Raw genomic sequence first — 135,847 nt, 5'->3', positions numbered from 1 at the left:
TTATGCCCTGTTGAATGTGTCGCAATAATTTCGTGTGCGCCCTTTATTATAGCCAACTCAAAGGGAATAGAAGGAAAAACCAAAAAGGATTACCAAATTTTGGATTTGTAGAAAATTGTATATAGTAGTGAAATAAAGTGAATTGTAGAAAAAGGACTTTTAAAAGGAATAAAGTGGTATCAATTCGTAATATAATATATTGATTGCAGAGGAGGAAACATCAAACCGAAATTTAATCCCAAGTGGGATTATCGGGGATACATTAACCCCACCGGAGCGCGATTTAATTAGTTTATGAATTTTTTTTTTCGTAATAAATTTCTTCTAAGGTCAATGTAACGGTCGTCGGAAGTGGTGGCCTCTACTTTCCGGTCAGTAACTGACAGATCCAGAAGAGATCGTCAATGACAGACAGATATAAGATTAGATGAAAAAACCGTTCGAAATATTAAAAAATCTCCGAAAATCAAAGTGAAAGTCGAAATCGATTCAATTTGAGGAAAACATTCTTTTTTTTTTGATTGGTAAATGACTGGACTAAGCGTACCGTCGGTACTTCGCGTACCTTGCAGGCACAAAATAGACCTCATTCGTGGTCCTCAACTTCCTGTTCAGTAACAGCTATCCCTACCTCCCCGTGGTGCCGGCTGGGGTTCGAGTAACCGTAGTGAAGATCAGTAACCAACCCGGTGGGATCTTGGTCGTATGCTGACAGGGAAGGGGACCTATCCGAGCGTCCGTTCACCATGGATGTGCAGCTCAAAACAGCGTCTAATCCTCATGTCAGGGGCGGCTGATCATTGTCTTCGTGCCAGCGGGGACTCTAAAAAGAGCTGTGCACGACGGTCCTCCGGCGAGACAGGGGGTTGGTGCAGGCACTACAAGCCATCCGCAAAAATAAAACGCACAGGATATTTCACAAAGAGATTTGAGACAGGACAATCGAACTAGACCCACGCAAAGAACACGGACTAGAGATTGGAAACTCGGAACATGGAACTGCAAGTCTTGACGATGGGTGATGTTAGGGAGGTCATGAATCAGATCAAGAATCACAAAGCAGCTGGTAAGGACGGCCTCGTAGCGGAGCTCTTCAAGGGAGGTCCGGGAAAACTTGAAGAGTGTATGCACCGTTTGATAGTCAGGATCTGGGACACAGAACAGCTACCGGAGGAGTGGAAGGACGGGGTAATCTGCCCCATCTATAAAAAAGGCGACAAGCTGGAATGTGGTAACTATCGTGCCATCACAATCCTGAATGATCCTACGAATTTCTTTCTCAGATCCTCCTCCGCCGTCTATTGCCACTAGTAAGTAGATTGGTGGGAAGTTATCAGGCCGGATTCATGCCCGGTTGCTCGACGACGGACCAGATTTTTACACTGCGGCAGATCCTCCAAAAGTGCCGCGAGTATCAGGCCCCTACGCACCACATCTCCGTTAACTTCTAGGCCGCATATGATACAATCGACCGACGACAGCTATGGAGGATCATGGACGAACACGGCTTTCCCTGAAAGCTGACAAGACTGATTCAGGCAACGTTAAACGGTGTGCGGAGAAGTGTGCGGATCTCAGGTGAGCTATCGGAATCATTTGAGACTCACAGGAGACTTCGAGAAGGCGATGGACTCTCCTGTATGCTCTTCAACGTGGCGCTGGAAGGTGTTATGCGGAGAGCTGGCTTTAACATGCGGGGCACGATTTTCAACAAGTCTAGTCAGTTTATCTGCTTCGCCGACGACGTGGACATAATTGGAAGAACACATGCGACGGTAGCCGACTTGTATACCCGACTGAAACACGAAGCAGGGCTGATTGGGCTTGGGGTCAATGCGTCTAATATTAAATACATGCTAGCTGGAGGGACTGATCGCAACAGAGTTCTTGTTGGTAGTGGTGTTGTGATCGATGGCGACGAGCTCGAGGTGGTAGAGGAATTTATCTACCTTGGCTCGTTGATAACAACTGACAACAACAACAGCCGTGAAATTCGAAGACGCATAGTCAATGGAACTCCAACAAACTCCGACCCCGAACGAAGTGTACCATGTACAAGTCCCTAATCCCACCGGTTTTTCTCTATGGGCACAAACCATGGACGAAGCTTGAAGAGGATTCACAAGCGCTTGGTGTTTTCGAACGCCGAGTGCTCAGAACAATATACGGTGGTGTACAGTAAAACGGAGTATGGAGAAGGAGAATGAACCACGAACTGGCGCAACTCTACGGCGAACCCAGCATTCAGAATGTCGCCAAGGCTGGACGAGTGTGATGGGCAGGGCATGTAGCAAGATTGCCGGACAGCAGCTCTGCAAAGATGGTGTTCGCATTGAATCCGGTAGGAACAAGAAGGAGAGGAGTCTAGCGAGCGAGGTGGTTGTACCAGGTGGAGCAGGATTTGGCAAGAATCGGTGCAGCCGGGAGAAGTAGTGAATCAGATCTAATCTCAATGGGATGTAGAGTTATAGTAAATAAATAAATAAATTCATATTTCTTACAGAACCATTCGTCGTAGACTAGCAGACACAAATGAACACAAAAGCCGATTGACGCAGAGACGTCAGTTCACCAGCAAAACAACGAATGTAAAGCGCTTGACTTTTGCCCGGATACACGTAACAAGGTCGACACCTTCGTGCAGGTCAAACCCAACGTGCATAAGGAGGTCAAGCCCAGGATGTCGGGACTAAGATTTCTTTTGGGACGTGCTATGAAGGAGCACGATGGACTCGAAAAAGTCCATCGTGCTCCTCCACGATGGACTCGGAAGAACGAAAACCGCCGAGAAAGAACACGCTCCAGAGCAGAGAGCTCCAGCCGGACAGGTGACGCCAAAGATTCCTCGAAACCGTTCGAAAGAAAGGATTCACCAGCCGAAGAAGAACTACTCAAAAATCGCAAGGACGACCAAGATGACCAAGGCGAAGAGCTGGGTGACAGCGACGACCAGAGCGGCACCGACAACCAGAAGAAACGACTGGAGCATGGTTGTGAAAAGAAACAAAAAAAGACTAAAAAACGAAGAAAAAGAGAGGGAGGAGAAAGTGTAAGAGGAGGAAAAAACAAAAAGAGAATGAAAATAGGCAGAGGACAAAAGACAAGACATCTAATCCTCGGCGGGCGAGAGGCAAAGGCAATGCACTCATCGCCGAAGCCAAGGGTGACGTATCGTATGCTGACTTCTTCGTAAAAAATGCGAGAGGACCCTGGCCTCAAGAAACTGGAGGAGAGCGTGGTGAAGTCCAGGCGAACCCAGAATGGCGAAATGCTGTTCGAGCTGAAGAGAGACCCAGAAATCAGGAGCTCAGTATTCAAGGACCTTTTCGAAAAGGTTCTCGGTGAACGAGCGAATGTAATGCCCTTATCCTCCGAGTCATCGATAGAATGTAGGAATTTCAGTCTTTTCACCACTGAGGAGGACCTGCGTCAGAAGTTAAAGGAGCATAATATCGTATCGCGAGACGCAGACAGCAACGATTCGTCCCTCGCCGTTCGCTAGTAAAGAGTATAAACGTCTGTTGGGCTGTGGTCGTTTCAGAATCGTTCCACTTGTTCCCAACCAACTGGAGAGATATTTCAGGTGTTTAAACTTCGGCCACCTGGCGAACGACTGCTTGGGGCCGGATAGATCCAAACTGTGCAGGAAAAGCGGAATGGAGGGACACTTTGTCAGGGGCAACCAAGGTGTATCCCATTCTAGAGGTAGTCTCGAGGTCTCGCAAGGGTTTTGTGATCAAAAAGATCAACGGATTTTTCATCTGCAGTTGGTGTGCTCCTCCCAGATGGACGATGGATCAGTTCCACTATATGCTGTATGTTCTCACTGAGGAGCTCGCCGAACGAAGACCAATCGTTATAAGGATTTCAATGCTTGGGCAGTAGCCGGGAAGTGGGGAAGCCGATGCACCAACGCGAGCGGAATTAGTTTGCTAGAAGTTCTGGCCAAGTTGGAGTAGCCCTGTACAACGAGAGCAAGGGGGTCTTCGTAGCCTCATTGGTTGCGTGTCCGCTACTAAGCGAACAATCATGAGCTTATAACTCAGGGCCCTCAACTGACCATCTTTGTGTGTTATTCAAGCTACTACGTCCATGCATCAATCATCATAGGATGGTGATCCTAGCCGCTCACTCCACATACGATCGATCTGCTGCATCGGTAATTGGTGCTATTTATAAACACAACAATGGAAGCCTCATATCAACAGTCTCGCTGTGTCCAACTGTGAACATTCGAGCAATAGAAATATTCTTACGACATGTGACATGTGTATCGACAAAATAGGAATGAATACTGTTAAGCCTAAATGACTAATGTGTAATTGATAAAAATGTGTATCGATGAGATAGGAATACTTTTTTGCCTATATGGCTGTAATGTAATTGTGTAATTTACAACATGAGAAAAAATTCGGCTCTGTTACAGCTGAATTGCTAGATGAGCCTAGAAATAAAAAATAAACAGATGGGATAAAAAGAACGAGGGCACCACTCGTACTTTCCCCAGAGATGGTCGTGTGTCCATCATCGATCTAACGACTTTCAGCGGTTCGTCGTTAATGACGAAAACGAGGTGAAGGGTATGCCCATAGTGACCATCAAGTCATCCGTTATATCAGTACGGATAAATAGGTTATGCCCGCGCAGGTGAAAGACAATAACTTTTGACAAGGACCTTTTCGCGGTAAAGCACTACGCGTAAAGAGCGACGTCTTGAACATGAACGCGGATGAACTGACAGAAACTCTAGCAAAAGCATGCAATACAACAATGCCAAGAAAAAGGGAGCTCGGGTATAAACGATTCTGCCGTAATCTCGCAAAGTGACGCAAGCGCCAACATTGACATTTTACGTTTTTTGTTATAGATCGATAAAGAATACCAAATCCTTCCAAACAACTGTGAAAATTTACAGAAATGTGAAAAAATGACCCCGTGAAAGCTTGAAAACGGAGTGGCGCCATTTCCATTGTGATGGAAACACTATGTTGTGACGTAATTTGATAGTGATGCGATGTGATTTTTTTATCTGTTCTGATAGAGTACGATGAACGAGCTGGGACAGCAATATTCACATAACAACTTCTTCCGTAGTGAACGTTTAGCATAATAAAAGTCACATGCCTTCTTTCTTGTAAAAAATACTTTTCCGAGAAGCTTGTCATGCCAAGTATTTTAATCAAAAACAGTCCATCCCCATGTAATGTTACTTTTATAATAGCAATTTTGTTTCAGAATTAGAAATCATGTACTAAGAAGCTCACAAAACCATGTACTTTACATTCATAAAATCAAACTCATCTTAAAGTACAGTTATCCTAGATTGAAATGTATTGCTGTTCTCACATATAGCTCATAAAGATTAGATCTAAATAGTTCAAACTCATCAATTTAATTGTTGATTACAACGATTCCCTAATATGTAGTGTCTTTTTTTCTTCAGGCATCAAGGGACAAAGCTTCTTGACGATGTTTACTTTCCTCGCCTGTTCAATTTTTCTTTCGGATAAATTGAAGCTGAGTGTTGATTGAAGGATAAATGTCGGATTTGGTGAACAGCTGCACTCTTCTAAATGCTCCAAACGAAACGAAACACATCTTGTAACAAAATTCAAAACATCCTCGCGTAAACTGAATCTGTTTTACTTCGGATAATTTCGGAAGGCATTATGTTATTTAACACGGATGGTTTCAATTGCATTTTGAATTCGAAAAAATCGGTGCTGTCGATAATTATTACAATCGGGTTCTCAACTACGTTAACCTGCTCGACTCATGCTACAAAGTTGGGTAAGTATGTGAATTCTTCTCCCCGATGCTTCGCTCAACGGCAGCATGTTGGAGAAAATAATTGGAAACAGATTCTCACATACTTTGATGGATGAATGCCAATCGGTTGTGGAAACAGCGATTGAAATTTGCTGTTTCCAAAACAAATTGGCGTTGGTGACATAGCTTAAATAAAACTGCATTTTTTCAAAAATCAAGCCGATTGCAATGTTTTTCCATCAACAATACACATTTTGTACAGATCAGATTTTCGTAATGTACGCGTATGCTGATTATACATGCAATTTTACAAAAAGTCTCGTACTGAAAATTCTTACCTCTGGCGCTTGCGTCACTTTGCGAGATTACGGCAGTATTGGTGGAGTGAGGCACTTGGCGTGCTTCGGGCCAACTGCCTTAGCGCCAGAAGACGCTTCCAACGGACAAGCAACGACACCAGAGAAGAGCGGAGAGTGCTATAGGCTAGGTTCACTCTTGAACGGGATATGAAGCGGAGCAAATCTAATTGCTTCAAGGAGTTATGCCGCACAGTGGTCCCTTAGACATTCTAGGTGGCATCAAACAGAAAAATGAATGGAAATGCCTTGAAATTTGGTGTACAGGGGTTTTTCGAAGGTGCTGAATCTATTTTTAAGTCATTTTGATTATGAACCCCAAAGCAAGGGCAAATTCAATGTAGAAAGTGTACTTACTTTACAAACACTCATTTCACAGCTTGAAAATTTTTTATACCAAAAACGGAATACAAATTCGAAATCAGCATAAAATTCTCTATCCAGAACACCATCATATTACCACTGTGTGCCGGGGCGTCAATCCATGGGCCTACCGCCTACCGAGTGGTTATGGAGAAGCTCAGAGGCCCAACGACACCCTCTGAAATGTGTTCTGAAAAACAAAAACAGAAAATTATCGTGGAAGGGTTGAAGCTATAAAACGTTTCAAAACGAAGAAAGCGTCAGGTCCAGATGGAATCCCAAATGTAGTTTTAAAAACGTTAGTCCTGGCATTTCTTGATATGTCTGATATGACTGGCTTTTATGGAATCGTTGTCAGCTGAGTTATGGACAGTTATCAGTTGTTGAATTTACTGTAATATATATAAATGGTTTTCTGTCTGTCTTTCTGATTCTTATGTACTCGGAAATGAACCGATCGACATGAAAATTGGTATGTAGAGTTTTTTTTTGGTCCGGGGAAGGTTCTTATGATAGTTCGAGACCCCTCCCCTCTCTTTAAGGGGGGGCTGTCATACAAATGAAACACAAATTTCTGCATTACTCGAGAATTAATCAAGCGAATGAAACACAAATTTGGCATGTGGAGGTTTTAGGATGCAAGTCGGCATGGATTTTAATGCGATAAAACGCACTCATAGGAGCGATCAATTAGATTTTTTCTATCTATATAAAAAAATGGATCGTCGAATGTGTTAAGAGCAAAAATCGAGGAAGGAATTGTGCCATTTAGCGCTGTCTTTACTCTATCATATTTTCTGTATCAAACATTTATGTCATGTAACGGAGAAACATGTTATTTTCAAGTGGTTGAAAAATCTTGAACGAGGATTGTGCCTGAAAATAATCAGATATTATAATGACGAGTTTTGGTACAAGTACTAGGAATTGGGAAAAAATGGAAAATGTTTTTTGTGGACTTTAAATTATTTTGTGGCCAAAACAAAAGTGCTTTTGATAATTGAATAGGAATATGAAATTTGTATTCCATGTCTAACGAAAACACGACACTCCTATAGAAAAAGTAGATAAATTGGAAAAAATCTTTTGTTTGTACCGATTTAAACAGTGGATCGCTATGCCGTTTGGAGACTCGATTCAACAAGATCGATCTTTTTATAAAGATCACCCAATCCTAGCTTTTTTTTTCTCTCTATTATAGTGACTTTCAACACATTTCGGCTGGTTCGTCACTTTTACTTCCATTTTTGGAAGAATGTCGGGAGTGACTCGTGATCTCTGCCAATCCTAGCTGATTTACGAGACAAACACGGAGCAGGTGTAAATTAAAACTACGCTGATATCATGGCTCGAAAATACACATATAAAAATTGAAAAGCCGTAAACAAATTGGGTAGCCTTTATTTTAGCCTCACTGTGCGATTTACTCATAGAGATACACTGACACTGACAATCAATTTTATTTATTCATTTACGATGATGCTACATTTTTCGATAGTTTACAAAAGAATTCAACAATTTACAGAATACATAAATATTCGCATATGTACATCGTGTTACCGTGATAGTTACACAAGTAAAATTGTCTACACTAAACGAAAACAAGTACCTAGGCGTGATAAGGTACATGTAAAAACTAGTAATTGACAGTTTTTTTTTCTCATTTTCTCAGCTTTGCATACGGTTCTCTTCACAAGGGCTTATGCTTTATGTTTTGCATAACCGTTTATGTGCACGCTGATTTGTTGGTGGTGAACAATAAAAAAAACTCAAATAAAACACCGAAATCTAGCAAACTAACGCTCCCCTGTTTTGCCCGCTCGTTTCTGGTACCGACCTAATGTTTTGCCCGTCGCCCAACGAGCAGGACCATAAAATCGAACCGATGAGTGTTTGACATAAACGACAAGGAATCATTGCAAGTTACTCCTACATAAAACCATCGGCCACGCGATTGTTTCTAGTTCCGCGCAGAGCACGAAAATCACAAACCCATGAACACGACAGGCAGCTACAAACAACACGTTGGATGTTTGGTTTCCAATAACAAAAAAAAACATAAATGCCGGGTGATGTTATAGATGCAGTGCAATGGATAAAAATAAATATGGAAAATCGACAAAACTTTAGTATCATGCCACAGACAAAATCTAGTTAGGATCGATGTTTCGTCCGAAATGTGGGTGGGTTTGGTTTCGTTTGGAAGGTGATGACCTGAGGCACACCGACGGGCTGCATGCCTGGATGATGCGTGCGGACGAATTCAAAATTATGTTGCAGAGGCTTGTCATTCAAAATGTTTGCCGGAAGGCACAGTGAAGAAAAATTGTATTGAATAGCGAGTTTTTTATGATTTGTGGTGGATATTTTTTATGATCGAAGATTGAATGGATATCTGATTTATTAAAGGGAGTTTTGGGAGGTTTCAAATTTTGGAACGTATCACTTAGAACATAAGACGTTTCATTTGGCATCGAAATTCGTATCATAATTCCTACTAGCTTTGAATAGAATGTCTCAATGTTTTGATGTACTGTTACAGTTAACATTTTTGCTTAACATTCAGAATATACCAAAATTTAACAAAAATTGTAGATGCTCAAAAAATCCAATTAGGTTCCTTTACATTGAAAAACCAATACAATAGTGCTCACGTTTCTGAGGCAGTTCATCTCTCGACGTCCCCCGTCTTACTCTCGTGTTCTTCTTAGGATTTGTCCGAGATTTCGGAGCCAAATGACATGTTACGAGTGCCTTCACTAGGTCGTAAGTTGAAAGATGCGCGTGTATTCAGTGCATGTTTAATTAATTTTGTTTGATGAAATACCCCCCTGTGCAATAAGCACTCACGCCACCGAACACTTTCTCATTTCGTAAATACCTTTTCGGACCTTCTCTGCCTAATAAAGTATGGAACCTTCCGCATTGACTTTGCGTGTAATATCCGCAACAGGCAGTTCAAATGATTGATTTCCGGTTGCGGGCAATGGGGAAACGGAACGAGGGGAGGGGTTTGATTTATGTTTTCAATTAATGCTTAACAGCGGAAAGCACGCACAGTCTGTCAAACGTGGAAACATGCTCTGGGTGTAATCATTTTTCGAGGATCATGCATCAACTTCGGAATACTGCAATAATATTTGATCTGAGGACATTCTCACGTTTTTTCCTATAGTGATGATGCTTTTATCTATTAAAAGCTTATAACAGATATCTCTTCTGAAAATATACTAAAAAATAGTATATGTATTTTTTAAGGATATTTCTCGAAGTTTTTTCGTGGAGCTGATCAAGCAAATGAGAAAAAGATTCGATTTTGATGATTCGACGCTCAAGGCTACGACAATGATAAATCCCAGAAACTTACGTTGCATTAAGCATTAACGTTGTGTTAGAGGCTTTTCCAGGGTTCTACGATGGAAATATACAAGATCTGGAGAATGAACTCTGTACCCTAAAGTTAAAATTACTCCGTAAGGAAGTCACAATTTCAGAATACGAGCATGTGCAGGATTGGTGGACATACCACGTGGACAACTTTTGGGGGAGGGGGGGGGGGGTTTGTATCAAAATGTCCACGCTTTTCCACGGAGATGGGGGAGGGGGTATAGACTATGTCCACGTGGACACGAAGAATAAATATTTTTTCAAATATAATCACCGATACATTCTAAATTAAATAAAAACTGAATTTTGAAACTCCACCCAACCTGAGTATTCCGTAATTATCAATAATCTGATTAAGTTGCCTGAGAGTACTTCATATATTTCTACTAAATCATTGGATTTCTTCACTGAAATCCATATTCTGAAAAAAAAACTCACGTAAACTCCAATGTAACATTTCGTCAACTCGAAAAGACTCGAACATTATTCCGCGAATTGTCTTAAAAGCTGTCGATCTTTATCGCTACTTTCACCACTAGCAGTCAAGAATAACCCTGCTCCCGTGGCCGAGTGGTTAGCGTCCCACACTATCATGCAGGGGGTTCGGGTTCGATTCCCGCTCTGGCCGGGGGATTTTTCGTCAAAGAAAATTCTTCCGGCTTGCACTGTGGTCACGCGTATTCTAGAGCTTGCCACTCCAGAGTACATTTAGGCGTGTTATTCGGCATAGAAATCTCAACCAAGTATTACTAATAAAAATGACGCAAGTAATGCTACGCTGAGAAGGCAAAAGTTCCACTGGAACGCTGGTGCCATCCAAGAACAAGAAGAAGTCAAAAATAACTCTGAAAAACCAATCGTAATTGTTGTTTCGTGATATGAGATTAAAGTTGTAGCCTCGGAGCGAAAAATGTTACATTGGTCGTTTTGACTGCTCGCGTTTGCACATTGGTCTTATTACGTTGCGCGACAATAGTTTTAAACTGACTACTAAACACACAATCAATCAATCAAAATATCATCATTTCGTTCTAAAGACAGATTATCATTGAATTGCACTGAAATGGATAACAACACCCGAAAGAAACAAAAACTCAAAACGACCGATGTACGAAAAACTCAAAACGATGATGTACGGCGATAAAAAGATGAAGAGTATAGATACGTGAACGATTGTTTTTGTAATGCATTCAATGATTAAAAACTAATAGCTTGCATCCATTAACTCGATTTGTTTACATTTCTTACATAGGACCTTTCCAAAAGTTACGCGAGAATTCTATAATGGTTGAGTTTTCATGATATTACGAATATGTTTTTTTCATCGAATATAATTTTCTTTAGATTTTTTTTCTAATTCGAGAACAGTTAGTGTTAGAATAATAATGTCTGTATAGTTTTGCATGCAGAATTACGTGTTAAATCAATTTTTTGTATTACTTTTTTGGAAAAGTTACAATTTTTCAAAGTATTGGAATTTCATCAATTCCTAGGATTCAATATTTACATTTGCGTAAGATAATCCATGCATTTTCGGTTCCTCATCCGGTGTAAGGTTATGAACCCATTGGTGATCGGGAATTTTGAGCAGCTGATCGAGCTAAATTTTCGCTCCGGATTCATGAGTTCATATCATGAATTCATCTCCATGCAGGTTGATCCTTCTTCGTATATTCCCAACCGTGTTTGTTTTCCTGACTACATCAATTCCTCTGTGCATTTTGATCTGTTCATGAAGGAGAAAATCCATGATATTCCAGATTATCTTCTATCGGGGATCGTTCCTACGATCTTCAATGCCAAGTATGGGCGTATCAATTGTGATAATATGTACTTTACTGATGGGTCCACAGGATTTGGAGTGTTCAACGAACTTTTTAGCACCCCCACAGTCTTCAGAATCCTTGCTCAGTGTATATTGCTGAATTGCAGCAATACAATGGGCGCTGGACAGCGCCGCCTCACGACCTGTTGAACACTATTACATTGTAACGGATAGTCTTAGCTCTGTCGAAGCTATCCGTTCAGTTAGGCCGGAAAAGCACTCGCTGTACTTCCTTGAGAGAATACGAGAAATTTTGAGTGCTTTATCCAGACGCTGTTATTTCATTACCTTTGTCTGGGTCCCTTCACATTGCTCAATCCCGGGAAATGAGAGGGCTGACTCATTAGCAAAGGTTGGTGCAATTGAAGGCGACATTTATCAGCATCAAATCGCCTTCAATGAATTTTATTCTTTAGTCCGTAAAAATACCATCGCAAACTGGCAACGTAAGTGGAACGAAGATGAATTGGGCCGGTGGTTTCACTCGATTATCCCTAAGGTTGGCCTCAAACCATGGTTCAAAGTCTGGACTTGAGTCGGGACTTTATTCGCACCAGCGGTCCAGTTGTTGGCAGTACAGGTCCGAATTGAGCGTTTGGCCATAGGGAAGCAGCTCATAATAGATTATTCCTTGACAATCCCACCAAACACACAGCAGAACCTTCCTGGCCATTAATGAGGGCTTGGCCACCGTCTGAGCCGCTTCAGCGGGCTTCGAACACGACCGTTTGCGCTTCACGTTGTCGTAAGTGACCCACTTTTCATCGCCAGTCACCATCCGCTTAAGAAACGGGTCGATTTTGTTGCGATTCAGCAGCGATTCACATGCGTCGATACGATCAAAGATGTTTTTTTGCGTCAACGTGTGTGGCACCCATACATCGAGCTTCTTTGTGAATCCAAGCTTCTTCAAATGGTTAATAACGGTTTGATGACATATCCCCAGCTCTTGGCCGATGCTACGGCTGCTACTATGCCGGTCTTTCTCGGCTAATTCAGCGATTTTGTCGCAATTTTCGACAACAAGCCTTCCGGAGCGTGGCGCATCTTCGACGACCTCTACACCAGAACGAAAACGTTGAAACCATCGTTGTACGGTGGAAATGGAAACTGTATCGGGTCCATAAACTGCACAAATTTTATTGACAGCTTGAGATGCATTTTTGCCATTGTCATTGTAGTACTGTAAAATATGTCGGATTTTCTCTTTATTTTGCTCCATATTTGCGACACTATAACTCACAAACGACTTAACCAAACAAAACACTGTCGAGGACTATATTATAGCGCGCAAAAATACCATTCCAACAAGCTATAGTATGACTCGATACAATGAATACAACTAGAACTACGCGCTTACAACGACACCTCGCGGAAATATCGCAGGACTTTTTTGACAGCCTAATATGTGATATCAACAAAATCCTGACAAAATCCTGAACTAAAATTATATTTAAAAATAATTTTAAACCCACTTATTTTTATTCGATTGGCGTTTGCAATCACAATTAGTAAAGCTCAAGATCAATCTTTGAAGTTGTGTAGTTTATATTCAGATGCGGATTGTTCTTCACCTGATCAACTTTACATTACGAGCTTCCGTGTTGGCAAACTAGATAGCCTGCATATCTTCGCTGATAATGGAAAAACAAAAAAAAATCTTGTCTACTCAAAAGTATTTCAAAATTAAATGAAACATGTGCTTTGTCATGCTACTCATTTTTCTACCGTACAACAACAATGAGCCACAGCAAAGCTGGTACAGCAGAGTACGGCTAGTAAAATTTGAAAAAAATAAACTTAAATAGAATTCAGGCGCAATTCAGTTATTTCCTCAATTATTAAAAAAGGAAAAATGTCCACGTGGTCAAAGGGAGGTAGGGGTATGAAAATGTCCACGCTTGTCCACGAAAGGGGAGGGAGGAGTCTAAAATCTTGATTTTTCTGTCCACGTGGTATTTGGACAGCCCCTAATCAGAACAAAAATAAGCTCCGAAATCGGCTCAGCAACGATACTTCGAACGTTATATTGAGATCAGAAGATTTGATTCAACATCGTGGCGGTAGCTCGAAATTTTTTTATAAATAATAGTAAGCAGTCTAGATTCAGTAAAACTATGTATAAACATCATCAAACACACGAATGACTTGTAAATGTAAATGTAGTATTTGTAGATATAATAAATAATAAATAAAAAATGAGTATTTTCTCAAGCCAATAAAATAGATTTTTCTCTACAACTAATATTTTCAATTGCACAGATTTTTGGAAGAACAATTACAGATGAGAAAGATTTTTAACCCCTCTGGTACAAATGAAAATATGGCAACACTGGTCAATATTCTCTCCTAGTGTTGATGTCACGCATAACGGGTTTGCTCGATAGAAAGAGCAAGGACAAAATCACTTCGGAGGATCGCATTTTTTTAAACAATCGGTCAGTGGTTGCGGCCAAAAAGGCATTTTAACATTCCACCCGCTGATTCGTACTGAGATGCTAAAGCAGTTCTAAATCTTTATATTGTAATTTTTGGAGAGTGTAAATATAGTACATTGAGTTCCCTTGGATGAGCAGCCACCCAATACCAAAAGTTGTTTGCTACTTCACTTAGGTGGAAGCGACCCTCATTATTTCGTATGAAAAACCCGTGTAGAGAGATTGTCTGAAACATTTCTCTGAAATGCCTTTTACGGTGATTGCGCAATTAAAACTCGTACTCGTTCCACATTTTTAGGTTTGAAAATGTCGACTGGAGCCTCTTTGTTTCATAATCACTCACTGATTGTTTGATTTCATAAAAGGAGCGGATGACGAAGCCCCTGTGTACATCCGCCCAAACTATTAGAGCCCCCGCAGACTGCAGAATTTATGTCGGCCGACAGTTTGATCGGCTTCTTAATCAGTACTGAGAAGTATGTACACTCTGTCCAACTTCTATAATACCAGGTGATGAACTTGCTGCTTTGTGTCATTGTAAACAAACAATGCTTCAACTTATATTCGAGTGTATTGGTATTGGTGACTACCATACACTGCATGATTTTCATATGTGTGTGTGCAAGCGCTGAGCGTAAACAAATGTTTTTGTATTTTTCAAGTGTCGTGTTTCTATAAAACCAGTTACATTTTCCGTTGTTTTAGCTGTTTTGATCAATAATTCTGGAAAATGACGAGGGGAAAAGTGCTCACGGAGGGAAAAGAAAGCCAAATCGATGCATTTCACCAAGAAAATGTTGGTATCAGAGAAATTGCTGGCCGGATTGAACGATCCCATCAAGTAGTGCTGAATTTTTCGACGAACCCTCAAGGATACGGTAATAAGGAGAGAGCTCCAAGTAAATCGAAGCTCTCCGACCGGGAGAGCGAAAAAAATAAAACAACTTCGAATACCTGAAAATCGCTTGTGCAAATATAGCAATATTTCAATTTGAACATTCGGGTGACAATTCGTCAAGTTTTGGTAAAAAATACTTACATAAAGAGGGCTTAAAAGGTTGAAGTTCCTCATCTTACACCATCTCACATGGGAAGACAAACGGGAACTGGGGGTAAGTTTGACACCCCTTGAATTTTACTAGAAAACTCTAATTAACTATGTTTTTGAACACTGTACATGTTAGTATTTATTATTTTAGACGTTTTAAATAAAATCCAACCCACCGTGATGCGTCAAATGTTAAAATATTAATAAAAACAGTGCGAGTGCCGATGATGTGCAACCGGATGTAATTTTTCGGTAGTGGAATGTGAGCTTTTATTCTTGAACGAGGTTTCAAATCCTTTCTCGTTATTCTACAGTTTGCCCTGGATTATTAACTATCACTGTGATTCAAGTTGAGTTAAGTTAAGCTCCCAAGGAAATCGAATTGTGAGAGTGGGTCCCAGGAGAACCTCACCCTTTGGCTCTATCTTTGGTGGAGTTTCTGTCAAACGTGCTTCCAAGACTTTGGAATCCGCAGGTCTACATTACAGGATCACTATTACTTGAAAAATTGCCGTTTAAAAGCACTGATATATCTTATATCTCATGGAAAATATTCTAGACAATGATTCTGTGAGGTAAACATAACAATATGTTCCCTTAGATCTCACAAAACAATACTTTCCCTTATGGGGCCGAGCTTACCCCCAGTTCCACTAGTTAAGTCGTCAAATGTATTATGCAACATTTCCAACGTTTCGGCACAAGAAATTTGGTTTGCATTGTAAGTCCAATTAAGCTAATATTTTGCCTAGGGTATTTTATCGTGCAAAATCGAAATGGCGATTTTCATTGGAACCCTAAATCAGACGTTTTGCATCATATTCCGAAAAAAAGACTAAGACCCAGAGTGTCGATTTTTAACAAATTTTTTTTAGAGATGATAGTACATCCAAACAAAAGTTGCTAGAAAGCATTTTATTTTCGGCAGAAACCATGTCTTGTCATGTCTTGTAGAGTCAAATGAGCAAATAAAATCATCTGTCCCCCAACGCTTTAAAATGTTTGTCTGTATGGAAGCAGACATCTCTTTCTTTTGACATAGGACTCTATGTCTTTGTTTTCTATATAGGGGGGTCACTCTACGAAAAATGTTACGATTTATTAAGAGTTTTCAAACGCATAAATGGTTATTGCGACATATGTTGTGTTATATATCATTAGACAGGAAATTTATCCAGATTTTTTTTTGCTTGAAACATGAACAGTGAATATAGTAAAAAAAAGTTAACAATTTGACGATTTAATTGGGTATGTTTTCTTTCGATTGCACTATCCACTCGCTTCCTCCCCGACGCAACGAGAAATCTTTTTGCCTAGATTCGGGCGTTAGCTCATAATGCGCAAAATGAATTATTCTCCATAGGCATTAATTCTATATTATAGTGTATGTTGTCCAATGAATTTGTGCTCAATTCATGTTTTTATCGTGTAGGTCTCCCTTCTAACAATTTGTGTAATTGTTTTCCAGGATGTCATAATATCGAGTATGTTGTTTGGTTATGAAAAAATGCAATAAATGAATTTAAATGGCTACTGATTTAGAAGATCGAAAGGGTATACCCACGTAAATCAGATTATGATAACTTGAGTAGTCGCAATCTTACAGGGCAATAGAGTTATTACTAACAATGTTCCGGAGAATGTTTTTATCTATAATATATTTTTGTAGTCATAGATTGATTTGACTAAGGCTTATATTTATGTAGGTATTAATTTAGACTTGTGTTTAAAAATGATACATGTCTTTGTCTTCTTTGTCTTCTTCTGCATGATTGAATAAAAAGAAGAAAAGGGTAGAAAAGGCTTTAATGGTATTTTTGTGTACATTTTTTAACAGAATGCGCTACCGAATTCTACCATGTTATGTAATCTAACCCGTTTGAAGGATACAAGTACATACAGGAAACGGCTTTTCCAGGGCATCCATTTGATATATCAAAAGAGAAAAAGGTACAGATTTTGAACAATGAAAAACTCAATTTAAATGCAATTACTACACACAATCACAGTCCTATGTCAAGATCCCGTCCGTGCCTCTAGGCTCAGACCCATCAACTTTTTTTTCATCTTTCTTGGGATTGCACCCAAAAAAAAGTTCAAATGACGTCAGCGGGGATCGAACCAACACCGGCTGAAATGCAAGACTGTTTTAAACGATCACGCTATCCACATAACTAATGATGCTGTTGCGTAAACGCGTGATAATATTACATCTCATCACAAAGTGAAGTTGGAAAGTGTTTTCTAGTTTTACTCTTAGAAAACACTTTCCAGCATAAAGGAGATCTATATTCATCTCGGTATGGGCCGTGTACATACGTGGCAAAGTAATGCGTGCTTATTTGAAACGTGCCTCTTGTTTCGCTTGCTCGTATTTATTTTATATTGCCGCACCATATCTATATATTAGGCTGTCAAAAAAGTCCTGCGGTATTTCCGCGAGGTGTCGTTGTAAGCGCGTAGTTCTAGTTGTATTCATTGTATCAAGTCATACTATAGCTTGTTGGAAAGGTATTTTTGCGCTATAATATAGTCCTTCACAGTGTTTTGATTGGTTAAGTCGTTCGTGAGTTATAGTGTCGCAAATATGGAGCAAAATAAAGAGAAAATCCGACATATTTTACAGTACTACTATGACAAAGGCAAAAATGCATCTCAAGCTGCCAATAAAATTTGTGCAGTTTATGGACCCGATACAGTTTCCATTTCCACCGTACAACGATGGTTTCAACGTTTTCGTTCTGGTGTAGAGGTCGTCGAAGATGCGCCACGCTCCGGAAGGCCTGTCGTCGAAAATTGCGACAAAATCGCTGAATTAGCCGAGAAAGACCGGCATAGTAGTAGCCGTAGCATCGGCCAAGAGCTGGGGATATGTCATCAAACCGTTATTAACCATTTGAAGAAGCTTGGATTCACAAAGAAGCAATGTATGGGTGCCACACACGTTGACGCAAAAAACATCTTTGACCGTATCGACGCATGTGAATCGCTGCTGAATCGCAACAAAATCGACCCATTTCTGAAGCGGATGGTGACTGGCGATGAAAAGTGGGTCACTTACGACAACGTGAAGCGCAAACGGTCGTGGTCGAAGCCCGCTGAAGCGGCTCAGACGGTGGCCAAGCCCTCATTAACGGCCAGAATGGTTCTGCTGTGTGTTTGGTGGGATTGTCAAGGAATAATCTATTATGAGCTGCTTCCCTATGGCCAAACGCTCAATTCGGACCTGTACTGCCAACAACTGGACCGCTTGAAGGTAGCACTCATGAAGAAGAGGCCATCTTTGATAAACAGAGGCCGCATTGTCTTCCATCAGGAAAACGCCAGGCCACACACTTCTTTGGAGACGCGCCATAAGCGCCGGGAGCTCGGATGGGAGGTTCTTTTGCATCCGCCGTATAGTCCGGACCTTGCACCAAGTGACTACCACCTGTTTTTGTCCATGGCGAACGAGCTAGGTAGTCAGAAGTTAGCCACAAAAGAGGCCTGTGAAACTTGGCTATCCGAGTTTTTTGCCAATAAGGAAGCGAGCTTCTATAACAGGGGTATTATGAAGTTGGCATCTCGTTGGGAACAAGTCATCCAACAAAACGGCGCATATTTGACTTAAAACAGATGATTGTAACTAATTTTATGAACAAATGAAAATTCAAAAAAAATACCGCAGGATTTTTTTGACAACCTAATATGTAAAAATGGAGTGATGTCTGTTTGTCTGATTCTTATAGACTCCGAAACTATTGCATCGATCGACATGAAAATTGGTATGTAGGGGTTTTTGGGGCCGGAGAAGGTTTTCGTTTCAGTTTGAGACCCCTCCCCCCTCTCTAAGGGTTCTCAAACAAATTTCTACATTACTCGAGAATTAATCAAGCAAATGAAACCAAATCAGACATATCGAGGTTTTAGGGTGCAATAAATGTTTCTATGGTGGTTAGACACTCTACCCCCCTCTCTAAATGGTAGCTGCCATACATACATAACACACATTTCTGCATTACCCGAGAATTAATCAAGCATAGGAAACAAAATATGGCATATGGAGGTTTTAGGGTGCAATAAATATTTTTACGGTGGTTTGACACTCCACCCCCCTTTCTAAGGGGGAGCTGCCACACGCGTGTTAAGCAAAAAAGAGTTTATCGCGTAATCTATTCTTTTTTATGGTTTCGTGATTAGAAATCAATTTGAAATTCGACTTTGATGTTTGCGCTAGCGAAATTGATCTTTGTTCGAAACTGTAAATGGAATTTAATGTGATGAAACGCACTCCTATATCTTCTTCTATCTATACAAAAAAAGGATCGCCGGATGTGGAAGGAAGGAATTGTCCGATTTAGGGCTGTCTTTATTCTATCATATTTTCTGTATGAAACATTTATTCCATGTAACGGAGAAACATGTTATTTGCAAGTGGTTGAAAAATCTTGAACCAGAATTATGTCTGAAAATAATCTGATATTGTTATGATATGTTTTGTTAGAAATACTAGGAATTTTATAGTAAAAGGTAAATTCAACGGGGTCGAATAGAAGATCAATCAATGCACAGTTCTGCGATTGGACCCATGAACTTGCTCATAGTAAGAAAACGTGAATGTTTGAAGGTATTGATAACAAAAAACAAATTTTGGGCGGAACGAAGTTTGCCGGGTATATTATACAAATGCTTACCAATATTTGAGAGTCATGACATTTTCTGTTATTTTGTAATACATCGGGATGACAAAACATGAGCTAAAATCAATTTTGGGTGTATATCTCGACGTTTCATGCAATTGAAAACTTGGAACATCTCAAAAGTATAGCCGATGGAAGAAAGAAAAAAAAAAGAAAAAAAAAATCGGTAGCGCATATAACAACTTTACTTTCAGTGGTCATTTATTCTAACAAGATTACAAATATGATCAAATGATTCTGTAGTATTGCTTACATGCTTAATCCACGCAAATCATAATACAATTTCCCACTCATGCAGAGAATAAGGTATCCATCTTACAATGATAAGATCTCCTAACCATTTACAACGCTATACCAAACTACGCATTTACAACCTCAAGCTGGTTCATGATAAGACACTAACCGTGTGAAAAGGTCGTTAGCTTTATGAGTTTGCTGGAAAACTCACGACGCCGTTTTCGGCCTGCCATACGTGACACTGTAGAGAAAATAAGAACGCAGGAAGTGTGTTGCGTACACGCCCATTGCCAGCACTTTATCATCTGACCTGTCAAAACACAACAATACATTGGTTTTTGTACAGTGTCACGGCTCCGAACTAAATTTTAACTGTTGTTGAAGCACGCCCCCATCCGACCTCTGAAATCGTCAATCGCTTTCGTATTTGTTGTTTTCTACATCGAAAGAATTTTGTTTAAAATTAAATGCTACAACGGAATATAAAAAAAACTGCTAGCATTCTTCGCATTAAACGCGAATCTGATTATCAAACTTTTTTCGCGCCTCCAGGTGCCACTAGCTATCCCCAACACAATGTTAATGTTTCCCCCAACATAGAAAACGTGCTCTTTTAGTTGGACAATAGTATTTCCACAGCGGTATACCTGTGCGCCAGAAAGAGAGTGTAAAACCGAAAATAACGGTAGCGGCTGGCAAATTAGTGGTCTCCCAAGGATCTCCCAAGAAAATCACCACCGCTGGCTCCTCCGTCGGAATGATGGAGAGCATGAAATATGGTCTCGAACACGCAAACTTTCGCTACCGTGAGATCCTGGGAAGCCAATTTTGCCTGCGTCAACGGTGGGACAATTCGTGGGTGTGAGGTCTTGGTTGGAAAAGTGATGTCGAACTAAAATTCGTACTGTTTAAACGTACAATGTTTGTTTTGAATGAAATACTCCGCTAGGTGTTAGTCGTAGAGTTTGGTATACTCAGTATCCCATACAGATATGCTAGTTTCTAACAAACATCCCACATCCGACATGCCGTCCAGGACGCCCAGCGTAGTTGGGGCTGGTTCTAAGGAGGTGCTTGGGCTCATTTCGAAACGACTTCTGTTGCGGTACGGTCGCGAAAGCAATTTTCACTGCTGCTAATTGGCCGATGTAGTCTGGTGGCAAGTTCTGATTTACTCTTCAGTTCAATTTTCGCTTGATGGGTTTAAGAAAGGAAAAAAAACCACAATTGCACTGAATAAGTAGTGAATATTGCAATTAGTGTCACCATACCTGTCAAATTATTGTTTCCAGCGTCGTTAGTTCGTACTGAGGAAGTAACACCTAGGTTGTACACCACAAGAAGGCCAACGTTTAGCTTAGGAGATTAACCAAAATACACCAGGAGTGAAAGTGCGAAAAAATGGGTGCTCTAAAGAAAATGACACAGTGTGGTAGTATTAGTATGCTTTTCGCAGTGCTAATAGTGCTATTCGGCGTCAGCTCGTCGGCTTTGTCGACTTTTGGAAAGTCAAACACGAATCAACAGGCCGCGGCAACAACACGAGCGCCAGGTTGGTTCAAAATCAATTTAGAGTAAAAAAAAATGATTGTTTTGGCTATTTCATGCTCAACTTTGAACTATGACCACTGCCATGAATGGAGGGTAGCTTGGAAGGACATTGGGGCTACCGACCGTGAGCTGTGTGTGGCATTAACGATGAAATATGGCTAATAACCAGAATTGGCATTCAATGTTTACGATAAGTTTGATGTACGCTACAACAGCAAACTTAGTAACGTGAACACATTCTAGCCAACAACAAACTCTTTGCACCGTCGGAAGGGATTCAAGGAGTATCGGTTTGCTAATTTATTCTCAGACCACTTTAAATCACAAACAGTCAGATTATTGTGAACTAAATTTGCTTTAGCCACCTAAGTTAACAACTTCGAGTAACAAAATCTGAGGAAACTTTCGTACGAATTCGCTGTGATTTTGTCGTTAATACTGGTTTAGTGAATACACGTGATGATGAACAGATGTACTTGATACGATTTTGTTGTGACTCATTCGATAAACCTTGTTTCAGTAATAATTTGATCGCATAATGTAGAACATTTCTCAGTATAGAAACAACGTACATAAAAATGGGAAGGATGTCATTTTGTAGGGTTTCTAATGAAAAAGGAAATTAAAAATTAATAAAAAATTAAGGGAAATTTACATGGAAATTATTCGTCAGCTGTTCGGATAAATTTTAGTACTTTTCGTGTGATCGAGAGATATTGACAAAGACAAACTGAAGAAATGTGGCAGATCCATCAAAAAACAGCTCAAATAGAAAAGTGGTGAACAAGATAGCAAATACAGTTACCAGTAACATTGTACAGAAAGTGATGGGTGATAGCACACGAAAAATACGAAAATTCAACCAAACAGCTGATAACTATCATGTATTTGTCCCTTAAAGATCATTAAAAAATCTACAAAATTACATCATAAATGTATCAGCATAGAAATAACGTGCAAAAAAGGCAAGGACGTAATTTAGTAGATTTTCCTACCTACCTTATGCGACCAAATTATAACTGAAATAGACTTTAGAACAATTTCATTTAAAAAAAATGTACCTATCTTACCGTTCAACTGAAAAAATATCTCGTTTTTTCGAATTCAAGCAGGGCTTCTTCATTGAACAACTTTTGGTTCTTCGCTCAAATATCAGCTCGGTGTTACGATTTCTGAGAGCGTGTCAAAATCGATATGCAGATTCTATTCACAGAAGAATGTTTCCAATCCTTGAGAAAAGACTGTTCAGGACTGAACTTAGCACAAATGGTCAGATCTTTCTGAAATTTCTGTAAATTCTAGACTTTTACTTGCCTTTACTTTTCTTTTAACAATACAACAAGAGCTGAACGAAAAAAAATATTCCAAATTAGAATAGTTGGTTAACCCCCTCAAGTGAGGGAGTTAAAAAAGTAATTCATTCGCATCAAATTTGGAATAAATCGGTTCAGTAGAACATGAAATACATATCGTGTACGCCAGTTTGAAAAAAACTAATAGTTTATTTTTCAAAAATTAATGCTTTATTCTGCAAAAATGATTACAAATTTAATATTCAAACCCCGAAGTAGGTATTTTTTGTCCCGATTCGATTTGTTGTTTCGTTCAGCCAGCTCGAATGCCAGTTCCTTGACATCTCGCATTGTGATGGCGTAGAATCGATTCTCCAACTGCAGCAAATGCTCCACCAGTTCTTGTTCCTGAGTTGTGGTAAAAGCTGGATCAATGGATCCGAGCTTCATCGTCGGTGATTTATAGTCTTTGATTTGTTGGTGGTTCTAGGAATTCCAAAACTGACTGATGCTGTCCTGATGAACATGCCATTATCCACTATTGCTTTAGCCATATTCAGCTTATCCAACGTCCATTGCATCCACGACGATTTCTTTATGTACTTTCGAGGCATTTATGTGTAAAGAGACGAGCAAAAAGATGGTGTTCTATTTGATATGAAAATCATTCAATATCACAACGTACGGCGTTTTTACCCCATCGAAAATGGCCCGTCTTCCCCTTAGAGCACTTTTTGCATTTTGCGGAAAAACGCTGTAGAAATTCGCCCAGTAGACCGATCCTTTTGAAAATTTTAGACAGTAAAATAAAAACTATTAAAGAACTTTTGGCATTTTCTTTTTATTCATACTTCGAGCCCAAGCCCGTATGCTCACACCTTCCTCTTTACCCCGTCCTAAGGTTCTGTACAACGTCAGGTTGTAGTTTTTTTTGAACAGAAATCCATTTTCTCTTGAAGTCCGCCTCCGATTTGACAATTTTTGGGTTCTTCCGGAGGGCCTGCTTCATAATCGCCCAATATTTCTCTATTGGGCGAAGCTCCGGCGCGTTGGGCGGGTTCATTTCCTTTGGCACGAAGGGGACCCCGTTGGCTACGTACCACTCCAACACGTCCTTTGAATAGTGGCACGAAGCGAGATCCGGCCAGAAGATGGTCGGGCCCTCGTGCTGCTTCAATAGTGGTAGTAAGCGCTTCTGTAGGCAATCCTTAAGGTAAACCTGCCCGTTTAACGTGCCGGTCATCACGAAGGGGGCGCTCCGATTTCCGCAAGAGCAGATCGCTTGCCACACCATGTACTTTTTGGCAAACTTGGATAGTTTCTGCTTGCGAATCTCCTCCGGAACGCTGAATTTGTCCTCTGCGGAGAAGAACAACAGGCCCGGCAGCTGACGAAAGTCCGCTTTGACGTAGGTTTCGTCGTCCATTACCAGGCAATGCGGCTTCGTCAGCATTTCGGTGTACAGCTCCCGGGCTCGCGTCTTCCCTACCATGTTTTGCCTTTCGTCGCGGTTAGGAGCCTTCTGAACCTTGTATGTACGCAGGCCCTCCCGCTGCTTGGTCCGCTGGACGAATGAACTTGACAATTTCAGCTTATTGGCGACATCCCGGACCGAACTTCTCGGATCACGTCTAAACTGCTTAACTACGCGCTTGTGATCTTTTTCACTGACGGAGCATCCATTTTTGCCGTTCTTCACCTTCCGGTCGATGGTTTGGTTCTCGAAGTATCGTTTTAGTACTCTGCTGACCGTGGATTGGACGATTCCCAGTATCTTACCGATGTCCCGATGTGACAACTCCGGATTCTCGAAATGAGTGCGCAGGATTAATTCACGACGCTCTTTTTTGTTCGACGACATTTTTCCAAATTTACGAAAAATTGACAGTGAAGCATAGCCAACGTGATCTATACACTCTTATCTGATTATAAGCGAAAGCTGAAGATATAATTCCTAAAAATTGAATTTCTACAGCGTTTTTTCCGTGATGCAATTTGATGTGACACACCCTTTAAAACCAGTTGTATCTCGGGATTGGTTTGAATAATGTTGTAGCACCAGTTATTTTAAACAACTTTGTAGAACAAAACTTTTTTCTATCTTTTAATATAATCGAATTAGCGTTTTTTTCTAAGTTGCATTAGGGTGACCATGAAAAAACGCGGTTTTTTGTTTTAACTTTTATATTTCAAATTCTACATCAAAACTGTCTTCGTACGACTTTTAGAACTTATCAATACCAACATTTTGCGATGCAGAATTGTCAATATCTTAATCCTACTCAAAGTTATTTTGTTTTTATTTACCCAAAAATTCATTTCAATTTCAATTTACTCAAACACGGAAAATAACATAGTTTTGGAAATCACACATCATGTAGAGTGAAATATGCTCTTTCAAATGCCACCAATAAAATATGTTTATGTTTGCCGCAGAAGGAATGACAAACAATTGAAGAGAGCGTGTTTTTTGGGAAGAAATATCAATAACATTAAGTGAAGTTGAGACATTGACAAGTTCTGCATTGTAAAATGTTTGTATTAGTAAGCTCTAAAAGACAGTTTGCATGTAGAATTTGAATTTTAAAAGTTAGAGCAAGAAAACAGTTTTTTTTCATGGTGACCCTAACGCAACTTAGAAAAAAGACGTTATATCGATTATTTCAAAAGATAGAAAAAAACTCAGTTCTACAAAGTTGTCTCAATTAATTGGGACTACAACATTGTCGAACTATGTTTACCTCTATCTATAAAGATAAGAAAGTTTTATTTTGTATTTCATCGACAAGTTTGGTCGCTCTATTTTTGATAACATAAAAATGATCAAATGTAACAACTTTGTTTAAGACAGTTTTTGTCTAGAGAATAACTGTCGAGCTCTAAATGCTAATTTCCACTTAAATGCATCTTTTGGACCATTGTGCATTGTGGATGAGTTCCCATATGAGAGAAAAGAAGAGTGAAGCGTATTCAGTGGCGAAAAGGGGGGAGAGGTTGTGCATGTGCATGTGTGATTTTTTTTCGCGATCGAACTATACTTTCAAATCGTTTGCCCGAGCGATGATTTTCATCACACATTGTAAGTAATACACATGAAACTCTGTTTACGCAAAATCTCAATTGAATGTTCAAAATCAATTTGCATGGAGCAATTCGCAAGTGATGCAATTTAATCGTGAATACCCTTCACACATGAACCACTTTCTGTAAGTACATCATCTCGAAAGGAAGCTCACCTATTTCTGTTTATAGGCTTAATGGAGACCTGCTATAGAAAGGGCCCGTTATAATGCGCTATTAACAAAATGGCTCATCTACTCGTGAGAGTGATATGTGTATGTCACACTGATCCAAATATAGAAATACCCAAGAAGATGTCTCAGGGTTTGCCTTTTATCCTACTTTTGGTCGTTGATAATACGTCCGTAGCCACATTGGTTGCGCGTTCGCTTGGTAAGCGATCGATCGTGAGCTCAAAACTCAGGGCCCTCATTGACCATCTTTTGTGTTGTTACCAGAATAACTACGTCCACGCAACAATCATCAGCGATGGAGATCGATCCACGGTCGCAATAAGATCGATTCATCCATACAACTGCTCTGCTCTGCAAGACACATCGGGCTGCTGTTCTTTAAATAACTCAAATATGATCAATCCAACTGTCTCCGCTGTCCGTCCGGTGGTCTAACTGGATAATGGAAGAACAGGAAGAATACTTTTACGCCTAAATAGCTACTGTGTAGATGTACCATATGCAATGGCAAGACGTGTGGATCAAAGGTGTGACCGTGTCGTCAATAAGTGCGCGAGGGGAAACGGTATAGATATACAGAGGCTTGTGGGAAGAGATTTGATTGCAAATAGAGAAGTCTAAATTTTTCGTTTATTCGATTGTCGATTAATCGTGGGATCATTTTTAAATATTCAATTCATTCGAATAATGGTCTTTCAGTATTCGATTAATCGAGCGAATATTTATTTCTTGTAATCAAAATGAACAGACATTTATGATAAAAAAATATGATGTCATAATTTTGAAAGTTACATTCAATATAATTTTGAAATAAACATGGTGCAACATAATGGTTTTTGAAAAAAAATGGTATTTCAGTATATTGATAAATTTACCATTTCCTGATTTTTTTGAGGACGATTAAAAAAAGAGCGCACCATGAAAATGATGCACAATACAGGGCGGACTCGATTATATACAGTTTCTTATTGCTTTTCACTGTATATAATCGAGTCAAAAAAAAGATTTTGATCGTTTATTTTTTGCATGTTTTTTTCATTTTTTGAATATAAAAGAGGAATTTGATTTTTGATTCATCCCCTTAAAGTTAGAAAACACCTTTCTCGCATGAAATAAATTTATCCAGATTCCCTCAGGAGGTAATAGACGTTCATATTTGATGATAAAAAAATCCATATACGCGTATGTTCGAATTTCAACAATGAAATAGTTATAGAACTTTTTTTTTTGTTTTGAACTTTGTTGCCTTCAACTGGCTCTATTTTAAAAACTACACTACGGAAGACGATTCTGTTGCTTTCATTTGAAAGGAAAGATGAGAAAATTTTGTTCAGGATATAGTAGTGGAACATCTAAATTAGTGGATTTTAATAACATTTTGGGAGTGGATTACTTGAAAGTTAATAATTTTTAATGTGTTATTATTAATTTTATCCTGAAAATTTATATTGAACTAGATCATTTCTATCAAATAAATTAAAGTTCTCTAACCGCTTTAAAATTTGTTTTTTTACACCCAACTTCTACCTTTTTGATTTGGCTGCAATAACGATATAACTGATGAAAACTCAAGCAAAATCTTCGAAAATTACGATTTTTATCCCACTGTACATGTAATATCCACTCAAATTTCACCTTATCGTTAAAAGGTTACCTTCCTTCTTGAAATAAGTCATACTTAAAATATAAAAAAATTCTTTTTTTTCCAAACTGTATATAATCGAGTCCATAATTGTATATAATCGAATCGCATATTATCGAGTCTGTATATTATCGAGTGCGACCTACATTTTTATTGCACCAACATAAAATTTTTGCTGTTCAAAATTATCTGTTCTTCGAATGTTGTTTAAATAGCTGATTTGTTTGAATATTTCTACTTGGTCCCTATAACTACTAGTTCTAAAGAAGTATATTTATAGAATCATTGACCACTAGTATGGTATATTTCCCTTGGCACTCTGAATTTGAATACTACTATTTTAGAACGGGAGCTGAGACCACCTTCTTCAAGTCCGCATTTTACTCCTGAGACCCTGAATTCTTCTTCCCAGTTTCCTCCACCACCAAGGAATCATTTTCATGCTTCAACCGTAAATGATTTAGCATATTCGATGAATTTCAACGAAACACCATGACGGGTAAACAAATTTTGCACTGTTTTCTGAAAAAATGGTACCCTTTTTCATTAATCATGATTACTTTGCGTGGTTATTCGATGTAATCATACCTTGATTTTTCATTATTCGATATAAAATTACTGATGCAGATATTCGATTATATGAATTAATCGAACGATTAACCGACGTCTCTAACTGTGAAACGTGGGAAAAATACCTCCATCACTGACCGACACCGAGAGTCGATTTATTCACTTGAGCTGAAACATATAATAAGATAGAGTATATTACAAACCTAACTTTAACCGCAAAAGACTTACCATTCAACTTTTCAATGCTCTTATTGCCACCAAAACAATTCCACACACAGGAAGCAAAAAACATATTGCAAAATATTGCAGATTGTTTACATATGAAATTCAAGAAATGGCTGAAAGGCCTTTCTCATAAGTTGCGGTACCGTATTGTATCTATCGTGATGCAATGGTATAGAAGGAATACTGGCAAATGGCAACTGTGTAATGTGCTAATTATAGATATGATAACCATGTGACATGTACACGATTAAAATTCGGCTCCGTTACAGATAAAATGCTAATGAGCCTAAAATAAATAAATGGGATAAAAAAAATAGGTTTGAAGACGGTTTTATATCGCTACGGACTTTGCATTGTCTTTGCAGTGAGCGAATCCAAACCATGTGCTCAATGGAATGATCCGGCTCATTCGAGCGCCTCGACGGCAATTTTCAAGAAGCGGATTGTTCAGATATGTAAAGAAAAGAAGACGAAAAAAAAAATTCAAAACAATGATTAGTGCAGAAATATTACTTTATTCAAAGTTTTTTCTAATACATTTCTATCACAATCAACTTAATTGTATATTTTCTTGCATTAACCTAATCTTTTCGGTGTTATCTAATAAAAATTGGTCCAATCTTCGCTGCGAAGCTTGCTTTAGAAAAAATCGCTCAAAATACACAGCAGCAATTCCAAATGAAATCGTCCTAAAAATGCAGATTTTAAAAACTTGTATTTTTGATTCCAATGAAAGTGTGTATTCCGTTTGGGTTGGAGGAAATATGAGTTTTTCACAGCAATTGGGAATTATTTGACTCAAGCGTAACTTTTGAAAAGGGCGTATCGATTTTAGTAAGAGAAATCTTTGATAATTTATATCTCAAAAACTATGAGTTGTACCGAAATAGTGTCTTAGAAAGAGTTATAGAGTATTGACGGTTGAATATGAAAAAAATGTACACTGAGAAAAAAAATTATTACTCTTTTTTTTATTTACAAAAATTGAAATATTCAAAATACATATTTTTAAATTTTTTTTTGAATTTTTTCATACAAAATAGAAAACATGTAGAAGATTCAAAATGGGCCCAAGATGGTAAAACTATTTTTGACGAACTTTGTGGAACATCGAATTTTTAGGAATTTTCGAAATTTCGAGTTTTTGTATGTTAGCAGTTATTTTTAATCACAAACTATGAATCCTGATGTTATTTAAAACAAAAAATGTTATTATAAATCTCCTTCTAAATGCAACCATTCTCGAGATATTTAAAAAAATATTTCTAATTTATTGTTTTTTTTTATAGTAAATAATCCCTTTTAATATGTTTGTTGTGTTATACCGTCATGTTCATGAACCGATTTTGTTGGAATTTATAAGAAAATTCATAAAATTTCATGAACATGACGGTATAACACGACAAACATATTAAAAGAGATTATTTACTATAAAAAAGATTATAAATTAGAAATATTTTTTTAAATATCTCGAGAATGGTTGCATTTAGAAGGAGATTGATAATAACCTTTTTTGTTCTGAATCCCATCAGAATTCATAATTTGTGGCTAAGAATGATTGCTAACATACAAAAATTCGAAGTTTCGAAAATTCCTAAAAATTCGATGTTCCACAAATTTTGTCAAAAATAGTTTTACCATATTGGGCCCATTTTTTAAATTTTCTACATGACTTTTATTTTATATGAAAAAAATGAAAAAAATTTTAAAAAATACATATTTTTTTATATCGCAAATTAAAATTTTATTTTGTAAATAAAAAAAAGAGCACTAATTTTTCTTCTCAGTGTATATTTTCTTCAAATTAAGCCAACAATACTCTATAACTCTTTCTAACACACTATTTCGGTACGATTCATATTTTTTGAGATATAAATTATCAAAGATTTCTCTTACTCAAATCGATACGCCCTTTTCAAAAGTTACGCTTGAGTCAAAAAATGAACCATGATGATGTATTCTGAAAAGTTGTTGGAAATTATAAAAAAAAATTCATAAAATTTCATGAACATGACGGTATAACACAACAAACATATTAAAAGGGATTATTTACTATAAAAAAACAGTAAATTAGAAATATTTTTTTAAATATTTCGAGAATGGCTACATTTAGAAGGAGATTGATAATAACCTTTTTTGTTTTAAATCACATCAGGATTCATAATTTGTGGCTAAAAATGATTGTTAACATACAACAATTCGAAGTTTCGAAAATTCCTAAAAAATCGATGTTCCACAAAGTTCGTCAAAAATAGTTTTACCATCCTGGGCCCATTTTTTAAATTTTCTGCATGACTTCTATTCTGTATGAAAAAAATTTAAAAAAAATAAAAAAAATATTTATTTTGGATATTGCAAATTTCATTTTTATTTTGTAAATAAAAAAAAGAGTACTAATTTTTTTTCTCAGTGTACATTTTTTTCATATTCAACCATCAATACTCTATAACTCTTTCTAAGACACTATTTCGGCACGATCATAGTTTTTGAGATATAAATTATCAAAGATTTCTCTTACTCAAATCGATACGCCCTTTTCAAAAGTTACGCTTGAATCAAAAAATTTCCAATTGCTGTGAAAAACTCACGTTTCCTCTAACCCAAACGGAATACACACTTTTCTTAGTGCTGAGGATAGTCAGATTTTCTTTCTGACGTCGCTAAATATTTGCCTAGCTCTGCTATTGCAGTAGCTTCTAAATCTTTCACCTTCATGATCACCTTCTACTTCGATGTGACATTTACTTGCAGAGTATCTCTTCCTCAAACATAAAGATGTGGAAAAATGGGTCGGCGAACTGTTTTCGTTGAAAAAAAAGTATTATTCGAAAGAAATATACAATCTGGCTGAGATATGAGAGTAATATGTAGAATCAAAAGTGGAGGTTTTACTTCGAATAAAAATATTTGGGGGGTTCTCCTGGAATTTATGTCTGTTCTGCATTGAAAAAAACCGACAATTTCAACTAGACAAATATTGTTTGCAAATGTTTTCATGTGTATATTACATATCGCGGAGCTTGGAATGTTTCCTTTCAGGGATGATGTTCCTATCCATGGAGATAGGAACGGTTTTGGTGCAAAACTCCTCCTATCGATAAAGAGGACTTCGTCTGCATCGTTTGCTCGATAGAGATAGAATCGAAAATTTAATTAATCGCTACTAGAAACAGAGTGAGCTAGAGTGATTTGAAAACATCGGCTTCCCGAGGATCGTACTTCGTGTAGTCCATAACGGATCCGTTGATTCGCACACACACACATGATTAGCTTATGTTATGGCGTAGCAAATCCATACCGTTGGCATGAAAAATATCCTGAGAAAGCATGGGTTTCTCTTCAAGAAAACGTTCGTTCCGATTATATAGTTCTTAATCCACGATGACGCACTACAAAAAAAACCACAGCGGTTTCTAAAACTTCACACCAACCGAAGGTCATTCTCCCTATCGTCTGAACCTGGTGGTAATTGCCGTGCCTTAATTTATGCTGCAAACTGTCGTCTCCAATCGTTGCGTTGGGGCAGGAAAATCCTTTCGGTTTTATTTGCCGTGAGTAAATACCCCCGTCATGTATTCATACTGTGCATTCAATTTCCGATTAATTCACGTGGAAACCGTGAAAAACTTAATTCTTATAAGCAGACAAGTTCAGGAGTCACAGTAAATGTGTTTTTTTCAGTATAAACTAGCGATAGTCACACACTGGCAATTGTAAATACACACGTGTGTTTCGGTATCAAAGCAGCACCAAATGTTGGCGGTGCCAGGATACTGCGAATTGAGAATAAAGAATCACGCGAAAGCGTTAACCCACTTCTTGGCAATGGACCTTCTTTCTTTCTCCTCTGCGCGACTCAAGCTGTGACCATGAGCCAGCGAATCCGGGAGGCTATTTTTATGGTAATTTTTAATGCACAAGTCTTTTGGTTTTATTTTTAAGGCGTTAATTAGAAAAAGCGTTTGCCGGGCGCACTGTTCACCTTTCAACCCACAGACATTTGCACGGAGAGAACTATTGTGCAGCGTATTCCCGTTTCCTGATAAGATATCAGTGGCCGCGAAATCTCTCCTTCTGCTGTTGTTTATGGTCAGTCGTGCTGCACACCCCGTTGTGAATACTAATGAGCATAAATTTCCGACGAAGGACGAATTGACGTTTTCGTGTGAGAATGGAGTGGGATATTTTTCCTTTTGTTGTTGTTGTTTTTTTCATATACCTGGACCGTACGATTTGATTGTGTTGGAAGTACAGCAGACGGAAGTTTTCATACCAGTTGCAGGAAATTGTTACCAGTTGCATCATGAATAAACACTCATCTCAACGCTCAACACAACGATGGTTTCAACGTTTTCGTTCTGGTGTAGAGGTCGTCGAAGATGCGCCACGCTCCGGAAGGCCTGTAGTATTGCGACAAAATCGCTGAATTAGCCGAGAAAGACCGGCATAGTAGCAGCCGTAGCATCGGCCAAGAGCTGGGGATAAGTCATCAAACCGTTATTAACCATTTGAAGAAGCTTGGATTCACAAAGAAGCTCGATGTATGGGTGCCACACACGTTGACGCAAAAAAAAACATCTTTGACCGTATCGACGCATGTGAATCGCTGCTGAATCGCAACAAAATCGACCCGTTTCTGAAGCGGATGGTGACTGGCGATGAAAAGTGGGTCACTTACGACAACGTGAAGCGCAGACGGTCGTGGTCGAAGCCCGCTGAAGCGGCTCAGACGGTGGCCAAGCCCTCATTAACGGCCAGGAAGGTTCTGCTGTGTGTTTGGTGGGATTGTCAAGGAATAATCTATTATGAGCTGCTTCCCTATGGCCAAACGCTCAATTCGGACCTGTACTGCCAACAACTGGACCGCTTGAAGGTAGCACTCATGAAGAAGAGGCCATCTTTGATAAACAGAGGCCGCATTGTCTTCCATCAGGACAACGCCAGGCCACACACTGACGCGCCAGAAGCTCCGGGAGCTCGGATGGGAGGTTCTTTTGCATCCGCCGTATAGTCCGGACCTTGCACCAAGTGACTACCACCTGTTTTTGTCCATGGCGAACGAGCTAGGTAGTCAGAAGTTAGCCACAAAAGAGACCTGTGAAAATTGGCTATCGGAGTTTTTTTTGCCAATAAAGAAGCGAGCTTCTATAACAGGGGTATTATGAAGTTGGCATCTCGTTGGGAACAAGTCATCGAACAAAACGGCGCATATTTGACTTAAAACAGATGATTGTAAATAATTTTATGAACAAATTAAAATTCAAAAAAATACCACTGGACTTTTTTGACAGCCTAATATATTCGACACAAAACACGACAAGCAAATATTCAGCTATTGGATGCCTAAAATATTTTTTCGGTCTATTCTTCGAATTCGATGTTTGACATTGTTTGCCACTGTTGACAATTTAAGAGTGGTAAACAAAGTAGTGTTTGTAAAATTTTCAAACCAAATTTTATCTGTCAAAATGTTTCAAATATTCGACCTTCGGAAAAACAGTGTACGGCCACCTTAACACGTTGGTTTTTGGTAGGAAAGCGCTGACTGACTGGGACTACTTTCTAGTCGAATTTCTGACTATTTTTTATGTACACAATAAGTGTCTTTGGGAGCTGGGACCGACACTGTTATTAAGCAAACGCTCTTGATGCGGGCTGAATGAAAGGCGAAGCAAGAAATATTCGGGGCTTAACGTGTAGAGTAGTGCGGGGCAAAGGTGTGCACGGGGCAAAAGTGCGCATTGGCCTTTTTGAAGCAAACGAGCATAAAAACTCTACAACAGTGTATTCGTTTGATACATTATTACACCAGCAGCTCACACATATAAACACGATACAATTCATGAAAGTGGCAAAAAGTTATGAAGTAAAAAGAGTTTTGCGATGTTTTGATCTATTTTTTTCAGTTTTGGAGATGACGATTTACTTACCTAAAATAACTGGAAAGGTCGAAACTACACTGTCAAGGAAATCTTCATTCTATATTAGATGATATGTATAGCGCAATTTATTAATCGCGACGACTCTGTTTCAAATCTCGATGTTGCTTCTCATTTTACTGATTTGATGGGTGTTTCATAAAGTGGATATTTTTGCTGTTCTACGGTGGGTTTTGTTTTAAGTTAGATTCCAGTGGAGTTGGCTTCTAGTGTAATTGCTTTATCTCGGTCCGTAAATCGGAAATAACTGCAGAAAGCAAGTTCAATGGCGAATCAGGTTCAGCATGGTTCGAGATGTTTCGAAAATGGGAATTCCGGAACAAATTGGCCCAATCATCACACATCCAAAACAGATTGTGATACGCCCGAGCGGGTGATCATATGGAAGAAAGCTTCACAACAACCACGGCAAACGACCATATCGATCCCTTTAATTTCTTCGGAGCACTTTTTGCCGTGTTTGCCCATGGTAATGCGCCTTCGTGTATAGCCACAGATGCGCTAGTATATAAAGGTATAACAGTTGAGGCTTGCGCTAGTTACGGTCAGATGTCGCTTTGATAGGAAAATTTGGCGTGGGGGTAGTACGCCTTTATTGTTTATTTCCAATAATATTTAACAAAACACTCGCGAGATATGAATTATACACAACAGGGCGCGGATAACAACAGTTCAAACACTTCGAACGATTCACGGAAGATAGGTTCACAATGAGAAGTCGGAATGAGGATTTACGAGATTGAAAAACACGAAAAATATTTTGAAAAACAACGACCAAGAATTTCGCATTCGCATTCGCATTATTAATCATGATCAGGGTTGCCAACAATAATTTTTAAAAAAATAGGAAGAATGAAAATATAAAACAGGAAGAAATTAGGATAGCTCATAAAAGGTTGTCCGGAAATTCGAGCCGATTTATGAGAAAACAAAAGCACGATTTTTATAGGCAGCCTTTTTTACGCAGCCTTTAAATTATATCCTCCCAGAACATACAGAGTTGTGGTGTTCTATGAATGTAAATTTACAGTCCAGGACGACAACTAGATCTATAACTATTTGACATATTTCTACATTTTGATTTTCAAGACATATTATATTACTTGGTACATTTGGTTTATGCTGACCATGTAGTTGAGGTTTCTGTTATTGAGAAAAATTTGCAGGCATCTTTTGATCATTTATATTTTTTCTCAAAAAACTACAGCATCATTACAGTGAATTAGAGAGGAATTAATATTAAGAATTCCTTTCAATTGAACGTCCATACTTTTAAACAAATGTTTACTCATCAAATGAATAAAGTAAACAAACAGTGGGTGAATTGTTGATTTTTTTAAAATTATTGTTATTTGATTCGATAATAGATATATTTACAATAATTACACCATTGAAGTTGATGCTACTTTAAATCTGACGAGAAAATGTTAAATAACATCTTAGGTAGCCGGGATCCTGATCTTCTGCTTCATCTATACCTGTTCCTCAGAAACGCCGATGTCAACGTTTAATGATGTTTCCTTCGTTGTGTCCCCGTTTCATATCCCTCCTATCCGATCGATAAACTTTTACTTAGTCGCGGCAATACATACACACACTCTTTACAGATGCACGGGCCGAAGGTTGTGCAGTCCACTGATTATTCAACAAGAGCCAAAGATTGTACCGCTCATGACAACTCTACACGAGCTGATGATTGCGCCGCCATTCTATCCTGGATTCCTTGAGTCGAGAAAGACGCACCACGCTAGATATGGGGTACAGACTAGGGGGACGTTGCTGATTAATGGTCAGCTGCATCCCAATAGGAAGTATCCCGTGTCGGGCACACGTACAGAGCATCGAAGACTGCGACATACCAATTATGAGAACACTTGTAATACTAACCTCGAGTCAACCGCGAGTAATCGGTTACATATTACTAACATAGTCTAAGCAAACATTGTCAAAATATTGAACTCCCGGCCCCGTTAGGCTGACGCCATATGAGCCTTAATAAAATATATATTTTGGATAAAAAAAAAAAAATCTTATTATACAGCCATTCCATGCCAAATCGATGTAGTGGATCCCAGATTTGCATGAAAAGTGGTAGTTTCGGTCTTTATAGCAAAATATTGGACCCATATTTCTATATTTTTTCGTTAGGGTGACCATTCCCATTTTAGGGTGGTCCGAAAAATTATTTTTTTCAACTTTTTCCCAAAAATAATTTTTTTCAAAAATTCATAACTTTTGAATCACTGAACTAATTTAGATGATCCAAATACCAAATTGAAGCCAATGTTAAAAATTGTTAAAAATGTTAAAAATTGAACTAGCAAAAACAATGGATTTTGTTTTTGTAATTATTGATTGTAGTTGTTTTTTGTTGTTTGATTTTCTGGTTTCATGGAACTATCTAGCCTTCTTTTGAAAAGCCTCGAAACATTTGTGCATATCGAAAATGAATCGGGATTTTCACCTATTCACTTACTCGGGATTTGTTTATTTGCAACGATCATACATATAGATCAAATGTTAAGTACAGCTTAATATCAGAAGAATTTAATTTCATGTAAGTGTCATATATGTTCAGACCGTAGAGCTATTATTACAGTTTTCATTTTCAATTAGGAAAACTTTGACAGGGATGCTAGTATATTTTTCACGGATAGTTTTCATTCTGATAAAGTAAAAAGTACAAAAATCAGGGTCATTTCTGAAAAATCAGGCAAAATTTAGTGTTCGTCAAGATATCAGACATAACTTTATACTTAGTACGATAGTACTAAGTACTAGTTTATAGTACTTAGTACGATAAACTTTTACTTAGTCGCGGCAATACATACACACACTCTTTTCTTTAGAGTGTGTGTATGTATTGCACTGATCATTCAACAAGAGCCAAAGGTTGTACCGCTCATGACAACTCTACACGAGCTGATGATTGCGCCGGCTAGTGACCATTCTATCCTGGATTCCTTGAGTCGAGAAAGACGCACCACGCTAGATATGGGGTACAGACTAGGGGGGCCTTGCTGATTAATGGTCAGCTGCATCCCAATAGGAAGTATCCCGTGTCGGGCACACGTACAGAGCATCGAAGACTGCAACATACCAATTATGAGAACACTTGTAATACTAACCTCGAGCCAACCGCGAGTAATCGGTTACATATTACTAACATAGTTGTAAGACAAAAATTGTCAAAATATTGGACTCCCGGCCCCGTCAGGCTAACGCCACATGTGCCTTAATAAAAAATATATTTTGGGGAAAAAAAAAGATATCAGACATCTCTAAACAAGATGATAATACACAAAAATAACATCAAAATTTCCGTATCATGGAATAAAGTTTTGTTTCTTGAGCTGGATATTTTGATTTTATTGGGTATTTAACTAGGAGTCGGAGTCATAGTCGGTAATATTTTCCCGACTCCGGCTCCAACTCCTAGAACAATGACATTTCCTCCGACTCCTCGACTCCGACTCCGACCTCATAGCCCTGGTATTACGATGTCATTTTGGAATCGAGGATGGTTACTTTCGGTTCGTTAAAAAAGGGACTAAAAGACCGGTAATGGAATCCCACGGGAATGATAGTGTTAGCATACATCCATGGGTGCGAGAAGAAGAATAAACAAGAAAATACAGTTTCATAGTGAGCAGAAAGGAGCGACGCTTGTGGAGTTGAAAGTGCACATACAAATGCACACGCAAATGTCAACGGCCAACGGTCAAAGTCAACGTCATCTTCAACACGCAAACATAAACGTCCTTGCACATGCGCACAAAGATGCATACATAGAGTTAATCAAAAGTTTTGATAGCAAAATCAAATGCGTTCCCTCGGTAGTGAGCGCCGCTCGAAGAGCCAGGCTTGTGCGAGCCATTGATGGCAAGCACCTGAGTGAACGTATTAAATAATCACGATGTAAAAACTGAGGCTCGGTTAAGGAGTACCTTTTTGGAGGTCGGTTCAGTTCCTAAAACGCGCTAAAACACTAAAATGAAGAAAGTCAGATAAAAGTCACCATATTATCACATTGTGAGCCTTGTGACACTTTTCATTTGACACTCTTGAAAATTCGGTACAAAGCTTCTGAGATACAAAGGGATGTAGGTTCAAGACAGCCATTATCTTTCCACAAATCGGGTCCCTTGCGACGAATTTTACTTTTCAAATGCCTCGTAACGCTAAGGTAATACTCTTTATCGACCGCTTGACCCTCCGGAAGAAACTCCAAATGAACAACACCACAAATAATGAAGAAAACGTTTGGCATTACCCTCGCTTTTGATCGATTTTGACGTGTTTTTTCGGTTTCGACTCGTTTGCTGCGGTCCATGCTGATAATTTTTGACTCGTTTGCATGTCATACTCATACACCCATGTCTCGTCGCCAGTAATTATGCGTTGGATGAACATTGGATCAGGATCTGATCGCTCAAGCATGTCTTCAGCCACCTGATTGCGATTAAAATTTTGAAGAAATTCGAGCTCTTTTGGCATTAGTCGTGCTACAACTTTTCTCATGCCCAAAACATCAACCAAAGTATGACGAACGGTCTCGTGGGAGATATTTAGTTCACGGGCTAATACTCTGAAACTTAAATTGCGGTTTCCGAGCACCATTCATTTTATTTTGTCGATGTTTTCATCAGTTGAAGAGGTGGATGGTCGTCTTCGACGTGATAAATCGTTCATCTCTTCTCGGCCGTCTCTCATGCCTAATACCATTCAATGTTGTGATGTCTTACTTGAACGTTCTGAAGGCTGAATGAGTCGATTATACGACTCATTTTTTTTTGTTACAAGACTATTCGTACACCTTGCTTCTCTATTGTTGTTTTTGAATATATGTACACTGTATTGGTTCTAATCAGCAACAAGTCAACCCAATTCACTGGTTCCAGTTTCGATGACGATAATTACCTTTATCTGCGATCTAATTGAAACATTTCCTTCGCCCATTATTGAACCACAATCATTCACCGTACGAACTCATAAAGCTCTAGCTCGTTAGTTGTTCTATCGTATACATTGAATATGTATTTGGCCATAACACACCTTTCTGATTTGACGCCCATCAGAAAGCTCCTATTTAAATACCCTATTTTCCTCAAAATCAGATGTAATATACCCCTAACACGAAATTAAACTTTGTATATGAAGTGCATTTTCCGCTTGAATTTTTATCGGAGCATAACTCCTGTCGTTTATCGGTTAATTTGATCTAACAGACACGTATAAATCTCCCGCTAAGAACATGCCAAAACTCTTTTAATTGGCAGTTAGGTTGTACTGCGCGGATTAGCTAAGAAAAAAACAATAGCAATATTCACGTGCACTCGTGCATTAGAGCCCGTTCTTATCTCAACTTCCAATTTCATAACAACAGCTCCCGCCAGCACTAACCGTTGCCCCATTTCGACACTTTACCTTTTGCTTCCAGCGAAAACGAAAGACTGCACAAACCACGCGGATTGCCTCACGATACAGAACACGAGTTGTGTCCCGGCCGCCGATGGCCGCTTGCAGTGCCTCTGTGGAGACTTCGAGGCGCCCATCAACGGCTACTGCCAGGCCAAATATAAAGGTAAGATCTGCTGCAAATAAAGTGATTTTGAGCCTTCAACCAAATGCATTTACTCCAGGACAGGAAATTTGCCAAATTGCTACTAAGTTTAAATAATTGCTCGAATCTCGGTTTGCAGCAAAACCCTTTCGGGGGCAAACTTCCGGTACACTGAATGCAACGGGTGGGAAATAAGCGAAGGTATTCTGTCTTATGGTCCCTACACTCTGCCCTCATCCCAAGCCTGTGTATTAGGTAGAATTTAATTTTGCGTCTGACTGCTCAATAGCGCTGGTACGAGTTATATAGTTGCAAGTTGTTCAAAGTTTTGAAACATGCAAATGAAGTGTAAATATTTGAACAATGTGGCAGAGCTTGTTTGAGCTGTCATGTTTATTCCAACAGAAGTAAAACCTACGTGGAAGGAAAAGTTTTCTTGTTTTTTGCTATAATATGCTTCACATAATGCTCGCCTATTTAGTCAAAAGACTCTGAACATTATGGTGTATACTTCCTACAAATTGTATCAAAATAAATGTATATGCATTGTTTTTTTTTGTGAAGTATTCTATATTTTGTTATGTTATACGAAGTTCTCGAATAGATTATCATGTCTAATCCTGCTATAATTGCTTATTTATTTGGTTTCAATTATTTTCTTGAATATGATTTGATTTAAGTTATGATTTGGTTACATATTGGAGCTCATTATTTTGCGTCTTCTTTTGTCGCATAGACTGAAGTCATCTTCCAGCAACTTTTACATTATTTTTATTGATTGATCATATCGTGCCAAATGATAGACGATTTACCAATTTACCAGCGATTATGTTTGGGTAACTTCTTGAGCTAGTTCAGTGGATGAGTTAATGGATGCAATAAAATTGCTTCAATCCATCGATTGGTCAGGTTAGTTCCGTCGTTTCCGTATTCCGTACCAAATAACACCAGTGTGTGACGAAAACATCCTTTACACAAAGAGCTGGGGATGGGCGAGTGACGCGATTCAAATCCATCCTCGCGTCGGTCGCTTTTAAAACCATTTCCTTTCGAGTGCCGGCTGTGACCTTTTCCTTCGACTACACATTTCCGCTGCTTTACGTTTGTTAATTTCCGCTGCTCATGTGCTCTACCACCCGTGACCGCTATTTCTTCGTTTCAGCCCACAAAGGTAAAACATGAAACATGAAGATATTCATCAAGCCGCGTGGTACAGGTCAATAGATATTATTCTCCACTCACATGGTGTAAAAGTCACGGAATATATACTATTCTGTAGGGACATTTTGAACTTCAGATTGAAAATAATGGGAAGATATCTAGCATATGCACGAGGAAGTTACAATACTCATTGTTCATATATTTTTGACGTAGAACTACGTCTTTCGTTAAGGGTGCCAAATCAGAAAACAGGTCACGTTTTTATGAAATAAAGTTAATGTTGATAACTATTTTTGCGGCGAACGGATTTTAACGATTTGCATATCGTATTTCCAATCGAATCGGAAATTTTCTAAGATTTGTTTGATATGCTATACATTACTATCCCATAGTCTATAGGTGGATTAAATTGATGAAAATTGGAAGCAATCTCATTTCCCAATACATTTGTTCTGTCCATTTGCGTGCTTTCCCGAACAGAGCTGTTAATAACGAGCAACTTATCGACGAGCAACGAAGGGGAAATCGTAAGATGGACAAAGGAAAACTAGAAGAACGAAGGGGAAATCGTAAGATGGACAAAGGAAAACTAGAAGAACGAAGGGGAATATTTGCCTAGAGTATAAACAGCGAATTTTCCTTAGGCAAAAATCATTTTTCGTGAGGACACCGACTGGACAACACCGTTGCTGGACGATCTGGACGGCGAGAGATCGAATGTTTTTCTTAAGGCAATGAAGGTGGGGGAGTAATATGAAGAAAAAGTAGTGATTTCCAAGGGCCTGTTTGAAGGCTAGAGACGAATGAACTGAAGAAGTTTGAAACTGAGGGTTTCGGTGCTCGGTGGCATGCACGAAACTCCCTTTAAAAATGCCTCAGGGTCGGCATACGCTCTTTTATTTGTAATAGGGAAAAACCTCACGTTTGGCTACGTTGCCTTACCACCCACTTCCTTAACCTACACTCAACTTGTAGCTGGGTTGCGACGTCTCGTTGTTCCGTTTGTAGAAGGCTTGTACCGGTCTTGCCCGGGAAATGTTACCGCGAACTCCCGTAACTTTTTCTTAATTTCCTGGAGCACTCGCGGTTAACGCACGATCGCACCTTTCTCTTTTTTCTCCGATCCAATTCGATTCCGCCGGTTTTTCAAACTATTTTATTCGCGCGAACAATCCGCTTTTTCACATGCGAAACTTCTTTTTTTCTCTTCAAAACTCGACCGTCCAGTCCAAAGGTTTCTTTTGGAGTCCTCTTTATACCTTTTCAAGTTGGGTCGTCAACCTCTCGACCCGGTCATTACCCTCATGATCCCAGGTACAGGTCCGAATTCCCATTTTCGGACCTATCTTAATATTTGTCGCCCATGCCAAACATCTGGTGGCGGGTGCTTGAGGGCCGTGTACCCAGTTGTGGCGGTGTAAGTGAGGCGTGAAGCGGTGAAAGTTCACGCAACCCCACGCTTAGCTTTTTCCCGACGGAGATTCATCAAAATTCGCGAACTAAAACGCGCTAATTTCGTGTGTCTCACACGTTCACCTCCACGAACAGTCACAAGTTTTAAGTCTCTTTAATTTAAAAAGGAAAGGAAGGAAATGCAAACTTTCAGTATCTTTCTAGAGACGAAACAATGAACATCGCTTGTTCTTTTTGCGCCATCACATGTCTACGTTTCGGACTGAGCTGTAGACGCGACCAAATTACTCACTCGCTGATGTCTCTGGCATTGCAATCATTGCATCAAACTGACGCCATTGCATTAATGCTTTGAGCTACACAATTGTGTGGGGAACCATGAAGCTAGGCTATCGTCAGCTCACTAATAAAGCATTACGGTAGCAAAACTCTCCACAAAGGATGACAGCTAATTTTCGTAGCATTACAAAATAATATCCGCAGTTAAACTACAGCGTAGTTCTACGTCAACAATGCGGTTGTGTCTTGAACACAACCTCCTATAATTTTTTTTCTTTTCCAAAAAATTTGTTAGAAAAGTAGTTTTTTCGTGCAACATGTGCAACAGTATTTCGTAAAGCCGGCGCCACACGATCCTACGAACACCCCCGAATATTGAACGCTCGATGGTTCGATGCACCGTGTAGTCGATTGACGAACTACGAACCTCCAATGTCGAGCGTCGAATATTCGCGTTGGAAGGTAATCCGTTCGTTGTGGATTACCTTCCAACGTGAGTGGGACTAGTCAAAAGATTTTTGTCATTCGCTCAATTTGACATGGCATTCGACACACCGCTACATAATTCGTCCGAATCTATCTTCGACAGATTGGTTTGTTTACAAGTTGTAGATGAAGGAACTATAAAATCATTTCGTAAAATTCAAAATATGCGGCAAAATATGTTCTTCTTGATTTACAGCTTGATTTCAGTATAATTGCCACGGGAGCAATTTCAATACTCGCATCGTCATTCAATTTCCAAACGTTTTTGATGGTGAACAGAAATAAAAAAAACATTCGATCCAAATACTCGCAGATTGTTTGGACCGAATGCATTGGATCGAACCTTCACTTCACCATGTAGCAGTACATTCGTCACAACATTTGTCGATCCATTGAGTAATATATTTGAGTCCACTATTGGAGTCAAACGTTGAACGAATCGTGTAAGGCTTTTATTGGGATTATATCTTAAAAAATGGTCTTCTGACCTATATCTTATCTATCTATACAGTCATTCCATGTCAAACCGATATAGTGGTTCTCAAATTTTCGTGAAAAGTGGTAGTTTTGTTCTATATCGCAAATCATTAGACACGTACTTTTTAATTTTTTCAGTAGGGTGACCATTTTTATTTTAGGGTACAGTGAGAGTTGATGTACAGTCGCTTGTAGAGCTGGACTTGTGTTGTTGTGTGTTGCGTCGCATGGCCGTAGCACGCAATTGAAATCGTGGGCTAGAACCACGTGCTCGGTGTTGTGCCGAGGATAATATGCGATCTGACCCCGAAGGTGAGGTAAACATTAGGTTTACCACACATTCAGAGTATCGTACCATGTACTTTTAGTGCGATAAGGGGTCGGTCCAGATTTTTCTCCACATTGGTGAATTGAATGTTCTCTTTCAGCGCTATTGCTGTTCCCCTTCTCGTGTGATCCACATTACACACTACGTTATAGCCGGGTAGTACGAGATGCTCGTTCTCCACTTCTTGGAGGAATACTTTTTATTATTATTTATTCATCTTCGCTATAAAAAAGTAACGCACAGACATAACTTATCAGTTAATTCTAATTTTAAACAAAATTTTTGGACTTTCCAAAGTCAAAAAAATCTGAAACCTCGTTGAAGCGATTGCAGCAGATGTCCAGAGGATTATTCATCCCATATAAGGTGCGATGGTTTGAACGACGGATAAAATCCACTTGATGCGTCACTCGAAGAGGAATGTTGAAGCGTAATTTCCCAAGTATGTCAACACAATCGACGTGGTTTGTCAGAACATCAAATATGAGCATACGCTGAAGGAGTATTCGTCTGCTTGATAGTGTCGGTAGGTCTATCAACATGCATCGGCTTTCATAAGATGGCAGGATCGTCCTATCCCTCCAGTTTAGGCGCCTTAGAGCATATCGGACAAAATGCTTTTTTTTTCTTTATTTATTTCTATATTCATCTGACTTTTTACTGTCCTAATGAAATATTAAATATGTGATGGGGAAAAGCCAGACAAGGGAAGGCATAAAACCCCACATCTTTTACATAACTTACAAACAATATATATAAACAAACAGTACATTTTGAACACAACATATAAGCCACTAAAAGTAAAAAAAATTAACAGTGAGCATAAACTGAAGTCAAGTCATAAAAAAACAAAATAACTGAGTGGAAACTGAGCACTTGTCCATGGCAGTCCTCGTTGTCAGTGATACCTATTCAGTTCCTGGAGTCGGTGGTTAAATGCAGACGCAGTAGAGACAAAATCAAAATAGACGAATAATTCATTGAAGCTAGCGGACATGGAGCGCACTGGGTCATGTAGTCCGTATAGAGTGTTCCGGGGCTCAAGCAGCAGGAAATTCCGTTGGCGAAGCAATCGTTCAGGGGCGTAAATGTTGATTTGCCCTAGCAATTAGGTGGGTCAATGCTTGAGCAATGCTCCTTCTCTGCTGTAATGTCTGCAATCCCAGTAATCTGCATCGATCTTCGTATCGGGGAAGGTTCATAGGATCCCGCCACGGAAGACGACGAAGGGCATGTCTTACAAATTTCCGTTGTATTGATTCGATCCTAGCAATCCACGTTGATTGATATGGGCACCATACTTGAGAGTATAGAGATCGGAGGCAAAGCGGGTCATTAAATTCTCGGGATATTTTAAACATAAATCCCAGTTGCCGGTTGGCTCTAGAAATCATGTAGTTGTAGTGCAATCTGAAGGTAAATTATGAGTCTAGGATGACGCCAAGATCACGAACTTTAGGAACACGATCGAGAGACTGTCCGTCAATTGAATAATCAAATGTTATCGGATTGAGCTTGCGGTGATACGTAATAACATTACATTTGTGAATGCTTAGCGTTAGCATGTTCCGTGTACACCATTCGGTGAAATGATCCAGCAGCTGTTGTAGAGCGTGGCAGTCCTCAAAGCTTCGGATGACCATGTAAATTTTGACGTCATCAGCGTAGAACAATCGGCAGCCAGGTGGTAATACGATAGAAAGCTCGTTAATGAAAATTGAGAATAGCAAGGGGCCCAGATTGCTCCCTTGTGGCACGCCTGACAGGTTCGAAAATTGTTCTGATCTTTCCGATCCAATGTTAACGGTGAGCATACGATTCGTTAGGTATGATCGGTGTACGTTGACATCATATTGCGGAATACTGTTCAGGTAGGTTTCAGACAAAGGTGGTGAGTTGTTACTTGACACACTTTGAAAGAAAGACGAGAACATATCTGCAGATTCTTTTGACGTATCGGCGGTGATTCCCCGGTATCGTACGTTTTGTGGTATTCCTTTTATCATTTTCCGGTCGTTTATAAATTTCCAAAAATATTTCGGGTTTTGTTTCACACTATCTTCGACGCGATGAATATAATCACGAAAACATTGTGCATTCAAAAAGTTGTATTGCGCCTCTATTTCATGCATTTCTGGTTTTCGTAACTCGTTCCTACATTTGAAAATTCTTTTCCTAAGCTTGCGAAGCCGATTTCGGAGATTTCGAAGGTCCGCGTTCCACCACGGATGGTTCTTGTCAAATTCAAACTTTACTTCCAACTTTACGACGAACGGCTTATGATGCCTGTCCATCTTCATTATCGGGTTTGGCGGTTCGAAAACATCTGCACGAGCGTAGTTATTTGTGAAGACCAAGTCGAGTAATTTCGTCGTACTACCAGCAAATTGCAGTCTCCTAAAACAATTATTTTGTCTTGCTCTTTAGCTGACGAAGTCAGTTGCTGAATGCCAGTTGTATGCATCTCGTAAAGCGAAAGGTCAGTATTAGGAGGTAAGTACACGGCACATACAAAGAAATTTCCATCCTACATTTCAATGCAGACATCGGTTTGTTCCACCGCATCGCCTTCCACGACTGTAGCAGTGCTCTTTAATTCGGTTTTGACGGCTATCGGCACTCCACCACCTCTGCTATATTGGATGGTAGCAGAACTACGATCACAGCGATAGAGAGTATACCAAGTAGTTAGTTCCGAGTCAAGTATACCATCTTTCAGCCAGGTCTCAGTAAAAACAACGACGTCGTAGTCACAGGCAGAGAGAGCAATGAAAAGATCGTTTTTTTGGTCCGTAGTCCTCTGACGTTTCGGTAATAAATCGTTAGTGGTCGAGGGGCTCGGATGTCGGATGTGTGATTGTTTGTTATGATCGCTTCGATATTTCGGATCTGCTCAGATTCACGTCCTAATGAAATCATTTCGGCCCTATGAATCTTTGGTCGAAACGGATTGTGCACGAAAATTATTCCTCGCTGGTTGGTCATAGTCGAATTCTCGGAAAACTGTTCCTTTCTGCCACGAAGAACTTTGAAGGGCCAGATCCTTGAGGGACAAACTAATGCCGACTTTGAACGAAACAAAGGTGAGTTCACAAAGATTTCTACCTTTTGGAAACAGCTTCGCTACGTCCACAGTCTCATCAGCTCAAATTCTTTTTCACGAGTTGTGAAATTTCATCCACTGTTGCTTGAGGAGAAAAACCAGACAGATATAAATAGAATTTTTGGTCTCGTTGCGAGATAGCTATCGGCACAACAACGTCAGCATCTATTTCTTTCGCTCCATCCGCATATTTAATAAAATTGGTTTCATTGTTAGCGCTGGTATCTTCCCCTTCTTGCAAATGACGACGCTTACGTGAAACCTGTCCTGAATGTCGACGCTTGGTACTGGTGTAGTGAACTCTGGGTTATTTTTTTTATGTTCATGTATCGCTTTGTTATGCTCCTTATTAACAAGTTGCATTACTGTGTTGGTGGATGATACTGTTTGCCGAAAATTAGCAGATGTTGTTTATTTCCATTGTCTCGATTTGGTCAACTTGGAACCAACACAAAATCACAGAATTAGATGCCAAATCGGAGCTCGGATAATGATACTCGATAGTATTCCAGTGCAGTGGTTAACGATGCATGCGACGAGGTTGAATGATTACGTTAAAATAGCGTTGAACATAAAAGAACTCAAATTAGTACGGAACAAAATAAGAGTACATTCTTCGGCATAAGCTTCGAGTAACGGGTCATGTGCTGTGAGCGTCTCCGTTAAAGCATTGTTTTCGCTTACCGTTGGCTGTTATTTTTTTTATCGCCCGGGTGTTTTCGAACTGTTCGAGATATCGTAAAACGCAGTGTGAACTCGGAATTAGTGAGAAAAGCAGAATCATCAAAGCCTGGCAAGGCCAGCCGGCTTTCAGTTTTCGCCGATTTGTCGCCATCGCAATCGAAGTCGGACATCGTTGGTCAGTTGCACGCACACAATACCAGCGCGATTCGCTGCTCACTTACAGCAATGTGAAGGAGAGCATCACTTCTTAGTGGTGTGTGATAGTGCCGAGCGCTCAAGCGCTCCGATTGAGAAGCAAGCAGCGGTTGCCAGTTCATCAGCACTGGGGTGCATTGTGGTGAATAGAAATAAATAAGATATAAGATTTGTTATTTTTTTATTTTTTTATTATTATTATTATTATTAAAAACAAAATATTAGAATATAAGTACCAATTACAGAATGGCAGAAGGAGGGGGAGGATCTCCAGATATGGAGATCTCTGATGATGACTCCCCTCTGGTTGAAAAAAACTAATAAAGGAACAGCGAAGACACTTAAACGTGTTCCTACATCAGAGGATGTTTCGTCCGGGGACGAGTCTACTAACTCTAGCAAGCCCCCCTCTAAAAAACCTGCAAATATCTCCTCTCCAACCCCCCTCGCTCCTACCCCAGCTCAGATTTCGCCTCCCCATCCTGTTGTCCCCGATCCCCTTCAATCCTCGTCATCTCCTTCTCCTCCTGTTGTCTTCTCTCCACGTGTCAAGGTCTATCCTGAAGATGCACCTGGAACTGGTCCGTGGGTTGTTTTCTTCAGGCCTAAGCCAAACGGAAAAGCACTTAATGTTATTCAGATCATGAAAGATCTGGCAAGATACTCCTCCGTGACAGAAATTTCGAAGGTTAGACCGACCAAACTGCGTGTTGTCGTGGCTGATCGGAAAGACGGTATTGTCGTCGACCAGAGGTTTACCCTGGAAAATCGTGTCTACGTGCCTTCCCATGACGTAGAAATCTCGGGGGTGATAACCGAAACGGGTCTGACGTGCAAATCAATTATGGAAGGAGATGGCAGATTTAAAAAGCTGCCTTTGATTAAGGTTAAAATCTTAGAATGCCGACAACTCGGCAAAGTCTCCCAGGAAGGGAAAGAATCCAAATTTACGCCGTCCGACTCGTTTAGAGTCACTTTTGCTGGCTCCGCCCTCCCTGACTACGTTCTGGTGGACAAATTGAGGCTACCGCTGCGACTCTTCGTGCCAAAGCCCATGACTTGCCTGAAGTGCAAGTCAGTTGGTCACACAGCAGCTTACTGCGCCAACAAGGAGCGCTGTGCCACTTGCGGAGAGCAACATGTGGACAAATCCTGCAGTGCCATTGTGCAAAAGTGTCCATATTGCGGAGGAACTCCGCACGTGCTCTCGGCTTGTGAAACTTACAAGAGTCGCTGGGAGAAGCAGAAGCGCTCTTTAAAGGAACGCTCGAAGCGCACTTTTGCGGAAATTTTAAAGGGCGCTTCTCCATTGGCCCAACAGCAACAACCTTTAACCGCAAACAATGTCCTCGCTTCGCTGCCAGTTGACGAAATGGAAGCGGATACAGCTAACGAGGGCACACCGTACATCTTCCAAGGGAATCCCAGGCGCAAAAATGCGGACAAGCAAAATCAGGTTCCTCCTGGCTTCCGTGGGAATAATTCACCTTCGAACGACCCAGCACTCGAAGGGACATCAAAAACCCCAACTGTCCCTATTTTACCGTCAAGTTCAACTTCCCAATCGGGATTTATAAAGTTGACTGACCTTGTGGCTCAAATCTTCACATGCTTTAATCTTTCCGACTCCATCAGAACCATTGTCATATCAATGCTTCCAGTATTAAAGACAATTTTGCAACAATTGATGCAAACATGGCCCCTCCTTGCAATGATTATCTCTCTTGATGTCTAATTCAAATAGAGAGGTCGGAGATATCACTGTTTTACAGTGGAATTGTCGTAGTCTTATCCCTAAATTGGATACATTAAAATTTTTAATTCATAAGTTCAATTGTGATGTTTTTGCTCTGTCCGAAACTTGGCTTTCTTCGCGAGATAATCTCTCTTTCCACGATTTTAATATTATACGCTTGGACCGTGATGACAGATACGGAGGGGAGCTATTGGGGATCAATAAGTGCTACTAATTTTTTCGAATTGACCTTCCACTTATTGGAGGGATTGAAGCTGTTGCTTGTCATGCAAACATCAGAGGAAAAGACCTCTGTATTGTCAGCTTGTATTGGCCTTCGAGAGCTGCGGTTAGCCGCAAGCAACTTTTTGACATGTGCTCACTCCTTCCTGAGCCACGATTGATCTTGGGAGACTTCAACTCTCACGGAACTGCCTGGGGGGAACAGTACGACGACAATCGTTCACTGTTGATGTATGATCTTTGTAACAGCTTCAATATGACACTTTTGAACACTGGGGAAACAACACGTGTACCTAAACCTCCTGCTAACCCAAGTGCTCTTGACCTCTCGCTTTGCTCGAATTCACTATCGTTAGATTGCAAGTGGAATGTAATCCAGGACCCCAACGGTAGTGATCACTTGCCAATCAAAATTTCCATCACGATTGGGTCGAATTCTCCTGAATCTATAAACATGGCATATGACCTCACAAGACACATTGACTGGAAAAAATATGCGGACGCGATAGCTCTAGCCATCAATTCCAGAGATGGTTTACCTCCATTGGAGGAGTATAACTTCCTTTCTCGTTTGATCTATGACAGCGCGGTTCGCGCTCAAACGAAACCCATCCCAGGCTCCACTATTCGTCGAAGGCCTCCCAATCCATGGTGGGATAGCCAATGTTCCAAGCTTTATCAGGATAAATGGAACGCATTCAAAGCTTTTCGGAAACGTGGAACCATTGAAAATTTTCAATCGTATTTGGACCTTGAAAATCAATTTAAAAACTTGATCAAAGGGAAAAAACGTGCTTATTGGCGAAATTTCGTGGGAGGTTTGTCACGAGAAACGTCAATGAAAAAATTATGGAAAGTGGCTCGAAACATGAGAAATCGCTCTTCAACAAATGAAAGCGAAGAATATTCACATCGATGGATTTTTAATTTTGCACGGAAGGTTTGTCCTGATTCCGCTCCTGTGCAAAAAATTGTTCGAGATATACCACAAGATAGGTGCGATCTTGATTCCGAGTTTTCGATGGTAGAATTCTCTCTTGCTCTCCTTTCATGTATCAATTCTGCTCCGGGATCGGATAGAATTAAGTTCAACTTGCTGAAAAACCTCCCTGATGTGGCGAAACATCGCGTGTTGAATTTATTCAATCGGTTTCTGGAGCATAATATTGTTCCAGATGATTGGAGACAAGTACGAGTTATAGCTATTCAAAAACCCGGAAAACCCGCGTCCGACTTCAATTCGTACCGCCCAATAGCAATGCTGTCTTGTATACGGAAATTGTTGGAGAAAATCATCTTGTTTCGCTCTGATCGATGGGTTGAAACGAATGGCCTACTCTCAGATACACAATATGGGTTCCGCAGGGGCAAGGGGACGAATGATTGTCTTGCGTTGCTTTCTTCAGAAATTCAAATGGCTTACGACGTAAAAAAAACAAATGGCTTCGGTATTCTTGGACATAAAGGGGGCCTTTGATTCTGTTTCAATAGAGGTTTTGACAGACAAATTACACTCTCGGGGTCTGCCGCCTCTATTGAATAATATGTTAATGTTCATGTTAATATATGAATAATATGAATTCAGTATCTTTGTCTCCGTATTGCGTTGGGATGTATGCCCTCAACGCATACCATGAGTACTCTCTCTCTGTACATTTTGATCTGTCCATGAAGCAAGATATCCATGAATATTCAGATTATCAACGATCGAGGATCGCTCCAACGATCTTCGATGCAAAGTATGGGGGTATCAATTGTGATAATATGTACTTTACTGATGGGTCCACTATAAACGAGTTCACAGGATTTGGAGTGTTCAACAAAATTTTCAGCACCTCCCATAGTCTTCAGTTTCCTTGCTCAGTGTATATTGCTGAATTGGCAGCGATACACTGGGCGCTGGACAGCGTCGCCTCACGACCTGTTGAACACTATTACATTGTAACGGATAGTCTTAGCTCCGTCGAAGCTATCCGTTCAGTGAGGCCGGAAAAGCACTCGCCGTACTTCCTTGAGAGAATACGAGAAATTTTGAGTGCTTTATCCAGACGCTGTTATGTCATTACCTTTGTGTGGGTCCCTTCTCATTGCTCAATTCCGGGTAATGAGAGGGCTGACTCATTAGCAAAGGTAGGTGCGATTGAAGGCGATATTTATCAGCGTCAAATGGCCTTTAATGAATTTTACTCTTTAGTTCGTAAAAATACCATCGCTAACTGGCAACGCAAATGGAACGAAGATGAATTGGGCCGGTGGCTTCACTCGATTATCCCTAAGGTTAGCCTCAAACCGTGGTTCAAAAGTCTGGACTTGAGTCGGGACTTTATTCGCACCTTCTCCCGATTCATGTCCAATCACTGTTCGTTAGACGCGCTACTCATTCGTTTCAATCTGGCCGGCAGCAATATCTGCGTTTGTGGCCGAGGTTACCACGACATCGAACACGTTGTTTGGTCGTGTGAGGTGTATCTTGTTGCCAGATCGAATTTAGAGAACTCCCTTCGGGCTAGAGGAAGGCAGCCCAATGTGCCGGTGAGAGATGTGTTAGCTCGGTTAGACCTTGATTACATGTCCCAAATATATGTTTTCCTTAAATCTATCGATGTTCGTGTGTGATTATCCTTATATCCTTTTACCCTCCATTTCTTCCTTTGTGAGTAATTGGTCCGCTTGCTATAAACAGGAGAATGAAATGTAAATTCACAACAGATGTACGAATAGATTTAAGAATTGAGTGTGTGTGATTATCAACATTGTAATAATTTCCTTATACCCCATCCTTTTCCTGAGAAAAATATGTCACCCTTCTAATCTCGAGTCCACCGCGAGTAATCGGTTTCCCACATTACTAACCATAGATTTAAGAAAATTGTTCATATATATAGTTTTAAAAATATATTTTAGATTTCGGCTCCTTTAAACTTATGTAACTGAGCCTGTAAAAATAAACGAATTTATAAAAAAAAAAAATAAGAGTACGATAGGTTTGTTTATCTTTTCTGACAAAAAAAAAAATCCGTGTAAATTCACAGGAAGTAAAGGTCTAAGTCACATATTTGCTCCTGTATTGAGGTCACCTCTCCGTATCGGCTGAGAAATTCAGCTATTTTTGCGTCTGTCATTCGTTCCGATAGATTGAACAGTTAGACCACAACCGCTCCATCCTCCATCGTGATTCGCAGCACATACTTTTTTCATCGATAAACATTTCGTGCTTATAATCGTGCTCCTCACAAACTTTTTGCGTTAGTTCTGGACTAGTGACTTTCACAAAAGCGCACCCGAGTGTTTTGCTGCACTAAATGAGGGTCACTTCTTCTCGTTTCAAACCGAGTACAGTACTACAAAACTGGTGGATTTTCGCGTAGTCGGGTTTTCGAGGTAGATTCGTATAGTTTATGCGGAACGTATTTTCGCGACGAAAATGAAGACGCACAACGGCTTACCGTTGTATCGCCAAACTTTAAAGGAAAATACAGGAAGCTAGAATTCGCTGTATACGGCTGTGATGGTTGATAGTATCTGTGTCGTTTAAGTTCAGCGATTCTTGTCTTAATTTTAAAGTTTGTGCAATTGATAATTTCAAAAAACAATTTTTTCAATTATCTGAAGATTTATGATTTGAGCATTGAGCAGGCATATAATTGCAACGAATCGGCCTTATTTTTCAAAATGATTATCAGATAAATGTTAACTCATTTGGAGGAAAAAAGGTGTCATATGGATCAAAGCTGACAAAAACCGAATAGTATTCATGTTACAATTTTTCTGGTACTCATAAACATTCATTGATGATAATTGGAAAATCGAAGAACTCTCGATGTTTCAAAGCGGATACTATTTTTTAAATGCTTCTAACATCAGTTTGCTCTGGAAGTTCCCGAAAAAGGCTACAACCTAGGAGCGTTCCGATAATAGATAACTGCATTGCGCACCATTGCTAGTGGCGATGAAATTCCCTCTGGCGATGGACTGATTAAAGATCGTCCAATGCCAACAGAACGAATCATCAGGGACAAATTCAAAACACATAAGTAATATATCGAGAAAAATTAGAAATGTCAATCATGCTAAATTCAGAAATACTGGACAAGGCACTGAAAAAAATAACATTTAACGATCTAGCAATTTGAATATTGCCAGCACGTCAACCACAATCACGGGGGTACCGTAGCCACATTGGTTGCGCGTTCGCTTAGTAAGCGATCGATCGTGAATTCAAAACTCAGGGCCCTCATTGACCATCTTTGTGTTGTTACTGAATAACAACGTCCACGCAACAATCATCAGCGATGGAGATCGATCCACGGTCGAAATAAGATCGATTCATCCATACAACTGCTCTGCTCTGCAAGACACATCGGGCTGCTGTTCTATAAATAACTCAACAATGATCAATCAACTGTCTCCGCTGTCCGGTCTAACTGGATAATGGAAGAACAGAAGGAAGACTCTTACACCTAAATGGCTACTGTGTAAATGTGTCCCATATGCAATAGTATAGAAGGGAATACTCTAACGCCGAAAAATGGCAACTGTGTAATGTGCTAATTATAGAAATAATAAACATGTGACATGTACACGATTAAATTTCAAACTATCAAACTATCGACCGCAAAATAGTCTGCAGTCTGCGGGGACTCTTATTCTTTGACGCTCTCCTAAACTAGTAAACGAAGCTCAATACCGTCAACGCGGATACTGGTAGACAGGTTTTGAAAATGGTATTGTGCATTGTGAGTTAAATCCCAACAGTATGATTTTTATTAGTCACTACTATTCCTCTACACTATTAAAGGGTGTGTCACATCAAATTGCATCACGGAAAAAACACTGTAGAAATTTAATTTTTAGGAATTATATATTCAGCTTATAATCAGATAATCAGATAAGAGTGTATAGATCACGTTGGCCATGCTTCACTGTCAATTTTTCGTAAATTTGGAAAAATGTCGTCGAACGAAAAAGAGCGTCGTGAATTAATCCTGTGCACTCATTTCGAGAATTCGGAGTTGTCACATCGGGACATCGGTAAGATGCTGGGAATCGTCCAATCCACGGTCAGCAGAGTACTAAAACGATACTTCGAGAACCTAACCATCGGAAGGTGAAGAACGGCAAAAATGGATGCTCCGTCAGTGAAAAAGATCACAAGCGCGTAGTTAAGCAGTTTAGACGTGATCCGAGAAGTTCGGTCCGGGATGTCGCCAATAAGCTGAATTTGTCAAGTTCATTCGTCCAGCGGACCAAGCAGCGGGAGGGCCTGCGTACATACAAGGTTCAGAAGGCTTCTAACCGCGACGAAAGGCAACACATGGTGGAGAAGACGCGAGCCCGGAAGCTGTACACCGAAATGCTGACGAAGCCGCATTGCCTGGTAATGGACGACGAAACCTACGTCAAAGCGGACTTTCGTCAGCTGCCGGGCCTGTTGTTCTTCTCCGCAGAGGACAAATTCAGCGTTCAGGAGGAGATTCGCAAGCAGAAACTATCCAAGTTTGCCAAAAAGTACATGGTGTGGCAAGCGATCTGCTCTTGCGGAAAGCGGAGCGCCCCCTTCGTGATGACCGGCACGGTAAACGGGCAGGTTTACCTTAAGGAGTGCCTACAGAAGCGCTTACTACCACTATTGAAGCAGCACGAGGGCCCAACAATCTTCTGGCCGGATCTCGCTTCGTGCCACTATTCAAAGGACGTGTTGGAGTGGTACGAAGCCAACGGGGTCACCTTCGTGCCAAAGGGAATGAACCCGCCCAACGCGCCGGAGCTTCGCCCAATAGAGAAATATTGGGCGATTATGAAGCAGGCCTTCCGGAAGAACCCAAAAGTTGTCAAATCGGAGGCGGACTTGAAGAGAAAATGGATTTCTGTTCAAAAAAAACTACAACCTGACGTTGTACAGAACCTTTTGGACGGGGTAAAGAGAAAGGTGCGAGCATACGGGCTTGGGCTCGAAGTATGAATAAAAAGAAAATGCCAAAAGTTGTTTAATAGTTTTTATTTTACTGTCTAAAATTTTCAAAAGGATCGGTCTACTAGGCGAATTTCTACAGCGTTTTTTCCGTGATGCAATTTGATGTGATACACGTTCGACGTGAGCTTGTTTCTGAGAGAATTAGAATGTTGTTCATGTTGATGTTCAATCGCTCCGCGCTAACTGCGCATCTCCTTCGGGCATGTATTGCTACTAACATGATCAAGGATATCATGATGTAGAACTCGATGTTTTGTCATGCAGAGAATTTTGCTATGAAAGAACTTAACTGATTGCCAATTTAGAGGTTTGGGAGGTACACTTATTCATACCAGTTTGTGATATCTTATCGAATCGTGACCTCAATCTAATGTTCCCCGTACATGTCTTCTTAAGATATACAAATGTTTGTGGAAGGGAAGTTAAATTCTCTTCTCCAGATCTTTCTTCTTTGCCTATTGGTTTAGGAATTTTTCTACCACTACAATTCTTACAACCTGTTTGAAAAATTCCAATCAATGTAACAAACGGCTCTTTTCAGGGCCCTAGGCACATACCCTTCTACTTATACATATTCAGTATCCGGCCGGATAGCAAATATTTGTCTGATAGCGGCTTGTTATCGGATATCCGTTTCATCTATAATATTAATGTCATAATAATGATGGTCATGAGTTTCAAGCTCACCACAGATAGCGAACACACAACCAGCTTGGCTATGAAGAATCCCTTATGTTCTGCCTGTATGAGTCTCATTCACATCACATTATCGAACCGCTGCGGCATGTCTGCGACAGACCTAAAATAAAAAATAATAGCATGCTTTTGGAAACTGTCGTAGGTTTCGATCCACCTGTTTATCGAAATGATATGATAATGAAAAAGAGTGAATGCCTAGAGGCGAATGAACTGAATGGTTTAAATCCTCCTCAAGCCAAAAAGAAGAAGAAGAAGAAAGAGTGAATGGATCGCCAGTGCTGTCGTTCTGTTCAGTTTGTGTTATCCGTGCTGCATTTATGACACTGTTCAAGTCGCCGATAACCTTCTTGGTCGATTTCGATTCAATAAAATCATAAATGAATTACCCGAACTGTATTTAAATGTGAAATTTATATACCCTTTTTCTCTCATTCAAGGTCACCGTCATATTTGTCAGAACTCCATGCAATGTGACATCGGAATGGTGTGTACTTTCGAGAATATTACCAAAACTACAACGCTGGTAACGAGCAAGACATTCATGACCAGCAGTATGCTCAACAACACCAATACCCACAAGCTTTGTCTCTGCGATAAGGAACTTGGTTACGAAGAGGATGAGCATGACTTCCGGCGTTGTAGCAGCGCTGTTGCTCTGATCTTATCCATTCCTTTGCTGTTTCTCTCATTCTTGCCTTCAATAGTAAGGGAGCCGCTCAGTTACTATTGAGGCACATAGCCCTAGTTAAGGAATATACATTTTGCACTATATAAACTAATCACCGATTTAAGTAGAAGTAAGCTCCCAATATGGTGTGATTCACTTAAATGTGCTAAAACCAAAAAAGCAGCGAAAATATTTTGCCTTAAAAAGAACCAAATTCTCCATGACGCCTTGAAGAAAAATTATCAATGCACCTTAATATAGCAAACAGAACTCTAGATCTTATTGGAAACTGTTTTCTACAACTGTCTTAGGATAGGGAATTCGCAAATGTTCAAATTGCTAGTATTAGAGAATCTCGATATTTATAGTCGCCGCTTTTTCCATTGTGAAATTAATGACAAGGCAATTCATATTGTAATCAGCTAAAACTGTTTTTCGATACTTATACAAATCAAAACATTCCGCACGAACATGCGAGGCTGCTTGTTTCTACAAAAATATATATTAGTAAACGTAAAGAGTGCGATTCGCAAGTATGTAATCATGTTAAAATGATGGGTTTATGGATAGGAAAGCGTAGTTTATTCATATTTCGTCTACTGTAGTTTGTAAGATCGGGCATACTTTATTTTTCCCTCAACCTTAAAAGAATAACATTTTTCCTGATAATTCATGCACAACTACTCTATACAGAAAAAAATAAATTGCAATAGAATAGATGAGAACAGAACGTAATTTTTTATAGAACATATCATCACTTGAATGCAAAAGAATTGAAATTAACTCAAATAACAGTAATAGTTCTAGTGCGTAATAAATCATAATTTCAATAAATATCTACTTTCCAATGACTTTGCTTTGATGCGAACAAAAACCGACACAATTGAAGCTGTTCTATATGTAATTCATTCTGGTTTAGATCGCAATCCAGAAATAATAGGATGATAGTTCATACGACCAAATGCGTGTGAATAGATGCACATAAAAGGATCCCCGTCGGAATTTAAATCGACTGAACTTGTTACTGTCTAGCGTTCAGTCTATTTTTTTCAAACAGCCATTCCATGCTAAACCGATATAGTGGTTCTCAAATTTTCGTGAAAATTGGTAGTTTTGTTCCTTATCGCAAAACATTAAACTCGTATTTTTTCTATTTTTTCGTAAGGGTGACAATTTCCATTTTAAGGTTGTCCGAAAAATCAACTTTTTCCTCTTTTTCCAAAAATGACTTTTTTCAAAAATTCATAACTTTTGAACTACTACACCGATTCAGAAGATCGACATATCAAATTGAAGCCAATCATCTTTTTTGAAAAATACTGAAAATACTATACCTGCAGAATTCTGCTCTCGTTATTATTGATTGTATTTGTTTTTTATTGCTTTCATAGTCTCGGGACCAAAGACGCTATAGTTTTTTATATTTTTTCTGGAAAGCTAAGGATTTTTCACACAACATATCTCGAAACCAGGGAAGCGTTTTGTTTTCGTTTTTGAGTTATGAATTTTTCAAAGTTAGCCGATGGTCCAAAAAAAACATTTTTTCCCATTTTTTCACTACAAAAAATCATAACTTTTAATCTACTGGACCGATTCAGATGATCGACATATCAAATTAAAGCCAATAAGTCTAGTCTTGTTTGGAAAAATATTCCACTCTGAATGAAAATGGATTTTGTTTTCGTAATTATTGATTATATTTGTTTTTTTTATAGCTTACATCGTTTCGGGGCCAAGGGCCAAGCCACGACCGGGGCCAAGGGCACCATATTTCCTACATTTAATATTTTTCCTTGAAAGCTGAGGTTTTTTCACATAATATATCCGAATACCAGAGAGGTGTTATTTTTCGTTTTTAAGTTATGATTTTTCAAAGTTAACAAGTTTTCAGTTGTTGTTCAACATTTCTATGCGATTAGACTAGATGTATGTGATTATAATCTAATTAATTGGCAAATGTGTTATTTTTTCAAAAAAAAAAATAGTTAGTAGGCTTTAATTTGATATGTCGATCATCTGAATCGGTTCAGTAGTTCAAAAGTAATAAATTTTTGAAGAAAGTTATTTTTGGGAAAAAGGGGAAAATGCTTTTTTGGACCATCGGGTAACTTTGAAAAATCATAACTCAAAAACGAAAAAAAACGCCTCCCTGGTTTCGAGATATGTTATGTGAAAAATTCTCAGCTTTCCAGAAAAAATATAAAAAACTATAGCGCCTTTGGTCCCGAGACCATGAAAACAATAAAAAAAATTAATACAACCAATAATAACGAGGGCAGAATTCAAATTTTCTGCATGTATAGTATTTTTCAGACCAGGTGATTGGCTTTAATTTGATATGCGGATCATCTGAATCGGTTTAGTAGTTCAAAAGTTATGAATTTTTGAAGAAAGTCATTTGTGTGTAGGTGTAGTGGACAACAATATCGGGAGAATTCCATATCCAAACTCCAATAAATTCTGCATAAGGATAATTTGTTACTTTGACGAAAAAAAGACGAGTGGGTAATGTCGGGGACATAACCGGAGTGACGTAGGACTATACAAAGGGGACAGCTTTTGCTAAATATATATTTTAAACATATTGTTTTATTTTCTTCTCCTACGTGAATACCTACCTATCTACCTGACAAATGGATTAGTTTACTGTTTACTCTTTATGAACATGTTGGGGTTCTGAAAAGAACCTTTGGTGTTGTGTTTTTGCGTTTTTTTTTACAAACTTGATTCTTGATTTTTTTTCTGAAGGCTTTGTACTTATTGAATGTTCAACGCCGGGCATCTTTCGGAGTATGCACATATCGTACAATCAAAATGATGGCTGTGATAGGGAATGTATAGGTGGTCATCAGCTCATATACTGTCACATATTTCACTATTGAGCACATTACCGTACCTTAAACTGTGGTTTCGGAGACGAATGCATTGTAAGATTTGTAGTCTCCGCAAACAAAGTAAACAAAAATGAAAAAGAACTGAGGTTTTGGAGACGAACTCTACGATCTGTCGAGAAATAAACGAGCTATAAGCGTTCTGAAAAACCAACAGTAAATACACGGACGGATGACCTTCGGATTAAAGTCCTTTAAAATAAGAACAGAGCAGCAGGAAATACATAGCTCATCATGTTGCTCCTTAGTTATTTTTCTATACAATGCAGATGTAACGTCAGTCAATTTTCAACATCAGTTATCAACCAAAGAAAGCAGTTCTTGCTACCGAGAAAATTCGTTAATGCCATCCTGCATACAATGTGGTGTAATTTGAAGCCACTTTTAATTCGGGAACCATGCATGGGTTTGTGAAAACTGAATGATCAATTTAAAAGACCCCAACCACCAATAAGTTCAAGAACAAGCATAAACAAAATAAATCAGTTTATATTATATGTCATATTATGTCAATTTAAAATTCATTGGTGTTGTGAAAAACTTTTAATAACTCTTCTTTGAAAGGTTTAATGGCCCTGAAAAGCGTATTGCGTATTGTACGGTGGCTGGTTTTGCCACCAAATCAGTCTGTATAAACAAACTTTTTCCTTCTTCTACCTGCTGCCGTTTTGCGATTGCGTTTGACACTCGCTGCAATTGCCTGTTGTTGTCTTGATGTCCACCGAACCGAATGTGGTCTGTTCTGAATGCGGGTTTTTCTTATCGTCGCGAGCAGTTTTGCCACCCAACTCGATCACTTCGGCGGCCGAAACTATATAACGGTACTAACGCGTTCGGCCTAGCTACCCTTGCGGAGCAATTGTCGAATACACCTACGGGAAATTGCAGACCAACACGGTTCGAGCGGGATTTTGTCTTTCCCTTCACTTTTCCTCCTTTGCCATGTCCAACCATGGCTGCTTGTGTTGGTTTGTTGATGTGATGTGATGCGAAACGATGTGGTGTACGGTTTGGATGAGAATGATCGTTACGGCAGCGGAGCGGGGATTTTTATGCTGACTGACTGGCTCGAGAATTACGCATGTGTGAGACTGCGACCAATGTTTCGTTCATTTTTTTTCTTTCTCCTTTCCAATCGTGCTTCATTGTATTTCGCTCCTGCTCTGGTTGCCCGTTTTGGTCGGTACGATTTGAGGAGCACAAAATGGACCAATAAAAAATGGGCACATAGTGAATTTGAACAATGCTTGATATTTCACAATTATTCAATTATTTATCTCAAGAAAACTGAAATGTTATTCGTTATGATAGACGCGTAGATATATTTCCTATCAATTGATGCAAAAATCTTTGCGATCTATTGAGAAATGCTCGAGTTATAAGCGTTCCAAATCTTGCATTTTTTCCTACTTGTTCAGTGCCTAGATTTCCATTTCACCCCCTATATCTTCCGGTTAGACGTAGCCCTACGTCAAAAAATTATTTAAATTTGTTGCATCGATTCCAAAAACAGGATTTGTATAGTCCTTTACAAAATTCACTGTAATTCTGCAAGTATCGTAGTTCTCATGTTTGCAGGCAAAATTTTGGCATAGTGTATTCCTTAAACATCTGTGAACGTTTCATATTGATACGGTCAGTTGTTTCTTCTAGACGATTTTTAAAAGTTTGGAGAAAATTAGAGGCGTATTTAATCGCAAATGGTACCAGAAGTACAAAATCCTATGCGACTATCAGAACGAACGATTCGTTAATTCCGTTTCCATGCGTTTTAAGGTACGAGGATTGCAAGGAGTGATGATACTCACACGTATACATACGCATTTCCACACATACACGCACCCCTCACTCACAAGCTCATAAAGACGAAAGTTACGAATCGTTCAAATTAAGAAAACATTTTCGATCCTTTTCAAAAGAAGGCAAATTATTTTTTGAAGATTTCAAGTATGCAAAGTTGCTTAAATGACCCATTTCTTTACACCCACAACGTTTCACTGCTATATGAGATGGTGTTGCCAACTCCTAAGACGAGTTGACATGAAACTCGTCTATAGTTTTCCCTTTATTCCGCGCGGTGAATGACGTGAAATGGCTTAGGTCACGGTGTTCCCGTGGGTAAATGACATGACGATAGTTTGTCACTTAAATGATATTTGAAGTCGTGTCCTCATATGTTATTGTTGATAACAGCGTTATACACTGGTGGCTTTATTTAACAATACTGATGCTTAACCTATTGACTACGGTTCTTTTATACCCTAGTGGTTGTTATGCAGTTGTTATTTACATCATGCATAGTAACCGTTGTTGCTATGAAACTTATATGAAACAAACCTAGGAAACTAACTGGAAATCATAGCCTACCAAGGTTTTCAACACCCCCTCTCAGTTGTTTCCTTCTAATCCTAGCTTACTTCTTAAAGCATTGAAAGTTAGGTTGGGTAGCGACTTCGTGAGAATGTCTGCTAGTTGCTTCTGGGTTGGGATGTATATTATCTTAATCTTATTATCAGCAACTGCATTCCGGATAAAATGATATTTAACGTCAATGTGTTTGACTCGCCTTGTTTCTTCTCGTTCAGCCATCGCAATCGCTCCTTGGTTGTCTTCATAAATCGGTACCGGAAACAGTAGTCCATCTTGTTGGAGGTCGGAAATCAAACCAGTCAACCAGATCGTCTCACTTACGCAGGAACTCATGGCAATGTACTCTGCTTCAGTAGAAGACATCGCTACTGTAGGCTGTTTCTTTGATGACCAGGCAACAATGTTCCCGTGAACCTTCAGCAAAAATCCGGAAACACACTTGCGGTCTGATTCATCACTTGCAAAGTCTGCATCAACGTAGGCAGATACTGTCGCTTCCTTCGGTAAACTAATCCCAATTGCTTCGTTGCTTGTAGATATCGTAGGACTCGTTTTGTATGTTTCCAATGCTCATCTCCAGCAGCGTCCTGGAACCTTGCCAAATATCCAACGATGAAACATATGTCCGGTCGTGAACCCATCATGATATACATTAAGCTACCGATGAGCTCACGGTAAGGGTGTGCACATTTTGTATCTTCCCGCTTCAACTGCAGTCTTGATTCGGCAGGCGTATCAACAGGATTGCAGTTTTCCATGGCGAAACGCGAAAGTATTTTATCGATCTGTCCTGTCTGAGACAGCCTCGTCGTTCCACGACCCAGATCCCTGTTGATCTTGATTCCAAGAAAGTGGTGTAGCTGCTTCATATCTTCATATCTTCATATCTTCACACGTTCTATATCGTCTTCATTCCCAGCAGCAATCAGAAGGTCATCTACATATACCACGATGTATATCTTACTGTCCCCACGAGCTCGAACATACAAGCAATAATCGTGCTTTGATCGCGTGAATCCAAAGGTAATCAGGAACTCGTTGAAACGGCTGTTCCAACACCTAGGTGATTGCTTCAGACCGTAAAGCGATCGATGCAGCAAGCAAACTTCATCAGAACGCTGCTCTACCCCTTCTGGACACCGCATGTATACCTTCTCTGTGAGAATACCATTCAGAAAAGCCGTCTTGACATCTAGCTGGTGAATCATCATTTTGTTCGTCGTTGCTAATGCCAGCAAAGTCCGAATTGTAGTCAACCGCGCCACAGGTGCAAATGTTTCCTCGAAATCAATGTGTCTCTTTTGTGCGTAACCCTTCGCTACCAACCTAGCCTTGTAGCGTATAGGCCGACCATCAGCATCCGTCTTCACGTTGAACACCCATTTGCACGGTACGGGTTGAACGTCAGCAGGGCGTTTAACCACGGTCCAAGTTTGGTTTTTGCGTAGCGCCATCAGTTCGTCTTGGATTGCTTGCCTCCATTCACGCTCGTTCGGATGATCTTCAACATCAGAGTAACATTCCGGAACCTGTAGGGAATTTACACCAGCAGAAAGGGCTCTAAATGGAATATAATCGGAAAACCAACCTGGTCTCTTGCACTCTCGACCACTAGACCTCGGAACATCAGCACTAGGTTCGTTCCTTCCTGATTGTGGCGAGAGTGCTGTTGCGCCTTCCTTGTCGACTTCTTCCTTTTCAGCATTGGAGCCGCCTTCTCGAACATCATCATGAGCGTCCATAGTCGTGTTCACAATTTTCTGTTGTCTTTCGATTTCTCTCTCTTGCTCGGGAATTGGTGATACCTCCTCCGGAATAATCAATCCAGAATCGACGCCTTCGCCTTTGAATGGAAATGCTGCTTCGTTGCATCGGACATCGCGAGCCACAAATATTTTTCGCGATTCCTGATCCCAGAGACGATATCCTGTTGGTACGTATCCGACCATAACGCACTTTCGTCCGGTTGGATCCAGTTTACCTCTTTTCTGCTTGGGTATCCAGGAAAACGCTTGACATCCGAACACTCTCAGCTTAGTGACATCTGGCTTCTCTCCATGCCACCGTTCCGCAGGCGTTTGGTTACCTCTAATCGCTTCAGTTGGGCTTCGATTGGTAATATACACTGCATTCAGGACCGCTTCTCCCCAGAGATATTTTGGTGCATTCGACTCCAACAGCATTGCTCTCATCTTTTCGACAATGGTGCGGTTGAAACGTTCCGCCACACCATTTTGTTGAGGTGAGTATCCCACCGTAGACTCTACTTGAATTCCCTTCTTCTCGTAGTAGGCCAGCTGCTCCTTTGAGAAATACTCGCGTCCAAGATCACACCGCAGGTTTGCTATTTTCGTTCCGAATTTAGCCGTCACCATCGCTTCGTAAACCTTGAAATAATCGTGAACTTGATCCTTTCTCTTTAGCAGGTAAACAACTCCGAAATGCGTGTAATCGTCCACGAACGATACAAAATAACGATAACTATCCGTTGTTGCTGGGGTGATTTGCCCACACACATCCGTGTGTACACGCTCCAGTGGTCTTCGTGTCTGGGGTCTCGTGCCGTTGAACGGTTGCCTTACCATATTGGCTTCAACGCATGCATTACAAAATTCGGAATCGCCTTGGACATCGTCCAGTCCATTCACCATTTTGGAATTCTTCAGCTTGAGCAAATTCTTGTAACTAAGATGACCATAACGCTTATGCCAAAGCTGCAGCTCCGCGTTGCTATCGGCCGCTAAAGCCGATCCATTGGGTAAACTATTCATCCGCAAGTAAAAGAGATTACCCTTCAACGTCGCAACACCGATGGTTTCGTCATCTTTTGTCAATATTGCACGATCAGGCTTGAATTCGACGTGCACTCCCGCTTTCATAAGTCTCAGCAGCGATAGCAGATTGTACTTCAGATTCCTTACGAACAATGCGTTTCCGAAGGACAAAGTATATCGATTTCCTCCGACATTCAACTTGCCCTTCACAGTGCCTTCCTTATTGGCTACCAGCACCTCACCATCCTTCGCACTGTCGATGTGAATTGGCACGTGTAGTTCGTGAATATCCTGGAAATATTCTTCGTTGCTGACCATATGACAGCTTGCACCCGAATCCAGCACCCACTCGATTTCGTGCTTGTCATTTGACACCTTTGCACCGGAAACAAGAGCCACTTCCTTGTCAACTGGAGTCTTCGCTACTTGAGCTTTATCGGAACGATTTTTCATCTTGAGACAGGCAAACTTTTTATGCCCAACCTCTCTACAAAAGTAGCATTTACCGGGGAATTTCACTGATTTTTCACCACGCTTGTTTCGGGATTTGGCCGCCAACACTATTCCATCAGAGCCATTTGCAGCACTCGAACCAGATTCTCTTCCAGAACGCTTTTGTTCCTCCGCTAGAAGGCGTGCTTTGACGGTCTCAAGCTTGAGTTGTTGATCGTCCAAATTTTCCATCGCCGTGGTAACCGCATCGTAACTAGGTGGTAACGAAATAAACAACTGGCTCACCATGTCGAGTTCCGTTACCGTAGCGCCTGCGTCTTTCAGCTGTCTTCCCAGCTCGTCGAATCGTCGGAAATGATCAGCCAGAAACGTTCCCTCCTCCATTCGCAACAAAACCATCGACCGCCGGATGTACGTCTGGGCAGCAAAACCTTTCTTCGCAAAAGTATTTTCCAATGACGTCCACATCTCTCTTGCTGTCTTCTTGTCGCGAATATACTCCAAATGGCTGTCCGCAATATACGCTACCAGAAGTGCTTTTGCTTTTTGACGTAGGACTACGTCTAACCGGAAGATATAGGGGGTGAAATGGAAATCTAGGCACTGAACAAGTAGGAAAAAATGCAAGATTTGGAACGCTTATAACTCGAGCATTTCTCAATAGATCGTTTTTGCATCAATTGATAGGAAATATATCTACGCATCTATTATAACAAATAACATTTCATTTTTCTTGAGATAAATAATTGAATAATTGTGAAATATCAAGCATTGTCAAAATGCACTATGTGCCCATTTTTGATTGGTCCATTTTGTGCTCCTCAAATCGTACCGACCAAAACGGGCAACCAGAGCAGCAGCGGAATAGAATGAAGCACGATTGGAAAGGAAAAAGAAGAAAATGAACGAAACATTGGTCGCAGTCTCACACATGCGTAATTCTCGAGCCAGCCAGTCAGCTTTAAAATCCCCGCTCCGCTGCCGTAACGATCATTCTCATTCAAACCGTACACCACATCGGTTCGCATCACAACACATCAACAAACCAACCCAAGCAGCCATGTCTGGACATGGTAAAGGAGGAAAAGGCAAAATCCCGCTCGAACCGTGTTGAACTGGAGTTCCCCGCAAGGGTAGCTAGGCCGAGCGCGTTAGTACCAGTGCACCAGTCCACCTAGCCGGCGTTATATAGTTTCGGCCGCCGAAGTGATCGAGTTGGCTGGTAAAGCTGCTCGCGACTATAAGAAAAACCGGATTCAGAACAGAACACATCAAAACAACAACAGGCAGTTGCAGCGAGTGGCGAGTGGCAAACGCAATCGCAAAACGGCATCAGGTAGCAGAAGAAAAAAGTTTGTTCTTTATACAAACTGCTTTGGTGGCAAATCCAGAACAAGGCGGCATCGAGGGCGTTCGAATTGTTTTTTTTTCAAAACCACGAGTACTAAGTTTTCTAAATTGGAACCATTCCATAAAACAAAGCGCTTTTCAGGGCCATTAAACCTTCCAAAAAAGCGTTTAGGAAATACAGTTCAATGCTTTCTAAAACATTATCCAAAATAATAATAAAACACAAATTGATTTTTTCATAATTTGTTTGCCAGGATATGATGAGTATGTGAATTTGGCAGTTGTTCTGAGCTTATTGATTTTCACCAATTCTTAAACTGCTTCTAGATTGAAAGTACAGTAATTTACACTTATCTCGACATTTAGTTAGTTGGACGGACCTGTAATGCGACATATTTAGTTGGACATTTTTGTAAACATAGAGTTCGGGGTCCAAATTATGACCCCACATTGAAAGTTGACACTGTATCACTGTCATCGCAAATGTTCAATTACAGGTTAAAGTTACCTCCAATCCGATACTGAGTGGTGGTAATGCGACGTGCCATTGAATGTAATTTACTGTAAAATACGTCACAAGCTGGATGAGAAGAAATTTTCCAACTGTGAAAGCTGTGGCGAGTGGCAAATGCAATCGCTAAACAGAAGGTTTAACCGAACAAGATGGGGATATCGAGTGATAACAAAACAATAAACTCTTTAGATTGAAGATAATTTTGTGATCCTGAAAAGGACCCTTTTTAGCCTGCATGTAAATCCAACGAGCGAACAAATCGTAATGAATGTATTTTTTGCCATCGCTCCCTTTTAACGCTCATTCGTTCGTCTCGTTGGACTCGCGACAATCAGAAAACCCGCATCAAGAACAGAGTAGCTTCGGTTCGGCGCTCATCAAGGCAACAATTAGTTTCAGTGAGTGGCAAAGTGTTTCTCCGGCACGTCGCATTAAATGTAATTTACTGAACAATATGTCACAAGCTGGATGGGAAGAAATTTTCCAACTGTGAAAGCTGTGGCGAGTGGCAAACGTAATAGCTAAACAGGAAGGTTTAACCGAACAAGATGAGAATATCGAGTGATAACAAAAACACAACACCAAAGGTTCTTTTCAGAACCATCAACATATTCATAAAGAGTAAACAGTAAACTAATCCATTTTTCAGGTAGATAGGTAGGTATTCACGTAGGAGAAGAAAATAAAACAATATATTTAAAATATATATTTAACAAAAGCTGTCCCCTTTGTATAGTCCTACGTCACTCCGGTTATGTCCCCGACATTACCCACCCGTCTTTTCGTCCTTCTCCAGAAATGCCACTTTCGCTTCCTGCTCCTCAGGGGGATCATTCGTGATGGCTTCTTTTACATCGTGCGCTGAAAGCTTAGTCTCCACTCGGAACTTCCACGTATCGTAGCCTTCACCGGCAAACTGCACGATTCCTGCTTTCCTCGCACTGGACATTCTGGAACAACTGTTGCACTTTTCACTTTACTTTCAGGTATGGTGTGACTGGGCCCATAACCTGTTGAGAACAGCGTTATACACTGGTGGCTTTATTTAACAATAGTGATGCTTAACCTATTGACAACGGTTCTTTTATACCCTAGTGGTTGTTATGCAGTTATTATTTACATCATGCATAGTAACCGTTGTTGCTATGAAACTTATATGAAACAAACCTAGGAAACTAACTGGAAATCATAGCCTACCAAGGTTTTCAACAGTTATTGATTCGGGTATCAAATAGGAACTGAAAAGTAAGGTGGCTTTCACAATAAAACGATAAATTTTGCCATCTAACGTCATTCGCCGCGCGGAATAAGGGGAATACTGTGACTTGGATCATCTCATTGAATTCGCCGCGCGCAATAGAGGGGAATATTTTTTCACTGTATACAGACGATTTTGACCAATTTATATATCGGCTCACTGTGTCCGCCAGTTGCTGGCTGCGTACGGCTCGGTGGGAGTATAGCGAGCGTCACCCAGTCGTCACTGTGTTGACGTTTTCGATTTAAATGGCACAACGCAGTAAGTCCATCAGAAAGAAGAAACAGGAGCAGCATCACAAAAGCCAACTGACTTTCGAAACGTGTGTGTAGTTAATTTTGAAAACAACAGCTTTTTCGCTGAACATTGGATTGCAAAATCGTGCGGAAGGTCGGGGAGTCGCCAAAATTGTAAATGAAATGTTTCCGCGGAAGTGATCACTGAGCAACAAGAGTGCAGTGCGATTAATAGAATTGCGTTTGGCTAACGGACACTGATGGCCATGGAGGAACCACATACTACTCCGAAAAAGAATGGTAGCAGTCTGGGAAGCGATGCAATCTTCAAAACCCTTGAGAACTTTACCGCTCCGGTGAGCAACAGCCCGAAGGTAGAGGATTCATATATTTCTGGCTGATTATCTATGAATTTTTCTTTCCGTTTCTAGCTTCCAACCATAAAGGATTTTTGCATTGTGAAGCCCATAAGTCGGGGGGCATTTGGGAAGGTTTTTCTAGGTTATAAAAAGAACGATCAAAACAAGTTATATGCGATAAAGGTAAGGATATTTGTTGTTTAATTCTGTCCTCGATTGAACTAAGTTAACTTCGAACAGGTGATGCGCAAATCTGAGATGATAAATAAGAATATGGTATCACAGGTCATTACGGAACGCAACGCCCTAGCCTTATCCCGGAGTCCCTTCTGTGTCAGTCTGTACTACTCGCTGCAAACCATATCCTCAGTTTATCTGGTAATGGAGTACATGGTGGGTGGGGATTTGAAATCACTGCTGGCTATGTACGGATTCTTCGAAGAATCCGCGGCACGATTTTACGTGGCCGAGATCTGTCTAGCTCTGCAGTACTTGCACAAACATGGTATCGTTCATCGTGACATCAAACCGGACAATATGCTGATCTCAGCAAGCGGCCACGTCAAGCTAACCGACTTTGGACTGAGTCGGATCGAGTTGAGACGAGATTTGGAAATTTCGGATCTGATAAATTGCTCGCCCAACCTTCATGCCCGTACCCCCGGGCAGCTGCTTTCGTTGACGTCCCATTTGTCGTTTGGGTCGCACGAGAAGAAACAGCAGGAGCTGATTGAGAAGGAACAGTCGCATCATTCGTTGGAAAACGATTCCGATGGGTCGTTCTCCAACTCGAAACAGAACGAGAGCAAAATGTCTGGGGTGAGTCCGTTTTTCTCCGCCGAGCAAAACGCCAGCATTCTCGAGGGCATGAAGGAGGTGCGAGCAATAGCGGAGGATGTTGGGGAAGATTTGACGTCGTCCTATTATACGTGCAATTCCAGCGTGGATGGAAAAGGAAGCAGTGGAAGCTATGCATCAATTAACGGTAATAATAACAATACTGAGTTTGAAGGTAAATCTTTTCGAGGACATTGTGATAAACTAGCTGAGAAGCAGTTCGGGGATAGTAACGATAAGGAAAACGCCGACAGTAACAATGGACAAACTGAAAAGGAGGGTCGATTGAAAACTTCGTTTGATTTTTTATTGGTAAGTTCCCATTAGTATGTTATCGGCATTGGTTGTAATTTCGATCCATGTTTTCTAGGGGCCAGGTCACAAATCGAAGACCCATCTCAGCAATGATTCGGGCGTTTCCAGTAGAAAAAGTGATTTTTCGCACATTCCAGCGGAGTTATCTGCGATTGAAAAGACAGAAAGTTCCAACAATAGCAATAAAGAAGATTATTCGTGTTCGGATTTTTCTCGCAGGTTTGTCGGAGGGATGGAATAACTATCATGATTCGGTGTGACTTCAATTGTGCCGTTTTATTTCAGCATGAGCATGAGTAACATAAACGATTCATCATCAACGAGGCATGATCATAATTCACCCATCAAAAACATGTCTCGTGGATTCAAAATGCCAGACAATTTCAGGTTTGTAACAAATGCATCATGATATTTGTTTACATCTCATGAACAATTCCAAGCTAAAATATACAAACATCTACCGTAAAATGATGTACGAAGGTAGTTTTCAATTCATCGTAACTTTAACTCGATTTGTGACACTGCGAAGTTTTTGAAGTGTTTATTACACCGGGGATCGATTTTTCTGAGTTTCTGGAGATGTGTAAGAGCTTGGTTGAAATTATGTATTTAGTGTAGACCAGAGATTCTCAATGTGGTCGACATCTGGACCTCTTGGGATCGACACTGGTTTTCCAGGGGTCGACATAAACAAAAAGGGATTTTGGGATCAGGATTATTAATTCAACATTTTATTTGAAACATTCGAAATACTGCATAAGTTATGTTACATTAACCAACTTGTTAATATAGGGCAATTCCACGCCAAAATCAGTCGAAAAACGGCAGATTTTGACGCGTCCCTCTCCGATTTTTTTGAAACCTTCTATACTCTGTCCAACTTCTATAAGACCACCCTGATTCTATTTCGTTGCAACACAAACAGTTAGAATTTCAACAAGATACATTTATACATTGTTGAATGCTTAAAACGTCAATTTCGTTCAAAAGAGTTGTTTGTTTATTTATTGTGCTTAAATATGATAATTTCAGCTGTCCAGTTTCCATAAGACCATTTCAAAATTCATATGTATTATCAATGAAAAATTCAAGACGATCGGCTGATTTCGACTAATTGCCTTGAAAATTCGTGTTGGAATGCTATTTACCAAATTCTGCTGAACGGATTTCCCGATATTTTTTCCATGTTTCCGAAATTGCGACCATGAGCTCTTCAATCGTGGTGTACCGTTTTCCCTCAGTGTAGATTCTGCGTACATAGATCCTCCTAAGATTTTCAACAAGATTCAAGTCTGGCGAGCGAGCCGACCAGTCCAGAAAATTATGTTTTTGGTCCTTGATACATTATTTAGTTTCCTTGCTGAGATGAATAGTAGCATTGTTTTGCTGGAATGTGAATTTTTTGTGACGATATCCTCGCGAAACCGGTACTCCTACCGGCTGATTCCAGAACATGTATGTAATCCTTGAATGATGCGAAAGCTATCTTGAGCTTTCCGGTTGCACAGAATCCCGCCCAAACCATGCACGAGCCTTCACCAAAATTCCTGGTTGAAAAATACTGTTCCTTCTTCCGTAAATCACGCCAGTATCCGTTGAAACCATCAGGATCATCCTTATTGAACTTTTATTCGTCACTGAAGATAACCTACACATTGAAGAACTTTTTGTTATGGTATATAGCAAAATGTATTCTTTTGGAAACATCCTTGTCACAACATACCATGTCCCACTGTCGGTTAATGTGAACTTTGGTAAAACTCAGACTTCTTGATGAGATGAGGAGCTTTAAGCTTATACACCCTCTTCATGTGAGGGTTTATTATCAAAATTTGATGAATTGTCACCCGAGTAACATTTAAATTGAAATATTGCTTTATCTGCATAAGCGATTTTGAGATATTCGAAGCTGTTCTAGCTATTTTCCGCTTATTCCGGTCAGAGAGCTTCGATTTACATGGAGCTTACTTTCTTACCGTATCTTTGAGAATTCGTCAAACAATTGAGCACTATTTGATGGGATCGTCCAATCCGACGAGAAATTTCTCTGATATCAACATTTTCTTGGTGAAATGCATCTATTTGTCTTTATTTTCTCTCCGCGAGCACTTTACCCTTCGGCGTTTTCCAGATTAATTGATCTAAACAAGTAAAACAACGGAAAAATGTAACTGGTTTTATAGAAACTTGACACTTGAAACATACAAAAACATTCGTTTACACTCAGCGCTTGCACACACACATATGAAAATCATGCAGTTTATGGTAGTCACCAATACCAATACACTAGATATACACTAGAAAAGTTGAAGCATTATTTGCAGAATGTATATATGGTGGCAACCAGGGCTAGTTATTTTCGAAGCTAATAAATGTGATTGAATTTTATTCATACAACTCTCACTTCCACTACAGTCATTTTCGGTGGATTAATTTCAGTGTATCGGGGTGTAGTGGAAACGAAATATTCTCTACGCATACAGTAGCATTGATTCTTTTGTTTCGTTCCTTTCCCCTTTCGTTCTCTTACAAGTATAAAAGCAGAAGCTTTCACTGACGATTAAAACTGCTTGAACGGGTTATATTTATTTTCATTTCGCATGTTAGAGGATGCTTGCTGCTTTCAAAAGTTTTATTTTACCAAAATGGATCGTCGCGGACCGTGTTCAAAATTCTTCAATCACTTGTAAATAACATGTTTCTCTGTTATTTGGAATACATGTTTATTACAGAAAATGTAATAAAATGAAAGACGGCACTGATCGGACTATTCCTTTCTCGAGTTTTTCACCCTCTCTAAGAGGGAAAAGAATAGTCCGATTTGAGCTGTCTTCATTTTATTATATTTCCTGTATCAAACATGTATTCCATGTTACGAAGAAGCATGTTATTTGCAAGTACGCTGGATTCTTTTTTATGCGTTTTTTGCGTGATATTTTTTACGTTATTCGCTCAAAATTACGCAATTTTTTAATGCGATTTGCTTGAAATTACGCGATTTTTTTTACACGGTTTGCTCGAAATTACGCGATTTTCGACTAGGTCTGCGCTTTCAGCGTGCCCACGCAGAATTGCGAGCGCATACACAACGCCGGAAGCACGCGCACGCACATACCATTGGGTGCACAAACACGCATACACACGCGCAAACATGCACAAACATGTGCACAAAAACGCGAGCGCACACAAACATACAAATGGACGCACAGGTGCGCACAAACGCGCACACACAAGCACATACACGCGCACAAACGTGCACACGCACAGACGCACGCACGTGTACACACGCACACAAATACGTGCACACGTACGCACAGACGCACGCACGTGTACACACGCACACAAATACGTGCACACGTACGCACACACACCCACACATGCCCATGCACAAAAAAACGCGCACACCTGCACACAAGCAAGAAAAAAACACGCGCACAGAAACACGCACAAATGCGCGCAAACACGCCTACATATGCCCGCGCATAAAAAAAGCGCACACCTGCATGCAAGCAAAAAAAAAACACGCGCACACACGCACACAAACACCCAAAAAACGCGCGAACATACACAAACACCCACACAAATACACGTGCACGCACACAAACAAGCACAAACACAAACATCGGGCTGTCGAATACTCGGCTATCCGGACTCGAAGCTGACCGGTATCCAGTATCCGACCAAACCACTATCCGTTTCATCACTAATTTCACACTGACAACTAGCGCCGGTAAATAATTACTCCTGCAGGCATACTACATAACCCTCACTGCACCGTTTTCATTAGTTTCAGTGAATAAGTTTCGAATGCAACAAGGAAACATTCCTTTCTATACAAACTGTCAGAATATGCTTCAAATTAATTTCCAAGTGACGATTTCTAACGTCGCTTTGGTTTGCAGAATGAAAGGAATCAACGTGAAATGAAAGGAATATGTACGAAAGAGACGAGATATTTTTCTTATTGTGCGTGAAAAGAGAATAGATATATTTTTAGCCTGCATGGTTCTGGTTCTGTTCTGAGAAGCGATAGACACATTATTGAGTGACGATATGCTAATTGAAGTGAAATTGTCAGGCCCTGGTGGCAACTATTAAAAATCAAGATTTTCATTATCATTTGGTCTATTTTAATTACAACTGATTCTTCCTAAGGGCGTATGCAGAAAAATGTTTTTTTTTTTGCAAAAAATTGTAACTTGAAATCCAGACGTCCGATTAGAATATTATGCACGGCAGAGTTGTTGAGGAATTATTAAACTATTCAGGGAAAACAACGTTAAAAGTTAAAATATCTTACTCTAAAATTGAATATATCGTTAAACCCTTTTATATCTTCAAAGATGCCCCCTTCGATATTTTTACATATATTTCTGTCGGAAAACCCTCTTAATTCAACAAATTTTGACATAGAGATATTTGTTTTTAGAAATTTATGAAATTTCAATACTCTGCGAAATAGTATCTATTAAAAACAAAATATAGGAGGTTGTGTCCAAGACACGACCGCATTGTTGACGTAGAACTACGCTGTTATTTTAGTTAAGTCGCTTGTTTATAACTTCGAGTATTATTGTATAATGCTGTGAAAATATAGAAATAACTGTTTAGTAGAAAGGTTTGGTCGCCCTGAAATGTTTTTTTTATTGTAGAATCAATTGTCGATAATTGATGATTCTCGCCCTCGCAGAACAATAAATTAGTCCTATCGTATGTCGCAATTTGTTTCATGTCAATGCATTGAAAATTTACCTCTAACGCTATTCCGGTGGCCTTTTTCGTAATTGACATAGACTCGGCTACAGTCGATTATTGCACCAGTACTATTATTCCACATCTTATAATAACATCAATATGTCCTAGGCATCGTATGGAAACATTCTAGATTAGCTTAGCTGTTACCCTTGGTGGAAAGAGTTTTGCTACCGCCATGCGAAACCAAATCACAGGCAAAATTTCAGAACAATTATTTTCTTGGTGAGCTGACGATAGCCTAGTTTGATGATTCCCCACACAATTGTGTAGTTCAAAACATTGATGCAATGGCGTCAGTTTGATGTAATGATTGCAATGCCAGAGACATCAGCGAGTGAGTAACTTGGTCGCGTCCACAGCTCAGTCCGAAACGAAGACATGTGACGGCGCAGAACAAGGAAGCAAAAGCGATATTCATTGCTTCGTATCTAGAACGATACTGAACGTTTACCTTTCCCTTCCCTGTTGAATTGAAGAGACTTTAAACTTCTTTAGTTCATTCGTCTCTAGCCTCCAAAAAGGTCCTTGGAAAACTCTACTCTTTCCTCATATTACTCCTGCACCCCAATTGCCTTGAGAAAGGCACTCGATCCCTCGCTGTCCAGCTCGCCCAGCCACGGCGTTATCCAGTCGGTGTCCTCACGAAGAATGAACGTTTGCCTCAGCGAGATCCACTGTTTATACTCTAGGCTAAACTGACCAGACGTCCCGCGTTACGCGGGACAGTCCCGCATTTAAACAAAATGTCCTGTGTAAGATTGCGTCCCGCGAAACGTTCCGCATTTGGCAAAAAAACCGACAATGTCCTGCGATATCAATATATTTCAATATCACAATTTGATCATGTTGATTCTTTTAAATGGATGACCTCAAAAAAAACTTTTATTTGGCAGAGTGTTCAAGAGCGCTTCTAATGCATCCAAAGATTAAAACGTCGATATGGTTTCATCACACCGACAGTGGGCTTTTTGTTTAGAGAGTGTCAACTGGAAGCGACAGCAACAAAATTGGAAAATGATTTTTATAAAAGTCCCCTATTCATCCGCAGGGACCAACGTGAGCCAGACGAAAAGTTAATCTTTGGTCCCCTAGCTCGGTCAGGGCTTAATGTTTTAAATAAGCCGAAAGAACTAGTGTATACTCGACAGGAAGAGGCAGGGTTGTTTGATGAAGTATCTTAAATGAAGCGCTGGGTGGTCTTACGGAAGTTGGCCGGAACCTCAACCATGGCCGATAAAAAGATGTAAGTCGACGTGTTCTTTTACCTTTTCGTGGCTTTGGTGGTCGACTGTCTCTCCATTTTAGCCATTCGCCCAAAAGTTTTCTATCGGTCGCAGCTGGGGAATGTTGGGAAGATTGGCGGTCTTCGCGACAATGTTTATCTCCAGCCGATCCATGCTCCAGTGATCTTTTGGCATAATGGGCTGATCCCAGGTTCGGCATAAAGACCACATCACCTTCACCACTTCCGGCAACCATTTCATACTATATATCTCCTCGTTCATCATATGTCTCGAAAGAAGAGCGGCTTGGACATTCCCTTCACGTCTGTCAGAGAAGAACCTCCGAGAACTTGATGTGGATGATATATTCGATGTCATTGGTTACCTGGAGTACGTAAAGTACCCGGTCTCCTGCCATTAGTTGAATTCTAGCTTCAAGTACGTCTCATCTTTCATTATGAGCAAGGAAAGGAGTTTTTCACCAGCACCTCATGCTACTTCTTCTGTGTGATTGCATGCTGCTCAGATACCTCCGGTCTCGTTTGGCGCTTCCGCATTAAAATGTCCATTTTGGCCAGATTCTCCTTCACCGTTTGGCCGGTTGCTTTGATCTCCCGGCTTAAGGAGCGGCAGGGAGATGATGTTGTAAATACCAGATCGGCTATATGTGGTGGACACAAAGTGCCTCAGGATGTCCAACTTTTTCGCTGTAGGGTGGAGCTTGCAGTATGAAAAAATCATCAAGTTGTTTGACAGTGCTGCTGCTGCGAATCAACAGCCATGAATCATTTTTGTTGTAGGCTTAATAAACGTAAGATTCAAGGAAAGTTTGTTCCATATATATTTCATCACCATCCGAAATTAGTCCATTTTTTTGAATGCATACGTTAACACTAAAATCGATGGAAAATGAATTGGAATTTTCGAGTATTCCATTCGGTAGTTTGAAGAAAATTGTAGAATTTGAATTTTGCTTGCCAGGCGTAAATGCTCTGATTGAGCGTGTGGTTTTCAGGCGTAAACAAAATCTAAACCACCGAAAAATTACAACTGAGTGCCGATACTTAGAAAGAAATAATACAGATCAGTTTAGACTCGCTAAACTATGGTTTATGTTCACATAACGTATATTCTTCTTCTTCTTATATGGCACTAACGTTCCTAGAGGAACTACGCCGTCTCAACGTAGTATTACTTGCGTCATTTTCATTAGTACTTAGTTGAGATTTCTATGCCAAATAACACGCCTTGAATGCATTCTGAGTGGCAAGCTCTAGAATACGCGTGACCACAGTGCTAGTCAGAGGAAATTTCTTTGAAGAAAAAATTCCCCGACCAGAACGGGAATCGAACCCGAACCCCCGGCATGTTAGGTTTGACGCTAACCACTCGGCCACGGGAGCACATAACGTATATACATAACGTTTTGTTTTTTGTGTCCCGCGTTAGACCTCTGACCATCTGGTCACTTTACTTCAGGCAAATATTACCCTTCGTACTTCTTCTTTTCCTTTGCTCACGGAGACTTTCAATCTTACGATTTCCCCTTCGTTGCTCGTCAATAAGTTCCTCGTTATTGACAGTTCTGTTCGGGAAAACACACCAATGGACAGAACAAATGTATGGGGAAATGGGAATGCTACCAATTTTCATCAATTTAAACTATATACAGACTATGGGATAGTAATGTATAGTATATCAAACAAATATTAGAAAATTTCTGATTCGATTGGTATGCGAATCGTAAAAATCCGTTCGCAGCAAAAATTTAATGTTTACTTTGTTTCATAAAAACGTGACCTGTTTTCTGATTTGGCACCCTTAATGAAAGACGTAGTTCTACGTCAAAAAGTGATATGAAAAATGGAATCTATATGCTATTCTACTTGAAAAACTATATACAACGTTTTATCCTAGAACTAACCGTACTCAAGGTATAACCAATTTAACCCTTTGCGGTCGTTTGTCTGCTCTCAGCTACCACAGCAAGGAATCTCGCTTTATATTTTATTCAACGATGTAATAGTTTACATTTTTCTAAACGAATTTTAATGTCTAGTGAACTTTTTCACGAATTTGTACAAAGTTTCTGTGTGCAATAGGTAACGGTACTCCCTATAAACAAAATATTATTAGCGTGGAAAGAAAAGAGGATCTCTGTCAAGGAAAATTAATTCCGATCGCAAATTAAAATTATGTTAGTGAAATATTTAAAAAAGTATACTGGTGCTGGACATTACGACTAAGGTTCCGACGCGGTACCACGGTATAGAAATTTCACTGAAATTATTTTCGCTATATGAAATTAGGCACACAATGCGTGGAATACCTATAAGCGCGCCCATATACTGTTTAGGTTCTATAATTTAGATTTTTTAAATAAAAACCTAGCATCTGTAAGAGCTTTGATTATTAAGTAAATTTCACTATTGAATGTCCCAGACCAATTGGCAACAGTTATTTATAATTATAAAAACACATTTTTGGAATGGAAATTCTTAACAGAAGAATTATATAAATATTAGGCTGTCAAAAAAGTCCTGCGGTATTTCCGCGAGGTGTCGTTGTAAGCGCGTAGTTCTAGTTGTATTCATTGTATCGAGTCATACTATAGCTTGTTGGAAAGGTATTTTTGCGCGCTATAATATAGTCCTTGACAGTGTTTTGTTTGGTTAAGTCGTTCGTGAGTTATACTGTCGCAAATATGGAGCAAAATAAAGAGAAAATCCGACATATTTTACAGTACTACTATGACAAAGGCAAAAATGCATCTCAAGCTGCCAATAAAATTTGTGCAGTTTATGGACCCGATACAGTTTCCATTTCCACCGCACAACGATGGTTTCAACGTTTTCGTTCTGGTGTAGAGGTCGTCGAAGATGCGCCACGCTCCGGAAGGCCTGTCGTCGAAAATTGCGACAAAATCGCTGAATTAGCCGAGAAAGACCGGCATAGTAGCAGCCGTAGCATCGGCCAAGAGCTGGGAATAAGTCATCAAACCGTTATTAACCATTTGAAGAAGCTTGGATTCACAAAGAAGCTCGATGTATGGGTGCCACACACGTTGACGCAAAAAAACATCTTTGACCGTATCGACGCATGTGAATCGCTGCTGAATCGCAACAAAATCGACCCGTTTCTGAAGCGGATGGTGATTGGCGATGAAAAGTGGGTCACTTACGACAACGTGAAGCGCAAACGGTCGTGGTCGAAGCCCGCTGAAGCGGCTCAGACGGTGGCCAAGCCCTCATTAACGGCCAGGAAGGTTCTGCTGTGTGTTTGGTGGGATTGTCAAGGAATCATCTATTATGAGCTGCTTCCCTATGGCCAAACGCTCAATTCGGACCTGTACTGCCAACAACTGGACCGCTTGAAGGTAGCACTCATGAAGAAGAGGCCATCTTTGATAAACAGAGGCCGCATTGTCTTCCATCAGGACAACGCCAGGTCACACACTTCTTTGGTGACGCGCCAGAAGCTCCGGGAGCTCGGATGGGAGGTTCTTTTGCATCCGCCGTATAGTCCGGACCTTGCACCAAGTGACTACCTCCTGTTTTTGTCCATGGCGAACGAGCTAGGTAGTCAGAAGTTAGCCACAAAAGAGGCCTGTGAAAATTGGCTATCCGAGTTTTTTGCCAATAAGGAAGCGAGCTTCTATAACAGAGGTATTATGAAGTTGGCATCTCGTTGGGAACAAGTCATTGAACAAAACGGCGCATATTTGATTTAAAACAGATGCTAATTTTATTTTACTAATTTTATGAACAAATGAAAATTCAAAAAAAATACCGCAGGACTTTTTTGACAGCCTAATATATAAATATATAATCCATTGGGATGTATCCATTGCCATTGCGCTAAGAATCCACTTCATGCTATTGATATATTCCTACTGTCACATCAGTTTGTCTAAACCTCCAGTTCATTTGTTCTTTCAGGGGTATCAAACGCAGACGGCAGTTGGTGAATCGCGTCGATTCGCTGACTTCCGACCCGGATGGGAGCAGCGCAAGCACCGGACTTACACAGGAAATTGATGTGCTCGAAATTGGTAGCAGCACCCCGAAAAAGCGGAAAGCTACATCCCCGATCAAGGGTGTCCTCAAGGTTCGCTCTCTTTCCGACGACGAAATGCCCGCGAATGCGCACCTAGGCAATGTGATGTTCTCGACGCCGGTTTCATCGCAAAAAATGCGTCGCGATGGGGGACAGCTGGGAAAGCTTAAAAGCACACGGTTTGTGCTACCATCTTCGGTAGAACAATCGCACAAAGTGCAGGCATTTATTAAACTTCCGGAAGAAGCTGCCATGTCACCGATTTGCACGGCATCCTCCGCGTTGGCGAACGTTGAACGAACTCCAAAAGCGGTGAAAACACCTTTCCGTACACCGAAATCAGTACGGCGAGCTCCACTCGGTTCCGACGAGAGAATCCTGGGAACGCCAGACTATCTAGCCCCGGAGTTGCTTCTCCAGCAGGGTCACGGTCCCGCTGTAGACTGGTGGGCGCTCGGTGTTTGTTTGTACGAATTCATGACCGGAGTTCCTCCCTTTAACGATGAGACGCCGCAGAAGGTGTTCGAGAATATTCTCAGCCGGAACATCGAGTGGCCACAGGATGAGGAAGCTCTTTCGCAAGCATCGGTCGAGGCAATAGAGGCAATGCTGGAGATGGATCCGCTGAAAAGACCCCAAGCCGATCGAATAATGGAGATGCAATTTTTCAATCTAATAGACTGGAAAAGTTTGGAGTTGGCGGATCCTCCATTCGTTCCTACCCCGGATGATCCACACGACACGGGCTACTTCGAAGCGCGTAATGTTATGCAGCATCTGAAAGTGTCCGAAATTGACATTGAATCCTACTAGCGGACACTGGGCGTCTCGCAAAATCAATATAATTGTTTTTAGTTTCTTGTTTCTTATGGATAAATTTTGTGGAATGTTGGAGCCATACGAAAACGGAATGCGTTTGTCTGGAAGTTCCAGTTTTAATAATCTCTATTGTTCCATATATGACTTTGAAACTGTTATTTTTATTGCTGGGAGTAGCTTTTATGTTGAATAAATTCGTATGCAGAAGCAATCCTTGGCTAAATGATCCAGTCGGTGGCAGAGAAAACAAATCTATCTTTTTTCCTCGTTTCATTTCTCGTTTCAATGCTTTTCGTGCTTGCAGATATTGAAAAAGATGCTAATCTATCCCATCCATCAAGGGGGGTGAGTGTAAATGCGAATGAAATGTAGGTTGATCAAGATAACATTTTACCTGTAGCTATTCCTGGCACTATATCGTTGATAGGATCAGATTGCAAATAAGCTTTCCTTATATTCACCCGACAAATAGTTACGTCTGGTTCCTAGCATTGCTGCAATCTCGGATAACGGTTACAAAGTAGGTTGATGGGTACTATTCCTCATCGTTCATCTTTTAACATTCAAGTGCTGAGTGCAAGTGGCGAATATAAAGAACAAAATGAATATAACGCCAATAAGAATTAGAAAAAAAATCGGACAGAAGAGTACCTCCGTACTTGAATTGTAGAATTAGTGTAATTATTGATTTCAAATGGATCCACTTTGTCGAACTCTTCTCAAAAAGCAAACGTGTTAGATATGCTAGGTATAATTATGTGTAGATCTAAATTCTTATATTAGGATAAAACGACGATATGATTGTTTGATCGAATTTTAACAATTTCAAGTAAAATAAAGAGTAATATATTACAAACTTTTGGGTGCTGACAACTTTTATTTTCTTTATAAATAAAACAAGTAAATGAAAACCTTTCTTGTGGATATGTAAGTATATGACTCCCTAAAGTGAGAAATTGTTCCTCGTCTTTCGATTAATACAGGTAGTGCCAACCCGTAAAAATGCTAACATTATTGAATAAAGTTGGCAATGTTGGATAAATTTAGAAAAATTGTGTTTTACTAAGCTATCAAATTGAGTTGAAAACACAAACCCAATAATGCACAATAATTTATTTTATTTATGCGAAAATGCAAGCCATGCCGCTGAAATTGTGATTGTTGTTTATGGTGCCAATACCGCAACAGTAAAATACGTACAATTTAATTTATTTTCATTTTTTTTAATTGTTTTATTTTTTTTATTTTTTAGTGCAATACACTAAATTATGATTTCTACTGTCAACAAATGGACCGTTTGAAGCTAGCGATTGACCAGAACCGTTCAGAATTGGCCAACGGAAGAGGCAGAGTTGCTAACCATCCTGAATTTTCAGGATTTCCCAGACTTTTTCAGTTTTCTCTGATTTTTATACAATGATCCTGATTTTTTCTAGGATCCCTACCAAAATTCTTCTGGCACGTATTGCCAGTTGTAAATCGACTGAATGTGCTTTTCCAGAATGAAAATCGCGATTTTTTTCACTACACTTAAATTGTAGAATTAGTTTTTTTCACTACACTTAAATTATTCTGAGTTTTTTAAAACAACAACATCGGTAGAACGAATTTCTTAATAAAACGAAAATTAAAAAAAACAGAAACGTACTTTAGTTTATGTAGAGCTAAACATATAAGATACAGGTTCAGTTATATTTCGCAGCAAATAATGGGCCCTATTATAGAAGTCGAATCGAGGATTCGATACCATCACTATCACTATCACACCGAGTAAAATCTGGAATTATAGAAATCGAGGAAAACAGCTCGATTCGTTACTCTGCTCGAATGTTAGTGACCGTGCTAAAATATTTTGAAACGAGTTTGAAATGTTTCACAAAGCACTATAGAAAGGATGCCAAATCTTTTTTTTAGACATCTGCTATGAAAATTATAAATATCTATATTTCCAAAAGTGTTAATATGGTTATGTTTTGGAGAAAACTGATATTCCCTCGACGTATGAAGCTTAATAGACGTAATGCATTCATGGATGTGTAATAAAAACGACATCATGGAACAATTTGCTTTACAAAAAAGACGGGTGGGTAATGTCGGGGACATAACCGGAGTGACGTAGGACTATACAAAGGGGACAGCTTTTGTTAAATATATATTTTAAATATATTGTTTTATTTTCTTCTCCTACGTGAATACCTACCTATCTACCTGAAAAATGGATTAGTTTACTGTTTACTCTTTATGAATATGTTGATGGTTCTGAAAAGAACCTTTGGTGTTGTGTTTTTGTTATCACTCGATATTCTCATCTTGTTCGGTTAAACCTTCCTGTTTAGCTATTACGTTTGCCACTCGCCACAGCTTTCACAGTTGGAAAATTTCTTCCCATCCAGCTTGTGACATATTGTTCAGTAAATTACATTTAATGCGACGTGCCGGAGAAACACTTTGCCACTCACTGAAACTAATTGTTGCCTTGATGAGCGCCGAACCGAAGCTGCTCTGTTCTTGATGCGGGTTTTCTGATTGTCGCGAGTCCAACGAGACGAACGAATGAGCGTTAAAAGGGAGCGATGGCAAAAAAATACATTCATTACGATTTGTTCGCTCGTTGGATTTACATGCAGGCTAAAAAGGGTCCTTTTCAGGATCACAAAATTATCTTCAATCTAAAGAGTTTATTGTTTTGTTATCACTCGATATCCCCATCTTGTTCGGCTAAACCTTCTGTTTAGCGATTGCATTTGCCACTCGCCACAGCTTTCACAGTTGGAAAATTTCTTCCCATCCAGCTTGTGACGTATTTTACAGTAAATTACATTCAATGGCACGTCGCATTACCACCACTCAGTATCGGATTGGAGGTAATTTTAACCTGTAATTGAACATTTGCGATGACAGTGGTACAGTGTCAACTTTCAATGTGGGGTCATAATTTGGACCCCGAACTCTATGTTTACAAAAATGTCCAACTAAATATGTCGCATTACAGGTCCGTCCAACTAACTAAATGTCGAGATAAGTGTAAATTACTGTACTTTCAATCTAGAAGCAATTTAAGAATTGGTGAAAATCAATAAGCTCAGAACAACTGCCAAATTCACATACTCATCATATGTGTTTTATTATTATTTTGGATAATGTTTTAGAAAGCATTGAACTGTATTTCCTAAACGCTTTTTTGGAAGGTTTAATGGCCCTGAAAAGCGCTTTGTTTTATGGAATGGTTCCAATTTAGAAAACTTAGTACTCGTGGTTTTGAAAAAAAACAATTCGAACGCCCTCGATGCCGCTTTGTTCTGGATTTGCCACCAAAGCAGTTTGTATAAAGAACAAACTTTTTTCTTCTGCTACCTAATGCCGTTTTGCGATTGCGTTTGCCACTCGCCACTCGCTGCAACTGCCTGTTGTTGTTTTGATGTGTTCTGTTCTGAATGCGGTTTTTCTTATCGTCGCGAGCAGCTTTACCAGCCAACTCGATCACTTCGGCGGCCGAAACTATATAACGCCGGCTAGGTGGACTGGTGCACTGGTACTAACGCGCTCGGCCTAGCTACCCTTGCGGGGAACTCCAGTTCAACACGGTTCGAGCGGGATTTTGCCTTTTCCTCCTTTACCATGTCCAGACATGGCTGCTTGGGTTGGTTTGTTGATGTGTTGTGATGCGAACCGATGTGGTGTACGGTTTGAATGAGAATGATCGTTACGGCAGCGGAGCGGGGATTTTTAAGCTGGCTGGCTCGAGAATTACGCATGTGTGAGACTGCGACCAATGTTTCGTTCATTTTCTTCTTTTTACTTTCCAATCGTGCTTCATTCTATTCCGCTGCTGCTCTGGTTGCCCGTTTTGGTCGGTACGATTTGAGGAGCACAAAATGGACCAATCAAAAATGGGCACATAGTGCATTTTGACAATGCTTGATATTTCACAATTATTCAATTATTTATCTCAAGAAAAATGAAATGTTATTCGTTATGATAGATGCGTAGATATATTTCCTATCAATTGATGCAAAAACCTTTGCGATCTATTGAGAAATGCTCGAGTTATAAGCGTTCCAAATCTTGCATTTTTTCCTACTTGTTCAGTGCCTAGATTTCCATTTCACCCCCTATATCTTCCGGTTTGACGTAGTCCTACGTCAAAAACAACATCAAGTACAATTGTACCATGCTGATATTCTAGGCATAACTGTTCCACCGTGAATTTTTAAACCCATATACAAGCTCGATTGATTCAAGTGAGGGGAACTTTTCACATTTCATTAGACAATAGTTTACTGCTTATGAAAACCCCGGTGTATTGCTAAATTGAAATGCTTGAAACTTCCGGTAGACAAATATGGTAGAAAACATTAATTGCATTTTTCCCAGCTGCTGATTTTGGTACATGGGACAACTATGCGTAGAACGGCAGTTCAGGTCCTTGCAAAATTCTCTCAAGGACAAAAGTTCGACTCTCTAGATAGTATCGAAAATATCGTGAACAGTTTTCGATGCAAAAGCAAACACATTCTGGGAGGATATAATTTTAAGTTACATGAAAGATGACAATTTATTTTAGACCAAAATTATACATTTATCTATCTTTAAAAATGATGCTTTTGTTCTCACGAAAATCGTCACGAACTTTCCGGCAACCCAATATGCGCTATTCTGATTTCTTCCTGATTTTGATTTTGATTTTTCCTGATTTTTGAAAATTATAGTTGGCAACCCTGGGAGGAGGTGTTGTCTTCCATCAGGACAACGCAAGGCCACACAATTCAGAGAGCTTGATTGGGATGTTTTAATGCATCCACCATACAGTTCGGACCTGGCACTAAACGATTATCACCTTTTCTCGCACTGGAAAATTTCCAGAATGATGAGAAATTGGGATCAAGAGAAGATTGTAAAAATCTATTACTATGGTTTTTCGATAATAAGGACCAAGACCTCTATGATAGAGACATTATGGAGCCATTAGAATGGCAACAAATTTTCCAACAAAACGGTGTATATTTGACCCAAATCGGACAATCCGAAGCATATTAAAAATAGTTTTGAATTTCACCAAAAAATAATGGATTATTTTTCCCCCAACCTAATAATTAATATAGTGCGGTTATAGAAGTGGTTATATACAAAGTTGATGAAAAATAGAGCAAAATAGTTTTGTGGTTTTGAGAAATGTCGAATTGTTGATGCATTGACGATTCAAATGTTGTGATTACGGCCATGAGATTGCAGATTGCAAAGCTACATTGAGCGTATGTCCAAAATGCGGAAATAATCATGAGTTCGAAAACTGTACATCTGAAGAAATTTTCCGCTCTTTTTTTTATTTGCTTACAAATTTGACAGCAAATAAAAAAAAGAGCGGAAAATTGACATTGATAAAAATCAATGCAGTGCTAACTGTCTTATATTCCTGCGTAAAAATGATAGGAAGAAGAAATTGGTAGACTACTCCGTTTGGCAATCCAATCCAGTGAATTATAAACATGAGTTACTTTATCTGAATGTTGCCGGTTTGCGCACACATTTCGACGAAACGGAATTACTGTTGTTCAACATAAAACCGAAAGTATTAGTTATGGTGGAAACAAACCTTATAGAAATGTCAAATTTAACATCTCTACACTCGCGCATTGGTCTGTCAGACCGAGAAATCAATAATTCGTTAATTTCTCAGAAGATATCAACACTACGGCTTTGCGATTCTCTCTAGTTTAGTCATTCGTCGTTCGTCATCGTTTAGCGTATCGTATGTATTAGTACAAAGGAGGCGTGCGCCATTTTTTTAACACTTTCGGTCTGACACACCGATGCGAGTATAGGAGTAACTTTTTTGGATAAGTGCCTTTTTTCATGTTCTAGAATATTGTTGAATGAAATGTATAAATTAATGTTAGTGGCATGGAATATTTATTGAATATAATGCATAAGATTATTACCGGACTATTCTTATTTGATTTCAGTCCCTTTTGTAACTGGATTGAACGAATCCATATATTAACTATTCGTCGATATATTCGTCGTTAGATTCATACGTTCAAAAGCAAAATATAAATGTTTGACTTTCGTACAGTTTTTTTTTTTCAGATAATATAACCCAGCAAACATTAAATCGTATAATTTTGCACGTGCCAAGTCTTACAAGAAATCAGAATAAATTAGAATCGCATATAATATCAATCAAAGTATGTATCGTGTATATTTGAAATCGCATAAAATGTAGAAACTCGATTTTATATACCATTATCAAATTAAGTCGCAATTCGGTATAATAAACATCAATTTTATGATATATATTGTCGTAAAATATATTTAATCCGCATCATATGCGTATATTACGCTGATGCAGTTTGTGTGTCGTATAAGCGTATAATTTAAATCGATTCAGTACTGTAGTAAATCATGTTGCATGCTGAAGAAAATCATGAAACAGTAATCATATTAGATCCTAATAAAGATCATATTACATCATATTGAAATGTCAATGAAATGCTGATGCACTCGAAAGTTTTAACCACTGTTGAATTAAATTTCAGATAGCCGCGCGAGATAGCTGGTGGATGATAATCCAGACGACCGGAGTTCGAACCCACATCGGAGCAGTTTCCACCAATATCAATCTGTGTCATTTTAAACATTCATATTCCACTCCCAACATAAGTCAATCAAACAATTATTATTTCTACAAACATAAATACTCATATATAAAAATGGCGATTCGAGAGGTTATAATAAACATTTCACGAACATATTTTGCGCCATTTTTTTTGTATGTCTGTAATAAATCGTATATGAGTAAGGCAAAAGTCGTATTTGGTGCTTTGACAATTCATGAATATATTCATATTAGATCGCAATTCAATTCCAACATAATCGCTATTATAGCCGGTCAAAGTTTCATATTCATCCAAACAAATTCGGTAAGCATTTGCCATGTATGTATATGGCCTCCACTTTTGCATGCATATGCCAGTTAGGCGCATTATATGCCAACCAAATTTTAGGGCATATGATGTTATATATACGCTTGTTATGCGATTTAATGTTTGCTGGGAATGGTCATACTAAATATAATGGTCATACATATACACACTTGTGAAAGAATTTCACTTGTGGATGAATTGTAAACGGTAAACTATAAACTAATCGGTAGTCTCTGGTAATTTTAAACAGTTCTAGTTTCGGGGATATTTTTTTTTATAATGGACAATATCGACAAGAAAACAAGAAAAAGAAAAGAAAGTTCCTAGAAATCCTTTTATATCATCTTTTTATACCCCATCCAAAAAAAGCATTAATTCTTAGTTTACCAAGAAAACAGAGACAAATAATTAGAAATATGCAAACATTATACTCCAGAACCTTTATCAGCTGGTAATTGTGAAGAAGGTCGTTATACATTCTTCTCTTCATTAAAAGACCCGAAAAACACGCAACAACGGCATGAAATGTAAAACATATGTTTGTTTCGAGCATGCAGTTATGCTGATTCTTACTCCAATGAAACCACAATCGAATAATACGTTTTAATGTTATTTTATAGTTCTTTATACTTCCATGAATTATATTCAGTTGCAAACTTTTAATTAATAACAGTGAAAAATTCGAATTTCGTTATTTGTGTTGAAGTATCAAAAAATACTCAACTTTAAAGGAGGCTGAATTAGATGACTATTCTGACATAATAAAGACGAAGAAAACATTTGTTTTTGAGTTTTTCCATTCAATCATACCCTCTTCTTCAAATAAATGCCAATAAAGCCTGAAAAATACTCAATGTCAACATTACAGAGAAGTTCAATTTTCGGTCTGTGACACCGTGCGCGAGTATACGAGTTATGATTTTGCACGCGAGTACAGGAGGGTTAAATAGATTTAATGTTGTTAAATACACAATGGTGAATTACTTGTCCAGATCTGTGCATACTGGAGACGTATCCATGTACATTATGAGCTTAAGTGTTTTTCCAACCATTCAAGCTTAAGATTTCGTATGTGTTACATATCGCAAGTTAAATATTACAAGTGAATAAACTCTTAAACCAATAGAGCTCATTTTGTATAGTTTGATTTCCTAAATGAACATAATCCTTTTAGCGAATGTTTACCAAAGTGAAAATTATTCCGTTGGAACAACACCATCAATATACCATTCACCTAGTATAAGTGTTAAGGACTTTTTAGTATTTTTAGAGGACGTATGGATACAAACAAAAATCTGTTGCATTAAGAAAAACGAATCGTGAAAAATGAACTGGTGATTTTAACATTGATTGGGCAGAGGATTCAAAATCTGCTGATTTGAAATCACTAACTAAAGCCTCCGGATTCAAACAAAAGGGTTACTAAACACACCAAATTTACAAGAATAACATCAACGACTTTTGATTTCATTTTTACAAATTTTGACAATGGAGTGGTTCAAACTATTAATGACAACAAAATCTCGGATCATGAAACAATTGGTATAATCTTAAACCGTCTTGAAGCTGATGTTTCCTAGATTTAACGGAAATATTCTAATACTATATTCCAAAAATTCATTGCAAACTGTTCTACGAAACAAAATGATTGCGCTTGGGGAGCAAATCTCATCTCATGAGTTATTCATCGTGATAGTTGTGTAGAAATATTTCCTCTCAATTGATGTAAAACATCTTTGTAATGTGGCGGTGGTAATCTATTAATTAATTAATAAATGCTCTATGATCTATTAATAAATGTTCGAGTTATACGAGGTCTATTCAAAAAGTATCGCGACTTTCGAATTTACGCCGGTTACGTATATTTGATTCTGGCATTATGTTGGTACTCATGTCTCTCACTTATGCTGACAAGTACGGCTATTTTGATCGTTCAGTTAATTTTTGATAACTGTTTTTCTTACACGTGTTTTGATTCATCTTCGATTTTGCGATCGCGATACTTTTTGAACAGACCACGTGAGTGTTCGAAATCTTTCATTTTCCCAACATGTTCAGTGCCTGGTTTTTTATTTTATCCCCTATATCTTCCGGTTAGACGTAGTCATATGGTAAAAGGCCAAAGCTTCACTTTAAATTTCTTACAAAAAAATCCAACGCAAAAAGTATAATTCGTACAAAATTTGGGTCAATTAATTAAATGTATGAATTTTTTTTTATCAAATCGTTTATTTTTACAAGCTCAGTTACATAAGTTTAAAGGAGCCAAACTCCTATCTGTATTGTTACAAGTATATATAAACATTTTTCATTAATCCTAATGTTATTGAAGTAGAGAACCGATTACTCGCGGTTTGCTCGAGTTTAGAAGGGTGACATTTTTTTTTCAGTAAAAGGAAGAGATATAAGGATATGTTGAGAATGTTAATACTCACATTCGTACTCACATTCATCATACTCAATTCTTAAGCCTATCTTATATCTAATATGTATTTACATTTCACCTCATTCTATTGTTAGTAAGAAGGGATTTCATTTCTCGCGAAGGAAAAGGAAAAGGAGAATATAAGTATATAAGGACAATCACACACGAAGATCGATAGCTTTTAGGAAGACATATATTTGGGACATGTAATCAAGGTCTAACTGAGCCAACACATCTCTCACCGGCATATTGGGATGTCTTCCTCTGTCCCGAAGAGAGTTTTGTAAATTCGATCTGGCAACAAGATACACCTCGCACGACCAAACAACGTGTTCGATGTCGTGGTAACCTTGCCACAAGCACAGATATTGCTATCGGCAAGATTAAAACGAAAGAGTAGCGCGTCTAACGAACAGTGATTGGACATGAGTCGAGAGAAGGTGCGAATAAAGTCCCGACTCAAGTCCAGACTTTTGAACCATGATTTGAGGCTAACCTTAGGGATAATCGAGTGAAGCCACCGACCCAATTCATCTTCGTTCCACTTACGTTGCCAGTTAGCGATGGTATTTTTACGGACTAAAGAATAAAATTCATTGAATGCGATTTGACGCTGAAAAATATCGCCTTCAATTGCACCTACCTTTGCCAATGAGTCAGCCCTCTCATTACCCGGAATTGAGCAATGTGAAGGGACCCAGACAAAGGTAATGACATAACAGCGTCTGGATAAAGCACTCAAAATTTCTCGTATTCTCTCAAGGAAGTACGGCGAGTGCTTTTCCAGCCTCACTGAACGGATAGCTTCGACAGAGCTAAGACTATCCGTTACAATGTAATGGTGTTCAGCAGGTCGTGAGGCGACGCTGTCCAGCGCCCAATGTATTGCTGCCAATTCAGCAATATACACTGAGCAAGGATTCTGAAGACTGTGGGAGGTGCTAAAAAATTCGTTGAACACTCCAAATCCTGTGGACTCATTCATAGAGGACCCATCAGTAAAGTACATATTATCACAATTGATACGCCCATACTCTGCATTGAAGATCGTAGGAACGATCCCCGATCGATGATAATCTGGAATTCCATGGATTTTCTGAACAGATCAAAATGTACAGAGGAATTGATGTAGTCAGGAAAACAAAAACGGTTGGGAGTATACGAAGAAGGATCAACCTGCATGGGGATGAATTCATGATATGAGCTCATAATGTAAGAAATGATTTAGAACAAATTTTCAAACAAATTTCATTCGAAAAAAAAAATTTTTAGGACCAATATTTCAGATGGTATCTATCATTAGTAGGGACTCATTTTTCTCAAAAAATATGTTTTTCCCACCGAAATATGTTCCCTAACACAGCCATCGAAACCAAGGTGCCTTACATTACATGGCGTTTGTTCAAATTCTTTACTTACACACAAAAAATGTTGAGTTCAATTGAATTCGAAAATTGTTTCATTCAATCAATAATTTAATTAATACAAACAAAGGAATACTATGTCAACGGTAGTATCACGTCAACCTTGCGTTTATATCATAGATATAACCCACCTATTTTTTTTCAAAGAGAACATGAAACAGTTGTTGTTAGAAATTTTTTTCCCTGCTAAAATACCCATCTCCCGGCTATTCATATAACTTTTTGAGAATTAAAACAAACATTTTTGAGAAACATGAAGCCATTTAAAAAAATGGTATTTTTTGATGAAAACATTTCATTCTTTGACTAAAACTTTATACCTACCAAGTTTTTGTTTTAAGAGTTAGAAAATTTCCTAAAAAATCAAGAAAAACACTTTGGTCCTTATCAAAAAGTATTTTAATTCTTTTATGGAGATTTCAAGTACGAAAGTTGCTTAAATGACCAATGTTTTTTTTACCAGTCGAGTTGGCATGAAATTCGTCTATCGAGCAGTTCCATGACAAATCAGCTGGCCTCCTCGAGAAACCGGAAATATCTCGAGAAGGTTATTCATAGGAAAAAAAAATACATATAATCAAACGGTTAAAAAAGTTTTAAAAAATATTGAAGGGGTCATGTTTTGAGCTATAAAAATTATTAATTTTAAACTCAAACTTTGAGTAAGATTTTTCGACGTCGTATTCAGATTGTTATTTTTCCTAAACAGTTAATTGATTTCACAACAACGTTGCATGATGCACAGCAATTTCAATCAGACATCTGGATTTCGAGTCATAATTTTTTTTATCAGACGTTCTACCGTTTTCCGAGACGAAATTGAACTTTTGAACAGCCATTTTTTCAAGTGCTGCATCACATGTGTCGCACATCTATAATGCATTCATTATTTTTCTATCCCTAGTCATGTGCATCAGACTGATTTAAATTACCACCACCACTTTGTCTTCTCATTATGAGCTTACATTTTCCTTGTTTTGATCGGTCGGACATATAGGGCTCACGTGAAACAGATTATTGATATTTACCGTTTTCAAGCACATGTTGGCTGGCTGACTCGCTTCCATATTCACGTCGAACAAACATTAGCGGTAAAACTAGAAGTTTTGGGATTGTTACAGCGTTACTGCTGTGGTTACAGTGCAAGCACAAAATTGCATTGTAATACGAGAGACTATCATTAGGGGATGAGCGTTCATGTAGATGCTATCCACTGCTCGTTATCATATCTGTCCAGTGGTAGTAGCATGAACATCATACGAGTGAAACAGTTTTGGCGCGGAACGCAACTGAGTTGAGTCTATATTTCGATGGATTAAGTGGAGGTGGATAAAAAGGTTCAATTGATCCCAAACAGTTCGCGTCGTTTTTGGTGAGGTGATATCTTCAGAATGCATGGTAAACGAGTTGAATGTTCAGGCTACCGTGGATTACATAAATTCTGCTAGAATGCTAGACAACGAGTATTCTGTATTCCAGCTGTGCAACACCTTTGTGGTAAGTTACATTTGCTCACGTTTCACTTTGCTCGATTTTTAACTGTTTACTTGAGGCAACTCTATAGTGCTTCTTCTGGAATAATAATTATACATGATATTTCAATTTCCTAATTATTAAAACACATTAAATAAGATTTGCTGATTGTCAGATAAAATTTGTGTAACCTCTCAATTAGTGTCTTGAAATATCAACAAATATTCACGAGTAACGAATATGATTTTATTTCAGTGTAAATGACTTTTGACGTAGGATTACGTCTTTCGGGAACATATTGGGGTACAAATCGAAAATCAAAAATCAAGTACATCGTGAAAATTGTCCAATTTCAAACGCTTATTGCACAGTCATGATGGATTGATGAAATTTTTGCGTCAATCGATTTCGGCACTCTATAACAATTTTTTATATTGAAGAAGATAATATAAGTCATGAAACTAACTATCGAACAATGAAAAATCTCAACCCCTATCCTAACGGAAATACCCACTTCTGATTGTTCGTAATTGACGACACATGCGACGGGTCCCTAACAGAGACATCAAAACCAAGCAGCCTGGGGGGAAACGGCGTTGCAAATATATGCAAGTCGGGGGCATTTTTATATTGCAAGTAAGGTGAGTGATACGATTAATCCTAGCAAATAAAATTTAAATTTGGAACTTGAATGTTGGTTGCTTCGTGAAATTTCATATCAATGACCGATCGTGTATTGTGAAAAATTTAGCACAAGTGTAAGTGTAAAATTATATATGGTAGCAGTTGTGTTATAAATGGTTTGATATATGAAACGATTTATTTCAATTTTCATTTTCGCTCGAGAACGAATCTTTTGGTTTAACCCTCTACCGCCCAAGTCTTTTATTTATCTAAAAAAACCTACTCCACTTTTATCTCGAATTTCCGACTTTCAACATAAGATACTCCTAGCAGAAAGCTGCCAGCAAAAAACAATGTGTATGTGTGATAGATGAAAATATTCTAAAGACGTTCTAGTGGGGGTGATCATTGAAAATAATGTCTAAAGGCGGGCTTGGGCTGTAGAGGGTTAAGCTGTCTGTTTTGTTGTGTTCATTTTCACCCAAGGAAAGTTTATACGGCGAGAAATATTGGAAAAGTGAAGAAATATTAAAAAAAGTGATTTCCCATATGCTCTGCATATAGTATTAGTGTTGTTAGTCCAATTAAAATTAGCATTGAATTGAATAAACACTCAGAAAGTAAAAAAATATAAAAAAAATACCTTTTCCATTTCAAATATGTTTTCTGTATATTAAAGTAACATGTTTTTACTTTGAGAAAAATTGATAATTGTGTTCGGAATTGGTAATTATCTTTTATTACATTGGTGAGTTTTTTCCTTTATTTCATCGATTCATAACACAGGAGTCATTCGTCTAGGATCGTAGAGGATGGTTTTCATTATATATCGTTCCACTTCGCTATATTTCATCTGATACGCATCATCCAACGACTGTTTTCCCATCCTTCTGTCATCATCACCTGTTAAACACTGGTGGAATGAACAAACAATACCCAACAACCAAACGAAAGGGTCCTTTTCAGGCCCACCAAATCATTAACAAAGAGTTTAACAATGTAATTCTTCATACATATCTAAAATTAACAGATAGCCTAACGGAATCCTACGTCAACTATGCGGTCTCGGACACAACCCTCCTGTGACTTTTTTCAGCTTGAAGTATACTGCCCTCATTATATTGATGACAATAACAAACGAGTTCATCATACCGCTGATGCATGAACAAATTTGCCATAAAGAATGAATGCGACATTGAGTGGGGTTCATAACTTAGCTGTCATTTATATTTTAAATATCAACAGCAGCAAATTGATATTCATCACATCCGAAACGATATTAGTACTGGCGTTGATTTTGAGTCCAAATTAAAAAATTAAAAAAATAGGCTGTCAGGCTAGTCAGGCTGGACCATTTAGAGAACAGAAACGCCAGAGTTCGATGAAACGAACTTTGCAAGAAATCGCGCAGGTTTTTGTTTGGCGAGACGGTAACAACGGCATAAATAAAAACCAACCGCACACAGCTGCCTCAGGTTAAAAGTAAACAACAGTTGACATTCAGTTGGCTAAAATGACACTCAATTCTGGCATCTTGAATAATCAAGATGAAAATGACACTGGGTGGAAAAAAAACTTCAAAACATATTGAAGAAAAAAAGTTCATTTGGTCATATTCACTGGTTGTCTGGACCCGTCATTTCGATTTTCGTTTGGAATATACAGGGTTTCGATGCAACCTAGCCCGAAAATCTATGCATTTGAGCTTAGCGAAGATGATTTTTTTCAACACTGCTCTCAATCGTGTCATTGTTTCAGTGCGTCATTGTATAACATACTGTTCACATACTGAAAAAAGTTCCGTTTTACGCCTATCTCTGAACATTTTTAGCTAATTGCCGAATATTAAAATAAATTTCCAGCTTTCCGAAAACACAGAATATCAAAAACCTATCTCTTAGAAGAGAAATCGTGGTTTCTCGCTCAAATTTCGCCAATAGCCGTTGAATCCGTTCGGTCCATCTAAGTTGAACTTTTTTCGGAAATCATCTGTTTAATTTTTTAAAAATTTGTTTAGGTTCTTCTCAAACAAGGACATCTGAACCCGGCATGTGTCATTCACAAATCAGCAGTTCAACAAATCAGCCATTTTCAAGGCTAGAAACGAATGAATTGGAGAAGTTTAAAGCCTCCATAATTCAAGACAACAATAAATAGCAACCAATGTGTCATATACGTCATAGTTTCTATTTCTTGTTAAGAGTAACACTATCGTATGAAAAATACAGCTTTTTGTGTTTGTAACACTTCAAATCTGTCACAATGTGTATTGCATTTGTATTGTCGCATCGTTCGTTCATTGGGAAATTCACCACTTGACCGATATTATCGATGGTTTGGTTTTTTATGGATCGTTTGCTAATTGTGTACTTACTCCCGGGATATTCCCTTGACGTAACTACAGTAAGCAATCGGAAGTATTCTGATAGTGCAACGCTGCTGGTGGCCACTTGACGCTGCGAAGAAATCTTATCTTGAATCACGAGTCATGTATATTGCAATCATATTTAAGTACACCTTTTATGACCTTCTAGTAACAGCACAGATGGAAATCTGCAGGTGGCGATTATACAAACAGATTTGTTGAGGTGATGCGAGATTACGTAGAGAAGCGAAAGGTTTTTCGAAGAAATGAATTATGACTAAAATGACAGCTGCCCAAACTTCCGGATGAGCTGATTTAAATAGTTTCGACTGGAAATTTAACAGATCACGGAATACTACCGACAGTGTAAGATCTTATCATAAGAGATTTTATCTATCTCGAATGACAAATGATTGGGGGGAAGATTTCCTAACAAGACAAACCATTTTTAGTGTTCCGCTTTTTTTTTGTATTTAACGCATGGTAATTGCATCGAATGCAAGCCGATTCAAACTGCGACAAACCGGATTCGCGTAAAAATTGCATTGTTGCTCGTTGTTTATTTTCCAAAATTCCTCCCCCAACGGAACTCGTCTTCGCACATCAACTATCTTCCTGTATAGATTATTCGGTGTTCCATTCGGCGAAAGGCAAATGTTTGTGCGAAAGCTGAGTTTTGTTTGTTTCTACAATTGGTCATTTTTGGGCGACACACCTCTGTCCGGCTTCGTGAGCCTTCCGACGGAATGATGGATAATTTATCAGCGACTTGAGCGCTAGACTCGCTGTCTGTCGAGGCGGGAAGTTATTAACACCCGGTCATACGAACTATTTTCGTCGCCTGGTGACATCTTACTGTTTCAGGCGTAACTTTTTAGCTCCGGAAGGATAGTTTGTCGTTTGCAGTGAAATCTGAACTGTAAGGCGATTTTTTAACTGTAAATTAGCTTTGGCACGGCGTGGGTGAGCTGAGACGATTGATGCGTGAAGTTGTGTGCCTCCTCTCTACCGGGTATTGTCATGGAATAAATTTATCGAACAGTTGCCTTTTTCGGATCGGAATATGCTGTGGTTACTTTTACCAATCGTTAGTAACTAATCGGGTAGTTTTCCTAATCGGTCAAACGGATAGGGATGCTCGCCTCCAGCAGTGCTTCAATGAACTAAATAAGAACTTGGACGGAATTGTGGTTTTCGTGAAAAGTGGTAGTTTTATACCTTATCCCAAAATATTAAACCCGTATTTTTAAAGTTTTTAACTAGGTTGTGCATTTTCATTTTAGGGTGGTTTGAAAAATTAATTTCAATAAAAAAAATATAGCGCCCTCGATCCCGAGACCATATAAACTATAAAAAACAAATACGATCAATAATAAAAATAAAAGAAAATGCAAGTGTAATATTTTTCCAAGAAAGAATAGCTATTTAGCTTTAATTTGATATGTCGATTATTTGAATCGGTTCAGTAGTTCAAAAGTTATGAATTTTAGGAAAGTAATTTTCGGAAATAAGAAGAAAGAGTCTATTTTTCGGACCACCCTAAAATGAAAAAGGACACCATAATAAAAAATAGTAGTCTAAAATTTAGCGGTACTACCACTTTTTCCGAAAATCTGAGAAACTCCCCAGCAAACATTAAATCGCATAACAAACGTATGTATAACATCATATGCCCTAAAATTTGGTTGGCATATAATGCGCCTAACTGGCATATGCATGCAAAAGTGTAGGCCATATACATACATGGCAAATGCTTACCGAATTTGTTTGGATGAATATGAAACTTTGACCGGCTATAATAGCGATTATGTTGGAATTGAATTGCGATCTAATATGAATATATTCATGAATTGTCAAAGCACCAAATACGACTTTTGCCTTACTCATATACGATTTATTACAGACATACAAAAAAAAAATGGCGCAAAATATGTTCGTGAAATGTTTATTATAACCTCTCGAATCGCCATTTTTATATATGAGTATTTATGTTTGTAGAAATAATAATTGTTTGATTGACTTATGTTGGGAGTGGAATATGAATGTTTAAAATGACACAGATTGATGTTGGTGGAAACTGCTCCGATGTGGGTTCGAACTCCGGTCGTCTGGATTATCATCCACCAGCTATCTCGCGCGGCTATCTGAAATTTAATTCAACAGTGGTTAAAACTTTCGAGTGCATCAGCATTTCATTGACATTTCAATATGATGTAATATGATCTTTATTAGGATCTAATATGATTACTGTTTCATGATTTTCTTCAGCATGCAACACGATTTACTACAGTACTGAATCGATTTAAATTATACGCTTATACGACACACAAACTGCATTAGCGTAATATACGCATATGATGCGAATTAAATATATTTTACGACAATATATATCATAAAATTGATGTTTATTATACCGAATTGCGACTTAATTTGATAATGGTATATAAAATCGAGTTTCTACATTTTATGCGATTTCAAATATACACGATACATACTTTGATTGATATTATATGCGATTCTGATTTATTCTGATTTATTGTAAGACTTGGCACGTGCAAAATTATACGATTTAATGTTTGCTGGGTCTATATCGGTTTGGCATGGAATGGCTGTACACAGGGACACAAACTCGTGCTCGTACCCCATCATGCAGATGTATTTTCCCTTCCTTTGGAAGTCGAAAACAAGCTTTCGGAACATTCTATTTAGATAAAGTCATAGTGTCTTATGAGAATGAAAAGGATTGCTATCCGTTTTCGGAATAATGGTTTTTATTTCTCTAAGAATGGCGAATGTATGAACATTGACTCAAACTCATATTGGTTGGTTGAAATGGTTGAAATTTCAACTCGATTTCGAAGGCGTTGATCAATTTCAGAATTTCATCTTTAATATGGTAACCCTTGTTCATTGCTACTGTCTTTGGCTTAAGCTGTTATCTACGAGTTTTTCGGTTTATTCGGAAGAAAAATTCATCCATCAAGTAGTTTTTATAATCGTTATTTTTAAAAATCTGATGGTTGCACTTTTCTACTCAGATTCCTCCCATAGTTTTTGTTGGGCTGATGTTTGGAGATTGTGATGGAGTATCAAAAACTTTTGAGCAATTGTAATGTAATCATGTACAAACTTTATGTGACTTGTGCTTTGGGTCATTGTCATATAAACAATACCAAATAATTGATCCGTCGTTCGTTATTCAAATAGTACGAATTTATTAACGTTGTTAACACGTTGAGTGCCATGTCAGTCACCGATGACTGACACCGAGTTTTCGCTCAGGCTTCGCCAGTCACCGGTGACTGACAGTATAACATATGGTAATGAAGGTAACTAATATAAGAATATAAGCTTATAAGCATTCCCTTTCGAACAAAAATACATTCCACTACGATAAGAAACGTTGGCCCTAATACGTTCAAAAATACCTATAGAATCGCTATAAAACCGTGGCACTCAACGTGTTAAATGAAAGATGGCACTTTGCTCGCTTCAACTTTCGAACTTTCACTTCACACATGCGCAAGCAACCTCAATTCGATTAAATCTAGACGCTGTTGAGCTGATTATCATACCACTTCGTTTGGATGGAAAAGAATTATTAACGCTCAAACGCTCCTCTGAAATACCCAGCGCAAATAGTACCCCCTTCCAAGCCCTGACAGTTGAAATCATCGTTGATCCGGAGCAGGAGTATTAACGCTTGAGAAGGAATGGATTCCTTCTAGGAATTACCCAACAAAAATAAGACCCCCTTCCCAACAATTGGAAATGACGATCGATTGTGGCATTCGTAAGCAAATAATTTTATAACGCTGCTTTCATAAATGTCATATCTTCGATATGGTGATATAATATCCACTACACTATATCAAATGTTCCGTTTTTTTTATCCCATTTATTTGTTTATTAGGCTCATTAGAATTTTAGCTGTAACAGAGCCGGGTTTTAATCGTGTACATGTACATATGTTTATGTTTCTATAAATTGTAAATTACACAGTAGTTAGTAGTAGCCATTTAGGCGTTAAGTTTTCTGTTCCATTACATTATGGTAAGTAGATTACACAGTAGTAGCCATTCAGGCGTTAGAGTATTCCTTCTGTTCTTACATTGTTCAGCAGACCGGACAGCGGAGACAGTTGATATTGATCATTGTTGGGTTATTTATAGAACAGCAGCCCGATGTGTCTTGCGGAGCAGAGCAGGATGAATCGATCTTATTTCGACCGTGGATCGATTTCCATCGCTGATGATGGTTGCGTGGACGTAGTTATTCTATAAAAACACATAGATGGTCAATTGAGGGCCCTGAGTTTGAACTCACGATCGATCGCTTGGTAAGCGAACGCAAAACCAAGTGGCTACGAAGACCCCCTAAATATTCCGTATTCTTTACTATCAAATCCATAGTCAATGGCACCCATCAGTATCGAATTATCTTCCATATCTAGATTTCCGCTTAATGTTCCTTTCAGTTCGGCTGCAGAAACGAAATGGAATTGGAGAGAACCACATAATGCATAGGCGTGTGAGCGCAACCTTCCGCATCTCACATCGCAATACAATTGAATGGATTTCCGAGTGTGCGCTTGCTTATATACGAATTTATGTGATTTCAATAGTCTGTTTTTAAAGCAATTTTAAAGCTATTGAAACAGGGTCAATAATTAACAACCATATAACTCTTGGTCATTTTGTCTTTCAAATGAAATGATAATCATACCACTCCGTTGAGCCGGCAAAGAGGTATTAACGTTCAACTCCAAGCGTCACTCAAAACTGTCTAAACCGGCTGCAGAGCACGTGTGTAGATTTAATGCAGATCCAGGTACTTTATTCATTAAGAACCTAATTACTAATTTTGAATTAATATTTTCGAACATGTGGTTGGAGGAGATGAAACAAACAAGAGAGTCCGCTCGATTAATTCTTATGTGTGTCGTTTGATGATTCGACGCGGTCAGGATAACGCCATTCTACGCTGTCTTGAGCTGTGCCAACAACATAGACGCATATAGGGTAGAGAGCGAACGAATTCGATTCCTATGACACAATCAACAGAAATAGTTTGAGGAAGAACATATTCATTCGCGATATGCTATCATGAGCAACACCGACACAGCCTTTGTTGTTACCTTTTCAGAACGTTTGCATTGCCATGACGTGTGTTCAAACAAAAACATGTCTTTAATAAACTTGATTACAACATTACACGAATTCCGTCCAACATGTACACATGTTGTATTCGGTTGAATGACAAAAGTGAGGAGTACTTTATAGGAGTATGAGGAGGAGTACATTATACATTTTTAGTTTCGTTAGTCGACAAAATACACCCTGAGCAAAGGAATAGTGTAATTTTCTCGGAAATTCCAGATCCATCTACTGATCAACTATTCTGCCGTATTCTGAAATCCGATTGAATCAGAACAACCCGAACGGAACGCAACGCAAGCTCAATCGAGTTTTGCAAATGTGGCAGCCTTGCCATGCAATTCGATATTGAGTTTCGTGTTCCATTTCTGTGGAGCGAAAATAGTAACGAATTTCCAGGTTCAATGAACACGTTTTTGAAAATGAAAGAAAGGATTCTACCGAAAAAAATGGAATTGTCTCTAATATGTGTTCTGTGTAATATTCTCTGCGAGGGGGAAAAATGTTGAAAGAAAATTATCTCTGATAATGATTTTATATTGTTGATAAAATTTTGACGTTAATTCAATAAAATTTATAGACAATTAGTTATGACTATGTCTTCTAAGTATTCAAATAACATAGAGTAATGATTTTCATTCAAATTTTAGCAATTTAAAATTACTTTCATGCCCGCTTATCTGATAGAGAGAAAATTGCTCCACGAATATTGAATCATTAATTTGATGTTTATTTTCCGTCAAGGCAAGATTGTCACATTTCATAGCACGATTGCATTGAGGTCGATCGGATTCCGAGAGATCCGGTCGGGGCTCAAAGCAATTGGATTCCGGAATATGCGTAACTGTTCGATATTGTTATCACAAACATGGTTCATGGCCCACGCGGTGATTTAAATATTTTCACCTGGTGTGGCAGATAGAAATGTACAAAGAATTTTTCAAAAAATACGATCAAAAGCGTTGAAACTCTGATAACGGTGGATGATCATTCAATAATATCAACAACGCAAATATTAACATTCCAAATCGTTGGTTAGTACCATATTCGTCTCAGCTGAGCAAACATTCAAAGCTCATATTAATTTCAAGCTCTGCAGTTCGGTGAAGAGCAATAAATACATTTTCAAGTCCGTGAAAAAAGAAAGCAATATGAATGTGTTCCGAATTCAGAGTACCGATGTTAATACTCCTCGAATGAATCAAAACGACGAAATAATGAGCTACCAAATTGACCGGTACATCAGCTCCAATGAATGCAATGAATCTCTTGCAATTCATGAACGGGACCCAACACTTATAAATTTACCCGTTCACATTCATTTATTTTATTTTTCCATTTTACGACAAAATTATATAACACTAGCTGTTGCCGGGTCAGCATCGTCCCGCCCAAAATTTATTTTTCGTTATCACTTCGACGATTTCCTACTAAGCGCATGTTCATGGGATATGTAATTGTAGAACACATGCGAATTGAATTTTTCGAATTTTGCCATTTTACTTCAGAGTTTTTCGAAAATTTTCAATTGTCATGTTTGGTTGGAATATGTTTGCCTGAAATATGTGCATTATTTTTAAGGGACCCCCTCTCCTTTCCAGAGGAGGAAGGGGTGTCATACCATCATAGAAACATTTCTCGTACCCAAAAACCCTTAAATCCCAAATTTGGCTCCATTTGCTTGATTGGTTCTCGAGTTATGCCGTAGATTGTGTTTCATTAGTATGGCAGCCCCCATGCCCTTATAGAGAGGGTCATCCCACCATTCATATATGCATCTTTTATAGCAATCCGACAAGCAGACCTGGAGCTCGGTCTGACAGCTCATCTGAACACGTCACACGGAAAAGGGGGCTTCCTCGCTCCAGTCATAGCAGAGGTCAGATGTGTTTACCGAGTTCCGGGACAAAACAGCAGACTCCAAGGAGCCCGGATATTCACAGTATATATGATTCAAACACCACGTTAGAATATGTAATATGTAATCCAGTGCGAATTCTTTCAAGAACTAATCAATGTAATATGCGTCAAGTTCCATCAGAGCAATGCCAAACTTCATGTATCTCTGACAACACGATACTTTATATTGGAAACTAGCGGGAATGTGCTATCTCACCAGCTAAAATAACTAGATATGTATTGCACCTCCAAATTATCACAGGTTCAGATCCATCGAAAGTCTTCTGAATGGAAAAAAAAACTTCAACTGGAATACTTTGAACAATGTTCGACATCTCGAACAACCCAATATCAACTATCTTGTTTTCTTCCTCTGAATTTTATTTTCATTCTTCCATTCTTTTATTCTCATTCTTGCTGATTTTCCATTCCTTTCTGATTGAATTATAGTTAGCAACCCTACCTCAACACCTCCTGCCATACAACACGACTACTTTCTATAGCCGCATTCTTGATTAGGTCATTGAGAATAATAATAATAGTTTGTTAGGCTAGGGTTTTTTTGGAAAACCCTTCTATAGCCGCACATAATTCAATACTCGATACATGGTCAACTATTCAATGTTATTAAATTCTTTGGAGTGCTAATAATTAGTTGGCCTTTCTGGAGATTCCATAACCTAGAGAATATTGTCCAAAATAATCAGTCCGGTATTGTGCCACCACTATAAGATGACCGTTAGAGACTGATTTCATGTTAAACATAATGTCCTACTGAGCTATCATGTTGAGTCTGTCGAACTCCAGACGTTTCTGTTTTTACATTAGAGTTAAGGTTCATTTTCAATCGAATGTTGTTGGGGCTGGTATGCAAAGTCTTGCAGACCATCTTCTTGCACACTGGTAGATTAATAATTTTATAAGCTTCAATCAACCCCTACTCTTTCTCACCATAACGCTTCCTCTCGACATTTTCTAGTCATCTGCTCGAGTAAATCGACAAAAAACAACAAACTGACCCAACACTGTTCTCCAGCTATTGCAATAATCACTTGGTGCCAGGTGCCATGAATATGACAACAATACGACACATATCTTAGAACTTGGACCACCTGATTATAACTTATTTTGTTTAAGCCAAAATGGGTCAATATGACTAGTTTCGATCCAAACGAATGTGGCAAAACTCATTTGAATATGTTTATCGTTAAGAAATGTATGAGATGCTCTGGTGTATTAATTTGCATTGATGATTTGATAATAATGTCTGAAAAATGTTGAATGTCTATAGAGTCATTGAAGAAACTGGAACTTATTATGGATTCAACCGAATTGCGGTAAATCCAGAAGGAGATTATGGACGTCTTAAAATCCTTTTTTTCACGCAATAATCGAATCGTTCTGTGAGCATTTTCCAAATATCGTATCGTAACTATGCTAGGAAGTTTGCATTGACCGATAATTCATTTCGATAAGTTCAAACCAGGAGCGCGTTCTAGTCACTGCACTCTACAAGGTTGAAACTCTGTATGGCGAAATTACGACGCGTGGGCGCATTGACAGAAATTCAAAATCGACTTCCGAACTCCAGAGCAGCATGTGATCTGAACTAGGCCAACTCGAGCAAACATTGCGTTAGTTGAAGCGGAATGGACAGAAGCTACGGGTAGTGGTTATTAGTGAAATTAGCTTTTCCGATATTTTAGGTAGAAGCTTTAAATTGTTTTTGTCATATCAAGTGTTATGTAGTGAAATTGTGGTTGTTAACTGGATTAAAATAACACTCTTGCACGGTGTTTAGATTGTGTCTAGTATTGAATAAAAGAATTGAGTTCACTCGTGTAACTGAATAATTGCCACATCGTTTTCATGTACCGATTGTACCAGTGGATGCTGAATTGAACTTCATTTATTCTCTTCATTCATGAATATTATTAGAGGAAACTGATGCACCAGCTGTGATGGTAAGTAAATCTGGTGCTGCTTGAGCATATGTTATTTTTTGTGATATTTTGTTGTTGTTATAACGCGTTTATAATCAGTTGAACCGGATTATCCGCGAACGCGAGTTCCATAGTAATTCTATTTGCAATCGTTGTATCATTGCTAAAGATTGGACTCGAAAAAAATGAGACACACAAAAATGATCACCAAAAATTCCATTTAAATCGGATACTTCTCAAATTTTCAGGGATTAAATAACTATAGATTAGCTATGTTTTGGCATAATTCATTTATTGAATTTCCTCCCCCAAGCTGAATACTCTTACATGTCTCTTGACGCTGCTCATGAGATCTTAGGCCCAAAACACTTCGATCGGACGAAGTTCTGGTGAATTTGGCGGGTTCGCCTCCTTCGGAACCACATTAACGCCCTTCGCTTCGTACCAATCCATTACAGGCTTGGTGTAATGGCACGAAGCGATATCCGGCCAGAACAGCGTGGGACCACGGTGAGAGCGGAGGAAGGGCAGCAAGCGCTTCTGCAAGCATTCCTCTCGATAAATCTGACCGTTTATGGTGCCAGTTGTAACGAACGGCTTGCTGTACTGTCCGTACTCGCAGATCGCCTGCCACAACAGGTACTTCTTCGCGAATTTGTCCGTCTTTCTCTTTCGGAACACTTCCGGAACCTCCATGCGGGACGTTCCAACAAAAAAACTCGAGGCAGTGGATCTGTTTGGTGTCTGCCTTGATGCATGTATCGTCGTTCATGACGAGACAGCCTGACTTAACCGCGCACGCCATTTGGCCATCGTGTTTTGCTTGTCAGTCTGGTTTGGCGCCTTCCTGACCTCAAAAACACGTAGCCCAGTCTGCTTCATAGTCTGCTAGACGAACCACTCCAACGAATTGACCTTTTTGGCCAAGTCTCGGGTGGAAAGGTTCGGGTTCTTCTTAAAGTACTGACTTGTCTTCCGCGCCTTGACAGAATGACGTACTTCTCGAGATTTGTGGAAGCTTGTTGCGAAGTACCATTTTAATATGTCCATACCATTGTGAAAATAACCGTAGCTAACCATCGTGCATCATTCTGTCCAAGGGTAAAACAGAAGAAGAAGCAACATATTAATTGCTGCTGCTTTGGGAAATCGTCACATTCAGGATTCATCAGTCACCTGATTAGCAACCGGGCGGCGGGAATTCTCGAGGCTTTCCAAATGACTTTTCTCAAGGCCGACTGTTTGCTTTAGTTTTCCTAATTGGCCTTTTTTAATGCTAGAGCCGAATGCACTGCAAATGCTGAAAGCCTCTGTAGTTCAACACTACAGCTACTACTGCAAATTGTCAATTTCTGATTTGCTATCGTGCTGACTTGACCGCTTGTTCGCTCCAGAATGGATTCTCAGAATATGCACAAAGTAAACTGTGTAGTGCCGAGCTTACACTGTTGTGCAGAAGTAGCGTAGAACAAAAAATATCAACTAGACTCCGCGAGTATAAACTGAATTGTCTTTGTGAAAAACATCCATTCTCGTTTCAGCCATTATCTTCGCATAGAGGTTTTCCTCAACGCGATGCCTGATAATCGTTTCGGAGGATCGGTAGTGTATTGTGAATAAAAGAAGTCACACTCAGTGCAATTTTGATCTTTTTTGAAAATATTGTTCTCAAATTTTATGAAGATACTTTTCACATGACGGTATGAAAACCATACCGTCAGGTGGAAAGTGTTTGTTGATTTCATACCTTATCAAAGGTAGATAATGGTGGTGGAACAAATCACAATTGTCTGGGGCTGCTGACGATGAGGACAAACCTTGACATATGGTCAGCTTGTGTATTGCTCTCTCGAGAACAAGAATTAATCAGGAATCAATAATTTTCAGCTGCTGCCACAAAATCACGCAAAATATATATCACCACGCGGACCTTTTCGGTCCACCCAAGCTTTCCACTAAAGAGTTATTTCTAATACATTCATGCATTACAAAACAATATCCGAAGTAAAAAAAGCGAATTGTCTCTTTTCCATTCTTTTGAAAGTCGAAAACAGCCTTTCGGAACATTCTATTTAGATAAAGTCGTAGTGTTATATGAGAGTTAAAAGGTTTGCTATCTGTTTCCAGAATAATGGTTTTCATTTCTCTAAGAATGGCGAATGTATGTGCTAATGTATGAAAATTGACTCAAACTCATATTCGTACGCTGGTTGAAATCTCAACTCGATTTCGAAGACGTTGACCAATTTCAGAATTCCATCATTAGTATGGTATTTCTTGTTCATTGCAATCATCTTTATCTGTCTTTAGCCGTTATCTATGAGTTTTTTGGTGTATTCTGAAGGAATATTCAACCTTTTTTTTATTATGTGGTTTTTAATATCACTATTTTTAGAAATTTGATGGTTTCTAAATTTCCTACACAGATAACTTCCTCAGTTTTTTTTTTACTGAGATTGATGTCAGGAGATTGTGGAAGAATATTGACCATTTGTAATGTGACCTGAGTAATTCAATACATCATCATCTTTGACAATCCAAGAAAGCTGAGGCGGCAATATGTGCATTTAGTGAACATGCACTTGTTCGCACCCGATTGGACCGCTTTGGAATAACATTATCGTTGCATTAATCGAGCGCATACGCGGCTCATTCTCTATGCACTTCGTTCACCGACAAGCCACATATTTGCATAGCTAGTCCCACCCTCTCGCTTACATCGCACGATTAGATGCTTTACAGGAGGTAGTATTCGTGGATTTCATTCCAAAACTTCTCGTTTGATGTTTGTGGAGTGAACACCGTTTGCTGACGAGCATCGAGCGGGAATGAACCCTCTTTCTGAAGACATGGAGAGAAGGACTTTTGATTAAGTTTGAATTTGATGTTTACGTTTCATTTTCACTTCACTTCTCTTTTGATGTTTGTAAAGTAAACGACGCCTGCTGACGAGCGTCCAGCGGAATTGAATTGTCTTTCTCAAGACATGGATAATGTTTTTTTATATTACCTTACTAGTTGACCCGTTGTTCTGTCATACAAATTATTTCTAGTTAATATGTTAGTTGTTAAATAGAAAATGATTAATTTATTGTAAGCATCTCAAACATTTTAACGATCTAAAAAAACTAATTTTATCGAAAAAAGAATGAATGTAAAGATTAGAACGAAAGTGTGTTTGATGTTTATGCTGCCAACATTACGGTACCCATTGTTAATAACTTAATTTTTTTTCTATAAATTTTATTTGCATTTCCGTCAAAACTTTAACCTTGATAAAAGATCATCATCAGACACAATCTTCGTTCGAGATTTTCCCCACTTGCTGAGAATGTGTTAGTCTGTTATATAGGACACATATTTGTACGGTAGAGCAAATTTTCACAATTATAATTTTCGTTTTTAAATCATATTTGTCCCATTACGATTATGGATTCTTAGAGGTGGAACACGTCCGTTTGGGTAATTCTGACTTGATTGGATTTCAGAATACGGGTGAGTAGCTGATCAGTAGAAAGATTTGTAATAACTGAGAAAATTACACTATCGATTTCTTCAGGGCGTTGACAAATTAGACTAACCAAACTAAAAATGTGTGTAGGAGGTAAGCCTTGCTCCTGCCATTCAACCGAATACATCCAGCAATGTGTGGGATCGAATCAGACCGGACTTAATTTTTTGTTTGATCACAAGCGCATTAATGTAATGACAACGTATTACGTTCTGGCCTTGCAATAACAAAGACAAGGCTGTGTCAGCATTGCTTATGATAGCATCTCGCAAGTGAATGTATTCTTGATCACGCCGCTATCGTTGATTAGGTCGTAGGAATTGCAGTCGTTCGCTCTCTATCTTCGGTTGCATATCGACCATAAATTATCGGCACAGCTCACGACATCGTGAAATGGCGTTGTCTCGACCACGCCCTTTCATTATCTTATGTATATAAAAACCCATCGAGGGCAATCTCTTGAGTGTGAATGCAATGAATACCAGATTATTGTTTTTTATTCGAATTACAATTTGTCGCGTTGCTGTGGTTTTCGCGGGCTCTCCACTTGTTCTCCAGTTGATGTTAGATGAGGAAGGTCAAGCTCACACGCCTATGTATTATGCTGTTCTCTCCCAACTCCATTTCGTTTCTGCTCGATGGTTTGAGATGGTGTAGTGAATATTTCACCATATCAAAGAAATCATACTGATAAAAGCAGTGTTATAAAATAATTTGTATGCGAATGCCGCAATCGATCGTCGTTTCCAATTGTTGAGAAATGGCATTGTTTTTGCTGAGTAATTCAAAGGAGTAATCCATTCTCTCTTTAGGTGTTGATAATTCGGCTTCGGATCCCTATTCCATTTTGTTTCAGCAGCCGAACTGAAAGAAGTATTTAGTGAAAATCGAGGTGTTAATAATTCTGCTTCGGATCAACGAAATGGTATGATAATCATTTCATACAAAATATGAAATGTCCATGAGATATATGATTGCTATTTATTGACTCGAAAAACTTTAAATGTAGCTTTGAAATCACACAAATCAGTATATAAGCTGGCGTCCGCTCGTAAATTCATTTAGTTGTGACTGCAATGTGAGGGAAAGATGGTTTCACTCGCTCGCCCAAACACTATGCTCTTCTCTCCCAATTCCTTCTTCATTCATCTTGGGACATTAGACAGCGTTTGCTGAACGGGTCTCGGCGAGGGATCGAGTGTCTTTCTCAAAGTGTAGAGGAGTAACGGAAATGAAGATTTTTCGTCGAGGACTTTTCTCAAGGCTTGAACTTTGAACATTTTTTTTCTTTCTTTATTAAGGAGATTTTAAGCAGAAGGCTGGTTCAACTCTGACGAATGAACTGAAAAAGTTTAAAGTTTTGTTTTTGACAATCCTTCTTTCCTCCCAATTCCATTTTGTTTCTGCAGCCGAAGCATTGAGCGATAACAGAGGAATCGATGATAATTCGATACTGGTGGGCGCCTTTGACTATGGATTTGATAATGAAGAATACGAAATGTTCGATATGGCGTATTGGATATAATTGCACCATATCGAAGAAATCACGTTTATGAAAGGAGCGTTCTAACATTATTTTATGCTGTGTATTTCCGAGGAAGGAATCCATTCTCAAGCGTTAATAATTCTGCTCCGGATCAACTAAATGGTATGATAATCATTTCATACAAAATATAAAATGTCCAAGAGGTATATGATTGCTACTTATTGATTCGAAAATTGTTTCAATAGCTTTAAAGTGACTTTGAAAGCAGGTTATTGAATTCATACAAATCCGTATATAAGCTTGAGCCCACTCGGGAATCCATTTAATTGTGATTGCCATGTGAGATAGGGATGGTCGCGCTCACACGCATATGCATTCTGCCCTTCTCTTCCAATTCCATTTCTTTTCTATAGCCGGACTAAACGGAGCCACATTGTTGGGTGAAAACAGAAGTTCTATAATCGAATGCTCACGAATGTCGCTATCGACCGATGATTCCTATTGTCGGGGCTTTGCGCTGGGTATTTCCGAGGAGAATATGATTCCTTCTTCTGAGCGTTTATAATTCTTTTCCGGCTAAACGAAGTGGTATGATAATTACTCTATTCGAAAAATGAAATGCCTAAGAGTTATATGCTTTTTACTTACTGATTGCCTACGTTCACCTTGCGGTTATATCATAGAACCACTTCTAGTTGTTCCAACGCAAAGCTCAATGTCAGTCCCTAGGGACTAACACGGGGCTCAACGTGTTAAGTACAAACACCCGTTTTATTGTTATAAATGATTTTCGATTGTAAAATCGAATTTCAGGCTCCTAAGTGCTCAAACTGGGATGAATAAAATAGGTTCCTCAAATCATCATATTTTTCATGTGAAAAATTACTGTTTCCCCCATGTATCTGTCTCATCCTCACCCACCGTTAACTGGGTACTAAGAATCCTATTCAGAAATGTGCAATTCACAGCAAATAAAAATTTGACTTTGATACGCCTGCACAGGGATAGCGACTAGCAGCTGGAATCAATTAAAGCAAACGCTGCCATTCACCTGATTGATGGCTTGCCATCTCTAGCGAGCAATATGGCGACGCACAGTCAACGGTCAGAACAGCGGCTTCGTTTCACGCACCACTCCCGCGCTCACGCTACCTATATAGCCAGAGGAGGCCGTTTTAATTGTTTCAGTTCTTTGCAGAATTTTGTCGCGGAAGAATAGATCGTGGATAGCGTTCACGGCCGGGTCCGTCGCTAGTGAACGAGTTCCACAATTTCTCTCATAACTTAGCCAAATCGTACGTTACCTGGAAGAAACGCTTCCTCCGCGCACACGCTTCGAAGTATTATCGCATTACTGGAGAAAATATTTCGCGTGGGGTCTCACCCAGCCATAATCTGAGCAGCTATCGGTTATCATCAGAGCTACCGACGCGCATCTTCGCGAGACTCGTGTGGGGGAGGTATTCGCGGCACATCTTCGTGAGACTCTCTTGGGGCGCGCGCGTTTTCGAGTGGTGATGCGGTTTTGTAAACTCGCGTAGAAACAAAGAAAGGTGCTCCCGTGAAAGTGGCCCGTAGTACTATACTGGAGAAGGGGAGACCTGACATCGTGAATACTGAAATGCTGGTAATTGTTATTGTGATAAATTGTGTTGACTCTTGAGACAGTGACCAGTTATGGGAAGGATAGCAGCGGTGGCATCATAATCATGATCTGGAGTGAAATAGGCTACCGCGCGTTAGATGCGCGAGTGTTGTTCACGTGTGGTTTATCTTATGCAAACACGTGTGTCTCGTCATCACTTTGTACGATGGGAGTGCGTTGAGTTATGGCTGGTATTTCTTTGTGATGATCATTTCAGTGGAGTTACAATAAAAATCGCAAAATTCATGCACTTTATCTTTTCAATGTTCGAAGGAACTGTTGTAAAGCTTATGGTGACAGTGGAATGTGTGGTTGGATACCGTTCGAGGTTGGATATGATGGATATGTATCGGTTGAAGAATTTGTTTGCTTATCGATAACCTGAATGCTAAACATTTTGGGCCGGTTTCTGACTTATCTTTGACAATCGACATCGACAATAATAAATTCATTCCAGAGAAGAAAGTACAAGTGATCAACATGATGGAATGGCTATTGTAGTTAACAAAGCAAAATTGTTTCGTGTGGTGTTGAACGGATATCTTTGACTAATGAACATGGGATTTGATTCGATGCGAATGTTTTTCGGTTATTTGACTCATTTTGGCCTCCGTTGCAAACAGAGATGCCAACCTTCCTGATTTTTCAGGATTTCCCAGACTTTTTGGCACGCTCCCTGATATCCTGACAAACACTCAATTTTCCCTGATTTTTATAAAACGATCCTGATTTTTTACTTTTTGCTGAATCAGAAAAAAAACACATAAATATACTGGGAGTTTTGCCGTTGTTTATGAGAACTGTCATAATAGTCTACATTAAAAAGCTTTCCGGCCCGCGCTTATATAATGCTTACTCTTTCTTTCGATTATACTCTATTTGTTTGCATTTTCGAAGGAACAGTGTCGACATTTTTTAAATTTTGAAGTTAACGTGAATCTATAAGAATGATATGCCCGCAGATTCTCGCAATTCAATCTCAATAAAACGAAGATTAGAAACAGAATAGAAACGGAAACGATGAAAGGAATATTAGACACCAAAAATTATGTACAGTTATTTATTTATTTATTTATTTATTTGATTTTTATTCATGTAACTTAAGGAAAAAATCCTTTTCAACTACGTTACACTGTGGTGGGAAATACTGATAAAAAAAATAACATATCATTACAAACTATCATAACAAGTTCCTGAATTTTGAATTTAATTCAAACAAATCCTTTACTGCATGCGATCAAGTTCCCCGAGTAGACCCCTTTTAAAGCTAGAAATAGTTATAGACGATTTAAGAGCAGGTGATAAGCGATTCCAATATATAACACCTCTCACTAACATTGATTGCCCATAGTAAACAGATGAATGTTGTGGAATTAAAAAACTCACGGTTCTCGTGTTTCTCATAAACTGAAGTTGTTCAAATAGGTACTGTGGCACGCCACTTTTAACAATTTTAAAAAAGTTTATGCATGTACGATACACATAAAATTTGGTGAAACTACATCCTAATAAAGTGCTATGTAAGTGTGAAACACTGGAATATCTCGATAGATTGTATACATATCTTACACATGAATTCAAAGCAACTCTTAGTCTGTTGAGTGCGGCCGCAGAAGCATTAGTGTAAATGAAATCTCCGTACAAAAAATGAGGAAGAATCAACGACTTGAATAATTTTATTTTCGTAGATGTTTCCAAATGCCTAGTCACTAAATTCAAACGTTTTAAGGCGCCGTAGATCTTACCACATTGTGAATTGATGAAAACATCCCATGACAAATTAGATGTAAATATAACACCCAGATTATTGAGTTTATCGACATATTCAACAAATTGTCCATCAAAAATTATTGGAGGTGGTGTAGGTGTAGTTTTCTGTTTGCAAATAAGCATTGCTTTCGTTTTCATAGGATTTACTGAAAGTAGGTTTGTCCGGGACCATTGCAGAATATTCCTCAAGTCATGATTGATATTATTAACCATGTTCGCCAAATTAACATTGACGGGAGCGCACAGATATATTTGGACGTCGTCGGCAAACATATGAATGGAGCAAAACTCGAGAGTAGATGGTAAGTCGTTAATAAAAAGCGAAAACAATAGTGGACCTAGGATTGAACCCTGGGGTACACTTGATTCAATATAGCCGAAAGGAGACATGATTCCATTGTAAAACACAGCTTGACTTCGTCCGGATAGATAAGATCTAATCAGGTTGGCAGAGTTTTGTGAGAAATTGAAAAAGTTAATTAACTTATTAACGAGTCTGCAATGTGACACTCGATCAAAGGCTTTAGCGAAATCAATCAGAAGAAGGATAGCAATGCCTTTTTTGTCAATCGCACGAGCTATGTCGTCATGGACTTTGATTAATGCAGTATGTGTGCTATGACAAGTACGAAAACCGGATTGTAATGGATGCAGAAGATTATTATTATTAACATATTTCGAAATTTGAAATTTGATCATCTTTTCGAAAACTTTCGAGAAAGCACATAAAATACTGATGGGGTGTAGATTATTCACGGAAGAACAATTTCCTTTCTTTTTGATAGGTATAATCTTACCTCTTTTCCAAGCTTTTGGATAGACTGACGAAGAAATTATACTATTGAATAAATGTTTATAAAGGGGCAAAGCCAACGGGAGAACAATTTTTATAAACATAATGGGAATATTATCCAAACCAACAGCATTGGATTTAATTGAAAAAATAGAATTAATAATTTCGTAGTCTAGAATATCTCGAAAACGAAAACCATTTAAGTTTGAAAAAAGCGGAATAGAAGATGTATCGGAAGTGTAATTGTTAATAAAATAATCGTTTATAGCTGAAGCGCATATATCATTATTGTTTGGAAGCTGAACGTCCTTTGTAACACCTAGCTTTTGATGTTATTCCATAACTGTTTACTGGGTAAATCTGCATTAAAATTACGTTTATCATAATTTAATTTAGCTTGGTTAATTAAACAGTTGACTCGATTTCTTTTATAACGGTTCCTATCATTTACACTTTTTGAACGTCTCCAGATTCGATAAGCAATATTCCTATTGATAATTGCTCGCTCAATGTCATCATTAAACCATTCATTCTTCTTCTTCTTTTGTTTTCTCAAAGGTATACAGTCATCATGAAGCCTAAGCAAGTGATGATTCAAAAATTCGATCATAACATTCGGATCGTCCATAGAAAAGTACACATCCCAATTAATGTTATGAAAGTCTTCTGATAGCTTATTTGAGTCAAAATTAACATAGTCACGGTAGACGACCGAATTCTCTGGTTTACTGCTTGACAATTTTAGGGAGCAAAATAACATGTCATGATTGGAAATACCAGGCATTGACAACTGATCTTGCCTCAGAATTCTATCTGGCGTGTCTGTAATGAGTAGATCAAGCAAAGAGCAACCAGATCGATGGAAATATGTTGGTTCGGAATTAACGCACACATACGAAAACGAATTTAGAACTTCACTGAACCTGCGTGATCGATTTGAGTACTTCAGTAAATCGGTGTTGAAGTCACCAATGAATATGGTACTATCAAACTTGACCATGAATTCTTCAAATTGACTAGAAATGGTAGATGAACAATCGATATTGGGTGGGTTATAATAAACTGCCAACAAAATTTTCTCATTACCAACTGCGATTTCCAACATAAGAAATTCTGTACCGCGAAAATCGACTGAGTCAAACTGAGATTGAGTTATAATTCGATACTTTATGTTGCGTTTAAGATACACGCAAATTCCCCCACCATTTCGATTTCGATCATTTCTTATTATTTTATACCCTTCAATAGCGACCATTGCATCACTAACAGTGTTGTTTAGCCAGGTTTCAGTAAAACAGATTACGTCTACCTTACTGTCGAGGAAATTGGTACGAAGCTCATGAAACTTTGAAAAATTACGAGCAATTAAGCTTTGCACGTTAATATGACAAACATTGAGATTCTGAGTTTCTAAAGCAGCATTCAACACAGCTCTTGCAATCAATGTGTTCGGAGAAGCATCATCAGCTGGAACGATATCTATTGTCGAAAGAAAAGGAAATATGCTCCAAAAGACATCTACCCTTCAAACCCAATCTGTTAAATTAAAATCGATACAGGTTTCTTTACATTTTCGCAACAAATAACATCCAAGTATAACAAGTTTTTTTGTTCAACTGTAGTTATTATTAAAAAGGGTTTTATTTCTTGAAGAATATATATTAAATTGTTTGTAAAGCAAGAAGTTGCAAGAATGATCCGTGAGACACGACAAATGAATTAGCAAGTTCACTACATATGTTTAAAATCTCCGTTCATGTGCATCAGTTGTAACATGGTTACGTAAATCGTTACGACTCGTAGAGATGAACCAGCCTTTGGCTGAAAATCTCTTTAATAAAGAAAGAAGAAAAAAAATCGTTACGACTTGTGCGTTTCATCTATGCGTCGATTTTTTTAAAGCAAATCGTGGCGGGTGATGAAAACGGTTCATTTGAAACAATTCGACTGACCCGGTCTTAGCATGAAAAAAATTATGATCTGATTTAGGTGGTATTGGAGAGTATTGTGTGCTTCTACCAAGCAACCAGTTGATACATTCCCACAAATACTGCTCGCAACTGGACAAATTAGCTTCCATAATTAGTTAATGTTTAGAATTGTTAGGCTACCTGAAAGATTTCAGAACTTCCTGAATTGATTGCAAAACAACACTGTGCTTATAAAATTAAAAAAATAATACTTTTGTTTTCTCAGAATTGGATACGAACTTTCCGGACAACCCAATATGAGCAATCCTGATTTTCCCTGATTTTTTTTCATTCTCCCGGATTTAAAAAAAAAAGTTGGCAACCCTGGTTGCAAATGTAAAATAATTCGGTGCTTCAAGCAACAATCACAATTTTTAACGTAGTAGAATTCTTCAGGTCTTTTCGATCAACATAATTTCTACCACTGGTTTATGGTATAGTTCTACATTGAATCTGGTTTATTGATTCAGTGCAATAGTGTTCTTCTGATGAGTTAGAAAAAACCTTGGTGTTCTATGGTTTGAAGCGTAAAGAAGAATAATTCGGAAGGTTGCATTTTTTCACACAGTTTGTCAATCAAGTTACGAGACTGAAACTATAACTTAGCAAACAAACAACTTTGTATATATTGAGGCACCAACTATATATTGATACATTATTAATTGAGAAATAAATCAGGTGTACCAGCTGTCGGAACCTCTTTGGTTTTCATAGTGTGACTGTGTGACAGAGTGGTTTTGGAAAGACGTTTTTATATTGTGTAGAAATCAAGCAGTTAATAAATTCAATGCGAAACATTGCATTTGATGAAGGATATGTATCTACCACAAGAGTTCTTCAATAGAATAAACGACGAAATTCTGGTGGGGAAATTCCTGAAAAAAGTTGATCAGACAAAAATTTCAGGTCTATTGTGAGCTTCAAGGTACGGCAGAATATGTTTATTCAGGTACTCCGTAAGGTTTGTAAATTTTGGAATCCATTGTCTTGTTTGTCACTGACAAAAAAAAAATACCGCTGATGGAAATACCCTGGCATCATTGGCATCATTCCAAGTCAGTCACTCTGTAATTGATGTCAATGATTGCCTCAAACTACACACAAAACTACAGTCTGTCCAATTTCTATAAGACCACCCTGATTCTATTTCGTTGCACACAAACAGTTAGAATTTCAACCAGATGCAATCATACATTGTTGAATGCTCAGAATAAAGTATATTAAACGTCAATTTCGTTCAAAAGAGTTTGTTCGTTTATTTATTGTGCTTAAATATGATAATTTCAGCTGTCCAGTTTCTATAAGACCATTTCAAAATTCATGAATATTATCAATGACAAATTCAAAACGATCGGCTGATTTAAATGTCAATAATTGGCAACCTTGCCATTTCGGCTAATAACCTGGAAATTTCGTGCTGGGATACTATTTACCAAATGCTGCTGAACGATTTCCTCGATATTTCTTCCATGTTTCCGAATTTGCGACCTCAAGGTCGTCCTTTTCTGGTTTTTGGTCCTTTTTCCATTGCTTAGATTCCTTGCTGATACGAATATGATATGATATGTAAATTTTTTTGTGACGATATCCACACAAAAAACGGTAGGAGAGAGGACGACGTGAGATGATGTAAGATAAGGAGCTTTAACCTTTTAAACCCTCTTTATGTGAGGATTGTTTACCAAAACTTGACGAATTGTGACCCGAGTAACATTTAAATTGAAATATTACTTTATTTGCATTAGCGATTTTGAGGTATTCGAAGCTGTTCTAGCCATTTCCCGCTTATCCCGGTCAGAAAACTTCGATTTACGTGGAGCTTTCTTCTTCTTACCGTATCCTTGAGGGTTCGTCAAATGATTGAGCAATACTTGATGGGATCGTCCAATCCGGCGAGAAATTTCTTTGATATCAACATTTTCTTGGTGAAATGCATCGTTTTGTCTTTCTTCTCTTTCCGTGAGCAATTTTCCCCTCGGAATTTTCCAGATTTATTGATCAAAACAACTGAGACAATGGGGAAATGTAACTGGTTACTTTAAACTTGACAATGAAAAATACAAAACCGTTTACGTTCAGCGCTTGCACACACACATATGAAAATCATGTAGTGTATGGTAGTCACCAATATCAATACACTAGAATATAAATTGAAGCATTGTTTGTTTACAATGGCACAAAGCAGCAAGATCATCACCTGGTCTTATAGAAGTTGGACAGAGTGTAGTTCCATGTTTCAAAATCTTTCAATGCCTTTTTCAGTTTCTATGATTTTCAAACCTTTCACATATGGTAGAAACGAATATTTAGCGAGAATCTATGTTTACCGACAGGTGCATGGACAGAACGTTGGTCATGCAATTTATTTTTGATATGTGGGAAAAACAAACAGCAATTGGGTACTATATAACATGCTGTCAAGGCTAAAAAAAACAGCTGTGAAAAAAAATATTCGTTATTCTTATTCCGGCCACCGAAGAAACTAGGAGCAATAAAATATCTCTTAACAGCGATTAGGTTTAATTCATTTCTAATAAGCTTAACATATTTTGACGATGAGGAAGTTCAAGTGACCTCCGGAAGCAACGCTAGATATAAGTAATAATTTATTATTATATCTATAATAATAAATTATTATAACAAGTTCAATCCACTTTTGGAATCGAATAACAACAACAACAAAAATGCGTATGCATATTATGCATTAATACACAAACACTCTCCACCAAACGGTATAAATCCGACTTTCCGCAAAATTTTGGATTCGAAGCAAAAACGTTGAGTGTGACATCTGCATTAAGAAAGACTATTTATTGCTCGCTGGAAGGAGCGGGAATGAGTGAGATTCTTTTCCATTATATTCTTCCCTAAGTTCAATACACTTTTGCCATTGATTCACCAACTCTTGTATTTCATCCCTAAAAAAATTCGGTAAATGCTGCAATAAATTCATCATTTGACGAAAATGCGTTTTCAACGTAAAAAAATTTAGAGTGTTGGTAACAAACGAAGGATTGTTCCAAGTGCTCGTACTTCAACACGTTGAGCCCCGTGTCGTCTGACATTGAGCTTATCATTAGAAAAAACGTTAATCATGAAAGGTTTGTTTTCGGTTGTTTTACGATATGTGACTACTTTCTTATTGAATTTCTGACTATTTTATGTTCATATAATAAATATCTCTGAGAACGGGGACCAACATTGAAAGTGTGCAAATACTCTTGACGCGGACTGAATTCGACTGATTTCGCCTTTACAGTTTCTTAGGTATGAGAAGGTTTGATTCTTCTCGAAGCAGTTCTTTCGTAACCATTTTTCATCCATTCAGCTGGTATAAAAGATTTTTATAGTATTATTCTGTTATTGTTTTACCGGTTGAAGATTATAAATTAATAACATTTCTTTTTGCTGAATTGCTGTATTTGTTTCGGTTTTCAACATATTTATTTTTCAATTTGTTCTCCCATCCTCACAGCAACGGCAGCTGGACGAACCGACGGTCGACAACCTCTGGAACTATCTGGTATTCGTGGCGTTCGTTGTGGTGTCAGCACTGATACCGATCCGCAGGCGACTATGCAGCCGCAAGGTGAAAACGAAAGAGGACTACGTTTTCGGGGCCGGCCATATTTCCACCCTGGCGATGATGCTGTCGATTGCACGGGGCACACTCGGTGTCATCTCGGTGCTTGGTTATCCCAGCGAGTTCTTCTACCGGGGGACAGCAATGTGGGAAACGCTGTACGGGATGGTCACGGCCTATCCGATCGTGTGTTTTGTTTTCATTCCTGTTTATTTCGATTTGGGGATTACGTCGGTTTACCAGTATCTGGAGTTGAGGTGAGTGCAAGCGTATCATGTTAACACATTCGACGCCCAACGCGACGTTTTTGAGTTTCTTGCAGAGCCCTACTTGCGATCAAATTATTAAATGAAGACCAAACTAATATAGATAACTTTTACATGATCTAGAAATGTTTGTTTTCAATTGAAGACGAATTGATAACAATAACACATGCCAAAGTCATAGTATAGGGGTTTTGCAAAAATCTGCAGTACAAATCATCCGTACTATAAATTAATAAAAAGTGTAGTATAAACAGTATAATATTATGGTTATGATTTTGTTATTTTTCTTCATATCCTATAGTTACATTTAGGTCCTAAAAATCCTACTCAATTCGAGCGAGGAAAGTGTCACCCATTTTTGGGCGACGGGGCGCTGAAAGTGTTAAATGCACATAGAGAGGGATGTGGATTGTGTTTCCCCGTGTCTTGCACCACCCTCATATTAATCATGACAGAGATGAAATTTCAAGCAGGTACCCATATTTATAGATTTTTGTGAATTCAATAGATTTTATAGTTTACATTGTCTCGGGACTATATTTTCTAATATTTTTTCTTGGAAGCTAAAAATTTTTTAGATAACATATATAAAATACGTTATTTTGTGCTATTGAATTATGATTTTTCAAAATTAACCGATGGTCCGAAAAATCATTTTTCCCTTTTTTTCTCCAAAAATTACTTCTTTTAAAATTCATAACTTTTAAACTACCGGGCCGATTCAGATGATCGGTATGTCGATATGTCGAATTTGAAGCCACGGTCGGTATGTCGAATTTGAAGCCACATGAAATACCACATATGCATAATGGATTCCAGTCGCATAGATGTTGTCCAGTCGCATAGGAATATTGAACGAAAATTGAAAACATGTTAACTTTGCAAAATCACTCAAAAACGAAAAAAACCACCTCTCTGATATTCGGATATGTTGTGTAGAAAAATCCCAGCTTTCAAGAAAAAGTATAAAAAAATATTGTGACATTAGTTCCGAAACCATGTAAGCTATGAAAAACAATTACAATCAATAATTACGAAAACAAAATCTGTTTTTTTTTCAAGTGTAATGTTTTTCAAACAAAGCTCTAACTCATTGGCTATATCGATCATCTAAATCGGTCCAGTAGTTCAAAAGTTATGAATTAATAAAAAAGGTCATTTTTGGAAAAAGGGGGAAAAGTTGATTTTTCGGACCAAAAATACGGGTCTAATATTTTACGATGAGGAATAAAACTACCAATTTTCATGAAAATCTGACAATTACTATATCGGTTTCGTATGGAATTCAATTTTGTGCTTGACCCATTCTCACCTCCACTCAGTGTGAATAAGAGATTATTTCGAAAGTATTGAAATTCGAATGGAAAATTTATTTTTGATGTTCAAAACCAGGAATGACTCATCTGGCAAGACTTTATGGAATAATTCTATCCAATATTTACATTTTTAGTAGTTTTGTATAATGCTGGGCATGAGTTTTTGGTGAGGTGTTATTTGATGGATTTGATGTTATTTGATGTGTAAATACATCAAACTTTGATGAATTATTAAATAATTACTAATTGTACTACAGTTAAGTATTATGCATTGGAAGTTGTGGAAATATGTCTCCTATTAAACGGCTCACAGCTTTCGAAAATATTCGCAATATTTGTCAAGATATTACTAATAGTAACTTTCTGCATTTTTGACCTGATTTGACCCCCATAACCCATTGACGATACGTCAACCTTGCGGATACAGCACAGATATAATCCACTTCCTGTTTTTTAAAATTAATTCGACCAGTCCTTCAGAACAGCTAGCCGTGGTACTCACTATCCCGTTTTCGTTGCAGATTCAACAGTCGGCTGGTACGATGCCTCGCCTCCGGTACCTACATTCTGCGCACTCTTCTCAGTCTCGGCGTTACCATCTACACCCCAACGGTAGCCCTGAACACCATCATCGGGGTACCGTATTGGGCATCCCTGCTGTGTATCACCTGTATCAGCATCTTCTTCAACGCTCTGGGCGGCATGAAGGCAGCCGTAGCTGCAGACGTGATTCAGAGCCTGAGCATGACTGCGATGCTGGTCGGGATCGTTATCTACTGCAGCATCGAGGGTGGTGGTATGACACGCATATTTGAGATCGGAGCGGAGAGCGGTAAGCTATAAAACAAGCTGTGAATGTGCTTTGTTCGGGAACAATAACTAGTTTGATTTTTTTGTCTTTCAGAGCGAATGAACTTTTTCAACTTTGCCGCTGATTTACATCTGCGAGTTACGACGACATCTGCCTGGCTGGGGGAGCTGTTTATGTCACTCAGTCTGTTGGGCTGCCAACAGAACTTTGTGCAACGATACCTTAGCATGCCTAATCTGAGCAAAATCAGAAGGACGATGTTGATGAATATACCGGTGGTAGCCATTTTGTTTTCACTGCCTTGGCTTGTAGGCATGGGAATTTTTGCATTATACCACAATTGTGATCCGTTGAGAGCGGGATACATCGATAGGATGGACCAAATACTGCCCTATTTCATAGTGGATTTCTTCGCAAGCACTCCCGGAGTATGGGGCATATTTGTTGGAACGCTGTTCAATGGAGCGTTGACGTTGAACATATCGAACATTAACTCGCTCGCCACGGTTACGTGGGAAGATTTCCTGTCACTGATTCCAGCGCTGACGAGGAAAACCGATTGCTACCAGCTGAATGTGATCAAACTGGTAGGATCGTTCTACGCCGTATTGATAATGGGCATTGCCTTTCTGGTGGGGCTTCTGTCCGGAGTGATAGAATCATCCGTACTAGTACTCTCGGCAACATCAGGACCTCTGCTGGGAGTATTCATTCTAGCAATGTTCGTACCCTTCGCCAACTGGAAGGGAGCAGCTTTGGGAATGGTTGTTTCTCACACTGTAACAGCATGGATAGTGACGGGTCGGATGATGTATGTTGAAGTCAACGATTCCTTATTGTCTACCTCGATCGTAGACTGCGCGTTGGATGTATCTCAAAGTAGCAACGCAACCTACACCAGCATGATAGATCATATAAGTAGAATTTCCTCCCCGCCCGAGGATTCCATGTTGCTGTGGATATACTCCGTATCCTACATGTACTATGGAGTGTTCGGCACCATACTGACGGTAGTGGTCGGTTTAGTGTTCAGCATAGCCACCTGGAGCAGTAGCGATGAGTACAACAAGAAAATGCTGCATCCTGCTGTGCGATGGTTACACTCACGGTCACCATTCGGAGGAAAGCGTTTCGGATCGTTTGACTTGAAGAAGGACGAAAAACCGACGTTGACTCCAGCGCTAGACGTTACCGCGGCAAAGGTTGCCGTTAAGAGTTGATATTGTTTATATTGAGATGACCGCGGTTTTTAGTAGCATATTAACGTTGGAAGTGCCATTTGCTTCTCAGCTGCTGTCAATGAATTAGTGTTGATGAAAAGTTGATATAGCTTTAATTATCTAAGTTTTTTGTTTAGCTGATATTGGGTGTTCGGAAAGTGGTATTGTATTAGGGAAACATTACAGATTTTCTATTGATGCAATCATGATTTTTAGTGTTGAGTCAAGTTCCAGAGCAAGTCTTTTTTTTTTCTCTATTATAGTGACTTTCAACACATTTCGACTGGTTCGTCACTTTTACTTCCATTATTGGAAGAATGTCGGGAGAGAGAATGGAACTCGTGATCTCTGCGTGAGAGGTATGGATGTTACCACTACGCCAGATCGCCTCCACCCCAGAGTAAGTCATGGAAGTCAATGCGATGGGACAGTCGTTTCTTCAAACATTATCCCGAACGTTTACAAGCGAATTTGAAAACAAACTTTGCTACCTAGTTCAGGACTGGCGTTTTGATAATAAATCCTATATAGAATGGTATCATAATGGTTATGCTTGGACCGCATTTTTACCTTTTCAATACGAAAAAGCTAAACTATGCCTGAAGAGCAACTCCCGGCTATCTTTTTTCGAAGGGAAGGAATCATACAAAAGCATTTCTTTTAAACTTTTTCACGTGAAAAGTTTCACATAGGTGTGAAGTTGACCGAGAGGTCGTATATTGAGCAGTAGTAAGTCTTCCGACAAAAAAACTGCATTCCGAACAATCCAGTAGATTCAAGTGATTTCTAATGTCAGTAATGTAGTATTGGTGCAATTATTTAAGAAGCAATAACATCTATACGTAGAAAATATTTATGCTGTCTAAGATGAAGTTATTCCTACGGATATTGTTAGGTTTTTAGAACAACGATCATATATTCATACAATGTTATTTAAGGAAAATGTGTAGCGCAATAAAAATGATAACTATTTATTACAAAAATATCGATTTTTTCATTATCTATTATCATAGTTAACACGTTGAGACCCGACCGAACAACATCGAACATCGAGGATGAACTTCACGTTTGTTTCACATCCCTGGTCCCTGCGGATCAATTATGGGCTTTTCTAAAAATCATTTGATAACGCTCTTCAACACAGTCGGTTGAGGATTGTGTCACATTTACCCGAATTCAAATCACCCGAATGTAACAAATACCCGAATGCGACAGGAACACGAATGGATCATCTATCTGTATAATCATTTACCGAATGCAACATTTACCCGAATGTAACAATTATATATTGCGTGGAAAACGAGGAAAAGCGGCGTTGCGTATCTGGGAGCATGCATCATATCAGATACGCCAGGTTTGAAGACATTTCTTCATTTTGAAGACATTTGACTTACTGTGAAGACATTTGATTTTGTGAAGACATTTTGAAGGCATAATGAAATGTGTGAAGACATCCAGTATGATAGTATATGTGATTTTTTAAGAGATATTATTTCCATAAAATTCTAACTATTGGCCGAAAACATCGCTTTTTTATCAGTTGCACTTGTTTAATTTTATTCTTAGTAATCGACGGACATTTTTGTCTCGGTATCATTAACTTTTCAAACTTTTCCAACTTTTCCAAGCAAAAAATCCACAAGTATGTAGAATGATTTCAACAACAAAGCAACCATCTCTAGAAGACATTAGTTCATTTGAACTCGAGAATTCGAATGCATGTGACACTATTTTTATTATTTTGGACCTATACTAAGAATAGATTAACCTAGATCTTTTTTCCACTTCACAAATCGAAAATTTTCCGGTTACATACCGTTTCAATAATTAGTTTCATGGATATGATTTACAACCAAAACTTCAAAGCTGACATATACAAATTGAGTTGTCACAGTTCCGTTTTTGCGGAAGAACTGGGGCGATATTCACTCAATGAACGGTGTATCAATTATCATTCCTAAGTACACAAAATTTGGTTCACAGTTGCGGAATATGTTCTTTGTTTACATTTATTGAAATAAGCTTCAAACCCTCAAGGTAAGTTTAATAATATGTGCTATATAACAAAGTATGGTATAATTTGCTCAAAAGTATGTTATGAATTTTATTTTTTCTCCGGTATGATTGTGAAGACATTTTTTCGTATTTCGTGAAGACATTTCAAAAACTCACCTGGCATTTCTGCATCATACATATATAGATCTGCTTTATTACAACAAACATTGCCAAATCATCTGGCTGAGAACATGCCTGAAAATTGAAAATGAAGATTTCCTAAAGCAAATATAAAAATATTTTTTGAGTCCAAAACACTGATTTTATTTTGGCAACCTTATTTACGTATACATCTGGGTCATGCGGAGTCAATAAAATTTATTTCCCAAGTGCATTTTGCACCTTTTTCCCCATGGTTTTTTCCACATGCTGTTAGATGTTTCTTCTATAAAAGGGAACAAACGTTTTCGAGACTCAGGATTTGTTTATTTACGGTTTTTGATCGAACCAGAATTGAAATAAATGTTGTGATTTGCGTAATTCGTATTTTTTAGTTGTATTGATGAAAGAAAAAAGTTTAAATAATATAATTCTGTCGTTTAGAATAATAAACACCTAACATTAAATTTATATTCACATTCACAACTTCTTCCTGTTAAAATCCACTTTCCTTTTGACACCTAACAGCATGCATTCCGATTTATTTAAATTCGAGGAAAACTTTTCACAAGTTTTATCAATAAAATGTTGTTGCTCCATACATATTCCTCTATATCAGGGTTTCTCAAAATGGTCGATATCGGCCCCTTGGGGTCGATTTCGGTTTTCCAGGGGTCGACAGAAACGACCCCTATAAAATAACACATGTTCTTATTTGAAATATCAAAGATACTCCATAAGTTGTATTATGTGAACCAATATGTTATAAAAATGACCAGTGTTGGCACATTTGATCCTGTCAAATTTTCTGAAAAAAATCTGTATATTTGTGTTTTTGGCGAAAAAATCTGTATCAAAATACTAACGGGAAAAATGGAAAGATCTATTTTCATTTTGAATTGATTGTTCTTATATATGGTTTGTTTAAGTCGTATCAATACAACAAAATAAATCATAAAGAAAGTTTTCTCATACATGGTTTAGTCGAACTTTGCTTTTCCTAAATTTTCCGTCAATTTCATCCTTGACGCCCCTCCTTGAGTCGATACATATTTCTTTGCTTTCAAAATAGAGTCCATCATTGTGGAAGCCAACCGATTTCAGAACTTTGTTTTGTTGGCACTGTGAAGCGGGAATATTCACTCAACATACGCTGATGAATGTGGAATTATGAAGAAGTGTCCCAAAAACATCCTTGGCAGGAATGAAGAAGTGAGGTAATTATCACAAAAGCTTCAGGACCATGTTATATTATCATATGTCACTCACTCGGAAGCATTACACGAGGATTTTACTAAAATATTTTTAGATCTTCAAAATTTTCAAATTCTTCAATGGATAATAAATCAGTACTATATCACATCCATGGAAAGAGTCAAGGTGATCATGCAAGAAAAGTTGATTATCATCAACATAGATGAGGAGCTCAAGCAGGAGTACAACCATAGTTGTCATATGTTCTAGTTATAACGAAACATTGAAAAACAGTATCCCGCGATGTGAGACATTGCTAAAAAATATCTCCTCGTTTTTCCATTATCATACTTTGTCGAAAAAGGCTTCATTAAGGTCACAAACAACGCGAAACAGAATTTTGAAAATCAACGAACGCGAAGATTAAAGGCTTCAACTAACCAATTTTGATATTTTGGTTGTTGTGGATAGATTGGCTTGCGATTTAAATGTTTTTATAGGTTGTGAGTAATTTGTTTTAATAATTATTTATTACACTTGATATTTACTAAATTTTATCTCTATTTATTTTGTTGAATATGATGAGAAAATATTTTTTTACTGTATTATAGTGACTTTCAACACTTTTGGCTGGTTTGTCACATTACTTTCATTTTTTGGAAGAATGTGGAGAGTGTAATTTGAACTCATGATCTTCTGCGTAAGATTAGCTGATGTTATCAATACGTCAGATCGCCTCCATGAGAAAATAAAGTTTATTTATTTAACCATCTGATAATTATTCAGTATAAAAAAAAACAAAGATAGGATTTTCAAAGAAATTTTGGTCTAAAGTATGACTTAATCCTGGAAAAGAGATTTCTTGCCCAAAACAGTTTGAGAACCCCTGCTCTATATCCTCAATTTGCTCGTCCATATCATACGAGAAATTATCAGTAGCGATTCATTCGTGTAATTTTATGTTAATTAATTTCCCGGAGGAGCATCTATTTGATCGACATTTTTGATGAGCAAAATTCACACGCTTTCTGAATTAAAACACGGCAAAAGATACGACGATACAAAAAATATAGATTACCTGTAGTATATGTCAAATCACGTTGAACCCAGATTTTTCGTTCTATGTGGGTGCATGCTGGAAGCATACACTTTAGGCGTTTACTTTAGCGTTGATCGTATTCATAATAATATCCAAGATGGCAGCACCATGTATAAACTCTGATCGATTTTCTATTTGGAATGTATACACTGTTAATTTAACTACATTGTAAATAAGAGTTTCTGAAAAAAAATATTAACTTGTTTCTTGTATAGATGCATGATCCAGGTTAAAACTTAACGAGTAAGGAGAAGGAGAAGGAGAAGGAGAAGGAAAAGGAGAAGGAGAAGGAGAAGGAGAAGGAGAAGGAGAAGGAGAAGGAGAAGGAGAAGGAGAAGGAGAAGGAGAAGGAGAAGGAGAAGGAGAAGGAGAAGGAGAAGGAGAAGGAGAAGGAGAAGGAGAAGGAGAAGGAGAAGGAGAAGGAGAAGGAGAAGGAGAAGGAGAAGGAGAAGGAGAAGGAGAAGGAGAAGGAGAAGGAGAAGGAGAAGGAGAAGGAGAAGGAGAAGGAGAAGGAGAAGGAGAAGGAGAAGGAGAAGGAGAAGGAGAAGGAGAAGGAGAAGGAGAAGGAGAAGGAGAAGGAGAAGGAGAAGGAGAAGGAGAAGGAGAAGGAGAAGGAGAAGGAGAAGGAGAAGGAGAAGGAGAAGGAGAAGGAGAAGGAGAAGGAGAAGGAGAAGGAGAAGGAGAAGGAGAAGGAGAAGGAGAAGGAGAAGGAGAAGGAGAAGGAGAAGGAGAAGGAGAAGGAGAAGGAGAAGGAGAAGGAGAAGGAGAAGGAGAAGGAGAAGGAGAAGGAGAAGGAGAAGGAGAAGGAGAAGGAGAAGGAGAAGGAGAAGGAGAAGGAGAAGGAGAAGGAGAAGGAGAAGGAGAAGGAGAAGGAGAAGGAGAAGGAGAAGGAGAAGGAGAAGGAGAAGGAGAAGGAGAAGGAGAAGGAGAAGGAGAAGGAGAAGGAGAAGGAGAAGGAGAAGGAGAAGGAGAAGGAGAAGGAGAAGGGGAAACAGGAGACTGTTGATACAAAACAAAAATCGTAAATTACATCTCTCGTTCGTTTAATCGTGTCTGGGGGAGATAAGATTACTCGTGCTACTCCTAACGTGGGATTTTCGTTTATATAATGCTTGTCATTTTTCTATTATTCAATGGTTTGTTTAAAAAAATACATCAAATGCTTCAAATAACATCCCTGCGATCTAAACGGTCATTCATTAGCAACTTGACAGTTTTGTGTCTTCGTGTGAACGAACCCCTCAAACATTTTAATGATGTGTCAATGTCAAAACGTTAGTCAAAATCAACATATTTATCATCTTCAGCGATGAGGCTTATTTCTGGCTCACTGGCTTTGCTAACATGTAAAATATGCGTTATTGGTCAGATGCAAACCCAGATGTGTTTCAACAAATACCATTGCATTCGCAAAAAAAATACTGTTTGGAGTGGTTTTCATGCCGAAGGAGTCATTAGGCCGTATTTCTTGGCCGATGAGAACGACGGTCATGTTACCGTCAATGGAGAGAGCTATCGCGACATGTTGGAAGGCTATTTTTGATCAGAATTGGAATACCTTAACATCAACGATATGTGGTTTCAACAAGACGGCGCCACTTGCCACACAGCGTACGTTACAATGGATTTATTGAGATAGCAAGTTAGGTGAACGTGTTAATTCGAGATGTGGACCTGACGATTGACCGCCTAGTTCATGCGATTTGATGCCACTGGATTTATTTTTATGGGACGATCTCAAGTCACTGGACTATGCCAACAAGTCAACAACTTTGTGATCGATCGCTGTAAACAGGCCTGTGGTGGTCAAATGACCGAAATTGGATTTCATTCTTTACATGTAAGAGTTGAACTACAATCAGTATAAATTTGTATTCAATGCCTCAAAAAACCTGTGTTTTATTGAAAAAATGATAAGTCTTTACTGAAAGACCCATTATTAAGAAACGGTCGAGGGATAAGTATTCATGTTGTTTGTTTTTTTCCCTATACATGTTCAATTTTTAGATTTTCATTTACATTTTATACCAGGGTTTCTCAAAGTGGTCGATATCGACCCCTTGAGGTCGATCTCGAAATCCGAGGGGTCGACACAAACGAAAATTGATTTTAGGGGTCGATGACGTCTAAAAATCGACTCCTATTAATTAACACTTGTTCTTATTTGGAACTTTCATGATACTGTATAAGTTGTATTACGTGAAGCAATTTGTTACAATAATGATATAATATTAGTAGAACGAATAAAGCCATGATCGAATTCGAGTCCAAACAAACATAACAAGCTTGCATTTAGGTTGCAAGTTGTTTGCATAATAAGATTATTAATTGTGAACAATGCGCTGCGCTACCAAGTTCGGATTATTTTGGTATACCGCCAAACATACTTTGTTCATGGAGGACCTCGCTCAAATGTAGCATTGCCATGCGACAGAATGATAAAGTCAGACAAGTTTGTATATTATTTTCCCGCTGCGCCTGTGAGTTTCTTCACCCACAAAAGGTCCAAACGTTCTTCTTTTCGACGATAGTTTTTTAGCATATCGCACGTGCCCAAAGTATCACAAAACTCGAGGAATTCCTGTTTACTTATGTTCGCCACGGTATTACTGATTCTATTTTTCTCATTTTTCATGCGCTTTTATGCAAACAAACGCTGAATACAAGAAATATATCGTGTCATGTCTTTGTCGTGGATACGACAAATACGACTTCATCTTTCGAAGAAAATAAATGTAGTACTCTTTACAGTTCTGTCAAAAATCAAAATATTTATCTCATAAACTTGATTTAGCCATTCTTTCGTTTACATAAATGAATGAAACGAACAAGGAATCATGCCATACGACTTGCAACAAAGAAAGTAATCTTTTCACAATACAAGAATTGACCTAAATTGGGGCTTATTCGCATCTGAATTCGGAAATTGTTTCATTTATTCACTGGTTTAATCAATAATTTAATCAATACACTCAAATGTCTACTAAACCAACTGTAGTCCTACGTTAACCTTGCGGTTGTATTTTTGGTATAACCCACCCATAGTTTTTCCGGAAAATATTTCTATCTTTACTTTGCGATTTGAAAGTTAGTTTCAAAAATTAATTACCTACTTAAGTATTTGTAAGTAATCTGTACTTAAAAATTATTAGTTACACTAGTTACACTATTACACTATGGGGGTATCACTTCATTCTGGAAAAGGGGTCACTCGCCCAAAACAGTTTGAGAACCCCTGCTCTATACCTTCCTATAAAACGCAGTCTTACGTTAAATGTTCTGTCCAATGAAAAGACATCATTCGCATGTGCTGCTTAGTCCGAAAACAGATCCATCAGTCTCATACATCGCTCTATCTCTTGAAAACGCCACAGGTTGGTGTTATCTCTTTCCGTTGCATTCATCTTAATTAATGGTATGCTTAATCAAAACAAACACCCCAAAACGGTGTGGTTATTGCGTTTTGAATTTTGTAATCAGCGTCCATTCGGCAAGAATAAATATTCGGTCATCGATGATCGCATTCGTGGGGTTTTTTTTTGGTCCGTCTTCTCTCATCTTTCGGGGTGGAATTTCTGTGTATTTTGTGTCTTGCGATGTTGGATTGCATCCTTGTGGGATTATTTTTAACACTGTCTACATGCTAGAATTCTCATGTGGCGCCAAATCGGATCACTGGTTCCTTCACCTTGTGGAGCTGCTGAACAGAAGAACGCCGGATTGATTCTTGTGGAAGGGAATTCTGTACATGTTACGAAGTCTGTCGTTTGGTGGATATTTGATCGGATAAAAACAACAATCTTAAATTTGAGACGTTATTGTTACTTGAATAAAAACCACAATCCAAACCAATATTATCACGAATTTGGCGATTAGGGAATGTCTAGAGTGAAACCGGAAGGATAGTTTTGCGGGTGCGTTTTTGAGTTTCCATCCAGTTTCAAATGTTCTGGATCTGTGTGAGTTAATTGTTTCGTTATGTAATTAGATCCAATAAATCTAATTTGCGTCTGTCATTGGATGGTGTGTCTCTGTCTGAAAGACTTGATGTCGAGCAGAAGATATACATGCGTCAGTAGATGTTGCCGATAATTATGAAGTATTTAATATTGGAGGAAAAAGAGGTCCATCATATTAACGAGGCACCAAATGGAGAGAATGGTGATTGATTGATTTTGCGGCAATTCTGAGGAAATGTGTACTGAATTCCAGGGATGCATACGTTTGAGGGCGTTCAACTTGCTTGTCAGACTTGTCAGAATAAAGAAAATATGAATAAATATATGTCAGAAAATGATCAAAACATGCGGACTCAATCGAATTCATTTATTTAGATTTGTTTTTGGATATGATCTGGTTATTAGAATGGAAGTATATTAAATATAGTATTGATGTAGTGGCCAAGAACATCACACTGTAAAGATGCTCGAGATGCAGCTAACAGGGTGACTCATCTGAAGTGTTATCAAAGTTGCTTAGGCCCTTCATGTATCTTCATGTATTGCTTCCTTTGTATGGTAACAATTCACTGTATTTTTGACAAACATGTGGGAGCGCCAGTGAAATAGTTTGACATTTAAACGCGAAAGTTCTAAGCAATGGAATATATTGCCTGACACAGCTTTCGTTTGAATGAGAAATAGTACTCCAATGATGTCACGAACAAGATGACGGTGTCATAAACTTTTTTAACCTGCTAATGATACATTAAATTAATTGTGAAACCATAGAGAAATGATTTTCTGAGTTTGCCATTCCTCACAGAGATAGTGCCGGAAAGGCCGCCCCAAATCAATTGTTGTATCTAAGAATCTCGATGTTGTCCAAACACCATTGGAACCATGAAGAACTTATTGCTGCCTCCCAACAGATGACGTTACGAGAACTTCGTGCGTGTAGGTATCAATAATTAATCGAAGATATCAAAGATTAATGGGGAAGTTCTAGAATCGTGCTTGAAATTCTGTATCAATCATTACGCATTTTTTTAAAATGACATTTATGTCGAAATTTATGACAAAATGGAGTGTTTACGGGAGGATTATTGAATTAACGGGTGGCACTAACATTTTTGAATTTCTTTCTCAAGCCATAAAAAAAAACGTCACAGGGGGGTTGTGTCCGAGACACGACCGCCTAGTTGACGTAGGATTCCGTTAAGCTATCTGATGATTTTGGATGTGTTTGAAGAATTACATCGTTAAACTCTTTGATAATGATTTGGGTCTAATGTCTTTGTTAGGGAACACATTTCGGTAGTAACAAAAGTTCCCCCTACTTTTATGTATTTGCAATGTCGATTCCCTCCAGGCAGCTTGGTTTAGATGTCTCTGTTTGGGACCCGCCACATGTGTCGTCAATTTCGACCAATCAGAAGTGGGTATTTCCGCTAGAATAGGGGTTGGGATTTTTCAACTGTTCGATAGTTAGTTTCATAACATATATTATTTTCTTCAATATAAAAAATTGTTATGGAGCGCGAAAATCGATTGACGCAAAAATTTCATCAATCCATCATGAAATGACTGAGCAATAAGCGTTTTAAATTGGACAATTTTCACGATGTGCTCGATTTCCGATTTTCAATGTGTACCCCAATAGGTTCCTGAAAGACGTAATCCAACGTCAAAAAAAGCAGGCATACAGTAAAACCTGTTTTTGTGCGGTTTTGGTTTGTGCGATTTTTTTTGTGCGATTTTCTGTTCTTGTGCGGTTTTTTTTGTGCGATTTTTTTTGTGCGGTGTATGGAAGGAAGCATATTTGACGAATTTATCGTCCATTTAGTTTATTTTCCGATGGTTTATATGCATTTTTTTCCGATGGTTTATATGCATTTCAGTGCGAAAAAAGCATATTTGCGTCTCAATTATCCACTTCTGATATCATTCCCCTCCTCTAATCAAATGCTCTAAGTGTTTGCATGACATGATTTCTAACAGCAACACGTTCCGACATGCAACTAAAAGCACAAAATAGCCACGCGCAACCGAAAAGGCAAAGTGTCCCACCGCAAAGCAGGGAAACAAAAGGAAATTGAACGGTGAATGGCGTGGATTTGAGTTATTTTCTTGGGGGAAACATATGGTCCCTATCTACCGCAAAGAAAAATATTTTTTTTCAAAATGTGTACCGAACACGACTTTTTAAACCGGCTGGTGAAGTTTTGCGCAATTTTTTTATGCGACTTTTTTGTGCGGACCCTATCCCCCGCACAAAAAAAGGTTTGCCTGTACTTGCAAAATTGAAGATTTATTGGAATTAAGGACACATGGTCCATTATTGGAGAAAATAGTGAACATTTGAAAACGATCCTGTCCGGAATAAAAGCGTTGTACGGCTTGTCAACTTTTCCAATGCATCTCTTGATTCTACCAATCAACTGTTTGCAATTCGTGGCTCTCAAGTTATTTTTGTACACCAAGGAGCTCAAAACACACACAGGGGCGGATTTGTCGGGTTGAGACACCCAAACTAGCGTTGGCAGACAAAATATCATCCTTAACGGGAAAAAAAAACGATGTTTTGTGTGCTGAAGGGAGAAATGCACAAACAAAAGCACTTTTTTCAAGAATGTTAAAATGTTTGTATGTATGGAGCAGACCACTCATTTTCTCAGACTGAACGTCAGCTTGGAATTGTACCAAAAAAAGGGTCTATATGATGCCAAGCAGGCATCGCACCAAGGCCGGCTGAAATGCAACCGGCTGTATTAGGATTTCAGCGTCGAAATCTGTTTCTCAATATATTCCGCGGCGCTTGTCTTCTTTCGGCATTTTGTTCTGACTGTTTTCAGTGTTTTGCAGATGTACTGGTAAGAACAGTTGAATTTTTAGGCGACATTCTATTGGCTTACCGAAACTTTGTTGCTGAAGGCACGAGAAAGAAAACGTAGTCCTTTTGTGCCCATAATTTTGACTGGTATTCCACTACCTCGCTGGCGAGTAGTTGTTGGGAAATGGCAAACCGTTGAAGTCGCAACATTTTTACTTTTAACCCTTTCGCTAC

The 135,847-nt window shown here is 38.8% G+C and overlaps 3 protein-coding genes across 5 annotated transcripts; all 3 read left to right on the top strand.

Annotated features, from left to right (window-relative positions):
• Positions 1-21,175: 21,175 nt before the first annotated feature.
• Positions 21,176-58,422, top strand: LOC129761891 (uncharacterized). The gene is made up of 3 exons (XM_055759721.1): positions 21,176-21,654; positions 40,016-40,159; positions 57,353-58,422. Exons 1-3 carry the CDS (start codon positions 21,504-21,506, stop codon positions 57,643-57,645), a joined length of 588 nt encoding a protein of 195 aa, XP_055615696.1. The 5' UTR covers positions 21,176-21,503; the 3' UTR covers positions 57,646-58,422.
• Positions 58,423-68,795: 10,373 nt separating this feature from the next.
• On the top strand, positions 68,796-82,652 carry LOC129762460 (serine/threonine-protein kinase greatwall). Of its 2 annotated transcripts, none has more exons than XM_055760729.1 (6): positions 68,796-69,784; positions 69,860-69,970; positions 70,028-70,936; positions 70,995-71,158; positions 71,225-71,326; positions 80,856-82,652. In XM_055760729.1, the coding sequence occupies exons 1-6, from the start codon at positions 69,689-69,691 to the stop codon at positions 81,784-81,786; spliced, it is 2,313 nt and encodes a 770-aa protein (XP_055616704.1). In that variant the 5' UTR covers positions 68,796-69,688; the 3' UTR covers positions 81,787-82,652. The 2 variants fall into 2 exon arrangements, with proteins under 2 accessions (XP_055616704.1, XP_055616703.1); XM_055760728.1 differs by having other exon boundaries at positions 68,798-69,802.
• Positions 82,653-93,736: 11,084 nt separating this feature from the next.
• On the top strand, positions 93,737-125,342 carry LOC129763020 (sodium-coupled monocarboxylate transporter 1-like). Of its 2 annotated transcripts, none has more exons than XM_055761728.1 (4): positions 93,737-94,061; positions 120,675-121,039; positions 122,886-123,196; positions 123,269-125,342. In XM_055761728.1, exons 1-4 carry the CDS (start codon positions 93,960-93,962, stop codon positions 124,393-124,395), a joined length of 1,905 nt encoding a protein of 634 aa, XP_055617703.1. In that variant the 5' UTR covers positions 93,737-93,959; the 3' UTR covers positions 124,396-125,342. The 2 variants fall into 2 exon arrangements, with proteins under 2 accessions (XP_055617703.1, XP_055617704.1); XM_055761729.1 differs by lacking the exon at positions 93,737-94,061 and adding an exon at positions 112,065-112,648.
• Positions 125,343-135,847: the final 10,505 nt, after the last annotated feature.

The sequence above is a fragment of the Toxorhynchites rutilus genome, chromosome 1 (genome assembly GCF_029784135.1).
Source record: "Toxorhynchites rutilus septentrionalis strain SRP chromosome 1, ASM2978413v1, whole genome shotgun sequence".
Lineage (NCBI taxonomy): Eukaryota > Metazoa > Arthropoda > Insecta > Diptera > Culicidae > Toxorhynchites > Toxorhynchites rutilus.
Note: the sequence above shows the minus strand (reverse complement) of the source record. Positions and strands in the feature narration are given on the sequence as shown.

Bases quoted from the DNA above. Each gene is read 5' to 3' on its own strand.
- LOC129761891 (XM_055759721.1), top strand. From the start codon at position 21,504: ATGGGTGCTCTAAAGAAAATGACACAGTGTGGTAGTATTAGTATGCTT. The intron at 21,655-40,015 runs GTTGGTTCAAAA...TTTTGCTTCCAG, and splicing joins GGCAACAACACGAGCGCCAG to CGAAAACGAAAGACTGCACA. The intron at 40,160-57,352 runs GTAAGATCTGCT...CTCTCATTCAAG, and splicing joins CTGCCAGGCCAAATATAAAG to GTCACCGTCATATTTGTCAG.
- LOC129762460 (XM_055760728.1), top strand. From the start codon at position 69,689: ATGGCCATGGAGGAACCACATACTACTCCGAAAAAGAATGGTAGCAGT. The intron at 69,803-69,859 runs GTAGAGGATTCA...TTCCGTTTCTAG, and splicing joins CGGTGAGCAACAGCCCGAAG to CTTCCAACCATAAAGGATTT. The intron at 69,971-70,027 runs GTAAGGATATTT...AACTTCGAACAG, and splicing joins ACAAGTTATATGCGATAAAG to GTGATGCGCAAATCTGAGAT.
- LOC129763020 (XM_055761728.1), top strand. From the start codon at position 93,960: ATGGTAAACGAGTTGAATGTTCAGGCTACCGTGGATTACATAAATTCT. The intron at 94,062-120,674 runs GTAAGTTACATT...CCATCCTCACAG, and splicing joins AGCTGTGCAACACCTTTGTG to CAACGGCAGCTGGACGAACC. The intron at 123,197-123,268 runs GTAAGCTATAAA...TTTGTCTTTCAG, and splicing joins TGAGATCGGAGCGGAGAGCG to AGCGAATGAACTTTTTCAAC.